Raw genomic sequence first — 144,179 nt, 5'->3', positions numbered from 1 at the left:
CCATTTGCGGGTGATATACGGACATAATGCATGTCAATGGGATTGTGGATGTCAGCGGATGACCATCCGCTGACATCCAATTTGCGTCCTTTCAGTTCTGTTCCGTTTTTTGGAACGGAACAGAATCCTATTTTTCTTCCGCTTAAAAAACGTAAAGGACGCAAAAATCGGATGTCAGCAGTGTCATCCGCAATCCCATAGACATACATTATGTCCGTATATCATCCGCAAACGGATGGGATGATATGCGGACATACGGACCGGATGAGACAAGTGTCATCCGTGTCCGTTAAAAAACAAAAAAGGGCCGGAGCGGATCGAAATACGGTCCGCTCCGTGTGAAAGAGGCCTTAAGGGTTTTGGCTCTGAAATCTATTAGTGGGTGGCCTTGCCAGCTCAACAAGCCAATTATTAAAATCATGTATTATTTCAAGGAACTGTGAATTGTCGATTGCCATTAGTGATGATAGAAGAGCCGGCTTCATCTTTTTTTTGTTCAGCTCCCAGGCTGAGCAAAAAAATAAACATATTATTTAATTATATATATATATATATATATATATATAGTAAATCTGGATACACACTATAAATTTTTCTTTAGATTTTTTTTTTTCCTTTAGATTTTCCAATACTGTATAATATATGAGGTCAGACCTAAACATTTTCAATTTATATGCAACCAGGCAGGCCCGTGTACTACATAGTAAAAGGTAAATCTAAAGGAAATCTAACAACAAAAGTTGTATAGTGTGTATCCAGCTTAAGGCCAGCTTTAAATTGACTGTTTGCTGCATGTCTATTAAAGATAAAAGGGCTGCAAGTATTGAAGTTATAGGATCAGCATGACTGCCAACAAAGTAGCATTTTCAGAAGTAGGTCAGCAATAGCAATCCTCCAATGCCTTTCCACACAAGTTTCCTTAAGGACCATACACACTATACAATTGTTTTTAGATTTAACAAAACCATATAATAGGAGGTCAAACCTAAACACTTTAAATTTGTATGCAATCTGGCAGGCCCTTGCACTACATAGTTGGAGGTAAATCTAAAGGAAATCTAACAACAAAAGTTAGATAGTGTGTATCCAGCTTTAAGCTAGATACACACTATCCAACTTTTGTGGTTAGATTTCCTTCAGATTTACCTTTTCTATGTAGTGCAAGGGACTGCCAGATTGCATACAAATTGAAAGTGTTTAGGTTTGACCTCATATTATATGATTTTGGTAAGTCTAAAGGAAAAAAAGTCTTCAGAAAATCTTATAGTGTGTATGGCCCATTAGTGTACAAATTAATTCAACAAAATGTAGCACACCCAATGGCAACAAGCAAAGTTTAAACTTCTCCCCCTGAGTTAAATACATACTGGATGTATACATACTGCAGAGGCTTAGTGGAAAAGGCCAGTAAACACCATTTAATTATTCGTAGAAATAAATATTACTAGTAGAAACATGCCGAACCTGTTCGGTAATGTTTAAGATGATTTGTAGCTTATCCAGGCAGGGGTATTTTCCTGAAGCTCATTAGAAGTGGCTTGGATTGGATAAGCTACAAAACCACTTCAACAGAACAGAACAAATCCAGTTGACTGACTAAAAATAGCTAGATACACAAAATGACCTGGATACATGTAAACCTTAACAGACTATTTATAATATTATATTGCTGTCTTGCCTTACAATCAAATTTTGGCAAAAATTAAAAAAGGATTTTTTTTTTAATGGAATGCAGAAAGAAGGAAAAATATTATGAAATGTACTCAAAAAAAAAAAAAGAAAAAGGAGTGTATGAGCGGAAAATCCACATTTGCAGCATGTAAACTGTTTGAATCATCTTAGTTGGCTTAGTCCTCATCCAGAATCTTGTTTGTGGTCTTTAAACTTTCGGTAGGCGAAGTGTAACAGGACCAACAGTAACATCTCCGAAGTTCCACTCAGAGCCACCAAGAATGGTGCCTGAGAAGAAAGATCAGCCTCAGCACGATGGAAGGAGAGCTGGAGAACAGCCAAGGCCAAAAGGCTATTCTGTACCCCGACTTCAATACTAACCGTCCTACGTTGGGGGACGGGTAAACACAGAATGTACGCAAGTAGATACCCAGTCAGGAGTCCCACCAGTGGCACACTGACCCCAGCTACCACCAGTATGGGTTGCACTTTGCTCAGTAGTGAGGATCCCATTTGATAGGCCATGATCAAGCCCCCAATCATTAGCACAACACTGAAAGGCTTTATAACCTTCAGGAGGAGGCGGGACACTTGGGGAAAGCGCCATTTGATCACCATTCCTGTGGAAATTGGCACAGCTATAAAAAGCAGTGTAGCTAAAATCTTCAAAAAAGGAATGTGCAACGTCTGGTGTACACCAAGGAACCGACCATACAGTGAAGATGAAAGAGGCATAAGGCCCACAGCTACCAGTGTGGACACCAGTGTCATAGATATGGCCACAGTGACATCCCCACCCAGTAGGAGACTGTATAGATACCCACCGCCACCTCCGGGAGAGGAACAGGTGACCACCAGGCCCAGCGCCAGGGGCAGAGAGAGTCCCAAAAGCAAGGAGAGGATGTATGCATATAGAGGCATCAGTACAAACTGCCCCACGATGCCTAGCAGGACTGGGTGGGGGCGCTTTATTAGGCTTTTTAGAACCTCAAGGTCCACTTTACATCCAAAGGCACATTTGTTAATGAAGATGAGGGGCAGCAGCGCATAGAGGAGAGGACTTTCAGAAAAGTGGCTTGCAGCAAACCCTGTCGATTCTTGAGCTTCATCGTTGGCAATAACATGAATGGAGAAATCATCCCGCTCTTCAATTACAGAATCGAGGAGGTGCAGTCTAAGGTGAAGAGGTGCGGTGCCAGGCATGCCTGACCAGATATGTGCCAGGAACTTGCCTGGTAGTCCACCAGAACCACGACTCACATTGAGAACCTGCAGCACCGAGGTGTCTAAGGACTTCACGCTAAGGTCAAAAGTGGGAGCTGCAGCTCCAGTGCTGATGACAATGACCCCCTTACTATGCTCTGGAAAGTCAAACTGCAGGCAGCAACCATCTCCGATTTGCAAAAATCCCGGTGAGGAAGGAGTAGGCGGTGAGGCGGATAAGGATCTAAAGCTGGGAGGGACAGATGTGATCAGGAGATATGAGGAGTTCAAGGGTTGATCAGCACTAAGGAGAATGGAATCTTGCTCAGAACCATTGACAGGCAGAGAGGATGTGGTGGACAGCACAAAACCAAAAAAAAAGAACACAAAATACTGCATTGTGCATGACAGGGGGGGGGGTCAGGGCTCAGTCCACACTGTCACACTCCATAAGTGCTTGGCCTGTCACCTCCCAGATAATGATCCTGGCAACATCATTCAGAGCTATTGTTGGAATGTCATTCTCTCACCCGGACTGCAACCCAACCTTTGGGAGTTTCTATGGTTAGGTCACTGTTTGATAAGCATGTGGGTGGGGGGGTCATGTGGTACATCCAAAAAGTCTCCTGAGAACCGCCTTTCTTCCTGCCTTCTGCTCCTCTTGATGCCAAGTGTCACATGTGCTGGTTGTCTTCAGATCTGTACCCCTTGCTCTGTGCCACCTCAGCTGGTGTCTCTTGGCTCTCAGGGGTTTGGTCTCTCCTGTATGCCAGAACTTGATGAATCGTGTCAGAGGTTGCAGGTCTCTCTCCTGTATGAGACACCTCAGGGTGTTTCAGTCTCTCCTGTATGTTAGAGAATGCAGGCTGTCTCTCTTTCCTGTATGTTAGAGATTGCGGGCTGTCTCTCTCCTGTAGGTCAGAGATTGCGGGCTGTCTCTCTCCTGTAGGTCAGAGATTGCGGGCTGTCTCTCTCCTGTAGGTCAGAGGTTGCGGGCTGTCTCTCTCCTGTAGGTCAGAGGTTGCGGGCTGTCTCTCTCCTGTAGGTCAGAGATTGCGGGCTGTCTCTCTCCTGTAGGTCAGAGATTGCGGGCTGTCTCTCTCCTTTAGGTCAGAGATTGCGGGCTGTCTCTCTCTTGTAGGTCAGAGATTGCGGGGCTGGCTGTCTCCTGTAGGTCAGAGATTGCGGGGCTGGCTGTCTCCTGTTGGTCAGAGATTGCGGGCTGTCTCTTTGAGGTTGCGGGGCTGTCTCTCTCCTGTATGGCAGAGATTGTGGGCTGTCTCTCTCCTGTAGGTCAGAGATTGCAGCAGTCTCTCTCCTGTATGTTGGGGATGTCTCTCTCCTGTAGGTCAGAGATTGCAGCAGTCTCTCTCCTGTATGTTGGGGATGTCTCTCTCCTGTATGTTGGAGGTGTCTCTCTCCTGTATGTTGGGGATGTCTCTCTCCTGTATGTTGGAGGTGTCTCTCTCCTGTATGTTGGGGATGTCTCTCACAGTCTGATTCCCAGTATGAAGAGATTCTGGGTGTCAGGTGAAGCTCAGTGTGAAATCGATGTTGTTTCTTCCTCCATGTCCATCAATGCCTGGAGGCAGTCTCTCTCTCTGCTGACATGTTGTTGCCGATCCCAGGCTGTGTCTCCTCTCTGTTGAAGGCTGTAGCATAGGGTGCAGGGAATGTCTCTGGTTCCTCCTCGCACACAGTGATCAGAACACAGGTGGTCTCTCCTCTCACAGTGTGCAGAGTATATTTGTCTCCCCCTCAGTGTAGGTAGGGGGTGCACACTGTCAGCTCGCTCTTCTTTCGCTCGGTCACGGCGTTGAACAGTCGCCACACAGCAGCTGATTTCCTGTAAAACAGACTTCTGCGTTCCTGGCTATCACGTGACCCACCCAGAGCCACCCCCCGACTCACTTCCGGATTCCAGGCGTGTCAGCGCGCAGAGCGCACCGGGAGTTGTAGTTGTCTGCGGCATGACGTCATGTTCCTTGTAGGGGATTCCGGAAGTAGAACTTTGTAGGCTTCTGTATAGCAGTGAGTGCAGCTTTTACAGAAATATAACAATACAAGTCATTTGCATTAGCCCAGGAGCAGCTAGTTGGTTGCTGGTGAACTTCAGGGAACCACTTTTGTTCTTATAATAGTCACTTTAATGTATGTTTTTGTTACTTTATTTTTTTATCTATTTATTTCAGGGATTTATATAGCGCTGTCAATTACGCAGTACTTTACATATTCATTGTACATTCACATCAGTCCCTGCCCTCAAGGAGCTTACAATCTAAGGTCCCTAACTCACATACATACACAGTAGGGACAATTTTTTTAAACACAGGATCCAATTAACCTACCAGCATGTCTTTGGAGTGTGGGAGGAAACCAGAGAACCAGGAGGAAACCCTTGTAGGCACAGGGAGAACATGCAAACTCCAGGCAGGTAGTGTCGTGGTTGGGATTTGAACCAGCGACCCTCTTGCTGCTAGGTGAAAGTGCTAACCACTACACCACTGTGCACTTACATCAATTCAAAAAAATTCAAGCGAAATGGGTAAAAATGACACGGCCGCCTGCTGTGCGGACCGTGCAAGGTGACAGACACTTGCTACTCCTGTCCTGTCTCTTCCTTTCCCTGCATGTTTTTTTTCACAGATTTAAAACTGTTGTCACCCTTAATCACTTGCCAACCGCCCCACGCAGATTTACTGCGGCAGGGCGGCTCGGCTGTGCATAATCACTTTAAAGTAAGGATCGACCGATTATCGGGAGGGTCGTTATGCACTTTTCCCGATATATAAGAATCGGCCCAGGAGGTTACCGATATTTTCAAGATTTCGGGAAAGTACTTGTACCGGAGTGATGCCTGCAGCTAGAGGCATCACCCCGGTAGCGGCGTCCATAGCCAAGGGTTGGCTGTCTTGTAATGACAACCAATGAGGCTGAGAAGCCGCTCGGCTGTCATTACAAGAAGCAGGAGGGGACGCCCCCCTCCCGCGGCTCGCCCAGGTCTCCCATCCCACCGGGAGACCCGGGCAACCAGCCTGCACGGCTGCCGAAGACTCGATCAAAGCCGCATTCAGCTCTGATCGGGTCTCCATGCAAAAACCCGGAAGTGATGTCATGAGTGACATCACTTCCGGTTACTGTCTGGCGCCAGATTAAAAAAAAATTAAGTCCTCAGCACAGGCAGGGCATAGGGGACTAAATCCTTGGCACACAGGCAGAGCAGGGTTGGCACAGCAGGGATGTAGGTCCTCAGCTTAGGCAGGGCATAGGGAGTAAGTCCTGGGCTCACGGGCAGAGCAGGGTTCGCATGGCAAGGATGGGAGTCCTCAGCACCAGCAGGAACACAGCAAGATAAGCAGCACTCTGGGATGGTTGGTTCATGTCCCGAGCACAATACACAGGGTCCTGGAGAGAGGCTGTGAGGCCTGACCGCAGCCCGGAACCTCACGCGGCACAACAGCAGGGTCACATGTGGATGGAGTAGGGGGAAAATACACTGGGGCTCTACTCCGTTATTTTATATTGGAGGGCAAGCGTACTCCTGTCTCTGGGTAACCCACAGCTCAGCATTGAGTTGCCCTACCCCCTCGACTGCAGCCCCAAACAGGGAGCACAGCATTTGTTTATAGTGGGCACAGAGCATGGGAATTGCAGGGTCTGCGCTGTGCCTGCTCAGACAGTCGAGGGGAGCAAGCAGCGACAAGCCTGTAGCCTGCATGTGATGAATCCAAATGCAGGCACAGCAGGGATGCCGACTGCCCAGCCAGAGAGGACAAGATGGTGGCTCTCACCAGGAGGCAGTTCCCTGGCACCCAGCACGGAGGCTGTGATTTAGACCAGTACACAAAGCAAGGTTCATAAAGACATGGATGAGTGGGTTTGGGATGGAGGAACTTGAATGGCCTGCACAGAGTCCTGATCACAACCCGATAGAGCACCTTTAGAGTGGAGACTGCAAGCCAGGCCTTCCTCCAAAATCAGTGCCTGACCTCACAAATGTGCTTCTGGAAGAATGGTCAAACATTCCCTCTAAGACTGGGATGCCATTAAAGTTCATGTGCGTGTAAAGGCAGGCGTCCCAATATTTTTGACAATATTGTGTATGTGACCATGAGGACCAAGGCTGGTCATACACTAGAAGAGTTTTTGTTAACAAATGTTTAATTTTAAAAGTTTTTTCTGATTTTCTAATTGTGGGGAAAAAGCTGGCACCGGTTTTCGACTACAGAGAAAGTTTGAAGGTGCCGAAATAATTTTTTTTCTTTCACTAAAGAATTTCTAACAGCGAATGTGGTTTATGCTCAGGAAATTAGATGTATTGCTAAATCAAATGTTAAAAGCAAACAAAATCTTGAAATATATCCAAACAACCTTTGTCCAATCATTGGGGCCCCATTTCACTTTGCGATTTGAAATAGCAGGTGGAATTTCCACGATTCTGCCCACAATTCCAAATTACACAGCAATTGCTGCAAAACACTTGACATGAGTTTGGGTGCCATTCATTCTAAATGGCACCTCACATGCGGTGCAATTTTGCCACATGACAGAATTGCACTGCAAAATGTGTCTTTAAAAATGCATGAAGTGTGTCTTTCAAAAAGGAGCAGGAGCTTCTTTTTGGGTGACAAACGTTTATAAGGCAGCCCATTCAAGTGAAAGACACAGGCAAACGCGTTGCGGCCCACCCCCTCCCTTGCCTGTGCGACAGTTTGTGTCGGTTCTGACAGTGGTGTGCGTGAGCTCCAGACGCCGCCGGTGATTCATCTTGATTCCGCAGGTTCGAGCGTGTGGGCCAACGGTCTTCTAGCTGATCACGACAGCGGTCTGTCGCTATGGCCATCCGCACTATTCCTGTATGCTGCTCAAGAGATACCTTGATGTAAGTGTTTTTAATAAAGCTTATTTGTTTTTACAAACTCACATTTACCTGGTGCCCTCCATTGCTGTCTTTTTGTCTTGTTTGAGGAAATCCCCACTTCCTGATTGAGGAGCTGCCTGTGACGGTGTGCAAGACATTCCCTTCAGCCCGAGAATCTGTCCTTCTAGGGCAGGGATCCTAAAACTACGGCCCTCCAGCTGTTGCGGAACTACACATTCCATGAGGCATTGTAAAACTCTGACATTCACAGACATGACTAGGCATGATGGGAGTTGTAGTTCCTGAACAACTAGAGGGCCATAGTTTGAAGACCCCTGCTCTAGGGAATTGTTTCCCCTAACTTAATTTACCAATAAGGATTGTATGGACTTCACTTTGCTTCCTCATTTAGTTATTTACCCTAAACCTAAATGATACATTGTATATGTTTTATATCCATCACTGACAGTGAGTCCCGGTTCACACATATGCAATGTGAGACATCGCATGTGATTCGCAGCGCACTGCTCTGAAAATCACATGCGATGTCTATGCGTCGCAAATTCAGCCATACAGATTGTATGGCTCAGGGCCCTCTAAATCCTCCTGTATTGAATTGTATTGTAACTGTATTGTCTTCCCTTATATTGTAAAGTGCTGCGCAAACTGTCAGCGCTATATAAATCCTGTATAATAATAATAATCATAATATGGCTCAATTCACATCACATTCGGACCAAAGTCGCACAGGACCATTTTTTTGGTCCGCACCAGAATTGGATCGCATGGCTGTTCACAAATTGGAAAATTGGGAGCACGAACGCTCGTTCCCAATATGCGTGGTTGAATGGGGCCTAAATGTACAAAGAAAAATCACAGCAATGCTTTTTAGAGGGCGGTAGAACAGCAGCCACCAGGCATTCAGCAGGTGATCCTGAATGTCTGAATTTTTTGTTTGTCTTTTTTTTTTTAAATCAAAGTAGTGATTTTTTTGGAAATACAGCAACACAACTGTGAGCCAAGCATTTGGCTCATGGTTGCAGCGTAGCCCCAATCACTTGCATGGGTCACATTTGGTGGCAGAGCTGCCTGCTGATCGCAACATGCTGTATAAATTTTGCAGCACCATGATGCAAAGCAATGTGTAACCACTCTAGCCGCCATTGCTCAGTTTAGGTGGTTGGTCATTGGGGATTGGAGGAAGGGCTTTAAAAATGCAAGTCAACCACTTTTTTTTAGACCCCAGCTGCCCATATGAATGAGGCCAAACAAGGACATAGTAAAGCCTCGTACACATGCAACGAATTTCCGCCGACCGGTCGTCTGTCTTTTGTCCAGAGTGGTGTCCGTTGGTTGGAATGTGCCTAGACTGCACACAAATTTTTCCGCACGACAGAATTCTACTTCAGAAGTGATGTCATGTGTTGGATTGCTTTCTTTGTGTTCTTTCATCTCTGAGCATGCCTAGTCTTGCTCATAAGATTTTTCCCCATCGAAATCTGTACTAATGAGACGAAAATCGGATGTGTTTTGATGGTCGACAAAAATTATATAGCCTGCACACCAGGATTTTTTCAGCCGTAACGTCGGAGTCGGTTGTCGGAAGCACCATACTAACAAGCCAAAAATCGGCAGATCGGTCGTCGGACGAAATTTCCCGGCCGAATTTCTACTCGTGTGTACGGGGCTTAAGTGAGGGGAAATGTCTCTATCAGAGCCCCTGATGGCAGTAAAATCCTAACAGGGTTCTATCCACTCCCCGCTACAAAATGACAAAAATAAAGTTTTGGGTGGAGTTGCACTATTGTGGAATGTAATTCAAAAGTGGTGTTGGCTTAGTTTTCATTCTTATGGACAAATGTTGTAGGACAGGTCAGTTTGTTGAGCACCAGTAACTACTGAAAGACATACATAATCAAGTCTGGCAACTGTTGACAGGCAAAGTTTGTATTGGAGATGTAATCAGCCAGCAGCAGGCAGTCATGAATAGTGCTGGGAGAGAAATAGTTCCACTTGATAAAAAGTTGTAAAGTTCAACGAGGAAAGGATGGGGGAGGGGGGCAGATGTTTCACCCTTGCCCTAGGTAAGGAATATTGCTTGGCTTGCTAAACTGTAGCTGTATGCAGGGTGTGCATAGTTTTATATGGGGACTGTACTCCTACTGACATGTTCATTAGCTGCCAGCTGTTCTGTGCAGGATGGAACACATCATCTAGATCAGGGAGCTCCGAACTTTTCAGTAGCAGGGCCACTACGTATATTTTACAAATATCCGCAGGCTGAAAAAGATACATTTTAGAAATCGATAAATAATAAATGAATAAATAGGTCTTACTTTGATCTTTTTTTTTAAATCCACAGGATATGATTTAGAACAGTGGTCTTCAAACTGCGGCCCTTTGCTTGCTTTTATCCAGCCCTTGGCGCACTGTTTCATTTAGTGATACCAACGAAGGGGCACATTTCCTCCCAATGACATCAATCATGGGGCACAATTCATCCCAATGACACCAACAATGGGGCATGATTCCTTCCAATGACAGGGCACAATTCCTCCCAATGACTCCAATGATGGGGCACAATTCCTCCCGATGACTTCAACAATGGGGCACAATTCTTCCCAATGACATCAGCCAAGGGGCACAGTTCCTCCCCAAAACACTAATAATTGGGCACAGTTCCTCCCAATGACACCAACAATGGGGCCCAATTATACCAAGAATGGGGTACAATCTCTTCCAATGACACCAAGCACGGAGCACAATTCCTCCCAGTGACTCCCAACGGGGAACAATTCCTCCCAAAGTCTCCAATGATATGGCCCAATGACAGGGAATAATTCCTACCAAAGACACCAACGATAGGGCACAATTCCTCCCAATGACTCCAATGAAGGAGCAAGGTTCCTCCCAATGACACCAATCATGGGGCACAGTTCCTCCCAATGACTCCAACGTTATGGCCCAATGACGGGGAACCATTCCTACCAAAGACAACAAAAATGGGGCACAATTCCTCCCAATGACTCCAACAATGGGGCACAATTCCTCCCAGTGACTCCAACGACGGATGACAATTTCCTCCCAATGACTCCAACGACAAGGCACAATTCCTCCCAATGATTAGAACGATATGGCCCAATGATGGGGAACCATTCCTACCAAAAACACCAATGATGGGGTGCCATTTCACTCACTGACACCAAAGATGGGGCATTGTCTACTCCAACTGATGCTGGGTCATTTTCTACTCCTGGTGGCCACAGTCTGGCCCCCCCTAAAGTCTGAAGGACAGTAAACTGGCCCTTTGATTAGAAAGTTTGGAGATCCCTGATTTAGAACAAAAGAGAAGGAAAATTAAAAAAACAAATCAAAATGTCCCCTTAGGCCTCATGCACAATGCTGCTCCTAAACTGACGTTTTTGGGGCTCTTGAGGTTTTTATGCCTAAGTCCCTGAACGCACCATAGTAAAAGCTGATGTGTCCCTGCCTGTTCAGGAGCAGCAGCATTTGGGGCAGCCAAAGCTCCTTCTGAACACAGAAGGATTGCGTTCAGGACAGGAGCTTTTGGCCATTAAAAACTCCAAACACAGCTCAATGTGCCCTAAGCGCCAGGGGAGGGCTGGCAGCCTTAGGCCTGGGGGGGCAAGTCCAGTCAAGTGGCCCATTGAACCATCGAATCAGCTCACCATCTATGCCCACTTGGTTTTATAATGGATATTGACAGGGCTTTTTTTCAGCGGGAACGCGGGGGAACGCAGTTCCGGCACCTCCAGAACTGAATGTATGTAATGGCAAGGGATGCCTAGGTGTGCTGGAGGGTCTATTGGTGCTGGCTAATAGGCAATCTATTGTTTCTGGAGGGGATCTATTTTTGCGGAGGATGGGGGTCTCTAGTTGCTGGGGAGGTCTTCTGTTGCTCATGGGGGATGTATTGTTACTGGGGTGGGTCTGATGTTGCTGGTGGGTCAGTTGTTGCTGGAAGGGATTTATTGTTTAGGGAGGTTTCTTTGCCGCTTGCTGATGGAGGGTCTATTGATGCTGGCTACTGGGTAATCTAGTATTGCTGGAGGGGATCTATTTGCTCAGAGGATCTATTGTTGCTGGGGAAGTCTGTTGTTGTTGGTGGGGTATCTATTGTTGCTGGGATGGGTCTTATGTTGCAGGGCATCAATCATTGCTGGGAGGGATCTACTGTTAAGGAAGGGGTCTAATGTTGCTGGCTGCTGGAGGGTCTATTGATGCTGGCTGTTGGAAGTCCATTGTTGCAGGGGTGGATCTATTGTCGCTGGGGTGTCCATTGTTTCTAGATCTATTATATTGCCTTTCTTGTTATTGTGGTGAGGTGAAACCAAGGAACGGTGTTCGGAGGTCGGTAGGGGACGGGGTCAAGCAGTGACTCAGAAGGGAGGAGTTCCTGCACCTATTCTCTGAGAAAAAAAGCCCTGGATATTGATGTTATGAAGCAAGACAAACATGATGCAATGTGATAACATAATTTAATGTTAATAGCAACAAAGGAGGTTTAACAAAAATACATGACATCACGCCAGGCGGTGCCTAGGAAGCTCCTGGCCTTTTTACCTGGCATCAGAGCAGCCCGGGGGGCGATTGCCACCCTTCCCCCCTTCCCAGTCCTCCCCTGCTAAGAGCTAGGCAGGTTTAGAGCTTGTTCATTTAATAATTTCAACAACCAGATTATTTTATTGGCCAGAATTTTAAATTAAGTGCCCAAATGCAGCTAAAGATGTTTAAGAATACTGTACATGGCTTAGGTGCGTTTTTAACTCTGATTTTCTCCTGTCAGGATTTACAATAAACCAATGTGCATGAGGCCTTACATTAGAGTGCCTACAAAGCAGAGATCAGATTCCACCATCCACACAAAGAAATTGGATGACATAATCCCCCCCAACCAGGACATTGTATTTTGACAGCAGCGAACGATGATCAATGAAAATTTTCCAACATGTCTCTTTGCCAGAAATCAAATAAATAAACCAACTTCTGTTGAGCAGTGGAGCTTACGCTATGTTATAGCCAAATTTCAAACAATGGCCAGCTTAAGAGGCCCCCTTTACATCAGATTTCCTATCAGTAATTCCTCCTTACCTTGCTGACACAGCATGGCTGTAATCATTATAGCAGCAAGGCAGGTGGTGGAGCAGGTATAGACAGAGGACGTTTTGTTCTCCTGCTGGGGCAAACATGTAATCAGTTGTTACATGGCAATGGTCCTAGCAACAGAGTTGGAGGAAAACAGTGGAGCCAGGAACCTGACCATCCTGGGACAAGCACATAATCAGTTGCTAGGATGCTGGCTGTCCTAGCAACTAACCAAGGAAATTATCACAGCAAAGCAGAGTAAACCATAACCCTGACTGCAGTCCAGGTGCAGTCCTGTAGCAGGTTGAATTTGTTCCATGGGCCATAGTTACAGCCCCTGATCTAGGTACATCATTTTAAATACATGGTGGGATTAAACAATGATGCAAGCATTATGCTTGCACCATTCTTCTAAACATAAAAAATCCTAATTAACCCCTTCCCGCTGCACAGGGCACTTCCAGCACAGAGACTGGACTCTCACTGAGAACCCCGGGTCTCGTACTAATGATTGGGACCTGGGACTTCCGGTTCCAGGTCACCTGAACCCTCTGATTGGCTATCACAGTGATCAGTCACTGCGAGTCTGCCCCTGTGTTAACTTCTTCTGAATGGATAGGAAGATACATTGTATCCTTGGCAGGAGAGGAAGCTGTAAACAAAGCAAAGTGTGTGGAGAAAAAAAAAAAAAAAGCTAGATCAAGGTTGGATCTAGGTCAGTGCCAGGGTTAGTGTTAGAGCCGATTCACATTGCCGCGACTTGTCAGGCGACTTGTCAGCCTGACAAGTCGCGCTCCCTCACGGTCCATTGACCGATACAGGAGCCGTTCTAATAGGAGCGACACAAGTCGCTCTGACTTAGAAAAAGGGTCCTGTACTACTTCGGGGCGACCTCGGAGCGACTTGCATAGACTTCCATTATGTGAAGTCCCTGCAAGTCGCTCCGAATTCGTGGTGCATGGTAATGCACAAGTCGCCCCCGAAGTCGTGAAGTCGTGTCACCTTAGTGTGAACCGACTCTTAGTGTCAAAATAAGGTTCATAGATCAAGGTCAGTATATTTGTGGTGGGATTTTTTAAAAAAATATTGTTAATTACTGCAAAATGCTCACCATTTTTCCTGGGCTGTACTACGGGTACAAATAATAGACATTTGTGGTATCGCTGTGATCCTCAGGAGTAGGAGAATTTATTTTGGGTTATTCTTTGGTTGTAAATAATATTAAAAAGTAAGAACAGGAGACGTCCATTACCATTTACTACCAAAAGAAAGCCCAATTTGTCCTGAAAAAACAAGGTATATTCCACCTGGATACACAAGGTAGCTGTGATGACATGTACAGATTTACTAACATAGTAGGAGTAGGGTTTGACAGTGCGTCCAAGGATTTCATCCTGATACCTAATGGCAGTCAGGATGCCATTGTCTAGCCTGTAGAGGTTTGTGCGTCCCTCCATGGATTTGCCTCCCTAGTCCATCAAACCCACCACCAAACCAGTCATGCTAAACGATGTCACAGGCAGCAGAATGTTCTCCATGGCTTCTCCAGACCCTTTCATGTCTGTCACATGTGCTCAGGGTGAACTTGCTCTCATCTGTGAAAAGCTCAGGGCACCAGTGGCGGACCAGCCAAATCTGGTGTTCAATAGCAAATGCCAATCAAGCTCCACGGTGCCAGGCAGTGAGCACAGGGCCAACTAGAGGATGCTGGGTCCTTGGACTGTCTACTTTCCAAAACATGGGTCATTTGGGGGTGTATTTCTACTGTCCTGGTGTTTTTGGAACCTCAAGAAATAAGGCAGGCCATCAGTACATCAGGATTGATCCATTTTCAGATATACAGTATATACCATAGTTTGTGGACTCTATACCTTTCCTACAGACTTAATAATATACACTGATTTGGGTTATTTTTACCAAAGAAATGTAGCAGAATACATTTTGGCCCAAATTTATGAAGAAAGATTAATTGTTTTATTAACAGAAACAAAGAAAAACGACTTTTTTAAATTTAGCAAAAAAATTTAAACCCCAGTGGTGATTAAATACCATTAAAAGAAAGCTCTATTTGTGTGAAAAAGATAAAAATTTAATTTGGTACAGGGTTGCATGACTGCGCAATTGTCATTCAAAGTGTGACAGCGCTGAAAGCTAAAAAATTGGCCTGGGCAGGATAAGGGTGAAAGTCCCTGGTATTGAAGTTGATAACACTTGAACTGTGCACATTTCCCACTGCACCTATGGCCACTTGAGACGTGAAAATAGGTGCACAGCTTATTTGGATGATGCTGCCAGAGACATAGCCATGTATGAGTGTGAAATATTAATGGTTCGAGCTGCCATCAAACTGGAAAAGGCAATGCAGAAAGAGTGGGCATTGTGGTTGCACTAAAGGAGTGCACATGGTAGGCTGACAATGCTTCTTGTAGCTGCAGAGAACAATCATTGTACTGACAGCCTGAAACAGAAAGCACATTGTACAGGGATAATGCTGGCAGAATCTCCAGATAATAAAAATGTAGAAACATTTCACAACAATGACTTGATTTTCAGAAATGTGCACAGTGATACATGAAGCAGGACAGAGAAAATAAGCTTTGGGGTTTAAATTAGGGATCTACCGATTATCGGCAACACCGATATATCGAGGGCCGATATGCACTTTCCCTGATATATCGGCATCGGCTTTAGGATTTACCGATACTGCCGATATTTCAGGAAAGTGCTTGTACCGGGGTGATGCCTGCAGCTAGAGGCATCACCCTGGTACCGGTGTCCATAGCCGACGGTCGGCTGACTTGTAATGACAACCAATGCGGCTGAGAAGCCGCTCGGCTGTCATTACAAGGAGCGGGAGGGGATGTCCCCCCCTCCAACTGCCTTCCGTGGCTCGTCCGGGTCTCCCGTCCCACCGGGAGACCCGGGCATCCTACCTCCACCGCCGCCAAAGAGAAGACCTGGTGTACTCTGTCTCCACGTGAGGGCATGACATCCCTTCCGGGTACTCGGCGCTGAATTAAAAAAACTGACAGAATTCATACAGCCAAACTTGGCGTTTTGAATGCTTTTCGGTGCCAAGGAGGGGTTTGGGGTCTTTTAGACCCCCAGATCCCTCCACAAGAGTACCTTTAGAAAAAAAAAAAAGTTTTATATGTCTGAAAATATCAGCAGATATCGGCCGATACCGATATCCGATGACCAAAATATCGGTATTGGCATTAAAAAATTAGTAATCGGTCGATCACTAGTTTAGATGCATAAACTTTTCACTCATTTGTAATCTCTGAAGCAGGTTGTAGAACCTGTATCCTATCTACAGGAAAACCGAGCACTGAGATCAAACACGTGATTGGATTATAGTTGTGCAAACACATCATCTGACAAGCCCAGAGGTGAATGCCCGTTTAAAAGAGAATCATAAAAAGGTTCAAGATCATCTGATATTTGTATCTATTAAACATTCATGTAAATAAATGACAGTAAACTATGTTTGTTAAAGATGATCTTGCACCAATTGCCAAAGTCCTAGCCACCCAAGAAAAGTTTCTTTATCTTCACCTTGTTCCTTTAATTACTCATTATTATCTCATTGCCTGTAATAGAAGTCTGCATGAAGGTTAGAGAAAAAACTTGATTAACCTCCAAGCAAAATTATATAACATAGAATTACTACATAGGCCATTTATTAACATTTGTTGTTATAATGATTTCCTTTAAAGCACAGCTCCAGGGAATATAAAAATTCCCTTTTGCAGCCGATCTTCAAAGTGATAGTTCAGCTCATCCTCTTCCTCTTCTCCCCCACCCTTATTGGTGGCTTTATTTCTTCTCTGGAACTAGGTTACCTTTTTCTGACATGTACCAGCTTCCCCCTTCCCGCCCGAAACCTCTTGGGACATGCCATGGATCATGTCCCAGGAGGCTGTGGGACCAGTGTGAAAGTGCAGCGTGATCTTGCACATGTGCAGTGGGGAGCTGGTGGTAAAAAAGGAGGAAGTCACAACCAGCTCCCACAGTCAAGATGGCAGCGCCAGGGATCCGAGAACTGGCGAAGAACTGGCCTGGGTAAATACAGTGCACCAGCTACAGTAATTTTTTTCTTAAAACTAACCATAATTCCTCTTTAACTTCTCGTTTAGTCTAGGGGAGAGTGAAAGCAGTTTTACTTACCCAATCCTCTGCGTTTTTGGAGGACAGCGCTTCCCCGTGCCTTGGGGATGGACTGTTCCTTGGCACCATCAAATCCAATGTAGGGCTCTGCATCTGTCTTGATAAAGTCAAGGACTAAGGGTCCTTTCATGCGGGCTTTCCACCTGGTGGACTCCATTTTGCTCAGTGGGGATCTATCCGCTGAGCAGGTGGATGACAGCTCTGTGTCCACTTAATTTGCAGAGAAGGAGCTGTCAGATCTTCATTCCCCTCTATGGGAGATCGGATGAAAACGGACCGTCTGTCCGTTTTCATCGGATCCAATCCTCCAGACGGATGGAAAATAGGGTTTCCAAGCATCTGGATTTCACAGACCACATCAGATCGGAGAGCAGCAGGTGTCAGCGGACATGTCACTGCCGATATCCACTGCTCCATAGAGGTGCATGGAGCATCCTATCAGGTCCGCCTGAAAAGCTGACAGGCGGACCTGATCGGAAAGCCCGTGTGAAAGAGTGTTGGAGCATATGGGAGAAGAGGCTGCAGGGACCAGTCTTGCAGCACAGGGAAATGGAGGATCAGGTAATTAAATCTTCTTTTATATTGAAAAGAAAGGGGTGCGCTGATTAGGTGAAAGGCTGCAACCAGATGATAGGACGTGTATATGTTTAAAAGTGATGGTGCGCTTTTCTTAAATGTGAAAAATCATATATTGAACAATATATAACAAAAATGGGAAAAAAAAAACCCAATCAAAATCACAGTGATAGGTGAGTAGGTGTAAAATGAACAAACAAAATAGTCAAATAACACTCGATGTGACTATACAAATAAACATTAAAATAAAAGTCCATTGAATAATGTGATCCAAAATGTGAAAAAATGGTGAAGAAAGTCCAATTAAAAATCAAGGTGATGATGTAGTGTTCCCTCCACCGGGTGAAATGCCTCCTTACCTGGCGGAAAGAAGGTAAGTGCCTGATAATGATATTCTAATATGGAAACCAGTGTTCTATTTCCACCTGCACACGTGCAAGGTCACCCAGGTGATAAATAAATACAAGCCTCTTACCAGATGTAAGAGACAATCAAGCCTCTAAATATCCTGATCATGAGGATCTCCCATCTCAAGTTGAAGCCCTATTGGAGGAAACGCGTCAGGAGGGAGGCGTGCCGTCATTGCGTCATCGGCGGTCCGTGCTGCAGCCGGACCCGATGCACCTAGAGATCCTCAGCCTGTCAATATATGATTTTCTGCCCGAACTTTCAACCTAACTGTAAGTGCAAATCTGTATATCAATAAATTGCATATAAAAGGTAATGCACTATTAGTCCCATCCATTCTTTTATGTACTTTGGAACATCGCGGGGAGTCCATCACCCCAAAAGGATAGGAGACACACGTTGGTATATACAGAGGGAAGAAAGTGTGAATGATTTCATCCATCCATGGTGTTAAAGAAGCATCCTCATGATCAGGATATTTAGAGGCTTGATTGTCTCTTACATCTGGTAAGAGGCTTGTATTTATTTATCACCTGGGTGACCTTGCACGTGTGCAGGTGGAAATAGAACACTGGTTTCCATATTAGAATATCATTATCAGGCACTTACCTTCTTTCCGCCAGGTAAGGAGGCATTTCACCCGGTGGAGGGAACACTACATCATCACCTTGATTTTTAATTGGACTTTCTTCACCATTTTTTCACATTTTGGATCACATTATTCAATGGACTTTTATTTTAATGTTTATTTGTATAGTCACATCGAGTGTTATTTGACTATTTTGTTTGTTCATTTTACACCTACTCACCTATCACTGTGATTTTGATTGGGTTTTTTTTTTCCCATTTTTGTTATATATTGTTCAATATATGATTTTTCACATTTAAGAAAAGCGCACCATCACTTTTAAACAAATCTTCTTTTATATGCCCCCTTATTTTAAAAAAGCAATGAACCCTTGCAGTGTGGGCACAATCCCACTGCAAGGGGGAGTTCTAAGATCCAGAGTTTTGGATCTCTCAAACCCCTCCAACCATGTGGTTATCCAACATGGGATTAACTTTGAGATATGAGTGCTTGATATATCAGCATAGAGGCAGCCTGACCTGGTTCAATAAGATCTAGGGATGCTGGATAGCTACCCCTGGCTTAGCTCCATGAAACCTAATTCTTGATAAGCTATTGACTTGGGAACACAACCGCTCAGTGTGTCCTCACCCTTAGATTGAGTTTCATTTAAAGTACTGGGGAAGAGATGTGATAAGAAGGTCTTCCTAAACCAGATCCTGGGATGCATACACTGTGATATGACATCTCAGGTTCAGTTTGTTTTAGAAACCTGCCTTGGCTATGCACAAGAACATTATTCTACTTTGTATTCTGTGTCTGTATTGTTTATTGTAATGCTTTGGATTGTGCATTGTACTGTTAAAAGTTGTTAATAAACTTTATTCTGATTTAAAAAAAAATAAAAGTTCTATTTCTTGCAGCAGTTCTCTGAACTTGGCATATATTCTATCCTCCTGCTCATATCATTGGGTCACTAGCTTTATCAGAAGACTGCATAGACCTTGATGTCAGATTATCAACCATCCCTTGCAATAATTACTGCCGCTCACTGGATATTTTTTATTTTTCGGACCATTCTCTGTAAAACCTAGAGATGGTGGTGTGTGAAAATCCCAGCAGATCAGTAGTTTTTGAAATACTCAGACCAGTCCGTCTGGCACCAACAACAATACAACGTTCAAAATCACTTAAATCCCCTTTCTTCCCCATTCAAATGCTCAGTTTGAACTTCAGCAAGTCGTTTTCACCATGTCTAAAATGCTTAAAGCCTCGTACACACGCACCGATTGTTGGCCGACCGATCGGCTGTCTTTTGTCCAGTGTTGTTGTGTTGGTTGAAATGTGCTCTAGACTGCACACAAATTTTATCGGCCAACAAAAAACAACTTCAGAAGTGATGTCATGTTCTGGTTGACTTTCCGTGTGTTTTTTCTTCTCTGAGCATGCCCAGTCTTGCTCATCTGATTTTTGTCTGCCGAAATCTGTACTGACTGACGAACAATCGGCCGTTCTGCTGACGGCCAACAAAAATTTTATAGCATGCACACCAGATTTTGTTTGGCTGAAAAGTCGCAGTCGGTTGTCGGAAGCATCATACAAATAAGCCGACAATCGGCCGATCGGACGTTGGCCAAAAATTCACGGCCAACAATCGGTGCGTGTGTATGAGGCTTAAGGCTCTATTAACATCTAGGCGTTTTGAGCAATTTTCTGCTCTAAGCCTCAGCTCTAAAAATGCCCAACAAGACAAATCCCATTCATTTCAATGGCCCCTGTTTACATCTGCGTGTTCTGTCACCTTAAGCCCCGTACACACGTACCGAATGTCAACCGAACGATCGGCCATCTTTTGTCCGGTGCTGTCCTGTCGGCTGAAAAGTGCTAAAGACTGCACACGAATTTTGTCGGCCAACAACAGCCGACTGCAGAAGTGATGTCATGTGATGGTTAACTTTCCGTGTCTTTTTTCTTTTCTGAGCTTGCCCAGTCTTGCTAATCGGCTGTTTGTCGGCCGAATTCTGTACTGACTGGCGAACAATCGGCCGTTCTGGTGTCGGCCAACAAAAATTTTAATGCCTGCACACCCAATTCTGTTCGGCCGAAAAGTCACTGTCGGTTGTCGGAAGCATCATACTAACAAGCAGACAATCGGCCGATCGTTCTGCGGATGAATATTTACGGCCGACAATCGCTACGTGTGTACGGGGCTTTCGCCTCTTTTTTGGCAGATTACAGGCGTTTTTATTTTTTTTCATTGGTCACTTAACCTAAAAACGCCTGCACAAAAATGCTGCAAAAACACCTGTAAAACGCCTGAAGAAATACCTGAAAAAAGCCTGTAAAAATAGCAATGCCTAGATGTGAATATAGCCTTGATGCATTGAGTTGCTGCCTTGCGATTGGCTGATTAGCAACTTGTTTACCAAACAGTTGAACAGGTGTACCTAATGAAGTGGCTGTTACCAAGACCCGGTTCATACTACTTCGACTTGAGACGCGACTTGTGTGCCCTCAAGTCGCCCCAAGTCCCTTGTCCTTACAAATTCAATGTAAATGAATGAGAGCCGTCTTAATATGCACTACTGAAGTCGCTCCGACTTCAGAAAAGGTTCCTGTACTACTTCAAGGCGACCTCTATCACATAGACTTCAATGGGAGTCGCCTCCAAGTCGGATCCTTATCTAATTTCAAGCGACTGTGATCAGACTTTCCAGGAAGAAGAAAAAGATTACCCAGGCATTCCCCACAGACAAAGTCACCTATCATTTAAGTCTCTTCAAAAGTCTCTTCAAGTCGCCCTAAAAAGTCGCTCCTTCATGGGGCGACTTTCTGGTGTGAACAGACTCTAAAGCTAGAGAGGGCAAAATTAGTCACAATTCTGCAGAGAACCCAGCTTCCATGTTTCATTGCTAAAGCTTAAATTAAACAAGTTGAGGTTAGAGGCAATTGGTTATTCTGCAGAATTGTGGCCAATTTTGCCCTCTTCAGCTTTAGTAAATAAAGCCCTATACTACAAAATACTCACACAAATGCGGGCCAAGATTTGTTTTAGTTTGCATTGTGGGAACACAATTATTTGGTTGAAGCCATCAGACACAAGTTAGAAGTGAGGGACACATTAAAGTAGGGAGCATGGGATAATACACGCCTGTTTTACTTTAGAGGGGATATGATTCCATCATACAAATCTTTAAAGGGGGACTTTAACATTCGGAGGAAACTTTTTAACCTAAGATCTCTAAAGAAGATAAGTGACCCACTTCCTGGTTGGCTGAGAGGAAAATCAGTGTGATAATAGAAAATATTAATTCGCTATTGTCATACAACTGGGTGGGCTCAGGGCACAGTGCTCTGCGCCCCGAGCCCACCCTTTTTTTAAGCCCATTAGAGCCTCTGGTTTTAATCACGCGCTTCAAAAAAAAAAAATCCCCTATTGGAATCCATGCATCCAGCACCCTGCATGTAGATTAGGGGGCCGGATGCATGGATGGGGGGGACGGCACCCCCAATGGACGGGTCGCCACTGCTCCTGTCTTTATTTTATTTTTCCTGTTTCTATAATAAAAACATTATGCATGTAGGGCGGGGAGTGGATGTGTCGTCACCACGCACGACGGGTCTTTGCTCGCAGCTAATGATTGATTGTCAGAGCAAGCCTGGGTTAGAATTTTATGTGAATTTACTTGGGTCAGTGGAGACACTTCACTATGCGAGTTTTATTGTTTTAATACAAATGAAGATATTTTAAAGGGTTTATACTATGCAAAGTTTCTATCTTTTCCACTGGGGTCTATGTTATCTGAGGATTTGGCGACTCTACTGCGCTGGCAGATGATTGCTCCCTGAGGGGAGTTTATGATTTTACCAGCAAATAATTTTGGTGAGTTATTTTGGCATAAGTAGGCGTGAATTATTTTACAAAAGAATTTTATTGCAAACAAAATAATTGACACATTCGTTCAACAATGAGATGGGTACATCAAACATGATATAAAAATGGTTCCCCACAGGGGGACTTAAAAAGAATGTTACATGAATTCCTAATACAGTATGTTGTACTGATGGAAGTCCTGAGTCTGTGCTTGACAAAGCTCAATATTCCAAGCTGAGATGGGTGATGAATTATAACCTGGACACCAAAGTGTATTGATTGGAGATATAAGGTTATGCAGCCAGTTGGAAATGAACATTCATGTAAAGAAGCATATGATATATTAACGAAGATATGTAGTCATTGTAACCATCGTCACTGCATAATCAGACAATTGAAGAGAAGCCTAGAAAGTAGAAAGAAGAAAGAAAAGAAGAGAGGGAAGAAGAGTCAGGGGGACGGACAGGAAGGAGAGGGGGAGTCTGACGGAGTACGCACCGGAGAATCATTTCAATTGAAAGAAGCATATTATTAAATCTAGAAGGTTGGACATATGTTATCCACAGTTGCCAGACCTTGATAAATTTGTCGTGGGAGTCTGTAGCTACGGCTGTCAGTTTCTCATTTATTATAATGTCATTCATGCGGTTCTTAACTGCTTCGAAACTGAGCACTGGGGTTTTCCAAGCCTTCTCAATGGTGGCAGTAAACAGATGCAGAGCCAGTTGGCGTTCCAAGCGAGACAGTTCTAGTATTGGTTTACAACGAAGGGCCTTGTAAGCAGGGATGGCCCAAGACATGGTGCTGCCTGGGTCCAAAAATTAAATGCTGCCCCCCCCCCCAAAAAAAACAATCATGCCCACCAAAAGGCCCAAAAATCTTGGGCATCAATTTGCTGCCCCTCTCAAAGTGCTGCCTGGGTCCAATGAACCCAGTGGGACCCATAGTAGGGCCGGCCCTGCTCGTAAGGGTCCCTTTTGAGTTTGATGTGAAGTAGGTTACGAAGAAGGGTATAAACCATGACCCATAGTCTACATACCTTAGGACATGCCCACCATATACGAGCCATGGTCCCCTCCTGCAGACAACCCTGGAAGCAAAAAGGGGAGTATAACGGAATGAATCGGGCCAGTCTAGCTCATGTATAGTACCATCTATATAGCACTTTGTAAGCGCTCTCCAATATTAGGACATTCTTGGAGCTTTTTGAGAGGGCTATTGTCATGACCTTCCTATCTTCTCAGTCTGTCTTCCCAAGTCTTTCTCCCATTGTAAATGGTAGGGTATTGGGGGTGTTCTAAAGGATATAATGGACATATAGTAATGATATTTGTCCCAGGGAATGGGTTTGGACTCTAAAACGGCTTTCAAAAGGGGTTAACATACATGGTGTAGGTCTAGTTTTTTTTGAGTTGCTGAAGAAAATGTCTAAGTTGTAGGTATATGTAATGTTCTCGTAAAGGAATAGCATGGGAAGATCTAAGGGCTTCAAAGGGGAGTATTTTTGTAGGGGTGAATAAGGAGTGGAGATCAACTAATCCATTATCAATCCACCAGGAGAATTGCTTAGGGTTTAGGCGTGAATTATTTCACAAAGGTGGAAGGTTGAAGAATTGCATGCAGAGACTGTCACGTTAAAGCAGAGTTCCGGGCACAGATCTCATTTTTTGATGAACATACCCCCGGGACAGTCAGGGCTAGCACATTCCACAATGGCTAGCCTCTGATCTGTCCCGGTTCGCACTTACCTGCAAGAAGAAATACTTACTTTGAAAATTTCTTCCACAGCGTTTCCATTTCTCTTGTGGGCAGCTGAAGCCGGCGCGGTCCTCTTCGGTGTCTTCTTCCGCGTCTTCTTCTCCCAGAATGCGCCGCACCGGCCCCTCTCGTCACTTCCGGTGCGGCGCCGCATTCCTAAACAGCTTCTGGGCATGCCCAGAAGCTGTTTAGCAGGGGAATGTGGCGTCGCCCGGAAGTGACGTGCGGGGCCGGTGCCGTCGCATTGATTCCTGGGAGCGATGACGTTCAGCTCCCAGGAATCATCGCGAGGCAGGAAGTGACGGGGTGAGCCTCGGCGCTGGAGGAGGAAGTACCCTGAGGTGAGTATTTACGATCTTCGATTACAAGGTGAGTGTACAAAAAAAAAAAAAAATATAACTATCCAATTCCTTTTCAGGTTATGTGTAGCTAGCGGAGGGGCACAAAAAAAAAATACAGATTTTGTGCCCGGAACTCCGCTTTAAAGAAATTTTTTGCTGGATTTTATGAATTGACTTTCACACAACAAGATAACATTATGGGACTTGTGGTCATTGTTTTTTATTATATAGATGTTGTTAGCACTTTTTTGTTTCACGTGATGTGATGATATTTTAAGTATTTAATTATATATGTTTTAGCCCCCGTTCACACTAAGGCGACCTGTGAGGCGACCTGGTCGCCTCAGAGGTCGCCTTCCATAGGGAAGCTGCGGACCCGTTCTAATAGGAGCGACACAAGTCGCTCCGACTTAGAAAAAGGGTCCGGAGCTGCTTATGAAGTCCATGGCGGCCGCTCCGAGGTCGCGGCGCGCTGCTCGCACCGCGACCTCGGAGGTCGCCCCCCCAAAGTCGGATTGCCTCTATGTGAACGGGGCCTTATAGTACACTTTACAGGGGATAGCAAATAATAGTGTTTCACAGTGATATCATTTTGTATAAAAAATTATGCATCTATGTAGAAAGTGTACATTTTGGTATTCAATCTCTATCTTTGCATATGAGCATAGATGAAGCCAAAATATCATCTACCGGTATTTAGTGCTTACAGTCAAGGACAGCTGAATGAACGGTTTTCGTCGCTTGTGCCAAGAGCCATATGCCAAATGACATGAGCAAGTAATACAGGTATGGTTGTCAAGTCCTTAAGTCTTGTGTACCAGAAACTAGCCAATAAATACACCACAACGTCGAGAGCTTCTGATGCTTGCAGCAGAATAGGACAGCCAGAACAACTTAGTATGTCTTGCACAATACACTGGTTTTGATTAAATCCTTTATTTTTTTCTTAAAGTAGTTCTAAAGCCTAAACATTTCTGGACCCGAAGGTTTTACCCCTTTAATGACCAGGCCATTTTTTTTAGTAGTGCGCTACTTTGACAATTGCACGGTAGTGCGACGCTGAGCCCGAATAAATTTTATGTCCTTTTTGTCTCACAAATAGAGCTTTCTTTTGGTGGTATTTGATCACCTCTGCTGGGTTTTTTTTGCGCTATAAACAATAAAAGAGCAACAATTTTGAAAAAACAAAATGCTATTTTTTTATGCTATAAAACATTCCCAATCAAAAAAATTTAAAAATCTATTTTTTTTCACCAATTTAGGCCAATATGTATTCACCTACATATTTTTGGTAAAATAAAATAAAAACAAAAATGTACGGTTACTGTACTAATGACACTGGCAGGGAAGGGGTTATCAGGGGTGATCAAAGGGTTAAGTGTGTCCCCAGGGGGTGCTTACTGTGGGGGGGGGGGGGAGACCGAGATCTTGGTTCCTGGTCTCCATCTTGTACCCTTGGAGAACGGCAATCTGCCTTGTTTACAAATCGCCATTTTGCCTCTCCTGGGGATGATTGCGAATGGTCGGTCTGCCGTACCCAATTATTGACATCCCACGCTAGCCAATCACTGCGCGATCACGCCATCTGGTGGCTAGTGAACAAAATGATGTACAGGTATGTTGTTTCACGCAATAGCGCCACTTTGCTGCAGTATATACATGGTGGCTGGTCAGAAAGTAGTTAATGCATTACTTGCATGAAAATAAAAAATGTTTAGGTAAATGTATTGCCCCCCCAAACACTTACTAGAGTCCTTACTTGATCCAGCACTGTGCCCATCTGCAGCGGCTCTCTCCACTCACCAGTCAAACAGACTTTGCTGAGGCAGTGGGAGCCGCCAACTCCCGCCACAGTCAGTCAAAACCTGCGATGAGGGAGCGAGGTCGAACTGTGGTATCTATGTATATGGTCACAGGCAGTTTGGCTCAGGATGGAGCCCGCAGGTGTGCCACCACAGGAAGCGGCTTCCTATGGTGCCACATTGAGAAGGAGGAGGAGCCAGGAGCACCAACAGGGGACCCGAGAAGAGGAGGTTTTGGGGCCATTCTGTCCAATTCCATTGCACAGAGCAGAAGTATAAACCTGTTTGCATTTACAATCACTAAATAATGAAATAATGCCTATTATAGGATGATGCTTAAATTAACTACTTGAGGGACTTGGGGGTTGGGATACAACATAAAAACAGGTGCTGGAGCAGGGCTGAATGGGGGTACCAGAAAAGAGATGCAAGAAGAGAGCTGCCAGTGCTGCAGATCACAGATTGGGAGCCTGTAGTGCGGGGAGCTGAGATCATCTACCATAGTCCTGTGGGGGCTAACAAGCTGTATGAGACCAAGCTTGAGTGCTAGGTCACACTCATTGAGGTGAGAACCCACCCATCGGGGGGGTCACAAGAGTGGAGATGGCACGTCTGACAAGCCTTTACACTTACTTCAGTAAACAACAAAAAGGAGGAGGACTTTAAAGGTCTTAGAATTTTTGTAATGAAGTTTTACATTATGCAAGTGAGAACCATCCATATATATATCAGGGATCCTCAAACTATGGCCCTCCAGCTGTTGCGGAACTTCACATCCCATGAGGCATTGTAAAACTCTGACATTCACAGCCATGACTAGGCATGATGGGAATTGTAGTTCCTGAACAACTGGAGGGCCATAGTTTGAAGACCCCTGATATATATGATAAAAAAATATATTTTATTATTAGAAAACCATAAAATGATGAAGAAAAATGTGCAACGAAACTAATATATATATACAGGGAGTGCAGAATTATTAGGCAAATGAGTATTTTGACCACATCATCCTCTTTATGCATGTTGTCTAAAGGCCCGTACACACGTACCGATCGTCGGCATACAAACGTCGGTGGACGAAGGATCTGCCGATTGTACGCGTGTTAGTATGGTGCCTCCGACAGATGTCTGCGCACAATCCGCGGACAAAAGTCTTTCGTGCAAACATGAAAATATTTGTATGCCGACACCAGAACGGACGATTGTTCGCCTGTCAGTACACAATTCGGCCGACAGACCGCAGATTTGCAAGACTGGGCATGCTCAGAAAATAGAAAACACAGGGAAAGTTAACCATTACATGACATCACTTCTGCAGTCAGCTGAAGTCTGCAGACAAAATTCTTGTGCTGTCCTTGTGCTGTCTTTGCACTTTTCAGCAGACACCGACATCCCGGGGAGAAAAGAGGAACATTTGTAAGCCGACCATCGGTACGTGTGTACGGGGCTTTACTCCAAGCTGTATAGGCTCGAAAGCCTACTACCAATTAAGCATATTAGGTGATGTGCATCTCTGTAATGAGAAGGGGTGTGGTCTAATGACATCAACATATCAGGTGTGCTTAATTATTAGGCAACTTCCTTTCCTTGGGCAAAATGGGTCAAAAGAAGGACTTGACAGGCTCAGAAAAGTCAAAAATAGTGAGATATCTTGCAGAGGGATACAGCACTCTTAAAATTGCAAAGCTTCTGAAGCGTGATCATCGAACAATCAAGCATTTCATTCAAAATAGTCAACAGGGTCGCAAGAAGCGTGTGGAAAAACCAAGGCGCAAAATAACAGCCCATGAACTGAGAAAAGTCAAGCGTGCAGCTGCCAAGATGCCACTTGCCACCTGTTTGGCCATATTTCAGAGCTGCAACATCACTGGAGTGCCCAAAAGCACAAGGTGTGCAATACTCAGAGACATGGCCAAGGTAAGAAAGGCTGAAAGACGACCACCACTGAACAAGACACACAAGCTGAAACGTCAAGACTGGGCCAAGAAATATCTCAAGACTGATTTTTCAAAGGTTTTATGGACTGATGAAATGAGAGTGAGTCTTGATGGGCCAGATGGATGGGCCTGTGGCTGGATTGGTAAAGGGCAGAGAGCTCCAGTCCGACTCAGACACCAGCAAGGTGGAGGTGGAGTACTGGTTTGGGCTGGTATCACCAAAGATGAGCTTGTGGGGCCTTTTCGGGTTGAGGATGGAGTCAAGCTCAACTCCCAGTCCTACTGCCAGTTTCTGGAAGACACCTTCTTCAAGCAGTGGTACAGGAAGAAGTCTGCATCCTTCAAGAAAAACATGATTTTCATGCAGGACAATGCTCCATCACACGCGTCCAAGTACTCCACAGCGTGGCTGGCAAGAAAGGGTATAAAAGAAGAAAAGCTAATGACATGGCCTCCTTGTTCACCTGATCTGAACCCCATTGAGAACCTGTGGTCCATCATCAAATGTGAGATTTACAAGGAGGGAAAACAGTACACCTCTCTGAACAGTGTCTGGGAGGCTGTGGTTGCTGCTGCACGCAATGTTGATGGTGAACAGATCAAAACACTGACAGAATCCATGGATGGCAGGCTTTTGAGTGTCCTTGCAAAGAAAGGTGGCTATATTGGTCACTGATTTGTTTTGTTTTTGAATGTCAGAAATGTATATTTGTGAATGTTGAGATGTTATATTGGTTTCACTGGTAAAAATAAATAATTGAAATGGGTATACTGTATCTTTGATTTTTGTTTAGTTGCCTAATAATTATGCACAGTAATAGTCACCTGCACACACAGATATCCCCCTAAAATAGCTAAAACTAAAAACAAACTAAAAACTACTTCCAAAAATAGTCAGTTTTGATATTAATGAGTTTTTTGGGTTCATTGAGAACATGGTTGTTGTTCAATAATAAAATTAATCCTCAAAAATACTCATTTGCCTAATAATTCTGCACTCCCTGTGTATATACAGTGGGTACGGAAAGTATTCAGACCCCCTTAAATTTTTCACTCTTTGTTATATTGCAGCCATTTGCTAAAATCATTTAAGTTCATTCTTCTTCCTCATGAATGTACACATAGCACCCCATACTGACAGAAAAACACAGAATTGTTGACATTGTTGCAGATTTATTAAAAAAGAAAAACTGAAATATCACATGGTCCTAAGTATTCAGACCCTTTGCTCAGTATTTAGTAGAAGCCCCCTTTTGATCTAATACAGCCAGGAGTCTTTTTGGGAAAGATGCAACAAGTCTTTCACACCTGGATTTGGGGATCCTCTGCCATTTCTCCTTGCAGATCCTCTCCAGTTCTGTCAGGTTGGATGGTAAACGTTGGTGGACAGCCATTTTTAGGTCTCTCCAGAGATGCTCAATTGGGTTTAAGTCAGGGCTCTGGCTGGGCCATTCAAGAACAGTCACGGAGTTGTTGTGAAGCCACTCCTTCGTTATTTTAGCTGTGTGCTTAGGGTCATTGTCTTGTTGGAAGGTAAACCTTCGGCCCAGTCTGAGGTCCAGAGCACTCTGGAGAAGGTTTTTGTCCAGGATATCCCTGTACTTGGCCGCATTCATCTTTCCCTCGATTGCAACCAGTCGTCCTGTACCTGCAGCTGAAAAACACCCCCACAGCATGATGCTGCCACCACCATGCTTCACTGTTGGGACTGTATTGGACAGGTGATGAGCAGTGCCTGGTTTTGTCCACACATACCGCTTAGAATTAAGGCCAAAAAGTTATATTTTGGTCTCATCAGACCAGAGAATCTTATTTCTCACCATCTTGGAGTCCTTCAGGTGTTTTTTAGCAAACTCAATGCGGGCTTTCATGTGTCTTACACTAAGGAGAGGCTTCCGTCGGGCCACTCTGCCATAAAGCCCCGACTGGTGGAGGGCTGCAGTGATGGTTGACTTTCTACAACTTTCTCCCATCTCCTGACCATCTCTGGAGCTCAGCCACAGTGATCTTTGGGTTCTTCTTTACCTCTCTCACCAAGGCTCTTCTCCCCCGATAGCTCAGTTTGGCCGGACGGCCAGATCTAGGAAGGGTTCTGGTCGTCCCAAACGTCTTCCATTTGAGGATTATGGAGGCCACTGTGCTCTTAGGAACCTTAAGTGCAGCAGAAATCTTTTTGTAACCTTGGCCAGATCTGTGCCTTGCCACAATTCTGTCTCTGAGCTCTTCAGGCAGTTCCTTTGACCTCATGATTCTCATTTGCTCTGACATGCATTGTGATCTGGAAGGTCTTATATAGACAGGTGTGTGGCTTTCCTAATCAAGTCCAATCAGTATAATCAAACACAGCTGGACTCAAATGAAGGTGTAGAACCATCTCAAGGATGATCAGAAGAAATGGAAAGCACCTGAGTTAAATATATGAGTGTCACAGCAAAGGGTCTGAATACTTAGGACCATGTGATATTTCAGTTTTTCTTTTTTAATAAATCTGCAACAATGTCAACAATTCTGTGTTTTTCTGTCAGTATGGGGTGCTATGTGTACATTCATGAGGAAGAAGAATGAACTTAAATGATTTTAGCAAATGGCTGAAATATAACAAAGAGTGAAAAATTTAAGGGGGTCTGAATACTTTCCGTACCCACTGTATATATATATATATATATATATATATATATATATATATATATACACATACACACACACAGCCCTAAAATGACATCATCATGTGATTAAAAGTACAGTTCAAGAGGCAAAGTATGGTTATGCAACCGACACTTTTCTGGATATACCATCCGTCTTCAGGGGTGTTGTAGAGCATAATGTAATATAAACAGTACTTATGACATAGATGAGTCTACATTTTACAGCCAAAAGAATAAAAGCAAAGATGAACTGTCCCGCCCTTACAGGTACCTAGGTCCATGGTCAAAGCAGTCTAGAGGAAGAAGCCATGACAATGAAGGTCCAAGCGAGACCAGAATGCAGAGCCGCAACACCAAGATGGATGCATACAAGTACTATGGTGGATGTAGTAAATACAAAGCTCTCACATGGATTGCCAAAGACATCCGTCTGGATCTCAGGGAGTAATTTAATAAAATAATTAATTTTATTGAATGATTATACTATATCTGATTCTTTTGATTGTCAATTAGATGCACCATTTTCTGAGCAGCACTTTAACATTTATTTTTAGATATCCACACTGACCGATTGTGGAGTGTTTAGTGCAAGCTGCAGCAGTACTCATTAGCCCTAACACCATAGTAGCTCACAGGATTACTATATAACTTTATCAAAGGTAAAGCGTGACTCATACGCCATGCAGCTTACCCCCTCCCAGTGCTATCTCACTGCAAATAACAGCCATCTTGAAAGCCAGGACTTGCTGCGTCTCATATAGCAGGAGCAGCTCTCAAAATGCAGCCACTCCAGCTAAAGAGGACACCTACAGATAATCTACAAAAACCACTGAGTGAATACAATATAACAAGGTACAATGTTTCATTGTATTTACCTACCTAATGCGGACCAAAGGGGTGACCTTTGATCAGCATAGGACATAAGTTAAAGCAACCTTAGAAGTAAAATAAAGTTTAATTATAATATATTCCTGTTTTAAGTTTTGGATTACAAATATTGCAGAAAGTTGTGAAAAAATGCAATTTCCCTATTTGTAAATGACTTTATGATTTGTATTCAAAGTGTATTTTAGCATTCTTATACACAGAATGTACTATAGAATAAAATTAATTATTTTGAACTGCAGTAACAATACAAAAAATTAAAACCAACATTGGAAAAAAAAAATATATACTTTTTTTCACCCCTTTCACATACCGTCCGTCCGTTCAGTTCATCAGTTCAGTCACTTCAAAATGTATCAGTTTTTCATCCGTTTTTCGTCAGTTGTCATCTGTTTTTCATCCGTTGGCATCCATTTTTCGTCCGATCCGTTTTTTTGACGGACGAAAAATAGGGCAATCATCCATTCAAAAAAACAGACATTGACGGATGCGGATAAAAACGCATGTTAACTTATGATCATCTAATGTCCATTTTTACATAGAGATACATTGATGTCCGTTTTTCATCCGTCATCGGATGGATGAAAAACAGAAAAACGGGCAGCATGTGTGAAAGGGGCCTTAATGTCTTTTTGTCTATAGATTGCATAGAATTAAAAATAACAGGGTCTGAGATTTATAGTGATGTAGACTTGCTTTCTGACTACTATCAGAGCACATTTATCTTTGTAATGCTGGCTAGAGGAGATAAATATATTTAAAGACACTAATGTAAAATTAAATAACTTATTACCCCAACATGAAGGTACCATTCACACCTATCAGGTTACCACAGCCCACCATACATTCACATTGTGGTTCCATTCATTTGAACTCAATGACACCTCAACTCACTAAAGCACCTCTTGAGATGCACCGCCTAGGTGTTGTGGTGTGCAGTGTTGAAAAAAAAAAAAAGAAATGGTATTCGCCCGATTTTTGGTTAATTTTGGTGAGTTAGCACCCCATTCAAACAAAGGTTCGGTCTTTATGGAACGCACATTAACACACAAAAAATAAAAACACTTGAATGCACTTCAACAAATTGCCTAGGTAGTAAATGGGCCCCAAGTCAAACCTTTGCCTTTGACTTACCAAAATTATCGTGCAATCCTGTGTTAGGTTCACTGCCAAAAACAAGCAGACCAGGTTCTGGGTGTTGAAACAGAGTCGCCACTTAAGACCACCATTCATAGAACTTTCCTAGAATAAAGCCTCGTACACACGCACCGATTGTTGGCCGACCGATCGGCTGTCTTTTGTCCAGTGTTGTTGTGTTGGTTGAAATGTGCTCTAGACTGCACACAAATTTTTTCGGCCAACAACAACCAACTTCAGAAGTGATGTCATGTGCTGGTTTACTTTCCGTGTGTTTTTTCTTCTCTGAGCATGCCCAGTCTTGCTCATCTGATTTTTGTCTGCCGAAATCTGTACTGACTGACGAACAATCGGCCGTTGTGTTGACGGCCAACAAAAATTTTATAGCATGCACACCAGATTTTGCTCGGCCGAAAAGTCGCAGTCGGTTGTCGGAAGCATCATACTAAAAAGCCGACAATCGGCCGATCGGACGTTGGCCGAAAATTCACGGCCAACAATCGTTGCGTGTGTACGAGGCTTTAGTATTTAGCCCAAGGAGTCTGATAGTGACCTATGCTGTAGAAGGGTTTCAGTTACTCCTCCTAAAAGTAGTATACTTGTGATAAAAGCCTATCATGGGGGAAAAAAAAAAAAATAGATGGGCTGGACTGTTGACCTTAATCTAAACATGCCGCCTTCCACTTAAACATACTAGCTATCTAGTTGAGTCACTTACCTTGAAAACCGTGCATGACAACCATGTAAGTAGAACTTGCATAGAGATGTCAGCAACAGTAGCTTACATATTTTTCTTATGAAAGAAACCAGGCTATCGAGTTATGCTCTGTATGAATTTGGTTTATGTTTTTTTGGCATAGGTCCCTCATATATCCGCAAAGTTTCCACTTTGTGTAGTTCAATGACAAGAACCTGGCAGTTAAGAGAAAGGATAAACACACACGGCAATTATTTGTCAAAGTTTAACAGCATTTACGCAATTATAATGAAGGATGTAAAACAAGAATTTTGTGGATTTTATTGTTTGGTCTACTTTGGTAATTTTCTAAAGAAATAAGTGAAACCAGGAAATTTATTGTTAGTATGACCGTGAAAAAAAAATTAAAACTGAAAAGTATTTAAATTGTTTAGTGTATCAGATTTTGCACCCTTCACCTTGAGCTCCTATGGTCCAACTGCCCTTTTTTTCAGTTTCTTGCTCTTTTATCTCTCTATAACCGAACATATCTTACATTGTGGTGCACTAGCCAACTCATAATAAAACTATAAATATACATGGGTAGGAGTTTAGGGTCTTTAGTGTGCTATAGTCGAGGGAGTAGCACTGCCTCCTAGTGAATATGTGCAACATAATTAAAGGGGATTTCGATTTACCCCTAAATTCCATAACTTGGAGTACAGTGCAGGACACAGGATCTGTAGTCAGACAATTGGTTATTTGCAACTACCTTCAGGTAATTGGACACCGACCGTGCACCCTCATATAACCCCACCAAGCAAGCAGCAAGGAGAAAGAGCAGATTAGACTAAGCAAATATATGACATTTATAGATAAGTCACAATTCCCATTATCTTCATTTTATAGTAAAGAGGAGACCAGATGTGTAATCCTAGACCATGGGACATCCCCAAGCAACAAACTGAGGGGTGGGAAACAAGAGCAAACAAGTGCAAACAGGCCCACAAGCTAAACAAGGGTAGAAATTGACCTGATGACAGCTTGCAGCCCCCTATGGCCAAAGAAACAGAGGCCTTTTGAGAAGGTGTGAACAGAAGCGGCTGCTTTGCAGACCCGCAAAACAGATGCTTGATGCTAAAATGTCCAAGAAACACCAACAGATCAGGTGGAGTGAGGCCTGATAGGGAGGAAGGTGGGGAGCTTTCCTTGAGGGCATAAGCCCTTGAAATGAGGATGACCCTTCTTCAGTCCCTCAAGGAGGGACAAAAAGGGAAGCAGTTTTTCAAAAGGAAGATGTTGCAGCTATGTAAACCCTAACTGGTCTGACCATAACTGAGTGAAATCTCCTTGGCATGCTTCAGGGCGAAACAGATGGAAGATATGATGACATCCTCATTGAGGAGAAAGGAAGAGACCACCATGGGAAGGAAGGAGGGCTTTGGTCTCAGGACCACTATTTCTATCTAAGATATGTTTTTTTCAAGAAAGAGTCAGTAGACATAGCTCAGAGAAATAGCTGATAGAGATAATGACCATCAAAAAGGCCACTTTGCTGGTGGGATTCTTAAATGGGATTGGTTCAAAGTCATGTTTTTTAAGAACTGAAAGTAGCAGATTTGGATCATAGGTGGTCAAAGTGGGGGAATAACGAGTCACACATTGTATGAGGGTCTTTACAAGAGTGTGTGAAGACAAAGGTTGTTAGAATGGATAGGACAGAAAGTGGTCTCTTTAAAGTGTCAAGAGCCAGATGCTAGTTTAGACCAGACTGGAGGAATCCAGAGTGCTGGGAATACAATATTCCCAGGTGTTGGTGTGTTTTACATCAGTCCAAATAGGCTTTTGGAAGTGTGATCATAAACCTTACAAGAAGTGGATTTTCTCACGTTGAGAAAGTTGGCTATGGCAGAATAAAAAAATGTTTAGTACCTGGGTTACAATAGCCATGCTGGTAAAGCCAGCAACTGAGAAACAGTGTGGGATAGAGGGCCTTTTTACAAAAGGTCTGGCCTGTTTGGAAGAGGCCAAGGTTCATCTACCAGGAGTCTGAGTATGTGTGTGATAAGGATTGCTGAAACTAGTTTCCCTCTCTGTTTTGCAATTGAGGGTGAAGCTTTACCAGAGGGAATGCATACACCAGACTAAATGATGTCCAAGAGGTCACCAGGGCATCCACTGCAAAAGGACAGGGAATCACTGGATCTAGTAACAAACTGGTCCAGTTCCTTGTTGAATCTAGGGGCCACGATGTCCACATCTGGTGTTCCCTATTTGTGACAGAGCATCAGGAAGGTCTTGAGATGAAGGGACCACTTCTGAGTCCAGGTATCGGAGACTAGGAAGCCCACCTGCCAATTTCCCCCCACATTTGTAGACAGGCAGTGTGTTGAAATTGAATTCTCATCCTTCAGAGCTGCCTGACTTCCGGTCCTTGCTTAGTGGTTTATGCATTGTCTGGCTGTAACCATACTGGGTGAAGGTGTAGAAGGGTCCAATGTAGGATAATTAATCTTTTGGCTCTCAGTTCCAAAACATGAGAAGAATGGATTACTGTGAGGACCAAGTACCCTGGACAGTTAGGGCATTCTAGCCTCCACCCAAGCAAGACAGACTGGCATCTATTGTTACCATCTCTTAGGGAGAGGGGAACAGTGATTCCCCAGAATCTAGGGCAAAGTTGTACATCCACTATGCGTGAGAGAGATTTGCCTGGCTTGATAGAAATGGGTGGGTTATCCAGGGAAAAGATCTTTGTCCCACTTTGCAAGAATGTTTAGCTGTAAAGGTCTTTGGTGGAAGCTAGTGAAGGGCACCAATTAGAAAGGATGACACCATTATGCCCAGAACTCTCATGCAGAAGTGAATCAAGGGATGTCTGATTGATCTAGGAGCCTGATATTGGACCCCAGTGAAAGGGATGGAAAATGTTGGCCTGCGTCATGTCTAAAATCTTTCCCATATATTATAGATTACGGGAAGAATGGAGGACAGACTTATTGAAGTTGATTACCCAACGGAAAGTTTGAAGGAGCTGGATCATCCATTCAATGCTGGGAGACAAGACTGTGGCCAGTTGGCTAAAGTCTGACAAATGGAGATAGCTGCAAAGGCTGGTTGTAAGGCAGGACCAACGAGAGCAAAGAATGCCTTTAATAAGGTTTCTCCTTCCTATAGTTTGATAAAGGGGCAGTCCTGTTGCCCTGAAACATGTAGCCAGGCCCCCTCTACTTTGTCATCAACATCAGGGTGAGGGAGGTGCTGACTGGAGCCACAGCCATCTTGCTATACTCGGAAACCAATGACATACTTCCATCAACAGCTTCCCAGCCAATCTCTGCTTCCGCCAGCAGCTTGCCTGCCAAGCTCTGCAGCCTCACGGTGATCCTATGAGGATCTACAGTATATGGGTTTATGACAAGCCTTGATCCACTTTTAACTGAGTGCATTTTTATTGTCTTTGTAATTGAACAGGCGTACCTAACAAAATGGCTGGCATAAACACTGCTCAAAAAAATTAAAGGAACAGTTTGAAAACACATCAGATCTCAAAAGGGAATAAGATCACGCTGGATATCTAAATTGATATTGACTGAATAATGTTTTAGGAACTAAAGGATGCCACATAATTTAATGTAAATGAAAATGATCAACCTACAAAAGGCTGAATTCAAAAATACCCCGAAAATAAAAGTGAAAAATTATGCAGCAGGCTAGTCCATTTTGCTCAAATTTCATTGCAGCAACTCACAATGGTCCTCAGTATTTTGTATGGCCCCCCACGTGCTTGTATGCATGCTTGACAACATTGGGGCATGCTCCAAATGAGATAACGGATGGTGTCCTGGGGTATTTCCTCCCAGAACTGGACCAGGGCATCACTGAGCTACTAAACAGGCTGAGGCAGCGTCGGATGGACTGAAACATAATGCCCCAGAGATGTTCTATTGGATTTAGGTCAGGCGACCATGGCGGCCATTCAATGGTATCAATTCCTTCATCCTCCAGGAACTGGCTGCATACTCCCGCCACATAAGGTTCTGCATTGTCGTGCACCAAGAGGAACCCAGGACCCACTGCACCAGCATAGGGTCTGCCAATGGGTCAAAGGATTTCATCCAATACCCAATGGCAGTCAGGGTGCCTTTGTCTAGCCTGTAGTGTTCTGTGCGTTGGACAGTTGGACTGCCTGTGCAAACTCTATAGGGTCCAGGTATCGCCTCATGCTGCCAGTGGTGACAGTGACCATAGCCAAATGCAAAACTAGTGAAAAACAGTCAGAAAAGATAAGCAGGGGAAAAAAAAAATGTAAGTGGCCTCCACCTGTAAAACCATTCATCTTTTGGAGGTAGTCTCATTGTTGCCCATCTAGTACCTGTTAATTCCATTACCACCAAAGCAGCTAAAACTGATTAACAACCTTCTCTGCTACTCAACTGACCAGATCAATATTCCAGGAGTTTAATTGACTTGATCCTATACTCTGATCTAAAAGTGTTCCTTTAATTTTTTTAAGCAGTTTATATTATATATATATATATATATATATATATATATATATATATATATATATACACACACACACACACAGTGGGTATAAAAATTTTGCCTCATTTTAAATAATCACATTTTGTTGCTTTGCAGCCTGGAATGAAGACAGACAGTTTTTGTATGATCCAGCTGTATTTACTAGTGCAACTCAGAACATTTAAGTGAAAGATAAAACACCAACCAAAAAATTCAAAAACAGAATCACTGAGGTGAAAATCAATCAACCCCCTTATGTCAGTATTTTGTTAAACCATCTTTTACTCTAAAGCATGGATGCTTTACCTGTGGCCCTCCAGCTGTTGCAAAACTGCAAGTCCCATCATGCCTCTCTCTTTGGAATTCATGCAACGCATTTAGCCTTGGCTGCCACTTCTATGTCCCTTGCTTTCAGGAACCAGCACTTCACACCAAGACTGACCAGACTTGGTCCCATCCAGTGAAGGGATACCCAGCATAAATCACTCAGCCTGCTTTGTATGTAATGTTGCTTTGTATGTATGTAATGCTTTGTATGTAATATTGCTAATTCTTATTTCCCTTGCTTACAATGCCGAAGCCTGCACCAAAAGCCGATTGTTGAATTGTCTCGGGCTATGACATCATGGGATCCCTGGACAGGCAAGTTCAAAATACATTCGCCATCCGTCCAGTGGAGCAGATCATGTGACAATCAGATGGAAATGGACGTGTAGTTCGTCTCCATGCAATGTCCCCATAGGAGGAGAGCGGGCTATGCAGAGCGAACACGGACTTGTCATCCACCTGCTCAGCAGACAGATCCGAGCAGGATCCGCTTCATCTGAAAGGGGCCTTAGGAATGCAAAATGTCAGAGTTAAAGTCAACTTAACCAACACATACTGACTCTGCTAAATTTGGCCTGGACATTGAAGCCTTTAACCAAAAACAAACAAAAAGAACCAAAAAAAAACACACAGATTTATAAGAAATATTTCATTTATTGGAAAGTACATGTGACGGTGCTTCGTTCAGTCCACTTTAAATAAGAAAAAAAGAATAATTATGAAGATATTTCATATAGCCTTCTCCGTCACTATCTTTTACATTATGGCCTGCGATTACTGTACACACCTTGTTCTAAAAACATCACACAAGACAAGGCCAGCGCCACTCCTTCTGAATCATGAGACAAATGAAGCTGACCTTGGCTTACCTCATGGACAGATGACCATGTCTTTAACAGTATTAGGTGCATACATTTTTTTTCCCTAATATTAAAATAAATTATTACAGCGGCCAGTAACCATACTTTTATCATGGCGTGTTTGCTTGTCCTAAAAATGTTGCTACCAATCCACTAAAGAGGAAGTGCAACAACTTAATTCTTGCTCTTGCAATCAATGACAATTTGGAAAATATTTAAATAGTAACTTTCATTTAAGAAAAACGGATAATTGGAGTAAGAATTATCAGGATAAATGAAATGTTGCATATGCATGCAAATCTAGTAAGCATGCATGTCTTGAAATTTGACCCCCGTGTCTTTGTGTCCTCACAATAAATGCCCCACTGCGTTGATGCCTTGATGGCTAAAATCCAACTAAAGAGCATTGGCATGTATGTGTCACTAAAGAAACATTTTGATTGCCTAGCTGTGTTTAAATAAGGAGTTTTAGATCTGGTGGCAAAGATAGCGAATTTATCTCATATCTTCATTTTCGTGAATCAAGATCTGTGAGGAAATTGGAGACATATGCAGATGAACACACACACCTTGTTCTAAAAACATCCCATTACACAAGGCAGCACCAATCCTCCTGAGTCATCACTTGATAAATTCAGCTTGACTTACCACATGGATACAGACATAGGTCGTTATTTTGGAAGCTGTGTACACTTAAAGAAGCCGATTTCATATCATTTTATTTTCCTTTTTTCTTTGCCCTATAGAAGCCGATTTCATATTATTTTTATTTTACTTTTATATTTGCCCTATAGAAGCCGATTTCATATCATTATGTTTTCCTTTTTTATTTGCCATATTTATTAAAATAATTTTTTCAGTATCTGTGGTACTTTTATTATGGGATATTTGCCAGAGCTTGACTGACCTAAAACATTCTTAGCAAAGGCTTCAGCTGACCTAATGGGACAGCACACCACATCCCTTAATCTTTATACTTAAATTGTTCAAGTTGAAGGCATACTGGGACTTACCTGACCTAAAATATTGCTGCTGAGCCACTAAGGCGGACGTGTAACAACTTAGTTCCTGCTCTTGCAATCAGTGGCAATTAAGTCAAATTAAGTCAATATTTAAATAGTTTCTATTGTTTAACAAAATAGTTAAGACGATTTGAAAGGGGAGGAAGGGTTTCCTTTGAATGCTAATATGGTAAGCATGAATATCTTGAAATTCAGGACTCCTACCTCTTTAATGTCTCCTCAAACTAAATGCGCCACTGCTCTGATGCCCTGACACAGCTGGGTAAATCCAAATACTAGGCATGTCCATGTATGAGTCACTGAACAAGATTTTGATTGCATACGAGTCACTGAACACCTTTTTGTTTAGGTTATGAGTTGCTGAACACCTTTTTGTTTGCATGAGTCGCTGAAAACCTTTTTGTTTGCATGAGTCGCTGAAAACTTTTTGTTTAGGTTATGAGTTGCTGAACAACATTTTGCGTAGCGGAGTTTAAATGAGTTTTAGATCTGGTCCATCTCTTATCTTCGTTTTCCTAATTTGTGGATTAAGATCGGATGATAAAATTTCAGATGTATATAGAAAATGTTTGATTATCGGTAATTCAATCTTCCAACCTCTGATCTTGACTGGTGAGCGGCATCTTTAAAATCTGAAGAGAAGTTAGGTTTAATTTTGTATTCCTCGCCCAGAAAGCAGACCGTGGCTCTTCTGTACAGCATGGAGAAGACAAAACCAATGAAGTGGCATCGCTATCTGGACAATGTGCAAACTATATAGGCAGCTATGGGCCAACAATGTACAAATGTGAAGAAAACTGGTTAGCAAAATCCGCCAGTGTACACAAGATCCCGCTTGGGTTACACTTGTTCCATTACAATATAGTCTGTATGTTGTTATTCAACTTCTAGGGTACGCTGGGGCACACAGCCCTCCAGCTCCACAGCCTCAGGCCAACCCTCGTACTTGTTGGTGCTTTTACTGTTCTTCATTAACTGTTGGAATGAAAAGCAAATACATGAAAACCACTGTTAATGACTTGGTTACATTTTAAACAAAGCCATAAAGACATTTGTTCCCAGCAAACATGTACAGTATGCACAATTCGGTGTAGGTTTGGTTGTCCTTTACAAGAATGAATTTGAAAGAAACCTTATCAGTTATACTAGTGAATGGAAAAAAATATTCCTCTAAAATTCAGAAGAGGCACTGTAGTCATTCAACTTGGCCCACTCAGCAGCTCTGCTCCCCCTGCTCTCCCCTCCCAGCAATGACTAAGCTCAGCTCAACCTGTCCCCTCTTCCAACAATGACTTACAAGACTTCCAAGTCTCCATTGTAAACTCAGAGCAGCATATTTGGAATCGAAAAACAAACACAAGGGTGCACCGGCCTAGTGCATTATCCTCTAAAAAGGTTTTATTGAATAAAAGGTATAAAAATACTCAAACGAGTTCTTGATACAAGCATATCAAATTGGGACTCTGGCTCTGAAGAAGAGGCTAAGCCTTGAAACGCGTAAGCCTTTCCAGCTTCAGAGGACGATACACCCTTTGATTTTGATGCTGATGGCAATATACCCATTTGATATGCTTGTATCAAGAACTCATTTGTGAGTATTTTTATACCTTTTATTCAATAAAACCTTTTTAGAGGATAATGCACTAGGCCTGTGCGCCCTTGTGGTTGTTTTTCGATTTCAGTGGTCCCAGACTACCCTGGTCTTGTAAGGGGCTGCAAGGCCAAAGCATGCAAGTGATGCCAAGAAAAAGGTCTCTGGTAGCCGCATGAGTGTGGCTGGATGTGGTTAAAAGGTCACCTCTCAGAGCGCAGGAGACAGGTGCTTTGCACCGATTTTTTGGTTTGTTTCAGAATATTTGGAAGAATGATAAAAGTAAGCTGAGCAGATGAGAGACCCAACTTAAATTACTTCAGTGCTTCTGCTGTGACTTTTGAGAAGAAATTGCTTTACAGTGCCTGCAGATAAATAAATGAAGGCTTGTTTTAAAGTTTATTTACTGGCTGAACGCCGTACAATTTTCCCTTTAAATTATTATTTATTGGACATTAGTGAGGGCTTATTTTAACCACTTCAGCTCCGGAAGGTTTTACCCCCTTAATGACCAGACCATTTTTTTTTGCGATTCGGCACTGCGTTCATTTTAACTGACAATTGCGTAGTCGTGTGACGATGTACCCAAATACAATTAATGTCCTTTTTCCCCACAAATAGAGCTTTATTTTTGTGGTGTTTGATCACCTCTGCTGTTTTTAGATTTTGCGCTATAAACAAAAAAAAATATATATATATATATATATATATATATATATATATATTTTTTTTTTTTTTTACTTTCTGCTATAAAACATTCCCAATAAAATAAATAATTCAAAAAAACAATTTTTTTTTTTATCAGTTTAGGCTAATTCTGCTTCATATTTTTGGTAAAAAAAAACTCCCAAAAAGCGTATATTAATTGGTTTGCACAAAAGTTATAGCGTTTACAAACTATGGGATAGATTTTGGACTTTTTATTTTTATTTTATTAGTAATGGCGGTGATCAGCGATTTTTAGCGGGACTGCAACATTGCGGCAGACAAATCTGACACCAATGCCCCATACACATGTGCAGATTATCTGCAGACTTTTGTCTGCAGACTTACCTTTTCTATGTAGTGCAAGGGCCTGCCGGATTGCATACAAATTGAAAGTGTTTAGGTTTGATCTCATATTATATGGTTTTGGTAAGTCTGCAGACAAAAGTCTGCAGATAATCTGCACATGTGTATGGGGCATAAGTGACACCAATACAGTGATCAGTGCTAAAAAATATGCACTGTTACTGTATAAATGACACTGGCAGGAAAGGGGTTAATACTGAGGATGATCAAGGGGTTAAAGTGTGAGCCTAATTGTGCTTTCTAACTGTGTGTGTGAGGGGGGGGTCTCTGTGAAAGGCAAACAGGGATTGGTGTTTCAGCTTAGCTGACAGGAGAGCCGTCTGCTTTGTTTACATAGACAGGCGGCTCTCTTGTTAGTTTCCCCGAAGACTGCGGGAGGCCGGCGGTGATTGCGCTCACTCCTCCTGCGGTCTGGCTCCCACTGTGTCTAATCACAGTGGGAGCGCGGCTCTGGTGGCGTGCGAGCGCCGCCGAGACCATGTGAGAGTGTCTGTCTGTACCTTAAAAAAAATCTGTTTTTCATTTTTTATTGGTTGAGCCAGATGGACTGTCTTTTTTCAACCTAATTATGCAACTATGTAATACTGTGACAGGAAGACTTGGACTACCACAGCGCCGTGGTAGTTCACTGAGAACTATAATCCGACAGCCACAAAGGCTGTCGGCCTTGTAGTTTTCCACAGTGTGAATGGATAATGCCTGCATGGCTGTATTTTGTGCAGATTGACAGCTAGCGGGGGGGGGGGGGGGGGGGTGAACACAAGCTCCCCCGCTAGTGGTCAGTACGGGGGAGCAGGGGCCAGCGCATCTGTAACACGTTAGAAAATGTGAACTTATTCTTTAAAGCGCATTTACTTATGGTTAAGAATATGTATACACTTGAATGTCCATAGCTTGACCGCAGATTTAGTTTAAACCTCAGTTCACATACAGTATATGCGGTACGGGAAACACAGCGAATCCTGTGCGCTTCCCAATCTTAAGATAGCGACACCCCAAAATGGTGCACAAAACGCAATGTGATTGACAGAATCTGATCTCATAGGCTTTTTTTTAGCACCTGTGCATTTTAAAAAGTACATTCACCTTTTCATTTTTCCTGAAAAGATGAACTTACACTGCACAGGTGAGAATAAAGCCTCAAAGTAAATCGGTTGTCAGGCTTTGGACATCTTTTCAGGAAAAATTCAAAAATGCAGAAAAAAAAAAAAAAAAAAAAAAAAGCCTATGCGATCCAATTCTGTCGATCACACTGCGTTTTGTGAACCATTTTGGGGTGTCGCTATCTCAAGATTGGGAAGCCAATCTCTTTGGGGCTCCAGCTCAAAGCATTCGTGATGGCTTGTGCTGCCAATGTACATCACAATACACAGCCCCTGAGGGAGTAACCATCAAAATGCTCCCAAAGGCAAGTGCTCACAGTCATGACCGTGACCATGCTAACGAATGAGAAGCACTTTTTTAATCTGAGACACATTACCAGAAGAAACAGCCTCAGATGTGCATCGGATTGGTCACGATCACTTGGCTGCGCTCAGTGAGAGCTTGCCATTGTAAGAATTATGATGGATACTCACACTCTGGGGTTACGTATTGCGTTGTACAGTTTACAGACCGCTATATCAGCAGCATAACTTCATAACTGCTATGTGCAGCTGGGTTTGGAGAGGTGATCAAGTTATCTGGAGTAAGTTCACTTCTTCAATTTTTGTGAAAAGGTGAACTTAACCATTAAAAAGGACCATTACAAAGTTATAAATCATGGCCCAAGGAATCTACTACTACTGAACTGGCCATATATGGCCCAATATTCATCAGATTCCCTTGAATCAGACAAAATTCTAAGGGGCAGGCGGGTGGAGAGGCTGCACCGATGGGCACTGGCGGGGGGGGGGGGGGGGGGGGGGGCTGCACCGATGGGCACTGGCGGGGGGGGGGGGGGGTGCTGCACTGATGGGCACTGGCGGGGCCTGTTTTTTTGCACTACAAATAAGATATGTGCTGTGTACGGTCTGAGGAACAATGAACTGGCCCCCTGTTTAAATAGTTTGAGGACCCCTGCCTTAACTGGTTGATCAGCCTGGAAAGAGTATAGTGAAGAGGTCAGCTATCAATTTATAATCTTGGTGCCAAGCGTTGCCCCCAGTAAGTCTACTGATAAAGTGATGCTCTACACTTTCAGGCAAAGTAGAGTTAAGTAATAAGGGTGATTTAGTGGTAGGAACACACTGATATACAGGAAAAAAACGGAATTTTTGTAAAATCTTACCTGTAAAATTCCTTTCTCTGAGTCCTCCGACAGTCGCCGCCTCTTCATATTCGTCACATATGGGGTATTAGACTTTGCTCCGAAGGAGTAGCTAGGCAACAGAATATGTTAACAATAAAGCTTTAACATATCCCACCCTCAAGGGGTGGTCCCCTCAGTCAATACCCTCCTACTTCCTGCAACCATATCTCAGTTTTAGTGGAATAGCAGTAGAGTATACATTCAAACCCCAAAGAGGGGCGGGGGCGGCGACTGTCGGAGGACTCAGAGAAAGGAATTTTACAGGTAAGATTTTACAAAAATTCCGTTTTCTCTTACGTCCTCCGACAGTCGCCGCCTCTTCATATTCGTCACATATGGGGACGTCCCAAAGCAGTGCAAACATGAGGGGTGGGAAACGCATCCGCGCCGAAAGGCAACGCAGTCTCCACATCAAAGAAAGGAACCTTACCAAAGGAAGGAAACTAGCTGGGCAACAGCAAAAATAAGTGCTCAACAGGAGCAACAACCCAGGAAAAGACAAAAAACCAGGGGATACAAAACTTATCCCAACAGCCAGGAGTCCCCAACAAGGGACCCTAGGGAACAGCCGCACTAAGAACCTTGCGGCCAAAGGAAGCATCCGCCGATGCCTGAACATCTACTTTGTAGAATTTTGTGAAAGTGTGCACGGTCGACCAAGTCGCCGCCTTACACACCTGGGCTACAGAAGCCCCATGACGACAGGCCCAAGACGTACTCAGAGATCTAGTAGAGTGCGCCTTCACAGGCACAGGGGGAACCTTCCCCTGCAAGGCATAAGCCTGTTCAATGGTCTGCCTGATCCATTTGGCAATGGTAGAGGCGGAAGCCGCCATGCCCTTCCGAGGACCCTCTGGAAGAACAAACAAGGAGTCCGTCTTTCGAAAAGACTCAGTCGATTTAAGGTAAACCCTAATCGCTCGAACAACATCCAGAGAATGCAATCTCACCTCCTTAGGATGTTTAGGCTTCGTGCACAACGAAGGCAAAACAATATCCTCGTTAAGATGGAACTCCGAAACTCGTTTCGGCAGAAAAGAAGGATTAGGTCGCAAGACCACCTTATCCAAATGAACAACCAGGTACGGAGACTTGCAGGACAAAGCCGCCAGTTCCGACACTCTGCGAGCCGAAGTGATCGCCACCAAAAAGGCGACCTTTTTGGACAACATAGACAACGAGATCTCCCTGATCTGTTCAAAAGGAGCACGTTGTAACACAGACAGGACTAGATTCAAGTCCCAAGGGGGCAAGGGATCCCTCCTAGGAGGAACCAGATGCCGCACACCCTGAATAAAAGTGCCAACCAAGGAGTTGGAAGCTACGGGACGTTGAAACAGAACGGCCAGCGCAGACACCTGACCCTTTATCGTAGCCAGCGCCAAACGCTGATCGACACCCGTCTGAAGGAAAGACAGCACACGGGAAACCGAGTACGTGCGGGGTGAAAACCCCCTGGACTCACACCAGGCAAAATAGGCCTTCCAAGTACGGTAATAAACCTTTCCCGAGGAAGACTTCCTCGCGTTGATCAAGGTATGAACAACCTCTGGAGAGAGACCCTTCTCCTTCAGGACCTCGGTCTCAACAGCCAGGCCGTCAAAGCCAGCGACTGTAAAGCAGGATGGTAAATCGGTCCTTGAGACAGTAGATCGTCCCGAAGAGGCAGACGCCAGGGGGCGTCGACCGCCAGATTCACGAGGTCTGCGTACCAGGACCGGCGAGGCCAGTCCGGTGCCACAAGAATCACCGTGCTGCGTTCCGAGTGTAACCTGCGAAGGAACCGGGACAGCAACTGAATCGGTGGAAACGCGTACATCAGCCTGTACTGATGCCACGGGGCCACTAACGCGTCCGACGCGTCCGCCCGAGGGTCGCGCGTCCTTGCCACGAACCTCTTCACCTTGTAGTTGAGGCGAGACGCGAACAGGTCCACATCTGGAAGACCCCACTTCGCGCACAACATCTGGAAGACAGCCGGGTGGAGAGACCATTCCCCCTGATCCAGGGTCTGGCGACTCAGATAGTCCGCCTGCCAGTTCTCCACTCCCGGAATGTGAACCGCCGTTATCGCCGGGACATGAGTCTCGGCCCAAGACAGAATGTCGGCCACTTCTCGAGCCGCTCGGGCACTCCTGGTGCCCCCTTGGTGGTTGATGTAGGCCACCGCCATGGCATTGTCCGTCTGCACCCGAACCGGGCAGCCCTGCAGCCGGTCCGTCCAGCGATGAAGACAGAGCCTTATCGCACGCAATTCCAGAATGTTGATCGGGAGGGAAGACTCCCCCTCCGACCAGGTCCCCTGGGCGGACAGAACGCCCAGAACACCACCCCAGCCCGACAGGCTGGCATCCGTGGTGATTATCGTCCACGAGATCGGACGAAACGACTTGCCCCCGGACACCAACGGGGACTGGAGCCACCACAGGAGGTTTTCCCTGGTGCGATGACTCAACGAGATCTGAAGATCCAGAGATTGAGGTCGCCCGTCCCACTTGGACAAGATCTCCGCTTGGAGACCCCGCGTGTGAAACTGCGCGAAAGGAAACGCCTCGAAAGCCGAGACCATCAATCCCAGACATCTCATACACGTCCGCAGAGACGAGTGTGGAACGTCCCTGAGGGACCTGACTTCCTCCTGAAGAGTCCTGAGTTTGTCTTCCGGCAGGAAGACCTTCGCCTGCACCTAGTCCAGTATCATTCCCAGATAGGGAAGACGAACCGACGGACTCAGAGTCGACTTTGGAACATTTATCGTCCAACCGAACTCCTGCAGAGTTTGCATCGTGACAGACAGGTCCTTCTCCAGACCCTGACTGGTCGCAGACCGAATCAGAATGTCGTCCAGATACCCCAGGACAGAAATGCCCTGGGCTCTCAATAATGCCAGAACCGGTGCAAGCACCTTGGTGAAGACCCGCGGAGCCGAGGCGAGCCCAAAGGGCAACGCCACGAACTGGTAGTGATCCTCCGCAATGGCAAATCGAAGGTATCTCTGATGACCCTCGAATATGGGGATGTGAAGATACGCATCCTTCAAATCGATGGAGGCCATGAATTCCCCCGGAACCAGGGCAGCCACCACCGAGCGCAGGGATTCCATGCGGAACTTGCGAACCCGCACAGAGCGGTTCAGAGCTTTCAAGTCCAGAATTGGACGAACCTTGCCCTCCTTTCTGGGCACAGTGAACAGATTGGAATAAAACCCCCGAAATCTGTCCCGATGAGGCACCGGAACCACCACTCCCTGAGCCCTCAGGTCCCGCACCGCCAGGCGCAGATCCCGCAGGCGCTCTGGAGACAGTTGTAGATTTGAGGGAAAAAATCTGCTCTCTGGCCGAGAGAGAAACTCGATCTTGTAACCAGATCGAACGATTTCCAGAACCCATCTGTCCCGCACACGGGCCAACCAGGGCTGAAGAAAACCGAGCAAGCGTCCCCCCACCCCAAAACTGGGTGAGGGCGCCCCTTCAGGCCGAACTGTTATGGGCCGCAGGTCCGGATTGGCCGGACTTCTGTTTTCCAGACCAGGGCTTCTTCTGAGAGCCCTGGCCCTTGAACGGTTTGCCCTTGTAGTGCGGCCGAAAGGCACGAAAGGACCCCTGAGGGGGCCGAAAATTAGCATGCTTCTTCCCAGAAGCCCCCTTAGCCTTGGGGAAATGGGGCAAGAGAGTGCTCTTACCCCCAGTAATCCCCTTAATCAACACATCCAGGGACTCCCCAAAAAGGCGAGACCCATCATAAGGCAGATTGGCCAAGGTTTTACGTGAAGATTGGTCCACCGACCAACATTTCAACCAAACCAGGCGGCGAGACAACACCGCCACGCTGTGCACACGCGCGGCCAACGGAATCAGGTCCAGGTCCGCATCACACAGATACATGACACCCTGGTGGATCTGATCCACCATATCCAGGGTCGCCGCTGAGGCCGAATCGGCCACTAGGACGCGCCTAAGCATCTGCGTCCAACTTGCGATCGCCTGGGCCGCCATGAGAGAAGCAAACAGAGCCTTAAGCATAGAACCCGTAACAGAATAAGTATGACGGGCAAGAGACTCCAGTCTCCTATCCGTGGCATCACGGAAAATAGGGGATCCCTCTGCCGGGATCGCAGTGGCTTTGTTCAAAACCGCAATAGCATGATCTACTGGCGGAGGCACACACCACCGTTCATCAGTGGCAGGCGAGAAAGGATAACGCAGCTTAAATTTACTTGGTACCGCAAAAGGCTTGCGCAAATCGCGCCATTGGTCCTTAACAGCGCGCTGAAAATCAGCATTGCAGGGAAAGACCTGCGGCGTCCTGCGTTTTCTCTGCGTCCCATAAGCCGCCAAGGCAGCTGGGGGACACACCTCGTCCTGCAAACGTAGCGTCTGCTTAATGGAAGCAATCAACTCATCCATGATTGCAAGCTCTTCAGGCGAGCCAGGGGGAGAATTATCAACCCCCTCAACTCAGCCTCTACCTCAGACCCCACTAGATCCAGAGAGGAGCGGGACCCCGATAGGGGGGTCCCCGCCAGAACAGCCCCATCACCTTCACCCTCAGAATCAGAGGACAGAGCAACTCTGGGCCGTTTAGTAGATTGAGCAGCCACCAGCATTTGCACCTGTGCAGCAAGGCCAGCCACAATAGTGGCCAAATCCCCCCCTGGGGGGGAAACAGCGGTCCCCTGGCTTTCCACCAAGACTGTGGGAAATTTGCCCTCCTGAGAATCCATTGCCCCTGTATGCCAGACAACCAAGGGTTAACTGCCCCCTTACAGCAAGCGCGGCAAGCGCAGCCCACCGCACCACACTCAGGCACAATGAGACCCCCACAGGGAATATACAGACTGAATACAGGCAATGGAATACAGGAATAGAAGGATAAAACCTGAGGAGACTCCGCTGCTGCTGCTGCCTCGATCGGTGCTTCCAGGAGAGAGGAAGTGATGCTGCCAGGGCGCTCTATGTAAGCCTATGGAGGCTACAAGAAAATGGCCGCCGTGCATGTAAACCATGCGGCCGGAGCGGGCGCCGGTAAAATGGCGCCGTTTGGCGCCGAAATCGCCGCTCCACAGTGCATAAAATCACACACAATATCATCCCATAATATGGATACATGTTAGATCGCCGCAGCGATCGCTGTATATGCCCCAACATGCCATTAAAAACATGCCCCACAGCACACAGCTCCTCACACTGCCCAGCCTGACATACTCAGTGTCATACAGCTCCCCCCCCCCCCCTTGCAGCCCACAGCATGCAGCCGAGAGATAGGGAGACAAGCAGTGTGATTAAAGGCAGGTTACACAGTCCCAGACTGAGACCCCCCCAGACAGACAGGTCCCCACATAGATACACTTACCTCACATGGCGTGGGGAACCCGCACAGGCGAACAAGCCGCTGCACATGAGGCAGGGAGAGTCGCTACTCAAGACGCACACAATGGCGGTTCAGAAACCGCACAGCGTCCGGTGAGGTAGCCACCTCACCAATCATCCCTGCACCGAACAGGGATGGGTCGTTCACCGTGCCAGGAGCGTTACCTGGCTGAACGCTCGATGGCAGACTGGGAAGCCACTGACCCACGACCTGCGACCAGGGGGATCAGCCCGAGACCCAGTCCGCATGATCCTCTTCGTCCGAAGAACTAACTAATGCTGACAAAAATAACAGCTAAGTAAAGGTAGAGAGAAAACTCAAACAAAATATCAAAAAGAAGAAAGAGTCTGGGACAAAAAGTCCCAGCACAGAGAGAGCCAGCCACTCCTGACAAGCTAGACATTAAAACTGAGATATGGTTGCAGGAAGTAGGAGGGTATTGACTGAGGGGACCACCCCTTGAGGGTGGGATATGTTAAAGCTTTATTGTTAACATATTCTGTTGCCTAGCTACTCCTTCGGAGCAAAGTCTAATACCCCATATGTGACGAATATGAAGAGGCGGCGACTGTCGGAGGACGTAAGAGAAAGACAGGAGAGCTGCCAATTTTCCTCGTTATCTGAGAGAAGAGCTCCATGATGAAAACTACTAGTGCTGAGCCGTCAGAGCGTGCGAGTGTGTGATTTACATATAAATGCTGATGCATTTATTCTCATTCTGATAGAAACGTCTGCTTATGCATTATCTTTTTATATGCTCTGCTTGAATTGTCAAAATTTGTGAAAGAATCGCTTTAAATACAGGGAATAAAACCAACTGCACTTTCACATCATTTTACCTTGTAAATGCAGTCTATAAATCTTAACCATCACACATGACAAGATTCAACTTAAAATATTGCCCTTTCTTCAATGCGGTGTACACCATACATACACGGAAAATAACACAACATCCATAAGTGCACCTGTTCAAATGGAGTTTTATCCAGGACTCCCTTAGCTCCAAGAAGAACCCAGCTATCTCTGAATGCCACCTCCTTGAACACAGAGCTTCCAAGTTCAGCGAACATCTTCCGAGCCTCCTCTGTCATTCTATAGCAAATGCAAACAAAATTGGAAAGGTGAGGACACAAGACCACAGCCAAATTAACACAATCATCAGTTAACACTATATTAAAACTGCGTGGAAAGATATTATTGGCAGCATGTGATGCAGAAATAGTAAGCAATAGGCATGGGACAGAAAGTGAGGGGAAATGTTTTCAGCCGAACACGCCAAAAATGTTCTGAAATTCAACATGGTAGGCCTGAAGGCAGTAAAAAAAATGTTATGAAAACCGGAGTTAGACTGACCGGTAACTCCGTTTCCAGGACAGCCCATGATATATAGGCACCTCCTCCAACAGGAACAGGAAACACATCAACAAATACACTTTAAAAGGAAATCCCTCTGCTGGAATGGTCTGTTTTAAACAAGAACCAAGGACAAAACCTGAACAAAACAAATACAAATAGAACAAAACATAACACATAAGCAGGAATCCGGCTGTCCTGGTAGACTCCTGGAAATAGAGTTACTGGTAAGTCTAAATCCGGTTTTCCCAAATCGTCTTCCAGGACAGCCCATGAGATAAGTAGGAACTTACCAGATTAGGGAGGGTTATTAAAAGCCCAAAGACCTTTACCTGACTCAAGATTACCATAAACAAATTTGGAGGACCCAGTTATATTAAATTCTCAATAGAAAGAAAAACCAAGGTAGGGGACCTGGTTGCAGGGAAAACTTTTTACATGCCACATCAGGAAATAAAAGTTTAAAAGCGACACAGGACTCATTCCAAAAATAAATGTCCATAATAAAAGAGCCAGCCCTAGTGAGGACCTGGTCAACTAAGGACAGGTGAATGTCCCTAAAGCCTGTGTGGCCAAAGAAACAGGGTACCTGAAGAACACTGTATGTGGAGACAAGAGAGCAAAGTGGAAAAAGACTAGCCTCAACAGACACTACATAGAATGACTAGGTCTGATATGGTGGAGATCTAAAAACACCAACCTATACAGAATATAAGTAAATATAGATCTGCTACAAAAGCATACATCTTGTGACTTTCCACCACCTATATCCTTGTATGTGACAAAGACTTATGCCTTGAGACATGCACCATCATTTAGGGACCCGTGTTAATCCCTACTGTGTAAGAATAACACGCTATACACAACAAATTTGCTATATGGAGATAACGCTGATACTCCAAGCTACTGTGCACCTATTGCTACCTGAAAAGACTAAGCAGTCGGATGTTGGTCTAAAATTCCAACATAACCACATTACTTCAAGAATATCAGGGGATGCCAAAAATCCACTAGAAGCCTCCAAACGTACCCTTTCTCTGTGGGGGGGAGAAAGGCTTGCTCTTCAAGTGGTTAGAAGAGTGGGTGACGTGTGGCATAAGCTTCTAATATCGGGCATAAAATGCCAGGACAGTTCAACCACCTCCCGAATGACCCCTTTTTGGAAAATAGACACCCCAAGCTATTTGCTGAGAGGCATTTTGAGTCCATAGAATATTTTATAGTTTACAACAAGTTTTGGGAAAATTATCATTTATTTTTTAAACACAAAGTTTTTACTAAATTATATATTGCTCACACATGTCATGGGTATATGTGGAATGGCACTCCAAAATACATTCTTATGCTTCTCCTGAGTACAGGGATACCACATGTGTGAGACTTTTTGGGAGCCTAGCTCTGTACGGCACCCCAAAAACGAATCACCGCCTTGAGGTTTTCGAAGGGCGTAAATTGCCTATTTTACTTCCTCACTACCTATCACAGTTTCGGAGACCCTGAAATGTCAAGATAGCACATTTTGGAAAGTAGACACTCAAAGCTACTTGCTGAGAGAAATGTTGAGTTCAGTTTCGGGAAAATTACTTTCCTTTTTTGTTTACCTAACAAAGATTTGTCAATTAAATGATGTATTACTCAAACATGCCATGGGTATATGCGAAATGACGCCCCAAAATACATTCTGCTGCTTCTCCTGAGTATGGGGATACCCCATGTGTGAGACTTTTTGGCAGTCTAGCCACGTACAGGACCCCCAAAACCAATCATCGCCTTCAGGCTTTCTAAGGGTGTAAATTGTTGCTCTCACTCCTCACTACCTATCACAGTGTCAGAGGCCATGAAATGCCAAGATGGCACAAACCCCCCCCCCCCATGACTCCTTTTTCAGAAAGCAGATACCCCAAGGCATTTGCTGAGTGGCATGTTGAGTCCATGGAATATTTTATATTTTGCCACAAGTTTTGGGAAAAATGACAATTTTTTTTTTTTTATTTGATGCTACATGAATAATCTACCCTTACTTAGGATGGCTAGAAATGCTATTGGGGTGTTTTCAAATGAATTCCTCAACAAAAAGCATGAAGACATTAATTAATGTCTTTGTGCTTTATTTTGTTGAGAAGTCACCTTGAAAACAGCCCTCTAGCATTTCTAGCTGTGGTCATTTGAGTAAGGGCAGAAGATTCATGGGTGAGTTTCTTTTGAATATTAAAAATTAATTTAAAGGGGTTGTATCCTCACCAAAAAGAAAAAAACAAACCCTGCAAGACAAAGGCATAATGAGCTAGTATTCATCGTATACTAGCTTATTATGAAATACTTACCTTAAAACGAAGCCCTGATACGGACGCCCAGACACCGCTGAGGGAGCTGTCATGTTCCCTCTGTGTCTCTTCCGGGTTCGGTGGCTCCTGGGCTGTGAGTGGCCAGAGCAGCAATGACGTCACTCCCGTGCGCGGGAGTTCGCTTGCCGGCAAGGAACTCTGAAGGTCAGCCGGACCTTCAGAGCGCATGCGCCGCTGGTGTCAGCGGCTGCATGCAGTTCGAATATCTCCTAAACCGTGCAGGTTTAGGAGATATTAATTGTACCTACAGGTAAGCCTCATTATAGGCTTACCTGTAGGTAAAAGTTAAGTATACTCCGATACTACCACTTTAAAAGCATCTTTAGTTTGAGTTGCTCAGATACAGTTGCGCCTGCTTTAAACAGTCTTGTCTGCTAAAGGTATGGATCTATCAGCAGTAGGCCCTCCAAGGGGTGCTAAGTGGAAGGGTCAACAATGCTGACTTTTTTCAGAGAAGTTCGTCCAATCATCCCAGAATGAATGTGCCAGGAAAGGGCACCAAAACCTATGTCTCCAAAAAGACTTGAGACAGGGGTCCAGGGATGCTGATAACCCAGTGAGACAAAACAAGCTATTCTATACAGTAGCACAAGAAAGGTAATAGGGAGCAATAGAGAAGTGCCAGGACCAAAGTATTAGCTTGTAGGCCAAGGTTGTCTTTTGCAACCAAATGCCAGAGAGGCAATGTACCCTAGAACTGTCCAGATGCACATAAGCCCCCCCCCCCCCACTTAAAGAAGTGGGGGTACATCATCATGCAGAAGGTTTGTCAGAGAGGCTGGCTGACCTCTGGTTTTGAGCCCTACAGGCTGAACTGGAGTGTCAGGTTCTGAAAGGTAAGTACCAAATGCATACATAGTAGAAGGAGGGTGGGTTTCCTCTGACCCCCCTGCGAATAATCTTTATTTCCAATGCATAGTGGACAGGTTAGTAATTAAAAAGGACAGAGATGCCTGAAGTTACTGTATTCTCTGACAATAAAAGATATAGAGATAAATATTCACTCAACGGCCACTTTTATTAGGTACACCTGTTCAATTGATTGGTAACACAAATTGCTAATCAGCCCATCACAAAGCAGCAACTCAATGCATTTAGGGATTGACGACTTGCTGAAGTCCAAACCGAGCATCAGAATGTGGAAGAAAGGGGATTTAAGTGACTCTGAATGTGGCATGATTGTTAGTGCCAGACAGACTGGTCTGAGTATTTCAAAAACTGCCGATTGTCGCACACAACCCTCTCTAGAGTTTACAGAGAACGGTCCGAAAAAGAGAAAATATCCAGTGAGCGGCGTTTGTGTGGAAGAAAATGCCTTGTTGATGTCAGGGGTCAGAAGAAAATGGGCAGACTGGTTTGAGGTGATAGAAAGGCAACAGTAACTTAAATAACTACTTGTTACAACCAAGAACACACAACACATCAAACTTTGAAGCAGATGGGCTACCGAAGCAGAAGACCACATCAGATTCCTGTCAGCTAAGAACAGGAAAGCGAGGCTACAATTCGCACAGGCTCACCAAAATTGGACAATAGAAGATTGGAAAAATGTTGCCTGGTCTGATGAGACTTGATTTCAGCTGCGACATTCAGGTGGTAGGGTCAGGATTTGACATAAACAACATGAAAGCATGGATCCATCCTGCCTTGTATCAACGGTTCAGGCTGCTGGTGGTGGTGTAATAGTGTGGGAGATATATTCTTGGAACACTTTGGGCCCCTTATTACCAATGAGCATCGATTAAACGCCATGGCCTACCAGAGAATTGTTGCTGACCATGTCCATCTTTATGACTACAGTGTAACCATCTTCTGATGGCTCCTTCCAGCAGGATAATACACCATGTCACAAAACTCAAATCATTTCAAACTGTTTTTTTTGAACATGACAAAAAGTTCACTGTACTCCAATGGCCTCCACAGTCACCAGATCTCAATCCAATAGAGCACCTTTGGGATGTGGTGGAACGGAAGATTCGCATCATGGATGTGCAGCCGGCAAATCTGCAGCGTGATGCTGTGTGATGCTGTCATGTAAATATGGACTAAAAGCTCTGGGGAATGTTTCAAACACCTTGTTCAATCTATGCCACGAAGAATTAAGGCAGTTCTGAAGGCAAAAGAGGGGCCATAACGGTACTAGCAAGGTGTACCTAATAAACTGGCCACTGAGTGTATATGTACTGTATGTACGTACATACAGTATGTCACAAAAGTGAGTACACCCCTCACATTTTTGCAAATATTTTATTATATCTTTTTATGTGACAACACTGAAGAAATGACACTTTGCTACAATGTAAAGTAGTGAGTGTACAGCTTGTATAACAGTGTAAATTTGCTGTTCCCTCAAAATAACTCAACACACAGCCATTAATGTCTAAACCGCTGGCAACAAAAGGGAGTACACCCCTAAGTGAAAATGTCAAAATTGGGCCCAATTAGCCATTTTCCCTCCCTGGTTTCATGTGACTCGTTAGGGTTACAAGGTCTCAGGTGTAAATGGGGAGTAGGTGTTATCGCTCTCTTACTGTCTCATACTGGTCACTGGAAGTGCAACATACCACCTCATGGCAAAGAACTCTGAGGATCTGAAAAAAAGAATTGTTGCTCTACATAAAGATGGCCTAGGCTATAAGAAGGTTGCCAAGACCCTGAAACTGAGCTGCAGCAGAAGTTGAGTGCACGTGCTCAGCGTCATATCCAGAGGTTGTCTATGGGAAATAGACGTATGAGTGCTGCCAGCATTGCTGCAAAAGTTGAAGGGGTGGGGGGCAGCCTGTTGGTGCTTAGACCATACGCCACACTCCGCATCAAATTGGTCTTCATGGCTGTTGTCCCAAGCCTCTTCTAAAGATGATGCACAAGAAAGCCCACAAACAGTTTGCTGAAGACAAGCAGACTAAGGACATGGATTACTGGAACCATGTCCTGTGGTCTGATGAGACCAAGATAAACGTATTTGGTTCAGATGGTGTCAAGCGTGTGTGGCGGCAACCAGGTGAGGAGTACAAAGACAAGTGTGTCTTGCATGGTAGTGGGAGTGTGATGGTCTGGGGCTGCATGAGTGCTGCTGGCACTGGGGAGCTACAGTTCATTGAGGGAACCATGAATGCCAACATGTACTGTGACCTACTGAAGCAGAGCATGATCCCCTCCCTTCAGAGACTGGGCCGCAGGGCAATATTCCAACATGATAATGACCCCAAACACACCTCCAAGACGACCACTGTCTTGCTAAAGAAGCTGAGGGTAAAGGTGATGGACTAGCCAAGAATGTCTCCAGAACTAAACCCTGTTGAGCATCCATGGGGCATCCTCAAACGGAAGGTGGAGAAGCACAAGCATCCACCAGCTCCGTGAGTTCATCATAGAGGAGTGGAAGAGGACTCCAGTGGTAACCTGTGAAGCTCTGGTGAACTCCATGCCCTAGAGGGTTAATGCAGTACTGGAAAATAATGGTGGCCACACAAAATATTGACACTTCCAATTTGGACCATTTCACTTAGGTGTGTACTCACTTTTGCTGCCAGCGGTTTAGACATTAATGGCTGTGTGTGGAGTTATTTTGAGGGGACAGCAAATTTACACTGTTATACAAGCTGTACACTCACTACTTTACATTGTAGCAAAGTGTCATTTCTTCAGTGTTGTCACTTGAAAAGATATAATAATATATTAACAAAATGTGAGGGGTGTACCCACTTTTGTTAGATACTGTATGTATGTATGTATGTATGGCAGTGGCCCCTTCCCTCTCCTCCTCTGCATATTATTTTCTGTAAACAGGGAAACTTGTCTTTTGCTTACTTGGTAGCTGGATCATCATAAGATGCCAACAGTACTAGTGTGCCTTCATGGATTGGTCGCAGGAAATTCAACAGCTCAGACACATCTAGAAAAAAATAAATAAAGCTATTAAACGACGAATAAGGGTGTTAAATTAAATATAGTAATATTTTTAATTAGTAAAACAATACAGGACAATGTAATATAAAAATTATCACAATTAGATAAATGTCCCTGGAAAACAAAGGAAAGAAGCTCAAATCTTTCCGTGCTGGTTTAAAAAAAAATTTTTGTACTTGCTAAAAATGGGATGGAGTCCATTGAGGGACACGGGAAGACTTTAAGGGCTGACATTCAGGTATGGCTTTTCTTGCATAGTCACATTTCTGCAACTTGGACCAACATAATTATGTATGTGCCATATCTGGCTGATCCTTTTAAAAGGTGACAATCACTGCAGTGGGCACCGCCAGCTTCCAGGTCCCGCATGATGTTACCACCCTGCCTATCCACCTCGTTAAATCACAGAATTTTTTTAAATTCAGTGAAAAAATGTAAAGTATTCTGTGAATGGCACCTGTGCCAAACGAGCGGTGCCTACTACAGCTATTACCACCTTCCACAGGAATCGGCCAGGTATGGCACATGCATACTAAAGCTGAATACACACTATACAATTTTATTTAGATTTTTTTCCTTTAGATTTACCAAAACCAAATAATAGAAGGTCAAACCTAAACACTTGAAATTTGTATGCAATCAGGCAGGCCCTTGAACTACATAGTTGAAGGTAAATGAGAAGGAAATCAAACAAACAACAAAAGTTGTATAGTGTGTATTCAGCTTTACACTGGTCCGAGCTAGACCAATGTATAGATGGTCATAGAGGTATCAAACTTTGTCTGGATAAGCACTAGCAGGGACCAACCGCATTTCGATCAGTCTTGGGGCGTTGGTTTCATCCATCCACACAGTTTGTTAGTTCTTTTTTTTCAGCCCGCTGGTGGAATAAAAAAAAAACAACCCAAAAACAAAAAAACAACCCTGCCATTCCATAGCCAGCTGTACTTTGCAAAAAAGCCATAACTAAACATCAGCTTCAACTTTCGGAGAGATACCGCCCTCTACGTTTACCAGTCCAGTATAACTACAGTAAACCCCCCTCCATTGCGGGGGTTACGTTCGGGACCCAGCCGCGAAAAGTGAAATTCCGCGAAATAGAAAAACCCTATTAAAATGCATTGTAGGCATGATTTTTTTACTGTCACTGTACGTGTAGAAGCATTTTAAGGTCTTTAAACACACTTTTAAAACAATAGAAACTCGTTTAAACACATAAAAGATACTTAGAGACAGAGCAAGAGCTATGAAAAACACAAAAATCTTTCATTTTTAATGATTTATATAGTAAAATAACATTACAAAAAAAAAACGCGAATTACCGGGACCGCAAAAACTGAACCGCGATGTAGCGGGGGATTACTGTATTCCTACTACCAGCATGTCTTAGTTTTGTAATTACAAAACATAGTTAAAGTGGTTGTTAACCCACTTATACAGCTTTATATAATCATCTGTGTACCCTGATTACAAGTGCTCCTGTCTCTGTGTTTTATAAAAAAAAAATGCCACCTTTACCCTATTTCAAAGCGGCTCCCGGCGATCACATCACCGGCCGGCTCTCTCCTCTCCCCTTCTGACAGATGCAGATGGTGGGGCTGAAATTCCCTTGCCAACAGGCGGGGCGAGAGGAGGAGAGGAGAGAACTGGCTGGTCACGTGATCGCCGGGAGCCGCTCTGAAATACGGTAAAGGTGGCATTTTCTTTTTTTTTTTAATAAAAACACAGACAGGAGCCCTTGTAATCAGGGTACCCAGAGCATTATATAGGACAATAAAAGTGTTAAAGCAGGAGGGGAGGGGGCGGGCTCTGATACAGAAGCAGGCAGGGAGGGAGGGGGAGAGGAGCAGAGAGGAGGACAGAGAGCTGCTGATGATGGAGGCATGTAAAGTGACCACGGTATCAGGACTCAGCAGCCATGATAAACTGTGATCAGTTTACAGAGGGGAGGATAGAAACTGGCAGGATCAGCCAGGTTTTTTTAGGCGATATGGTGGGTGGGCCAGATTACACAGCACAAGCACGGTGCTGCATTACATGCTTTAAGGGAACAGGACCTTTTTTTGGGGTAACAAACGCTTTAAGCTGCCCATAAAGAGATCTAAATTTAGCCAGTGTAGCAGGGATCAGACGAACTTCCATCTATGTATAATCAACTGACTTCTGCTGAACAGACCTGTTGGAAATAAGCCACTCAATGGCTGCAACGCTGATCTGTGTATTTTGACAGCGGCATCCCCTCACTGTCAGAGTACATTAGCGTAACGAGGACGATCCCCCCCATCCACCTTGAATGTGGGGATAGGGAATAAATCATAATAATTGCCATAGGTTACAGGAAAAAGATGCATGTTTGTATGACCAGAAACTAAATTTTAAAAAAATCTAACTTTAATAAATGCTACATCCAGATTTCCTGGAGGTGATTACATGAGTTTTTTTTGCTGTAGATGTTGCAGCAAATTTTTATGGTGAGGGAGCATCGACTTCAAGGTGTTGTGTGGACACAAATGAAGATTGGATACCGATCTGACACAGTGGTAGAAGACACAATTTTAGCCCATGAACTTTTATTTATTTAATCATTACACTTGTGTTTGATATACATTTACGTTATATTGTCCGATTATACTGTACTATTTTGAAAGAAAAAAAAAAATGGAGCATACCAACATAGGGGTGGTGTACAAAAATGTTATTTTATAAACTATGTTTCCCTGGTTAGTTGTTCATTCATTGCTGGTTTATTCTGTTACCTAAGTTCATGATATTATATTTTTGTTATTACTTGTACATATATGCTTCTAGAGCTCTTTGGTCTTTTACTGCTGTACTTTTTTGTACTATCGCATGTTTGATTATGTGTACTGGCATTTGTAGTTGAAAGTTGAACTTGCATTGGTGAGATAGCTGCAAAGAATGTTTGGAACATACTGGGTTTCTTTTTTGTTTGTTTTTTTATCTTTTTTTCACATTTTTTTTATTTTGTAAATCAAATACTAAGAAAAAAAAAAAAAAAGTTAAGACCAACCTGCCATTAAAAGTAGTGAGCACAACATTCTAGAATGGACTTTAACTGCTTATAAATTGGGTCCTTAAAGAGAGGTACAATATCGAATAGTGAGTGCTTTGTTAAAGTGGAGTTCCACCCATTTTAATAAGTTTAGATGTATGTAATTCCCTTTAAAAATACTTTTACCAATGGACACTATTTTTTTTATTTTTTTTGCAAGGAAATACCTTTTTTTCTTCCTTATTTATCCGCACTTCCAGGTCCGGCCGCCTATAGGCGATTACGTCACTCAGCGATTCGCAAGGGCTGCTGGGATGTATCCCAGCAGCCCTTGCGAATCGCAGTGACGAAATCTTGCATTATTACACCGACACCAGCTGTACTCGGATGAATTGGATTGAGTCCGTGCTCCGCTCCGCCTCCTCTCAGTAAGCTCTACAGGATGTAATGCTTTCAGTCCACGCTCACTGAGAGGAGGCGGGGCGGAGGCAGAGCGCGGACTCAAAGCAATACATCCCTTAGAGCTCACTGAGAGGAGGCGGGGTGGAGGCAGGGCGGAGCACGGACTCAATGCAATACATCTGAGTACAGCTGGTGCCGGTGTAATAATGCGAAAAATCGTCACTAGGCGATTCGCAAGGGCTGCTGGGATACATCCGGACCCGGAAGTGCGGATGAATAAAGAAGAAAAAAAGGTATTTCCTTGCAAAAAAAAATTGTTTCCATTAGTAAAAGTATTTTTAAAGGGGATTACGTACATCTAAACTTATTAAAATGGGTGGAACTTCACTTTAAGACTGGACACTGCTGGAGTGTTGCACCCGTTGCTGGGAACTACTCACCAGCAACAACTTTACTAGGAGACTACTTACCCTTTCCAATGCAGAGGACCTTGAGAGCAAAGGAACAACTCCATCAGGGGGAAATAAAGTAACTAATTTGTGTGACTGTAACCATTAGTCCTGAGAGCTGCTATTTCAATTATGAAATATCAATAATACAACACATGCATGACACATGTAGCGTCTTACCTCCATCCCACATGTCAAATGATTTGGCTTCAATAAGCTCCCCACTTACTCCTGGGAAAGTAATAACAAAATGTAGTTTTTTTAATTATTTCAAAAACAGTAAAAGGCAGATACATGTATCCCTCTTACAATGTATATATATTGCTCAAATCCAAGCAAACAACCAAAAAGTATAATCAAACCTTTTTTTTTTTTAGTTTTGGATTAGGTAGGCGAGGGTTAAACCCCCTGCCAGGTTTTTTGCTGTACAATGGGGGAAATTTCTCTCCACTTCTTATCCCAGAGAGGCAACAGATTTCTTTTAAAGAAATCTTTTTTTTTTTTAATCGCCAAAGCATTTGCAAACTAGTTCAGGCAACCCTCACACACAGATAACTACGATTTCCTGGTTTAGCTTAAGAGCATCCTGTGTCATCTTCTGGCACATTGGGCATGGATGATGATGTTGATGACGATTTTACAAATTGGGTTGCAGTCCAGTGAGTAAAATAAATATTTGATCCCCAAGCAAAGCATGACTTAGTAGTTGGTGGAGAACATCTTTTTGGCAAGCACAGCAATAAATGGATTTTTGTAAGATCTTACCGTAAAATCCTTTTCTCTTAGCTCATTGACAGACGTAGTCCTCTTTGATTCATATCAATTGGGTTATGCTGCCCTCTACAGGAGTAGGACTAGGCAGAAGGAAAAACGTTCTGGCTCCACCTTAGGGGCAGTCCCAGAGGGTATATCCCCTCTCTCTCTGCTACAGGATGTCAGTTCTGTCACAAAGCAGTGTCAGAGAATTTAACCCAACCCAACTCAACAGTAGAGGGGCGGGTACTACGTCTGTCAATGAGCTAAGAGAAAAGGATTTTACGGTAAGATCTTACAAAAATCCATTTTTCTCTGTCGCTCATTGACAGACGTAGTCCTCTTTGATTCATATTAATTGGGACGTCCAAAAGCAGTGCCACAAATGAGGGGTGGGATTGACGAAAATCAAATCCAATCTAGAAGGCCCAACCGGTGCCAACTAGAAGTTCAAAGGCTCATCAGACTAAAAGGGATGAGACTCAAATAAAAATCCAACTGAAAAAACCCTCGAGGTAGACCGCCGGTCTCCTCAAATTGCGGCCTGCAAAACCTTGCGGCCAAAAGAGGCATCCGACGATGCCATCACATCAATTTTGTAGAACTTTGCAAAGGTATGCACTGACGACCAAGTAGCCGCCTTGCAAACCTGAAGGACTGACGCCTGATGGCGAAAGGCCCATGACGCACTAAGCGCCCGAGTGGAGTGCGCTTTAACAGGGAACGGGGGCTCCCGACCCTTAATAGAATAAGCCTGTACCACCGTCTGTCTGATCCATTTGGAAATAGTCGCGGCAGATGCAGGCAACCCCTTTTTGGGGCCATCCGGGATCACAAAAAGTGAATCCGTCTTGCGAAACGAGTCCGTCGTTTTTGAAGTATACCCTGATCGCCCGCACCACATCCAAGGAGTGTAAAGCAAACTCCCGATGATGGCTGGGCTTAGGACACAGGGAAGGTAATACAATATCCTCATTCAGATGAAATTCTGAAACCACTTTTGGTAGGAAGGATGGATTCGGACGTAGAACCACCTTATCTCTATGAACCACCAAATATGGGGAACGACAAGATAATGCAGCCAGTTCTGACACCCTGCGTGCAGAAGTAATGGCCACCAATAAGGCCACCTTCTGGGATAACGTAGGCAAGGGAATCTCCCTAATATCTTCAAAGGGAGGTTTCTGAAGAACCGACAACACCAGATTAAGATCCCAGGGCGGTAAAGGCGCGCGCACTGGCGGAGTCAGATGTCGCACCCCCTGGATGAAATTCCGTACCAAGGAATGAGTAGCCAAAGGTTTCTGAAAGAAGATAGCCAATGCTGAAACCTGAACCTTGATAGTGCTCAAGGCCAGTTTCTGCTCAACTCCTTGTTGCAGAAATGCCAATATTCGGTTAACCGAATAGGAACGTGGAGGAAACCCAAGAGATTCACACCACGCAATATAAGACCTCCATGTGCGATGATAAATCTTTCTGGAAGTCGCTTTCCTAGCTTTAATTAGAGTAGGAATAACTGAAGTTGACAACCCTTTGTCCTTCAGCACCTGGGTCTCAATAGCCAGGCCGTTAAAGCCAGCGATTGTAAAGCAGGATGGAAGATTGGTCCCTGAGACAGCAGATCTTCCCTGAGAGGAAGTCGCCATGGGACGTCCGCTACTAGTCTGACCAAGTCGGCGTACCAGGCTCGACGAGGCCAGTCCGGAGCTACCAGAATAACTGGGATTCCTTCCACCTCTATCCTGCGAAGAAGCTTCGGCAGTAACTTGAGAGGAGGGAAGGCATATAGTAGCTGATACTGCCCCCACGGGGCGACCAGCGCGTCTGCGGCTTCTGCTAGAGGATCGTGGGAGCGAGCCACAAACCTCCGCACCTTCCTGTTGAGTCGAGATGCCAACAGATCCACATCCAGGGTGCCCCAACGAAGGCACAATAGGTGGAACACTTCTGGCTGGAGGGACCATTCCCCCTGATCCAGAGTCTGACGGCTGAGATAATCTGCCTGCCAATTCTCTACTCCCGGAATAAACACCGCGGAGATAGCTGGAACACACCGTTCCGCCCAACGAAGAATGTGGGCCACTTCTCTGGTCGCCAGGACACTCTTGGTGCCCCCCTGGTGATTGACATAAGCCACAGCTGTGGCATTGTCCGACTGAATCCGAACCGGGCTGCCTTGGAGCTGCTCGGTCCAGAGTATCAGACAAAGTCTGATCGCCCTCAGTTCCAATACATTTATCGGTAACCTGGACTCTTCCAGGGACCAGAGCCCCTGGACAGTTAATCGACCGAGAATTCCTCCCCAACCGGATAGACTGGCATCCGTGGTCACAATCGTCCAGTATATTGGCAGAAATGACTTCCCCTGGCTGAGCGCCGGAGATCGAAGCCACCAGACCAGGGACTCCCTGGTCCATTCGCTCAATCGTATCCGATTGTCCAGAGATTCTGGATTCCGATTCCATTTGAGAAGAATCTCTCCTTGAAGGATTCGGGTATGGAACTGGGCAAATGGTACTGCTTCGAAAGAGGCCACCATTAACCCCAGGACTCTCATGCAAGTCCGAAGAGAAGGCCAGTTGTCGGATAGCAACAACTGAATTGCTGATTGAATTTTCCGGAGTTTCCCCGCAGGAAGAAACACTATTGCCCTGGACGTGTTTAGAATTAGACCCAGATATTCGAGCCTCCTGGTGGGAACCAGAGATGACTTCTGCAGGTTCACTAGCCACCCGAACTCTTGCAAAGAGATCATGGTGATCTCCAGGTCTTGTAACAAGGTCTGTGGAGACTCCGCACGGAGTAGAAGATCGTCTAGGTAACCTAGAATCGATATGCCTCGTTGACGTAATAGCGCCAACATTGGGGCCAACACCTTTGTGAAGACCCGAGGAGCCGATGCGAGACCGAAGGGTAACGCCGCAAACTGATAATGATTCTCTTCTACGGAAAATCTCAGGAAACGTTGATGTCCTGCGTAAATGGGAATGTGAAGATAGGCATCTTTGATGTCTATGGACGCCAAAAAATCCCCCTGTTGCAGGGAGGCTGTCACTGTGCGAATGGACTCCATCCTGAATTTTTGTGTCTTGACAAAAAAGTTGAGTGCTCTTAAGTCCAGAATTGGACGCACCTTGCCCTCTTTCCTGGGTATTGTAAACAGGTTTGAATAAAACCCCTGAAAACGCTCTGTCCAAGGAACGTGGACTACCACTCCTTGTTGTAGTAAATCCGTGACCGCTCCCCGCAGAGCTTCTAAGCGATCCGGAGAAAGTCGGATATTGGAAGGGAAGAATCGCACCGGTGGGAGAGATCGAAACTCGATCTTGTAACCTGACCTTATGACCTCGCAAACCCACTTGTCCGGGATTCTGGAAAGCCATGGATCCGGAAACCGGCGAAGACGTCCCCCCACCCCCGCTATGGGTGGGGGCGCACCTTCAGGCTTTAGTAGTCTTATCTTCAGGTCTGGAAGGGCCGGGCTTTTGCTTGCCCGACCAGCGCCCCTTAAAACCTCCCGAAGGAGTTTTGGAGGGCTTTGCTTTTTCGCCCGTGGGGCGAAAAAACTTCTTATGGGCGGAAAAGGAAGGCCCCCGTCTCTGACGAGGTCCTTTACCCTTAGTACTTTGTGGCAAGAAAGTGCTCTTGCCTCCAGTGAGATCCCTGATGATCTCATCTAAGTTGGCCCCAAATAGGCGCTCACCCTGAAAAGGGAGATTAGCCAAAGCCTTCTTGGAACCTTGGTCTGCCGACCAACATTTTAGCCACAGTGTACGCCTGAGAACCACTGCTGAGACTGATGCTCGCCCCAATAATGGAGTGGCGTCTAGCGCAGCGTCGCAGATAAACTGTAACCCTTGTATCATCTGTTCCAACAGATCTGATACCGCCTGAGGGATATCACTCCCTTCTAAATCCCGGCGTAACCACTTGGTCCATTCTGTTACAGTTTGAGAAACTAGACCAATAGCAATTACTGGTCTGAAAGCTGACCCAATCAGGGAAAAGATGGCGCGAGACACGGCTTCCACCTTACGATCCACTGGATCCTTAAAAGACGGAGCATCCTCCAATGGGATAACTGTAGATTTATTCAATCTGGAGATAGGAGAATCTACCACAGATGGTACTGTCTACTTTTTGAGGAGGGATTCCTCGAAGGGATAACGCCTATTAATGCGTTTGGAAATAGTAGGGGCTCGTTTTGGATGACCCCATTCTTCCTTAATTACATTACCGAAACACTTGGGTAAGGGAAAAACTTTCGCCATTTTGGCGCGTTTATTAGTACCAAATGGAATCTCAGTATCAGTTACTTCTGATGGTGTAACCTGTAGTCCTAAGGTTTCCCGAACGGCTACAATTAATGCGTTTACCAACGCTTCCTCTCGGGCTATGGTAGATGCTGAGACATCCTCCTCACTGTCTGAAGAGACAGTACCCGAGACACAAACCCCAGATGAGGTACCTGCAACTGCAGGGATAGGCTCAGACTCTGAATCTGAAGTTTCAGATGAATTGGGGGTAGGCGGGGGTCGCTTCCTTGAGCCCTGTCCCTGACAAGCCACTTCCACCCGGGAAAAAAAGGTTTCCAATACTGCTGACAATGACTCAATAGTCAGTGGGGAACTGGAGGGTCCTGCAGCCACCTCGAGGGGATCAGGTGGCGATACATGTGTGGCAGGGTCCATGTTAAAGCAGTACACTTTGCCAATGAAAAAAAAATTTTTTTTTTTTTTTAAAAATAAAAAATACCCTTTTTTTTTTATATGTAATCCACCAGCGCAATAGCGCCCCTCAGCGTACCTGCTTTGGACCCCCACAGAGAGAGAGAGAGAGAGACCCCAAGGGCTCACCACCTGATGTAGAGAAGTTTCCTTATCAAACTGCTGTCAGCATTGTCCTGTGCAGACTGGGAAGTCCTGTACTAGGTTTCCCGGGTAAAAGGAAGTGGCTCCGCCCCCTGTGCACGCCTTCCGGCGTTCCCAGCTGCTCCTCGAGGTCGGCTGGGCACATCAAACATGGCCGCCCCCATGTAGAAGACAATAGACTTCGAGAAAATGGCGGCCTGCGGGCGGCCTGTGTAGGCAATGCAGACATGCGGTCTACAACAAAATGGCGGCGGACTGCCGATCTAGCGTGGCTGCTTCAGTGCAGCGGCCTGTGACCGGCTCTGGAACGGCTGATGGCGGCCTGTCGGCCTGCGGGAGCCCTGGCGATCTTTACAGTCTAAGGTAGGCTATACCTCCTTTGCTCTGGATATTTATATGTTACTATGGTAAATCGAACCAGGCTTCCTTGGATCAATCTGCTAGAGAAACCAAGGCTGCTGAAGTGTCAGCTTCCAAACCCAGGTTGTTAGAGTGTTAGCTCCCAAACCAAGGTTGCTTTTAAAGTGTTAGCTCCCAAACCAAGCCTGCTGGAGTGTCAGCTCCTAAACCAAGGTTGCTAGAGTGTCAGCTCCTAAACCAAGGTTTGCTTAGAGTGTTAGCTCCCAAACCAAGCCAGCTGAAGTGTCAGCTCCTAAACCAAGGTTGCTAGAGTGTCAGCTCCTAAACCAAGGTTTGCTTAGAGTGTTTAGTTCCCAAACCAAGCCTGCTGGAGTATCAGCTCCCAAACCAGATCACACTATCCAGGGGATAGGTGAATTAGTCATAGGCTAAAGGGGGAACCTTAATGTCAGAAAAGATCCGACCATACACAGAGGGGCCCGTATCCCAAAAACCCCACAGGGGGGGAAGGGGGAATATTTACTCACCATACCGGAACTGACGGGCACCCTCTCTTCACAGTACCCTCTCCACCGAGATGGGGGGCTGTCGACCAATCCGGACGCCGTGACTCTGCTGGTTCCTGGCGTCCAAGCGAGACGTTCAACTCGCAGGGTCAGTCCCCGTCCTGGGACTATGTCGCAGCCGACCCAGCGCGGAGCTATGGTCTGCACGCGCTCGTAGGCTGAGCCGGGGTGACCACTGGATCTCAACATCCAGCCCGTCGCCCGGTCCCGCATATTTACTTGAATGTGTCGCGGCCGACCCAGCGCGGAGCTATGGCCTGCGCGCGCTCGTAGGCCGGCTGGGGTGACCACTGGTCGCCCAGATCCGGCGTAATTTGCTTGAAGATCTCACAGGAAAACTGGAGAAAACAACTACCTAAAAAAGAAAAAGGTTTTTTCTAAAGAAAAAAAAATCTTGCCAGGACCAAAAGATCCCAGCAAGGAGCTTAGGTCCTTACTCCTGACTAGACAGAAAAAAACTGACATCCTGTAGCAGAGAGAGAGGGGATATACCCTCTGGGACTGCCCCTAAGGTGGAGCCAGAACGTTTTTCCTTCTGCCTAGTCCTACTCCTGTAGAGGGCAGCATAACCCAATTGATATGAATCAAAGAGGACTACGTCTGTCAATGAGCGACAGAGAAAACAAGTTTCTTGTAGCTGGTAACCAGGTTTGCACACATCTCAGGAGGGATTTTGGTCCACTCTTCTTTACAGATCTTCTCTAAACCCTTAAGGTTTTTTTTCTGTCACTTGGAAACTCTAAAGCCCCGTACACACACGAGAAGAAATTCGGCCGGGAAATTTTGTCCGACGACCGATCTGCCGATTTTCGGCTTGTTAGTATGGTGCTTCCGACAACCGACAAAAATCCTGGTGTGCAGGCTATATAATTTTTGTCCTCCGTCAAAACACGTCATATTTTCAGCTCATTAGTACAGATTTCGATGGGGAAAAATCTTATGAGCAAGACTAGGCATGCTCAGAGAAGAAAGAACACATAGAAAGCAATCCAACACATGACATCACTTCTGAAGTAGAATTCTGTCATACGGGAAAATTCGTGTGCAGTCTAGAGCACATTCCAACCAACAGACACGCACTCTGGACAAAAGACGGACGACCGGTCGGCAGAAATATGTTGCGTGTGTACGAGGCTTTAGTTTCAGCTACCTCCATATATTTTCTATAGGATTAAGGTCTGGAGACTAGCTAGGCCTTTCTATGACCCTGTGCTTCTTCTTGAGTGACTCCATTGTTGCCTTGGTGTTATGCTTTGGGTCATTGACCCCTCAATGCGGCAAAGTCGGTCTGTACCTTTAGCACAGAAACAGCCCCAAAGCATAACATTTCCACCTCTGTGCTTGACTGTAGGGATGGGGTTCTTAAGTTCAGTCAGCATTTTTTTCCCCTCCTTTTTGGAGTCTGAAAAGCATTACAGGATAAGCAGATCACTGGTTCCATGAATCCTGCAGATCTGTCAGTGTATCCTGTACCGGCAGGCAGATACAATCTGACAAGAAGAATCAATGAGCTACAAGCCGACAATCACATAGGATGTTGGAGCTTGTTCTACACACAGAGCTGTGCGAACAAATGACGTGGCTATGTGGGCGGAGCTCATTTTAAAAAGTGACAGCTAGTAAAGGCAACTTCTCCCCATACTTCTGACACAGTTAAAGGGGAAGGGGGTTTCATCAGGCAGCGGCTGCAGTATGGGGAACTTGTTTACATTTCAAAGGTGAAGTTATACTTTAGCAGAACAGAAAAAAAAAACGAATTAGAGAAGTTCATTGTAAGGGTTTAAAACTCCCCTGTGAAGGCTGTTAGGAAATACAGCATTTAGCAGAGATCCATGATAAACATCAGTAAATACACATAGACTCAAGTCTCTTGTCGTAGAGATTCACCTACTGAAAGCATCCAAAAAAGGAGGAGATGGTGGAACGAATCACAGAGGGTTTAAGATATGAGCAGCCTTCTTTTGCAGGGTACCCCTTTTAAAAAAAATAAATAAATAAAATAATTGCGGGCAAGTCATCGGAGAGGCACTGCAAGCTGCAGCACAGTACATTTTTGGGGTTGTATTAAGTGGTGGAGTGGACTAGATTTAGTGATGGAGAGGCTCACTCTCTGTAGAAACACAACCTTTGGGACTCATTATACGAGAGAACTATTTCTTATAGTTGGAAAAAAAAAAAAAAAAAAAAAAGGTGTGCCCAATAACTATACAAGAAAGCTCCTTTGTCCCCTTATAGCCACAGTTGTACTATGCCTAATGGTATATTCTGGCTTGCCAGTAGATGGGTCTACATTATGTGCAATGACTAAATTTCCTGCTACAGCATCAACTCTCAAACTTTTTTCACCCCATAAATAGCATTTTCTTGCCACAGATTTTCCCTGCTATACAGTTTATTTACAATACAATATTCATTCTTAGGTAGGTGACTAACCATTAACAAGTGCAATGTTCAGGCCTCGGCCAACGTTGTTCTGGACACTGCTCATCAACCTATAATGAGACAACAAAGATCTGGAGTGAGCATAAAGAAGCACATCATCCATTTACAATAATAAGCACAGATTTTATTCTTAAAGAATGGGTTACCCAAACTTTTTATATTCCTGATATGTTTCTGTTATACCATGTACTTTGTATTTATTCCTTTGTTAGATATACCTGGTAATCCTGCCAGTCCCCCTGCTTTCCCCTTTCAAACTGACCATGATAGGCATGAGAGCACATTTAACCCAGGGTGGTCAGTTTTCTGGTTGCGCTCGGAGAGCAGCCTGCCTTGTTCTCTAATGGCCAATACTTGAGCTGACATGTTTTCATGCATAGCACGTGGAAACAAGGCAAAGCAGCTCAACTATGCATGAAAACACATGAACTGGGATGCAGAAAAATGGCAGCAGGTGCTCTGGACTGAGGCGTCAAAATGTGAAATATTTAGCTGAAGCAGGAGGCAGTTTGTTGGTGATTGGCTAGAGAGCAATATAATGAGTGTCTGCAGGCAACAGTAAAGCACGGTCGAGGTTCTTGCCAGTTTGGGGGTGACATTTCTGCAAATAGAGTTGGAGATTTGGTCAGGATGAATGGTGTCCTCAATACTTAAAAATACAGGCAGATACTTATGTAGCATATTATACTATCAGGGAGGCATGTGATCGACTCCAAGTGTATTTTTCAGCATGGCAGCATCTCAAACATACAAGCCAATGTCATTAAGAACTATCTTCAGTGTAAAGAAGAACAAGGAGCCCTGGAGGTGATAATTTGGCCCCCACAGAGCCCTGATTTTAACATTTACGAGTCTTTCTGGGATTATATGACGAGATAGAAGGATTTTGAGGCAGCCTACATCCACAGAATATCTGTGATTAGTTATCCAAGAGGTTTGGAACAACCTGCCTGCTGAGTTACTTCAAAAACTGTGTGCAAGTGTACCTAGAAGAATTGATGCAGTTTTGAAGGCAAAGGATGGTCACACCAAATATTGATTTGATTTATATTTTTCTTCTGTTCTTTGTATAGTGTATGGCCAACCTAACTGTTCTTGCACACCACACTGCCCACCCTCATAATTAATGTGAAGGCTGCTATTCCTCTAATTCACAGCTTATGATCAGTCATCTGTTTAAAAACAAAAACTTCTCTATTTCAGCAACCTTCACTGCATCTCCCCGTCTCGCACCACCAAGCCGGTCTCCTGTAAAGAGTCCCAATGGCTCTTCTTTTTGTACATATGTGCTGTCATTTCATTCATTCTTGGTGGTCAACCATATTTCACAAGAAAGCTGGAATGGATGGCTCACCCAAAGGAAAGAATAGGGGCCACAGCACACCATGAGGAGGCAGCGGGGCAAAAATGCATAACATCTGTTAAACATATTTTTCACACTGTAATCCATATTAACACCACCCTATAATGCACCAAACTGTAGAAGGAACATCAGGATGCCTGTTAAGGGTCCCAGCTTAAAACGGTGTATTCGTGTGTGTAATACTCTGCTGTAAAATCTGCATTGCCTAAGAAAGGTAATGACAACCTCCAGTACTAGATGGGAACCTTGATAGTTACAGGTAAGTACTGTCCTGACCGGCTCCTGTTAAGTATCAATTTTGGTAGAAGCTGAAACCGAGTTAAATGCATATCCCAGCACTTACATTTTATCTTCAAAGCAGATCTTAGGCCCAATGACATTTGCTGCTCCGCTCACAATTCGGAAGGCGAAATGTTTCTCTGGACACGGCTGCGGTAAGCCACACTTGAACCTCCTAGGACGTGGGTCTAAGAAAAGAGACAGTAAGATGTCGCAGAGAGATGACGATCAGGTGGAACATAGACTGAGGATGACCCATATGGACAGGTCTCTCGTGAGGACGGCAAGTCATAGAAGATCCTCCCCATTCATATTTGAACTTTACTTTCCAAAGATGCAAAACATTTTTTACCATGGCTCTTCCAGTAAACGAACTAAGCACATGCACTGTATAGTGGTGCATTTGTTTTTCTAGCCAGGTCCCAGCACAAGGTTTTCAACACTGAAAGAAAATGTATATTTAAAAGTAGTTGTTTTTTGTAGGTCTCATCTGTCAAATGCTGCTTTTTTTTTTTTACACAAAGCAGCACTTGCAATGTACAGTCTTTATGATTCTGTGCAGGGACAGGGTTAAGTAATCCTGACCAATCAAGACGACCGAAGACTCCATACCTGGAAAAAGTTCAGGTGAAGATGGAAGAACCAGTGATGTAGGCAACGCAAGCTTTGCAGCGCTAAAGGAAATGCCTTAGTATGCAAGTATGCCACAATATGCCAATATGCTGCGCATACATATACATTATGGCAAAAGACTTTAGGGGGGACTAATTTTTTTTATTGCTGTTAACTTACGCTTTAACTTAAATTAAAAAAATAAATAAAATGTACACACGCATCACCTACCCTAACAATTATAGTCACCAACACTTTAAGAGGTCCTAAAGGGTGAAGGTTTTTTACCTTAATGCGTTTTCTGCATCACTGTAAAAGCCTTCAGCAAGTAGCTTCCCCAATCTTGTTCCAGTAATGTGCCTGAGAGCAGAGGCTCTCTCTACTCAGTAGCTCAGACACAGCAGAGGGAGCCATTGGCTCCTGATGCGGTCAATCAAGACCAGTGAGAAGGGAGCAGGGCCGAGTCTTGCTCTGTCTCTCATGAACATGCACAGCCAGCTCGGGAGTGAGCATGCGCCAGTTAGCGGCTTGCTATGGGGGCACTTGGCAGCGGAGGGGCCAGGAGCACCAGTGGGGGACCCAAGAAGTGGACAAGCAAAACCACTAGACAGAGAGCAGGTAAGTATAACACGTTTGTTATTTTAAAGCATAAAATTGTATCCTTTACAACCACTTTAAAACACCCCTTACCCCCCTTCACAGTTAATCTTAACCCCCAGGTAAAAAAAAAAATAAAAATAAAATGGCCTAACCCAGAAAATAGACCCTTAAATTGTAAAGGCTCGTGGTTTTTTTTTTTATTAATAACAAACATGTTATACTTACTTCTTCTGTGCAGTTTGTTTTGCACAGGGCAGCCTGGATCCTCCTGATCTCGGGTCCCTCTTTGGCTCTCCTGGCCCCTCTCACCTTTCGAGTGCCCCAACAGCAAGCAGTTTGCTTTGGGGGCACCTGAGCCGAGCTACAGCACTGTGTCCGTTCAGACACAAAGCTGCCGGTTAGCCCTGCCCCCTCTCTCTGACTGGCTAACTGTCTTTAATTGACAGCAGCAAAGCCAATGGCGCCTGGATAGAAGGGAGAGTCCTGGATGGCCAAGGAACTGGTGGACATCGCTGGATAGAGATGGGGCTCAGGTAAGTATTAAGGGGTGCTGGATGGCTTCGACACACAGAAGGCTTTTAATCTTAAGGCATAGAATGCGTTAAGATACAAACCTTCTGTCTTTATAACTCCTTTAAAGGTAAAAGTACCTGAATTGGTCTTGATATTCTGTAATCCCATGTAGCAGTACTACAAAGCAAATCAAGCCCTGTTACAGTGCACTTCAGTGAATATGGTGACTTGACTACAGAGCAGAGTAAGCAGACAGAGGAACATTAGCGTGTGACTGCTGCTGTTAGCTGTCCAATTAGTAAGCTGAGCTGTCTTTTTATTATTCAAGCAATGCTGCTGCAGTAGACATCAAGGATAAAGCGTGTGTGCAAGAATGACTGGATCACAAGACTGACTTGACAGATTTCCGAGGCATTGAAAAGAGAAAAAAAAAAAAAAAGTGTTCCAATGCAACAGTAAATGCAGGTATTTTTTACCATAGGTAGAGTTTGTTTTAGGCAAAAGAACATTCCATTAAAGAAGAGAAATTCCATTATGCGAAAAAGGGGTTAGGGTTTCATTATGGAGTGTTAGTGTGAATCTGTGGCCAGGCTGTAGACATTCAAGAATTTACATTTTCTTAACAAGAAATCAATGAATAAAAAAAAAAAAAAATATGCACCGAGATTTAAAAGTGTGTATTATATATATATATATATATATATATATATACACACACACACACACCTAGGTGAATGCATCATCAATCCCAGCTGCATCTGTCCCCCACAGCTTCTAAGACTGAGAACTGAGAGATCAAAGACAGCTGACTGCTCGGTTCTTCAGTGAGCAGAGAGCCGCTGACTATCAGTCACCGGCTCTCTGCTCTGCCCCTCAAGCGTTGAGCTGTGCAGGGAACGGGAGTGGCTGGCTCAGTCCCCCAGTGGCTTACTTTGATGCTGAGCCAGCTTCTGTCCCAGGCATTTGATTGGATCCAGACTGTAAAGTCGGGATCTTTCCCGAGCCTGGACTGACACCAGCCGATAGCAGGCTTTAGCTCGCGGTCAGCTGAAAACCGTTCACAGGCGTGCAGAACGAACACTCCTGTGATCCATAGAGGAGGTATAGCCAAAATAGCTTTTTACTTCTCTTTGAAAGCCACCAACACTGCGGAGAAATTATTTCTCAAAGTTCACGGAAGAAGCCCTTCAAATCTTTCTCTCAACATCCAAGTCCTCCCTGCTCCCCTCCCAGAGCTTCTGCTCTGAATTTGCATTAGAGATTGGAAAGTTACCTATTCAATGCTAGTAAAGGGGAACAGGAGAAGCTGAGCTCAATGGGGACTCCTTTTAAAGCTCACCTGCTGCTTGCTGTATGCAAAAACAGAGAGAGAGAGAGAGAAAAAAAAAAACACATATGCAATACATCTCCGCAACGTATGCAGATTTCCCCAGGTTTTATCCATTTAAAAACCATAGTAAAGAAAAGAAAACGAACTGCTGCTTTGGCAAAAATGCACTCAAGCTTCTATGCCAGGGGTGCCCAACCGCTAGCCCACCACCTCCTGGGATGGTGGGTCGGCAAGCCGAGATTTTGAGTTCCTGACCCGCCATCCCAGAGCATCAGCGTAAAGAATGGAGCCGGTGGTACAGGAAGCATGCAGCTGCAGTAGAGAGCAGAGCTGATGCTTCCGGTAAAGCGCCGGCTCCTGTCCCAGGTCGAATGAAACCAAATGCACTCCGCCTCCTGCCAGTCATACCCACCCTGGGGTTCAGCCAGCAGCAGCCGCCAGTCATACCCGCCCTGGGGTTCAGCCAGCAGCACCCGCCAGCCATGCCAGCCCTGGGGGACAGCCAGCAGCCGCTGGCCATACCCGCCCATAGGGACAGCAGCAGCTGCCGGCCATACCCGCCCATAGGGACAGCAGCAGCTGCCGGCCATACCCACCCATAGGGACAGCAGCAGCCGCCGGCCATATCCACCCGGGGGACAGCAGCCACCAGCCATGCCCGTCTGGCAGGACAGCAGCATCCAGTGATACCTGCAGGAATCCTGAGAAAGAAGTAAAGATTGAAGTAATTTTTAAATAAAATCAAACAGCAATGGACATATCTGTTCTCTACATTGGTACACTAGCTACACTGGGCTGCTTTCAAACTGATCCGCAGGTGCAGTGCAGTGCACCTGTGGATATCCTGCACTGAGTCATAGACTTCTGTATTACCTGTATACTTCTGATATATATATATATCTATATAATAAAACTCTATAGCAAAGTGCAGCTAACCTGCAGGCAAGCCATAGGTGCACTGCAGTGCGGGTAAACTGCAGCGCATCAGTGAGAAAGCAGCCTTAGGCCCCTTTCGCACAATCGGTTCTTCAAGCAGACCTAATCTAATTCTCCATTCACCTGTATGGAGCGGCAGATGTAAACCGATTGGTGTCTCCAATGCAAAATAAAAAAAAATTAGAAAGCAATCTGTCCCCTTCTGTCTGGGCGGATAGGATTGGAGGGCCCATAGAGGAAAGCAGGCTGTGTCAGTGTCTGCTCTGCATATGCAGAGTTGACACGAACCAGTCATCAGCCCACTCTGTTCATTGTGGCCCACGACTGGTTACCAAGTCGCTTAAGTGGCCCTCGCTACTCAAAAGGTTGGGCACCCCTATCCTATGTCATGAGCTTGGTCAGCCCTGCCCTATTTTTCCCTTGACAAACTATTCCGACTGACCTACTCTCCAATCTCTACAACATAAGAGCTAATCATTCTGTAGTCCCTGGACAAGGACTGAGATGGATAATTACTCTTCTTAGGACAACACAGGAAGTGTGAAGAGGACACAGAACAGCTCTGAATTTCTAATATGATCAATGGATATTTTTTGCATTTATTGAACAGACATGCTTTCAATTGTGTATGAACAGACCAAAAAGGAGCACATAATAGAAGTTCATGGTTAGGGTTCACTTACACTTCGATAAGCGTAGGTAATTACCCAATATCTATAAAGCCTGGCCATAGATTCACCTTAAAGGTTTGGGAAATAGGGTTAATGCATGGAAGGTAAATGTCTCTGTGTCAAGTAGATATTAGCACTGACATCTGGCCACTGAAAGCCAATGCATCGCAGTTTTTACATTTATGCAGTCCAATCTTTAACAGATAACCTAGCTCTAACTCTTAAAGGGAAGCTATGAAAATAGTAATATAAGGGAAGCCATTACTATTTTTCAAAGATGTTGGTTCCAGGGCTGTCATCCCGATCTTGCTTCACCCACTACAGCTACTGACCTAGAACAAGCTTTGAATGAGCTTCGGATTTTAATAACTGAATGATTGAGGTCATTAACCACTAGATAGAAGAGTTAAGATCTGAAAAGCAGACTCCACCTTTAAAAAGCAAAATTTGTAAAAGGTCGTCACATTCTGTCCTCACAGGTATATGCCAAGCTTGCCCCTTTTCTATATAACCTTTGCTAAACCCCTCCCTCAGGTCTAGATCTAACCTTATCCCATACCACCTTACTATGGCTAACAAAGCGTACCTAAACCCAAAACCTCCTCGTTTATGTTCAGGGTAGATTGGCGAGGGGTCAAAGCCTGAGAGATTTATTTCTTCTCGATTTGTCTTTAGGTCTACAGGCAATCCCCGGGTACAAACAAGATTTCAAGGTTCTGCAGGTTTGCTCATAAGTCAATTTGTATGCAAGTTGGAACAGGTACATTTGTGAAGTGTAACTCCAGCCAAAAAATTACTTTTGGATAGCATAGGGAAGGGTTAACTGGCTATGCAGTGATATGGGATTGCTGACCGGTCAAGCAGGTGGAAGCATGCGGCGAGCAACCAGATGGCCGCCCGGTGGTTTCCAGGAATGCTGCCTCCATTCTTAAGTATGAGTCATATGCAAGTCGGAGGTTTGTACCTTGGGGACTGCCTGTATCATTAGGAAAAAAAGTGATGGGAAATCGAAATGCTTTTAGTTCTCACTAGAACACAAGGTGGAGGTTAATAATTTTGTGCCAGTCACTTCTGTAAAAAAAAAAAAAAAAGGGGGGGGGGTTCAGATTGGAGTAGCTCTCCAATACTTTGGAGAGATTTCCTTTCTCTCACTGTTGTATCTAAAGGACAGGAAGTGAGGGAAAAATGGACATAGGTGGCAATAAATCTAAGACGGGATATAAAACATTCCATCAAAGGCAGGAAAACAGCCTTGATTTTTTTTGGATCACCTGAAGTATCTGGGCAATAATTGCCTTGGCCCAAAAGTATTGGCGCTGGAACCTAAAGGCCAAGCCACGTTAACAGACTGTTTACCTGAGATAGTGCCCCCTTGCTGGTGACAATGTGGAAGCAGGTGAGCTACCTCTATAGTCATCTGGTTGCTGGTGAGTAGTCACCAGCATCTAGACAACGAATGTCACATGGCCCTGACAGTCCTGCATCAAGTAGTACCTGTGTCTAAATAACAAAAACTTAAGACCTGACTGTAAAATGTTTGTTGCCCTTCTCTACGGCTATCAGTTACACAGAAGCTGTCAATACTGAGGAAATACTTGACATGTAAGAACACTTTCAAAAGCACAAATGCTCTTATTACAGCTCTGCTGTTAACTCTGATCAACCAGATATTTAAATTTATTCAAAAACAGGCTCAATTTGCATAGCATTACACAAGGCTTCCTTTTTTTTTTTTTTGCGCCATTACTGTAGTTTTCAAATCACAATGGACTTCGCTGAAAACCGCAGTCGCTTTTTTTTTTAAAATAGAGTATCCTTAGCTTTGTGGATTGAGCATCAGGTATGACATCCTATGAAAGCATTTAATGATCATGGGAGAACAGGACACAAAGTATATTGCATTTCCAGCAGCCTTTGTTGTTTATTTCCATGCATGATGGTTATGAAAGGTGTTTATTTCATATATTATCATGCAGACTGAAATGTTACTAAGATCGTGCAGCAGCATGAGCATGCATTTTCAGGTTATGGACGCAGAGCGATCAAGCTACACTAAAAGTTTATCTGCCACAATTAATGATGATTTCATGAGGGGTTAGAAGGTTAGTAAGATTTTGCTTTGAGGGGAAAAATTTTTTGGGAAGGGTAAAATCGAGGTTAGAAATTAAGTAGCCAAGGTTTATCCAGACACTGGTGCGAATACTCACCAGCTGTAGTGCTTACTTCGGGACCTGCGGACAACGAGCACAATTAAGGCATCAGGGGGAAAAAAAAAAAAAAAAGACAGCCAACGAAATCACAGCATGATAGTAGGATACATTTAGGAAGAGAACCAGAAAACCTGTGGTGTCGACATGGTAACTATTGTACTATAGTCTTTATTTTAGAAAATAAAGTTAGATGGAAGCTAAACACGTGGGACCTAGTCCTACTGTTACCTGTTTTGGCACTTTTCCACTGCAAGTACCGGCTCCGCTCTACTCTGCCCTGCTTGGCCCGGTTTGCTTTTCCACTGCATGGTACGGTGTTGGAACGGTTCGGTACAGTATGGTTTGCTTTTCCACTGTTTATAGTACTGATAAGTAGTGGGCAGGATTACTCTGTAGTTGCACCGCCTCTACTGCCGTGACATCATCTTAATCTTAGCATAAACAATGACAGTGATGATTATTGACCAATCACTGCCTTGTAGTGAGGACCAATCAGGCTGCATGGGAGGGGTTGTGGAATTTAGTACCGGTACGGTACGCTTGGAACCACAATCGAGTAGGTACTGTTTTTCAGAGCCGTACCGTTCGGTTCCATGCAGTGGAAAAGTGCCGCGTGCCGCCATACCGTACCGAACCGTTCCTACACCGTACCATGTGGTACCAGCAGTGGAAAAGCAAAAAAGCGAGCCGTACCGTTCGGTTCCATGCAGTGGAAAAGCGCCATTTATTCCCATTTCACTCAGTGGTATAACTACTTCTAAATAAAATGAAAGCCACTAACCAGAAGGATCAGACTATTGCCAATTGTTGAAGGGAAAGCATTGTGTTTTTCTATATATTTTCTTTATCATGGCCACAGTTTAAAATGTAAACTTATTTTTTTAGTTAAGCAAATACTGAGCACAAATACTGGATATAAAATCGACTGTATGGGCATCAATTTGGGAAGACCTGGTCATCGCACCTATCTTGTTGGACATCCTATCCTGAAAACTATGGACCTTAATATAGAGGGCTGCCTGCACCCCATTCCCTTCTTTTGCAAATATAACCACCACCACTCTTCTGGAAATGCTTTCCAAAAGATGTTGAAGTGTGCCTGTTGGAATGTGTGCCTATGCAGCCAGAAGAGCATTTGTGAGATCAGGTATGGATTTGAATGAGAAGACCTGGATCACAATCAGCGTTCCAATTCATCCCAGAAGGTTCAATAGTGTATAGGTCAGGCCTCTGTGCAGGTCACCAGACTTTTTCCAGACCAGACTCAAAACATCTGGGTTTTAGTTCACAGTCTTGTTGACAAGAGCCCTCTTCAAAGGGCTGTCACAAGTTATGAAGTGCATGGTCCAAGAATTGTCCACTGTATTGGAAAACACCTGAGCTCAACCATATACAGGAATGTCCACATACCTTTGGTCATATAGCTTAAATACGTGATTGTCAGGTGTCTTCAAAACCTTACAAATGCTATATACCAATATAGCATACCAGAGATGAAGGGACAAGAGCATGTGTACTACAAATCTTTTGACATATAAAACGGTTACTGTAGATGTGATTCAGCTGGGTGTTCAACAGTTCTGCTAACGTTAACCTATAATAGGAACCTGCTGTCTGTACCTATAATAGCTAAAGCCCTGTGTACTGTTCAACTGTAAATCTGGTGCAAAGATGGTGCAGTTTACCAGAGAAACCAACCAGGATCTTCCCCTCTGTTGGAAAGTAAAACAAGATGTTAAGACAGTTGCTGTAACTTTTTTGTTACACTAGTTTTGAGCCCCACTGAAGGTTACAAGTCCACTAATGCTTCCCTGAGATGGGACACTAAATAACTTTAATGGTTAGCAATGTGCAATAAAAAAAAAAACAAAAAAACTTCCTGCTTTGCAATTAACCGCCAGCTATCTAGTTTTGTAATCTACCAGAGAAATTTGAAGATGGACGAATAACTGTCTGTTACGGCATAACTCTTTTATTTCACAAGCTTTCAATTATAATGACAGTGAGAAACAATTGATACTTACCACCTAGAATTTGCTGTAACCTTGGGAAGCCACCCTGCCCTCCCAACATAATTCCTGCCAAAATCCATGTCAGGCCAACTGTGAGGAGAATCACGATAATACGAACAGGACCTGCCAACAACAAGTTAGTCCAGATCAACAACTTCAAACAACTGCTTCAGCTTGTATACAAGAAGGGTGTATGAAAAACTTTTACAAAGCATTTGCAAACCTTTCCACAAACTTCAAGGCAGTTGGGAATATTAAGCACTGATTCTATTAGGAATGCTGACCATTCCTTTAAGCAAGCTCCTAGCAGGTTTCAGAAGTTTTTTGGACAGCTTCCGTTGCACCTGAGGGGCCATTTACACTTGTGTCTTGTGGCAACTTGTGCTAAAATACAAGCGTTAACACGTGTTGCTGCAACACACAGCGACTCACCTGTGTTGGGTAAATAACTTAAAAATAAATAGTGCTGCGTGGGTATATAATCATAAATTACACTGTGTGCATCAAAAACAGTGTATAATAAGCAATGGTAAAGTGCAAATATACAATAAGCAATATTATAGTGCCTATATATATATATATATATATATATATATATATATATAAATAAACATGAGTATATAAAGTAAAAAAGGTAAAAAAGTATAAAAACTCCAGTATGAAAATAGTGACAAATAACCGTGCTTAAAAAGGTATAAAAAAGTCCAGTATGAAAACAGCAGCAAATGACTGTGTTGAAAATTATTAAATAGATATAGTCCAAACAACCATAAAAGTGATCTGTGCTCCCAAAGATGAGTAACCAGAGTGTCACAGTAGACAGTCACAACCGTGCACCCCCTTGTGAATGGGTGCTCACCTCCGTTCTTTATAAAAAACGCATGAGTAAAAGGATCCTATGAATCATCCAGCCGCATCTTAGAAGACTCCTCTTATCCACAGCTGAGACCTGGTTTGCAGTATCACTCAATGCAACATAATATGGGAATAGAGAGACTTGCAATAGTGCATGAAATCCTCTTGGCTCTTAATCAGAGGCAACAGTTGTTTATCCTCATTTACTTTTGATTGGTCATCGATGGCAGTTGTTATTGTGCTAGCTGCTTTCAGCGCTTTCCCATCCTCTGAATTATTTAGAGAATCAGAGGACTGCTGTTCACCTCCAACATCTATGGTAATGGTAGTAGTTGGGTTTCAGGGTTGTCCCTGAAAGTCTCTTACGGACTTGCACATAGGAACCAGGAAGTCGACAGAGTGAGTGCGGGGAGAGAACGCCGGATGAGGAACGCGATTGCCGGCAGATCCCTTGGACGTATATACGGCGGTATGGACACTTATGGAAATCGGCTGTGAAATAAAGGTAGGATACCTATATCACACTGTGGAAGATTACTAGTCCATTAACTGTGGATATTCATAATCATCTATATGGCTAACCGGTCACATATACGGAGCCGATGGTGAAACATTCCCGCACTATCATTTGCGGCTATTTTCTGACTTTCAACCAAGATAACCTTCTTGCATCTTCAGTGGATACGGAATTCAGTTTCCATAATTATAGTGCCTTTTCCAATTTGGGAATTACTCAATACTTGTTATTTGGTTCTTTAGCCACACCATACCCTGAGATCAAGGATATTTGTGCACTCCAACCACTGTTATTTCCATCAGGGACCATACAGTGGTCCTCTTTTTAGCGAGACTTTTTGGCTATCCTTGGACACACAACTCCATCACCCTCCGGAAATGTATTTATCTTTTACACAGCTTATTGTTGTGCCAATATTTTTGGACAGTGATCATCCAGGTGTGTCGTCAGTTAGCGCAGTGGTTTGTGATCTGCCTGCATCACATATTCCAGCCTTCATTGGTTATTCCAGTCCATGACGATCCAGCATGTGCGCTTGTTGTTGTTTTTAAATTGATTTTATTATATGTATGTGCCACATCTTGTCACTTGCACATTTTTTGTTCTTTCAAGGCACAAGTGCCTAATAAAATTTATTTGCATATGTTATTATGTTGCAATTACTTCATTGGTGGCCTTAGGTGATTGCCTTCTAGGTGCAAGTCAAGACCTCTTGCCTTTCACCTTACCCCCTTTTTTTTTGTATAATTGTTTTTGATCAATGGTCACCCAACCAGATTTCAGCGCCCATACATTATCTTCCATATTTAATGGTAACTAGTTAGGGCCAATATGGCAACCTTCCTTCAGTTTTTTTCATGTGGATAAGAGGAGTCTTCTAAGATGCGGATGGATGATTCATAGGATCCTTTTACTCATGCGTTTTTTATAAAGAACGGAGGTGAGCACCCATTCACAAGGGGGTGCACGGTTGTGACTGTCTACTGTGACACTCTGGTTACTCATCTTTGGGAGCACAGATCACTTTTATGGTTGTTTGGACTATATCTATTTAATAATTTTCAACACAGTCATTTGCTGCTGTTTTCATACTGGACTTTTTTTATACCTTTTTAAGCACGGTTATTTGTCACTATTTTCATACTGGAGTTTTTATACTTTTTTTTACCTTTTTCACTTTATATACTCACAAATTAAGACATATGCCGGTTTTCGGTAATTCGATATATCGCGGTATTGCATAGCCACGGTATTGTTATTGTGGCATTTTTAAAATACCGAGTTTCTCTGCTCCTGGGTCTGACTTGTGAATTGATACATTTCAGTGAGCTGGATGACTCATTCACTCACACAGCTAACCCCTTTCAGCATTAAGTCTCCTAACTATAAACAAAAATGATTACATTGTATCTCTTCCTTCCCTCTGCCAGGGAGAAAGGAAGTTTAACCTCTTAAAGACTAGACCTTTCTCTGACACTTGTTGCTTGCAAGTTAAAATCAGTTTTTTTTTTTTTGCTAGAAAAGTACTTAGAACCCCAAACATTTTATATATATTTTTTAGCAGAGACCCTACAGAAAAAAATGGCGATTGTTGTAATATTTTATGTCACACTGTATTTGTGCAGCAGTCTTTCAAACGCAATTAATAGACTTTAATGAATAAAAAAAAAAAAAAAAAAAAAAACGTAACAGTAAAGTTATCCCAATTTTTTTTTTTGTTACACAGAGAATCGTGATCTTTATTCCAAGCTAAAAAATCGTGATTCTCATTTTGGCCAGAATCGTGCAGCTCTATATACACACACACGCATAGCAGCCCACATTACATTATTATATAGCCATCAAGCAGTGTCTGGCCTACCTGGTGATGACTGGTCCTGGCGCTCTGATCCGATGGCCTGGTCTTTAAAGGGGCAAATTCTTGTGATCCAGAAGTGGTTAAACCTGCAGGAGGACCGGTGTTTTTATCTATTAATGACTTTACTATTGCTTTAGGCCTGGTTCACATGTATGCGGGTTGGCGGTTCACATGTATGCGGGTTGGCGGCCCACATTTGCACAGGCATAGCAGCCCATTGATTTGAACGGGCTGCTATGCCCTCATTTTCCGCAGAAAAAAGGTGCATGCAGCATTTTTTTTAAATTCAGTGGCCTTGAAATCCATCCTGCTTTTGCACCATGCGACTAACCTGCAGTTCCTGCTCTGGCAAGCTTTCTGCATTTTTTGTATACGTGGGCACGGCATTTAAAAACAGTTTGCGTGTGCAGCAAAGGCAGGTAAGTCGCATGGTGCAAAAGAAGGATGGATTTCATGGCCACTGCATTTTTTTAAATTCTGCATGCACCTTTTTTCAGCTGAAAACGCAGGCATAGCAGCTCAAGCCCATTCACATCAATGGGCTGCTATGCATACATGTGAACCGCCAACCCGCATACATGTGAACCACCAACCCGCATACATGTGAACCAGGCCTAAAGCGATAGTAAAGTAATTTATAAACAACACCTCCTTCAGGTTTAACCACTTCTTGACCTTCTTGATTTGCCCTCTTAATGACCAGGCCATCGGATCGGAGCCGAGCGCCAGGAACAGTTATCACCAGTTAGGCCAGACACTGCTTGATGACCTATTTTAGGCCTGGTTCACAGAGTCTGTACTGACTGACTATATAATAATGTGCATAAGTGAACCAAAGCCCCTAAATTCAGCAATGAAATTGAAGTGAGGTGGAAATTTAATAAATTTAAATTTAATAATAGAATACCGTGATAATACCGTATACCGTGGCAAAACCTTAATCAATTAATCGCAGCATGAAAATCTGATACCGTCACAGGCCTACTCACAATATATATATTTATTGGCACTATAGGCTCTTTAATATTGCTTATTGTATATTGGCATTTTAACATTGCTTATTATACACTGTTTTTGATGCACACAGTGTAATTTATGATTACGGTATATATCCGCACAGCACTATTTATTTTTACACTGTATAATTAACACGGTTATGAGAAGTGGAGTGTCTGCAGCAGATAGCTCATTAATCTAGGAACTCAAGGTTGCTCGCAGGATTCATTCTTTTATCACCTGTGTTGGGTGTTGTGGTACAATTTATTGTGAATGGAACCACAACACATTGTACAGTAAAACCCCAAAGCACCGCAACACAACACTTTTTTTTAACTACAGGACACTTCCTGCTGATACCACTGATTGTGGAAGGGAGTTCCACATGCTTACGGTTCTAACACTAAATAACCCCCTAAGGCAGTTTAACCACTTGCCGACTACACATGTTGCGGTTTGCAAGTGGTTTACCCGGGATATGGCTGAAGATAGCCAAAAACCCCAGTGTTTTTTACAGCTGGCTTTCTCTTGAAAGTGTTTCAAGGGGGTTTCAATAGTGGCAGGAGAGGACGTCTTTTGACCCCAGATGTCTCCATAAAGAGGAACTGTCATCCTTATTTCTATTACAATGGGTGTTTACATTCCTTGTAATAGGAATAAAAGTGATCCAAAAAAAATAAGGCACAGTGCAAAAGAAATAAATAATAATAATAAAAAAGTAAACTGCCCCATCCCTCAGTGCTCACACGCAGAAGCGAACGCATGTGTTAACTGTGCTCAATAATTAACTGGACACAATGATTCACGTCTGGTGGGAATGTCCCAAGATTCGATAGTACTGGTTAAGGATCCAACTTAACCAAATCACAGGTGAGAATATTATGGATGATCCCCTGGATATGCCCATTTCACAAAACAAACAGACCCCTAAAGTACTATAGAAACTGGATAATCTCAAATCTACCTAATGCTGCGAAGGGGACAATCCCAAAATAAGAGTTTGAAATAGAAGCTCCTACTGTTAGGGAATGGAGTAGTAGGGTCAAATATATAAGATATGGAATACCTGTGCAGCAGAGACAAAGAACAAGTTGACAGTTTCTCAAACAAATGGAGAAAGTGGATAGATTAAAAAAAACCTAGAGATTACATAGAAATAGGGAAAGATCAGGGGAGCAGGCAAGACTGGGGGCATATTTGAGCTATGTAGAAAAGAGGAGTAGGACTACAAAAGCTGACTGGGGTAAATATAAGGGGATTTGGGGGATGGGAGAGGTAGGAGTTTGGGGGGAAAAGAGGATTTGGAAATTATAAGGAAATATTTCTTCATTGTTTTTAGAGTTGATGTGAAAATTAATAAAAATAATAAAATAACTGTGCTCAGACCACACATGTGCGGTATCATCGCGACCGTTAGAGCAAGAGCAAGAGCAATAATTCTAGCACTAGAATCACCTCTGTAACAAACAGGTAACCTGTAAAAGGTGCTTAAAACTTTGCCTATAGAGGTTTTTAAGTATCATAGTTTGACGCCATTCAACAAGCATTGGCAATTTTAAAGCATGACACATTAGGTATTTATTTACACATTTCATTTTATACCAAAAAACTGGGGTATATATATTGGGTTTTATTTTTTAATTCATTAAGTTTTATTTTTTCCAAGAAAAAAGTGTTTGAAAAACTGCTGTGCAAATATCATGGGTCATAAAACAATTGTAACAATCGACATTTTATTCCTTAGGGTCTCTGATAAATTCATATAAATGTTTGGCGGTTTTAATTTTCTAGCCAAAAAATAAATGGGATTTTTGACTTACCATAAATTCCATTTCTCTGATGTTCATTGACAGACACAGCTTGTGATTCTCCTTAACCACTGGAATATACTGCCCCCTACAGGAGTAGGACAGTAGGCTGGAAAAAGCTTGACCATGCCTATGGGCAGTCCCAGGGGGTATACACCCACTTTCAGCTATAGGCACTCAGTTTTGTTACAAACAGTGTCAGAAGAAAGCCAACTCCACAGAGGGGTGCTGTGTCCATCAAACATCAATGAAATGGATTTTACAGCAAGTCAAAAATCCCATTTTCGCTTTTGTTCATTGAAGCACACAACTTCTGATTCTTCTTAACCATTGGGACGTGTTAAACATGAGGAGTGGGGAAAAAAATCTGAAAAACTTCCCAAGGCTAAATATAGCCAACCAGGTAATATGAAGCTCAACCAAGAACAACTGGAGCTCATCTGACAAAAAAACAATACACCCTCAAAGGAGGACCAGGTCTTCTAAGCAGCAGCCTGCAAAATCTTGCCGGCAAAAGAAGCATCCACAGATGCCAACACATCCACATCAAAACTTTTATTAAAGTTTTAATATCTGGTTCTTGGAACACAAGCGGTGTCCACCACACGGAAGACGAGCATTTTTACCACTTGACTGATGCAAGTGGGAGTACTACACTATGAAGGATGTTCTCTCTTTTATGGCCATGCCTACTGGGGAGCACGTAGTATAACCCCAGTGAATCCGGAAGTCATGCTACCCCACAGGATCAGAGTGAAAGCTTACCCCACTTACACCCAGAGTCGACCTACGGAGGAGCCCTGAGCAGGGAGAGGGAATATTCTCTACAGGCACACATATTATATCGATCCGGTGAGTGAGGGACCTACAGGGGAGCATGCAGGGGTATACACCTGGCACAGAGGCTTTGTGTGGAACTGTCGTTTGATATTCCCGTCAGCACTGAGCACTTTGGATCATTTTGGGATAAGATCCCTGTGGGACTATATTTTCTGTGACTAATTTATATTGGTTTACATCACTTGGCACTTTATGCGGTTTATATTATTAGCACTTGGCACCTATTGATGTGGTTTACATTATTAACTTTTGGCACTGATTGGTATTTATTTTTAGTTTGTAACATTTGGCAATTTATACAGAGAAATGGTTCACATTATTATATGATTGCACAATTTATTATTATTTTAAAATATTTTTATTTAGGCAGGTGAATAATTATTCCCCTATAATAGTATCACTCTATTTATAGAACACTACTTTTAGAGCACAAAATTATGAACTTCATATGAGCAGCGCCGATACGTTTACATTTTTGCATCATTGTACAGCACATAATTCTGAGCGCAGGTACTTACACACACACTCTAGCCATTTGTATGATACGCCTGGTGTTGTAGTGAGCTACTTTTTAGAGCTACTTTTTAAAATAGGATGGTCATGCCGTTTTTTTTGCATTTGTTTTGGTGCATTGGCAGCCCATTGATAATAAACAGCAATGCAGGTTAGTGCAATGTTCAATAACACACTGCAATGAAACACTTCAGTGTAAATGGGCCCTGCAAACACTTTTTAAATTAATAACCAGTACCCCTATGTTAAACATCCACAAACTGCAGTAAAAAATAATAAATAAAAAGGTTCAAGTACGCAGGCCCTTAAGTAGAGGTAAGCCCTAACCAAATTACAGTTTGCCAAAGCACTCTGTCATAAAATAGCTGCCCTTTTTTGTTTCTAAGATACTGTTAAATCCTTTGTTGTACATCAGCACTGCCGATTTCCTGCATACCCTATCCAGTTACTTATTGTCTAAATGCAACAGCTGCATGTAATTTCTTAGAGCCGATTGCCTCATAATTACAACAGTGTAACAATGTGGATAAATGTGTGTTAGCACACTACTACGCAGTCTCCATTTGGAGAGTGGATGACAGGTTGGAAAAGCAGGACCACAACTAGGAGACAGCAAAAGAGCATGGTCACTAAATAACAGGATGTCCTAAGGTGCACTTTCAGAGCAAATCAAGTATTTTAGTGAACACTGCAAATTTTACAAAATCCCCCCAATTTCCAGCTCCTAAAATGAAGCCAGGAGTTGCTGTGTACATATACAGTAGCTCTAGAAGCTTGAGCGATACAAAGTAACATTGCTACTTCTACAATGTACAAGTTCCCTGTTATATGCAGGAACCCCCATGGAATAGGCCAAAGGGCTTGTGTCTCTACCGCTTCTCTCCATCCTATTTTGCAGGTTGCCATTGGTTTCGGCGGCGGTTTTCATCCCCAGAAACCGATTGGCTAGTTTTGGCGATTCTGCATTACCGCCTTTCCCTGCCTATAAAACGGGATATCTCCAGCAGGCTCTCAGCCACGTGGTTTGGACGGGATCACGCTCCCCGTGCTGCCTGCTCTCTCACCTCAGGATGGAATCTCTGCTGCGAAAGGCGATTGAAAAGGCCGAAAGTTCAGGAGGAGGGGAGTGGCTCAGGCGGTGCTTGAACGAAGACACGTCTGCTAGTTCTTCTTTGCCCTCCTCCATGTCTGCTCAGCCTTTATCTATCCCCGAGGTATCGCTGAATGCTGAAGTCACTCATAGCCCCCCACCCTCAAGTCAGGAAGAACAGGAGAAGAAAATCTGATACTGCTGCCTCCCCGTATGTCCGCACAAATTCAAACACTCGTCGGTCTAGAGCAGTGGTCCTCAACCCTGGTCCTCAGGGCCCACCAACAGGCCAGGTTTGCAAGATAACTGAAATTCATCCCAGGTGATATAATTTGCTGCTCAGTGATTGCAGTATTCTAGTCTGCATCTCCCCAAGGTAATACTTAAAATCTGGACTGTTAGTGGGCCCTGAGGACTGGAGTTGAGGACCACTGGTCTAGAGGACACAGAAGTGTAGCCGTCCCCTCCTCAGTCTCTTCAGGCTGCTACTACATCAGAAAGACCCAGCAGTGTGCAAGACCCTCCTAATGGTAAGAACTTGTCTGCATCTACTGATAATGTCTTAGGAATTGCATTCAATTCTTTAGATAACCCCTTCCCTAACCTTCAGAAAAGGGTCTCAGGATAATACCTTATCCACTCAGACAGCATGATTCTTACACAGAAAGTGCAGTTTTTTCACACAGCACAATGCCACAGATGTCGCAAGTTTTGAGGGAGCGTGCAATTGGCATGCTGACTGCAGAAATGTCCACCAGAGCTGATCCCTTTGAATGTTCATTTCCCTACCATAAGCCGTCTCCAAAGGGCGCTTCCGAGAATTTGGCAGTACATCCAACCAGCCTCACAAATTGCAGACCACGTGTAACCACACCAGCCCAGGACCTCCACATCCAGAATCTTCACCTCCAAGATAATCTGAGAACAGCTACAGAGATACCGTGACGAGATCCCGAGGCCCATTGTTGTGCCATTCATCCACGACCATCACCTCATGTTGCAGCATCATAATGCAAAGCTCCATGTTGTAAGGATCTGTACACAATTCCTGGAAGCTGAAAACATCCTAGTTCTTGCATGGCCAGCATACTCCCCCAGACAGGTCACCCATTGAGCATATTTGGGATGCTCTGGATCGGCTTATACAACAGTGTATACAACAGCGTGTTCCAGGTCCTGCTAATATCCAGCAACTTTGCACAGCCATTGGAGAGGATTGGACCAACATTCCACAGACCTGATCAATTCTATGCGAAGGAGATGTGTTCTACTGCGTGAGGCAAATGGTGGTCACACCAGATACTGACTGGTGTTTGGACCCCCCAATACAGTAAAACTGCACATTTTAGAGTGGCCTTTTATTGTGGCCAGCCTAAGGCACACCTGTGCAATAATCATACTCTCTGATCAGTATCTTGGTATGCCACACCTGTGAGGTGGATGGATTATCTCGGCAAAGGAGAAGTGCTCAATAATACAGATTTAGCCAGATTTGTGAACATTTGAGAGAAATAAGCCTTTTGTGTACATAGAAAGTCTAAGATCTTTGAGCTCAGCTCATGAAAAATGGGGGCAAAAACAAAAGTGGTGCGTTTATAATTTTGTTCAGTGTAGACCAGAGGAGGATAGGAGAATAGCTATTCCCAGAACATTCCAAGATTGGTTGCAAGCATATTGCATTTATGCTTCAGTAATTGGTGAGAAATTTCCGGAGAAGTGCTCCGGGTTATTTCAACATTTGGATATAGTATCCAAAGCTTTTAGATATTTTGGAGGCAATGCATGGTTCAGTTATGATGAAAATTTCAGACAGAAATTATCTGTATACCCTTCTTTACTTTGGGGAATTAAGGATGTGGGCCTGTGGCTTTAATTGATGTTGCAACAGAAACCACAAATTTGACACAAACCAGCTAATACTGCACATGGTTCCTTTCGTAAAGGTATCTGTTTCGCCTTTAATGAGGGACAGTGCAAGTTTTTGTCAAATTGCAGATACAGGCATGAATGCTCTTATTGCTCAGGATCACATCCAGCTTGTCGATGCTTCCGTAGGATCGCTACCACTGCAGTCCAGTCTCAATCAAAAGATAATATGGCAAAAAGCTCAGACGCCAGTGAAATTATCAAAAATGTTGCCTTGGCTAGAAATCTATCCAGACAACAGCATGGCGGAGTTACTCCATAATGGTTTCGTGGAAGGTTTCCTGGTTCCAGGACTCTCTGGGAAAGGCTGTCAAGAATTTGCATTCAGTTTATCATATGGATATTGTTTAAAAAAAAGATTGAGAAAGAACTTAAGGAAGTTAGAGTTGCTGCCCCCCCCCCTTCTCAGATTTTAGAATATCCCCTTTAGGAGTGGTTCCAAAAAAAAAAAAAAAAAAAAGCACCGCTCCACTGATTGATTCATTACCCGTCTTATCCTTCAGGTAAATCGCTTAATGATGAAGTCACCGAATTTGAAGCTTCAGTTTGTTATGCATCTTTTCTTGTCAAAGCGTAACATTTTCTTAAAGATGTGCAGTCGTTACTTGGCCTTTTCGCCTTCGCTACAAGAGTTATTCCAGTTGCCAGTGTTTTTTCAAGGAGATTAGCTATGGCTACTAAGGGCCTTAAAAACCCTTATTGTCATGTCAGCATCTCTAGAGCCATTAAAGATGACCTGAAGGTTTGGGAGGAATTTTTCATTGTTTTTTTTGGTTCTATGATCTCACAGCAAGATTTTATTGAGGATTATGATCTAGGTCTGTTTACCGATCAGGCTCTATAGGTTTTGTTGCCTTCTTAGCGGGTCACTGGTGTGTGGCGGAGTGGCATCATTCATGGAAAGTTCCTGGAAACTCTCGTAATTTAGTCCTTTTGTAATTATTCCCAGTGGTGGTATCAGTGGTCATTTGGCAAAAACCTATTTCAGAATCGGAGAGTGATTATTCATACTGACAACAAAGGTGTATATGCCATAAACGGTTTGTCTTCCAGATCAGAATATGTTAAGCTTCTTTGTTTCCTAGTCTTACATTGCATTAAGTTTAATATATGGTTAAAAGCTAAACATAGACCTGGTGTGACTAATAATATTGCGGATTCATTATTTTATTTGTAGTTTTCCAGATTCCGGGACTTGGTACCAGATGCAGACCCGATGGGATTGCAATTCTCAGATTTCCTCTGGAGCTTGATCTGGGACTGATCTCTGCTAATTTGAAAAACTCAGCCTCATCCAGAACTTGGGAAGACTATCTCCAGGCCTGGTCAAGATGGTGTATCTTTTGAACAATAATACTGATGTTACGATTGTTAATTCATATACGACCCTGTCATTTGTTTCTTATTTAATGAAGTCTGATCTAAGTGCATTCTCCATTCATAGGAGGTTTTCTGGCGCGATTTTTTTTTTTTGCTTAGAATTTCTGGCCTGCCAGCCATTTCATCATTCTTTCAAGTTCGTCAAACTCTGAAAGGTTTTAAACAATTCCATCCAGTCAAGGATGGCAGGAGACCTATTTCAATTGAGTTTTTATCTAAATTAACATCTTAATTGAAATCCGTTTTTCTTCTTTTGAAGTTTGCTTGCATAGAGTTGCCTTTTCTGTGGCCTTCTTTGGAGCTTTAAGGATTGGTGAGTTTTCTGCTCCCAATAAATCTTCCAGCTCTCTTCTACTTCATGATAAGGTCTTCATTTGTGATGGTTGTGTTAAAATTCTGATTCGCAAATCAAAAACTGATTAGTCTGGGAAGGGTCACCATATTATCTTGCACAAATCTCCCTTAAAGTGGAGTTCCACCCTAAAATACAACTTTTCGCCATCTTCTTCCTCTCTGTCACCTGTAAAACAATTGGATAATCGAAAATTTTTTTTTTCTTTACTTACCTTGTTTTAGAAGAAAATATACTCACCTTACGGGGCCGGTGCAGGGCATTCTGGGACGAAGAGGACACCGAAGAGGACGCGCTGGCTTCAGCTGCCCACACCTGAGATGGCAGCGCTGGACAAGACATTTTCAAGGTAAGTATTTCTTCTTAAAGGTAAGTGCGACCTGGGACAGTTCAGAGGCTATCCATTGTGGAATGCACTAGCCCTGACTGTCCTGGAGGTATTTTTATTTAAAAAAAATTTCCGAGGGTGGAACTCCACTTTAAGCGAGATCTGCCCTGTTTTCAATGCCTTGAGTTACTTTACTATTAGGCCATCTTTTCGTGTGGTTTTTATTCATTCAGATTTATCACCTTTTACCAGATATCAGTTTTCTGCAGTATTTTCATCTTGCCTCAAACATTTAGAACTTTCTGGCTTCCAATTTTACTCTCATTCATTTAGAATAGGGGCAGCCACGGTTGCCATTTCCCTTGGTTTTTCTCCGGAAGAGGTTATGAGATTGGGCCGGTGGGATAGTGACAGATGTAAAAATTATCCGGATGTATTTATTAATAATTTTATTTTTCAGGTCCTTCCAAGTTTACAGTCTGGATAGTGGGTCATTCTAATTTTTATTGGGCCCCAAAGAGGGCAGCTTCCAGGACTTACTCTGAGATTTTAGGTTTGAGTCAATATGCCTTTCAAATATTTTGGCATGGGTTTAAGGTGGAGGAGTTTGAGAGAGGAGCTCATTCGCCTATCAAGATTTTTGGCCCAGTCCAGATTTGATCATTCATGCTTGGGCTAAGGATTTGGGTAAAATAAAAACCTGGGATCTCCTTTGTGAAATAAAAGATATTTTCTTGTTCAAGGTTATATTTTATCCCTCGATTGTATTTTCTGAAATGATTCCGAGACTACTTTGGTCCCCCCAAGGTAATTTGTTTTACCTAGTGTAATATTTGGGATGATAGCTCCAAGGGATCACGTGCACAAGCCGGGTAAATTTAAAGCATGAGTGGTTTATTTTCTTCCACAACAGAAATAAGGCTTCCAACAGCAAACAGCATAAATGGCAGATATAATACAATATCGGCTTCTGACGGGGGTTTACCCCAGGTAAGCAGTCCCAGGTAGCAGCTTGTCTCCAGCCACCATGCAGCACACAAACACTTGTTACACCAGTTCAGTCTCCCAGGTGTGTAACCAGCTCCTACTCCCCACCCCCACCAACACTACTTCCTGTCTTTAACCACTTAAGCCCCGGAGGATTTGGCTGCTAAACGACCAGGGGGTATTTTGCGATTCGGCACTGCGTGACTTTAACGGACAATTGCGCGGTCGTGCGACGCTGTACCTAAACGAATTTGATGTCCTTTTTTTCCCACAAAGCATTCTTTTGGTGGTATTTGATCACCTGTGCGCTTTTTACTTTTTGCGCTATAAACAAAAAAAGCGTAAATTTTGCAAAAATAACAATATTTTTCAAATTTTTTATATGAAATTCCCCCCCCCCCAAAAAAATGTAAAAATCTAAATTTTTTAACATTTTCGGCCAATTTGTTTTATCCTACCTATGTTTGGTAAAAAAAAAAAAAATCGCAAAAAGCGTATTTTCATTGGTTTGCGCAAAAGTTATCGCGTTTACTAACAAAGGGAAAGATTTTTGTCATTTTTGTTGTTTTTTTTTAACGCGTAATGGCGGCGATCTGCGATTTTTTTGCGGTACTGCGACATTGCGGCAAACAGATCGGACCCTTGACTGACATTTTTGACACTTTTGGGGTTACCAGTGACATTTCTACAGTAATCAGTGCTATATATATGCACTGTTACTGTAAAAATACACTGGTAGTGAAGGGGTTAACTTTATTTGGGAGGGAGGGGCTGTGTGTGTCCCTAGGGGCGTGCTTTCTACTGTGATTGGCTGTGACTTGCGGTGTAAGGACACTGATCAACGGTTCTACATAGTAGATCCGTCTGATCAGTGTTTTTACACCGAGGAGAATGACAGGTGGCTTGTTTACACAAGCTGCCTGACTTTCTCCCTCTCCCCCGACGATCGCCAAGTGACATCGGGTCCGCCAGTCACACGCACGGGGGGGGGGGGGGGGGGGGTCCGTGACCGCGCGGGCGCGCGCTCACTCCCTAGACCCTCACAAGCTAGTGACGTTAATTAACGTCACTCTGCCTGGCCGGGGCTGACGGCCGCAGTAAATCTACTTGCGGCGGTCGGCAAGCGGTTAAGAGCTGGTCTCTCTGGGAGACAGCATAACCCTTGCCTTCCTGTGACCCTTTACTTCCCTTAAAAGGGACAACAGCCCAAATATTGGTTCTATGTAACACCCGTCCAGGACCCAACCTTGGTGACCTCCACACTAGACAAAATTTGTAGGCGTTTGAACAGAACAATTCACAATTATTTAGCTACTTTAATTGGTTTTTCGTACCGTCATTTCGATTAAGAAGGGTTTATTCCGGGTCTTTATAGACCTGACTTGGTAAATTTATCCAACATAGGTTTGGACATTTTCAATCTGGTTTTACAAAACATTATTGATCAAGCCAAGGTGTTTGGGGGGCCTCAGCGAAGTGTTCTTCACTTGGCTTTAGCTGGTGGGGTTAGTCATCCAGTGTAGTCTGGCTGGACAGAGTTATTGATTTACTGTATTTGGTCATTTGAAGGCAATGAGATTTTAAAGTTATGCCGACATTTTAAGTTTAATATTGTTACTATGATATGTTTAACTGGGTTACCCCATAATAAACATCGTGGCCATATTATGACCATTTAAAGTGGTATCTGTCTCTTATTTTTTATGGTACTATTATTACTCCTTTGTTCTCCCCCATGTACAGTATATCCATTTCATTCATCTGCAAATCAAAAAGGGATCAGCTTTGTTCCTGCAAATGTCAGTTAAAATCAACCTGACAAGGAAAAAAAAAAAAAAAAAAAAAGTTTTGTTTTTTAAATAAAATTAGTATTTTATTGACCCTTAGATTACCCTAATAAGCTCTAATTAAGCCCTCATTCCCCTCCCCCCTTAAACTATTTTCTTTTTGATTTGTGTTTATTTCTACATAGTGCATCCGGAAAGTATTCACATTGCTTCACTTCTACATTTTGTTACAGCCTTATTCTAAAATGGATTAACGTCCTTCTTTTACTCAAAGTTCTACATACAATACCCCATAATAACAGAAATAAGTTTGTTTTAAATCTTTGCAAATTTAAAACTAAAAAAAAAATTACATAATTATTCGCAGCCTTTGCCTTATACTTGTTGAAGCACCTTTGGCGCCCATAACAGCTTTAAGTCTTTTTTAGTATGATGCTACAAGCTTGGCACACCTATTTTTGGACAGTTTCTCCTATACTCCTTTGCAAGACATCTCAAGCTCCATCAGTTTGGATGGGGAGAGTCGGTGCACAGCCAGATCTCTCAGATCTCTCCAGAGATGTTCAATCGCTTTCAAGTCTGGGTTCTGGCTGGGCCACTCAAGGACATTCACAGAATTGTCCCATAGCCACTCCTTTGGCTTCCTCCAGACATGACGTGGCTTTGATCGGGTCTTCGGCGGCCGTGCAGGCTGGCTGCCCCGGTCTCCCGGTGGGACGGGAGACCCGGGCGAGCCGCGGAAGGCGTGGGGGGACGTCTCCTCCCGCTCCTTGTAATGACAGCTGAGCGGCTTCTCAGCCCCAACGGTTGTCATTACAACACAGCCGACCATTGGCTATGGACGCCGGTACCGGGGTGATGCCTCTAGCTGCAGGCATTACTCTGGTACAAGCATTTTCCTGAAATATGGATCACCTTGGTGGCCAATTCCAATGTACCGGGGAAAGTGCATATCGGCCCCTATTAGGGAGATCCCTAATATATATATATATATATATATATATATATATATATATATATATATATATATAGCTACAGTGGCTACGATAACATGTCAAGGGTAGGTATAAAGTGCCCTGCCAATGGAACTTTGCTCACAGAGATACATTTTGTTCATGCTCAAACTGCCATTTTCTACACAAATTACAATAAAAACGTCACAATTGCACTGCAAACAAAGCTGGTAAAGTTACCTGCTAACCGCATAATGTAGTTGAGAAGCACGCCTTCTGCCCGGGTACTCTGGGTGATTTCCCTCTGCGAGTCACCCTGCATAAAGAGAATGAAGTTAAAGTCATAACTCATCCTGGTTTACAAATCCTACCTGTAGGTCGTTGTTATGGGCTTTCATTTTCTTTTTATTTACAAGCTGAACTCTAGGATAACAGATAAATACAAAGATAAATGACTCATTTTAACTCATGGGAGCCGTGTGACCAGTGTCTATGGCCTGCCTAAGGCTAGCCATATGCATGTAGTCATGAGTGGAGAGGCTGACTAAAAGAAATCCATTGATTCCCTCATCCACGCCAAACAGCGTGAATGGCGACATCTCAACTCGTGGTTATTGTACTCCGATAGCCACAGCACTTGCAGATGCCTGAATACCCTCGAACAGTTACAGCATCTGATAGGATGTTGACACTATTTGAATGATCATTTTCCTATAGATTTTGAAATCTACTTCTGTTGTTGAGCAGGTTTCTACAGACAAGGCCACCAAGGCTCCAAATTCCACTGATCCAGTAGGAATCATCCAAAATTTGAGCCACATGTGGCTAGATTAAAGTGGTTCTAAAGGCAGAAGGTTTGTTACCCTAAGCAGAACTACATGGCATCTGAGCACCACAAACCAAAAACACTATTTAATTCATTTTTAATATTCAAAGCAAACTTCCCCATCCATCCATGTCTCTATGCTTTACTTTCGTGAGAAATCACCCCCTAGCATTTCTGGTCGTGACCATCTTGAGTAAGGGCAGATGATTCAGGTAGCATTTGCTTCCTACCCTTGGCCCAAGTATACATGCAGGAGAGCGTGTTGAGCTGTAAAAACCCCTCCTGAAGGCTCCTGGGATGTATGACATCATTTGCCTAGGCATGAAACCGGGAACTACCACAAGAAATGTAAAAAAAAAAAAAAAAAAGTTGAAAGTAAATATGATCTACTTTCCTATCCATTTACTAATGCTAGTAGCATGAGGATTAACAAAAAAACAATGTTGATTGGTAAAGTGAAGTTGTACTTCAAGCATTCTCTACATTAACTCCTTGACATCGACTTCAGACAAACATGCGGCCCCACTAGACTGGGCTTTTTTTCCGTGGGGCCATATATTTGGGTATCTCCCTTTGTATTGGAAGTGTCAGCATGGTGCACTCCAAGTACAGAGACCGGGGTCTAACCAATAGCCCCAGGGCTTCATACTAATGAACAGGACCAGGAACACCCAATTCTGGGTCACCTGAATGCTGCGATAGCCTAACTGGCTACCACAGTAATCAGTCAATGTGAGGCCCACCCCCATGTTTTCTCGCTCTGTGAAAGGAGGAGAGAGATAAATCATATCTCTCGCTTTCCTTGTAGACAGAGAAAAAAAAAGTGCATGTAGTAAAAAAAAAAAAAAAAGAACACCCAATAAAAAAAATAAAATGAAAAAAATACCTAGCTTAAGGTTTGATATAGGTCCACGCCAGGGTTAGTGTTGGGGTCAAAGGTCATTTTTTTTGGACAGGTTTTTTTTATTTTTAAATTAGTATCAGTGTGTTTTAGGTAGGATAAAAAATGCGCACTCATGGAGATATTTATTACCATTTACTACCAAATGAAAGCCTAATTTGTTCTGAAAAAAACAAGGTATGATCCACCTAGGTGCACAAAGTAGTTGTGACGAGTATGGTTTTACGAACACAAGTCAAAGTGGGAAAATTGTGCTTCGGCATTAAGTTTTGTTTTACACAGGCACAAAGGGGTTAAGGTAAAAAACATTCTGCATGCGCACCCCCCCCCCCCCCACTTGAACTCAATCCATCGATGTGCACGGGAGCAGAAGCTTTCTCTGCTGCTTTCCCTCCTCATTGGCTCCTGCTGCTGTCAATCACAGCCAATGAGGAGGAAACAAGGGATGAGTGGGCTAAGCCATGCTGCGTGCGTCAGTGGACACAGAGCAGGGCTCTGGAGCGAGCATGCAGGAGTGCCATCATAGCAAGAGGCTTGGTATGGGGGAGGAGCCAGAAGCGCTAGTGGGGGGACCCGAGAGGAGAAGGATCGGGGCTGCTCTGTGCAAAACCCACACAAGTATAACATGTTAGTTCTTTAATAAAAAAAATAAATATATATATATATATATATATATATATATATATATATATATATATATATATATATATATATATACACACTTACAATCAATTTAAAAGGCGAGAATTGCCTTAATTTTAGAAAATTTCTGTTCGCTCAACCCAGACTTCCATTGTAAGAAGGAGCAGTAAAGCAGAACAAAGTCAATGCAATAAGAAAACATGGCTGCCCCATGTACATCTATAATTAAAATACAAACAGAAAAAGTTTAAAATTATACACATAGAGTTGAACACTCCTACATGTGTGTATAAGGGACACAAACTGAAAAGACTAGAATCCTCGTGTGCCATATGTGTGTACTAGAGCTGAACAAACCAGTTCTATTATCTCCAACAGATAAGCTAGGTTTGGGAGGAGCTGTACTCCCGCTGTATAAGCTTTGCAATCATCTCATTCTAACATCCAATTTGTTAGAGCCTTTCAAAAATTGACCATATTCCTTGAGATCTTAAGCAACAAAGAAAGCAATGTGTGAGTCTTATACATACACTGCTAACAGGATCTGGAGGTCTGGCACTTAATAGGACTATATTACTGATACGATTTGGAAAAAGGTGCCAGATAACAGAGAACATACGCCTGATACAGTTTTACAGACTGACTGGGAATGTTCCTATGTGGCTGGCCTGCATCTTCACCATTAATTACAATTGCTTATTCTCTGGGACAGATCAATGTCCTCAGCAGCCTATATCTCCCCCCCCCCCCCCCCCCCAACATTTTCCACTACTTTGCACAAACATGCAAAAATTACTAGGCTGGGATATGCCGGACCCTGCTAGGACAATCATGGGTTGCCTTGGAGCAGCTCTACAGCTTACACATTTGCAAATCCCTGATTTTAATGCAAACTGTTAGGATAATATGGTTTCTTGCAGACTGGCTGGTGAGTTGAGCTGGAAATTTAATTTTGTTTTGCATGTGCTGGACCCTGCCTGATGTCTGTAGACAGCCTAGTAGTCATTTTCTGACCATATTAATGAACAGATAAGGTTCTCAAGAAACCATATCCATGCGTTGTCACAGAAACAGGAAACCAGAGAAATCTTCCATTGGGAACAACTGTTTAAAAGGGTATATCTCTCACCTTAAAGAGAATTTTGCTCAATTCCAGCAGGGTCCATGAAAATGGAAATGAAGGTAAATTTTCCTTAGGGAACAAACTACAAAAAGGAAAGAAAAAAAAAATGGATTTTTGACTTACCGTAAAATCCTTTTCTCTTAGGTTCATTGACGGACGCAGTCTCTGATGTATATCAGTAGGGTTATACTGCCCCTACAGGAGTAGGACACGAGGCAAAAAAAAATTCTGGCCACGCCTATGGGCAGTCCCTGGGGGTATACCCTCTCTCTTCCTGCAAAGGATGTCAGTTTTGTATCAAAGCAGTGTCAGAGAAAACCACACCAACCCACTCAAATTTAGAGGGACGGTACTGTGTCCGTCAATGAACCTAAGAGAAAATTATTTTACGGTAAGTCAAAAATCCAGTTTTCTCTATCATTCATTGACAGACGCAGTCCTCTGATGCATATCAGTAGGGACCTCCCAAAGCAGTACCCTAATGAGCGATGGGAACAGCAGAAGAAAAAAAAAAAAAACAGTCCCCAAGGCCAAACAGGCAACATAGGAACCATCAGAAACAACAAGATAAGGTCCACCTGAAAACCAAACCGTAAACACCCTCAAGGAAGGCCAAAGGGCCCACTAAACAGCAGCCTGCAAAACCTTGCGGCCAAAGGAAGCATCTGCAGAAGCCAGCACGTCCACCTTTGGTAAAAGGTGTGAACAGACGACCAAGTCACCACCTTGCAAACCTTCAGCACAGATGCCTGATCGCGAAAAGCCCAAGAAGCACTAAGCGCCCAAGTAGAATGCGCCCATCTAAAAACACTTTAATGCCAGGACCAAAGATCCCAGCAAGGAACTAGGACCTTACTCCTGACTAGGCAGATTAAAACTGGCATTCTATTCAGGAAGAGAGAGGGTGTACCCTCTGGGACTTCCCATAGGCGTAGCCAGAACTTTTTTTCTGCCTAGTGTCCTACTCCTGTAGGGGGCAGCATAACCCTACTGAAAGGCATCAGAGTACTGCGTCCGTCAATGAACGATAGAGAAACCAAGATTTCGTTCCATTCCTATTCTATAATAGGGATAAAAAGGGTCAGCTTTCGATAGGAATGTATATCATATTTACTGGTTCCAAACTTTTTTTGTTTTACATTTCTTCAGTTACTTCCTGGTTTCCATGCCTAGGAAAATTAGGTCATACATCTTCTGGTAGGGGAGGAGGGGCTTTCTCAGCTAAGCAACACCTCTCTTGGTTGCATACAGGAGCGAAGGGCACGTGGATTCCATAAGTAAATGCTAGATAAATCATTTGCGGTCACTCAAGATGGCCACGGCCAGAAATGCTAGGGGCCATTTTTTTTACGCGATTTCTCAACAAAATAAGGCATGGAGACATGGCTGGATGGGTGAGTTTGTTTTGAACATTAAAAATATATTAATCCAATTATATTAAATAGCATTTTTGGATAGTGGTGCTCAGATGAAGTATAGTTCTACTTTAATCTATGCTCACTGTCTCAGTTATGCAATTCAACCTACATGTTGGAAATGGGTCTGCTACTTCTGGTCACATGACTATGTGATGTGCAGCTTTCTTTAGATCTGGTCACATGACTATGTGCTGTGCAGCTTTCTTTAGATCTGGTCACATGACTGTGCCAGTTAAAAGACCACGCTGTCACTGTCACTAGGTCTATAACTAGCGCTGGCAAAAGACAGATCGCCTTCACTAGAAGGAAAAGGATTCTCCATCTACTAGTGGAGGCAGCCAATTAGCTGCAGCTGCGCATCGGTGTATTCTAACAGCAGTGGGTGCTGCTGCCAGAATGCAATGATACAATAGGGCACAGATCTTCAAACTACGGCCCTCCAGCTGTTGTGGAACTACATGTCCCATGAGGCATTGTAAAACTCTGACATTCACAGACATGACTAGGCATGATGGGAATTGTAGTTCCTGAACAACTGGAGGGCCATAGTTTAAAGACCCCTGCAATATGGGAACGTCTGGGGGCTGGGAGAGGTCCAGGGTCCCCAATCAGCATGTTGGGTGGGCAAAGAAAATAAAAAACCTTTCTAGCCTGCTAGTGGCATGGTGTCTATAGGTCTGTATACAAAGAGGAATTAAGTACACATTTTATAAATAATTACAGCTTTAAAATTTAATTAAATATATATCCTAAAAGAATGAAAAAGGGACAATAATTTACCAGGTGTTTTGGTAAAAAAAAAAAAAAAACAAATCCTTCCATTATGAGTGGCCGCATATGTTACTTAGCCGCATTGTTATTACAAGAAATCGGACGGCCAGTACAACCACTTTTAGCCAATGACATACAGGTACGTGATTTGGCGGCAAGTGGTCAGTTATTGGGGAGACATATTGTAAGCACATTTCCAGATTTACTTTTTGCTGTTGGAACACAATAGTGGTGTCTTCAGCAGCAAATTTAGTGAGTGGAGTTAAAAAGGTAGTGGCAGCGCATAGGAATTTTTATATATTTATATCCTTAGGTGTGGATCCTTGACAATAAAGCGTACATGCGATCCGAAAATTGGACAGAAGATACCGCTTTCCAAGCGATCGTACGATAATCTGATCGTTAGTACACAGCTTTCACGACAGTTCATCCGAAATTATCCGAAAAGACAAAACACGAACATAGTTACATTGTTTGTGAGGTTGAAAAAAGACATCAGTCCATCCAGTTCAACCTATGATGTGTGTGTGTGTTTGCTTTTAACCGTACATTGTATACCCCTGTATGTTGTGGTCTCTAAGGTGCCCATCTAATAGTTTTTTTAAATTATCAATGCTCCCTGCTGATACGACTGCTTGTGGAAGAGAATTCCACATCCTTACCGCTCTTACAGTGAAGAACCCCTTACGCATTTTAAGGTTAAACCGCCTTTCCTCTAGTTTTAATGAGTGGCCACGTGTCTTATTGTATTCCCTTTCTCTGAATAGTTTGTTCCTTATGCTAGGGTCGCCAGTACAGTATTTGTACATTGATATCATATCCCCCCTCAATCGTCTCTTCTCCAGAGAGAATAAGTTCAGTGCTTGTAGTCTTTCCTCATAGCTGATGTCCTCCATTCCCCTAATTATTTTTGTTGCTCTTCTCTGGACTCTCTCCAGTTCCATCACATCCTTCCTGAGGACCGGTGCCCAGAACTGGACAGCATACTCCAGATGTGGCCTGACCAGAGTCTTGTAGAGTGGGAGAATAATCTCTTTATTTCTGGAGTGAATCCCCTTTTTTATACATCCCAGTATTCTGTTGGCTTTGCTTGCAGCGGCTTGGCATTGCATGCCACTGCCAAGCCTGTTGTCTACCAGTACCCCCAAGTCTTTTGTTTCTGGCACGATACCAGATCGTATGATTTTCCTTTATTCAGTACAGTTTTCGTCCGAAAAATAAAACACAAATACAAGTCAATAAATTACATCACTTCCTGAATGATTATCCTGTCTTACAATAATTTTTGTAACTTTAGCCGCTTGCCGACCGTATACAGTAAAAATACGGCGGAAAAGCGGCTCTCCTGCACTGGATCACATACCTAGTATGTGATCCACATTCCGGGCTACGGAGCCCGCCCCCACGCCCTGGCTGTGCTGCAACTGCCTGCAGCACTAACCAATCAGCGGGAGCCGGCCACTGATTGGTCGCCGGCCATTGACAGTCGGCTCTGGAGATTACTGAAGAGAGCACTGTGGAGGTAAACAAATACAGGGATCTCTGTTTTGACAGCAGCAAAGCAGGAAGAAAAAACAGCACACTGCTTAGAAAAAACACCTCACAAATGTTGGCTACCCTTAGATGTTAAATCCTTTCCTACCTTCCTACCTTTCCTTCCTTTTTAGCACTGATCACTATACTGGTGTCACTGGTTCCCAAAAAAGTGTCAGTTAGTTGTCCAATTTGCCTGCTGCAATATCGCAGTCCCGCTATAAGTTGCTGATTGCCGCCATTACCAGTAAAAAATGTTTTAAAAATTCCATAAACATATCCCATCGTTTTTGGGCACTACTTGTGCAAACCAATCAATATACTCTTATTGGGATTTTTTTTTTTAACAAAAATATGTAGCAGAATACATTTTGGCCTAAATGAATGAAGAAATTCGATTTATTTATTGGATCCGTTTCATAGCAAAAAGTAAAAAAATATAAATTTTTCAAAATTGATCTTTTTTTGTTTATAGCAGAAAAAATAAAAACTGCAGGTGATCAAATACCACCAAAAGAAAGCTATATTTGTGGGGGGGGGGGGGGGGGGAAAGGACATTTTATTTGGACGCACGACTGTGCAATTGTCAGTTATAATACAAGTGCCATATCGCAAAAATAGCCTGGTCAGGAAGGGGGTAAAACCTTCTGGAGATCAAGTGGTTGGTAACCACTTGATTTTCGATATGGAGTCTAGCATGCAAAAAAAAAAAAAAGGGCGATCATTCATCCAATATTCTCATCGTGTGTACCAGGCTTACAGTAAGTAAGTGATGAACATCATGTTTCACATTGATACCTGTATTATTAATTGGTATTGATGAGTGTTCAGTTTTGAATGCCAAGTTTCCGGGACTATCCCTGAAGAAGAACTTCAGTCTAGAAACACTTTGGACAAGGGGTTCTGTATAATCTTTGGTCATTGTTCACATCTTAAAAGCGGTTGTATTCCCCCCCCCCCAAAAAAAAAACTAAATAAAAAACCCTGCAGGACAATGGCATAATGTGCTAGTATGCATCGCATACATGTTAAATTTGTATCACTTTTTTTAATCCATCAAAAATCTGATCACTGCATTCAGATAAATGCTTTGAACAAACCAAAATATTTCAATGTGTATTTATAGTATCAATTCGGTTTGCTATGCTCTCCACCTTTCCTGTGTTTATATGATGCCTAATTATGTTATTATATACACAATACATGGTGGAAATGACAAAGAATGAACAGCTCCTTTGTACTAGTTAAAGATGTTGTAACCCCCCCCCCCCCCCCCAGGGGGTTTACACTCTAAGCAAAAAAAAAACAAACCTGTAAGGCTATGGCAGAATGAGCTAGTATGCATCCCATACTAGCTCATTATGAAATACTTACCTTAGAACAAAGCCCTTCTCAGCTCATTGCTGAGACGGCTGATATCTTCCCCGGTGTTTCTTCCATGTTCGCGGGCTCCGGCGCTGTGAATGGCCAGAGCCGCTATGACCTCACTACCGTGCATGTGCGCGGGAGCTGCCGTTTATGGCACAGGCTCTAAATGTCCGGCACGGTAAACTGTGCAAGTTTAGGAGATATTCACAGTACCTTCAGGTAAGCCTTATTATAGGCTTACCTGTAGGTACAAGTGGTGTAACAGAAATTACAACCACTTTAAAGTGTAAATTCATCCCATCTACAGGCATCCACAATCCAAGACTAACCTATGAAGCCCTGTAAGGTCCGGTTCACACTTATGCGATGCGGGAAGGCTGCGAATCTGCAGCCTGTTCCCGCATCGCACACGCACCCCCGGCAGTTCACACTGCCATATGCGATACGCTGGGGGTGTCAATGTAATGTTAACGACACCCCCAGTTTGATCGCATATCGCAGTGCGATCTTGCAGTTCGCACAGGATCGGATCGCACAAGTGTGAACCGCTGTGCGATCCGATCCTGATGCGGCTGCCAAAAAGGGTCCTGTGCGAGTTTGCTGCGGGTGCGAATTTAGCCATACAAAGTGTATGGCTAAACTCGCACCGCACAGCCGATCGCATGTAATGAAGGAGCAGTGCGCTCCGACATTACATGCGAACCCCGCACTCGCATAAGTGTGAACCGGGGTTAAAGAAGAAATCGCTATACATACCTTTTCTGAAGCCGCACTGGTCCAATCTCCAGCGGCAGAAGCTCTGCAGAAGAAAGACAGCCAACAATGACTGGGAAATGCCTGGGAAGTGATGTCACCCATAGAATTACCATGGGGTTCCATTGTCACCTGCCTCTTCTGGAAACCGCTTCCACAGAGAAGTCGCCACTGACAGCTCAGTGTGGGACCAGAGCGGCTTCAGAAAAGGTCTGTATAGCGATGTGACTGGAGTTATTTTGGTTGGGGAACCCGTGAAACACAGCTTACCATAGAGAGTTGGGAAATCCCTCTCAGCCACCTAGGCCCCTCTTATGTGTAAGTCACCCTGTGTCTATTAGGGACATGCGGTGACCAAGTATATTGACAGGAACTTAAAGCGGAGTTCCGGGCACAGAAGTCATTTTTTAATAGACATACCCCCGGGACAGTCAGGGCTAGCACATTCCACAATGGCTAGCCTCTGATCTGTCCCGGTTCGCACTTACCTTTTAGAAGAAATACTTACTTATAAAATTTCTTCCACAGCGTTTCCATCTCTCTTGTGGGCAGGTGAAGCCGGCGCGGTCCACTTCTGTGTCTTCTTCCGCGTCTTCCTGTCCCAGAATGCGCCTGCACTGGCCCCTCTCGTCACTTCCGGTGCAGCGCCGCATTCCTCCACAGTTTCTGGGCATGCCCAGAAACTGTTTAGCAGGGGAATGCAGCGTCGCCCGGAAGTGACGAGCGGGGCCGGTGCCGTCGCATTGATTCCTGGGAGCGATGACGTTCAGCTCCCAGGAATCATCGCGAGACAGGAAGTGACGGGGTGAGCCGCGGCGCTGAGGGAGGAAGTACTCTGAGGTGAGTATTTACGATCTTCAATTACAAGGTGAGTAAACAAAAAAAATAAATAACTATCCAATTCCTTTTCAGGTAATGTCGAACTAGCGGAGGGGCACAAAAAAAATATATAGTTTTTGTGCCCGGAACTCCGCTTTAATGGATACTGAGAATATGGTTTGGATTACTTCAAATGGGACAGTGATATTTATTAACCATATATCTCAAGAAATATATGAAGACTATTCCTGGCCTGTTTGATTCTGAACATGTTCATTGGAAGAGCTATTCACATTGGCCTCTGTTCCAGGTTCTTCAATGTCAGAGACAGACAGTCTGTTACTGGTGGTCTCTTCCTATTGTCTGTGTGCTAAGGTGTGATGTGTTTTCTGTTAAGCCTGTCTGTCCCATTTTTAATTGTTAATGAACTCACATGTTGTTTCGGTCCAGATGGCTAGATAATTAGTTCAGGTTAATTATATTTCTGTACACAATTTCATCTGCATAGGATAATGTAATCAGGCACCTGACCTGGTGGGGTAATCAGATCAGGAGGGGGATGTCCATCCTGTATATATTCGGTGTGAGTTGTTCAATAAAGATTCCAGTTCTCTACAAGCTAAGTTCAGTCTAGTTTTGTATTGGGGGCGGCTAGAATATCTGATACCTATGTTCAAGACTGGAGGAAGCCGCATACTGGCAGAAGCCCACACAGTGTAGTTCGCGGTTCCATTACAAGCGATTTCTTCTTTACAGGGCTACATAGCGTCTTAGATTCTGGACGCCAGCAGATTTACAGATTTTAGTATTAGGGTGAACTTCTACTTTAAAGGCTCTAGACATATGGGAATGGAGTAGAGAGTATTTGCAACGAGCATATTATGTTTATTATAATTTACTGCAGATTTTACTTGCATAATTTTTAATACAACTTTCATATTTTACAAGCTGCTCTCCAGTACTTCTTAAAAAGAAAGTATCCAATGTATATTTTTATATGATAAATTATATCTCTAATTGATCTAGATCAACATACACACACATTCTATATATATTTTACATTCACATCAGTCCCTGTCCTCAAGGAGCTTAGAATGGAAGGTCCCAAGTCACATTCATACATTACAATTACTAGATCCCAATCTAGAAAGGAGCCAATTAACCGGTCACAGTCTGGAGTCAAGCTTGGAGGCCAGTAGCTATAGCAGTGGAGCAGCACCCAACAACAAGTGAGACTGGTATGCAAGTAGGTCACCCTGGCTGATGACACAGGTTTACCTGGGGTGCAGGGTCTAAGTACTAACTGGTATTCACCAGAGCCCCTGATGGTGGAAATGGGTTTTGCTGCGTGTTAGTACCAGGTCATGGTCCTCAGGAGATGAGCAAGCGGGGGTCCAGTAGCAGATATAGCAGGTAGGGATTAAGCAAAGGTGTAGTCCGTAAACAAGCCAAAAAGGTCAGTAACGAATGGTTGCAGGTTGGGATTAAGCAGATGCGCAATTGAGGAACAAGCCAAAAGGTCAGTAACGAATGGTTGCAAGTTGGGATTAAGCAGATGCGCAATTGAGGAACAAGCCAAAAGGTCAGTAACGAATGGTTGCAGGTTGGGATTAAGCAGATGCGCAATTGAGGAACAAGCCAAGAGGTCAGTAACAAATGGTTGCAGGTTGGGATTAAGCAGATGCGTAATTGAGGAACAAGCCAAAAGGTCAGTAACGAATGGTAGCGAAGATACAGATGGCAGGAGTAGAGACAAAAGCAAGATTTGGGCTGGAGAGAGCACAATAATCTGGCAAAGAGAAAGAGCAGCGATATGGCATAAATCAGGAAGTTCATGGGAGGAGCAAAAAGCTCAAGGTTCAAGACAGGGAATGGCCCAGCATTCCAGGTGGCTCAGCAAGAAGAATCATTGCCAGACACTACAGAGGTCCCGGGATCAAGTCCAGACCCTGACATAAACTACCTGCAAGTCTTTGAAGTGTGGGAGAAAACCCAGAAGAAACCCACACAGGCACAGGGAGAACATGCAAACTCCAGGCAGGCAGTGCTGTGGCAGACTGGGGTTTCAAGATGTGCCGTTTCAACTCTTTTGAAGAAGCAGAAAGAAATTAGCAATGTTGATGACCATAGAAGCACTGGTCGGCTAAGCAAACCTAATGCAGCAGATGAAAGACATCATGGTTATTTCCCTTTCACCACAGAAGAGGTCCAGCATTTCCATAAGCACAGAAATATGCTGTAGAGGAGGGGGGAGGACCAGTCTCAGTTTTCATTTCAAAAGGACTGTAAAAGTAGGTAGGGTGACAGTCTAGTTTTCAGAAGCCACCTAGACAATTAGGGGATACTACCACATTTCCATAGGTCACAACACTATATGGTATTGAAAGGTAGCAGTACAAATATATCATACAACAAAAGAAGGTCATGCAACCTTGTCCAAACATGTTTATTTAAGTACAATGGACCCGAGGCGTGGAGCCAAGAATGTAAGATGAGGTATGAAGGAATTAAATGTTAAGTCCTGAAGATCATTTACCAATGAGAAAGACCATTGGCATTAACGCATGAAAACTGGTCTGTAATCACCTGTCCCTAATCTACTTGTAATCTAGTGAAATCATTGCACATCCCTGCTCTCAGCCCTTACAATACTTCCAGACCAAAACCAAGACCCCTTATCTACTTAGCAACATGCCATTTCTTAGGCTTGCCATACACCATACAATCTGATTGCACAATTTTCCTCAAGTGGAACTAAACTGTATCTGAGCACAAGCTAGAAACATTATGAATTCATTTTTATTATTGACAGCAAAACACACATCTATCCAAATCTCCATGCTTTGTGTTGAGAAACCACTTTGAACCCCCCACCACCAGCAGTGGCTATCTTAAAGAGATTGTAAACCCAATTTTTTTTTTTCAACCTGAAAGAGAAACTCATGAGCTAGTATGCAGCGCATACTAGCTCATTATAAAATACTTACCTTAGAACGAGCCCCCGCCATGCCGCCCGCTTACCTCTATGATGGGCGACATGTTCAGTCGCCAGTCTTCCGGGATCGCGGCATCCGGCCATCTGATTGGCCGGAGCTGCGGTGATGTCACTCCCGTGCACGCGCGCGGGAGCCGACGGTCACGGCACAGGACTCTGAATGAACGGCACCAGCGGCCGTTCCTTCAGAGCGTATGCGCCAGTGATGTCACTGGCTGCATGTTAGGTAAATATCTCCTAAACGGTGCATGTTTAGGAGATATTTAAAGTGCCTATAGGTAAGCCTTATCATAGGCTTACCTATAGGTAAAAGTTGCAGAGGAGGGTTTACTTCCTCTTTAAGTGAGGGAAGAGGATTGATGTAGACCTTACTTCCTGGAATCTATCTGCCCTTAGCTCAGGCATGCCGGAAGGAGGGTGTGCTTAGCTGAGAAAGCCCCTCCTCCAGATGAAAGAAAACAAAATGCCCATGAAGGCTAATGGGATGTAGGACATCATTTTGTCCTTAACCAGAAACCAACTGAAAAAATGCATTAAAAAAAAGGGGCTAAAACAAGTAAAGATAACATACCTTCATATCTATTTACTAATGCCAGCAACATAAGCACTGGACCAATCATGAGACACTGAGAGCTATTACATGATAGTGAAGGCAAAAAAGTCACATGCTCACCCACTGCCAGAAGTGCCAAGTAATTCACTTCACTCCCAACCTTCGAATAGTACAGAACAGGAGCAAGAGAAATAGGAGAGAGCAACCCTTTTCCTTTCCCTGCAAAGCAAATCCATAATGACAGAAATGTTGCAGTCTTCTCCTAAAAATGTACTTTTCTGGCTGCCCCTGTAATTCAACAAATTCGGATTCTCTGACCTGGAACAAGTGTGGAGGTTTCCTCAGTACAAGACCATCCTGCTTAGGAGAACCAAGCGTGGCTGCCTCCCAAATGACACTGGGGACTGAGATGCTGAGTTACACAGTTTGGGAAGGCTCATAAAAACCACCAGTTTATCCAGTTCAACCTGAAAGAGTGCGAGTTAGAGTTACCAACACTGATTGCTTAGCACATCTCTAACCAATAGGCACTTTGATAAAGGATCAAATACATTTTCTAATCAATCTCTCCCAATAGAAATAGTGGATCTATTGTCGATTACAAGAAAATTATTGCTAGGGCACACGGAGGGCAGTGGATGATTGATAGTTGGAAGATGCAATCATAAGCTATCCATAGCAGTGTTAATTTCGTCGAATAAAACATTTTCGTCGACTAAATGAACACAATTTTAGTCGACTAAAATATGACTAAAACAATTCAGATGACTAAAATACGACTAAAACTAAAATGGCATTTTAGTCAAAAAACTATATAACTAAAACTAAATTGAAATTTGCTGCCAAAATTAACACTGGTGCATGCTCAAAGCTTAATACCATAAATAATAACATATTCGATTTTTCACTCCAGGACCAGCAGTAGTATATAATGAGTTTGGAAATTGTAGAGAAATGCTAAAATAATGCATTACAAATTACAATTGAACTACACCCATTCGATTATAGATGACTAAAATGTACTGGAGGAGTTTTAGTCGACTAAAATGTACTGGAGGAGTTTTAGTCGACTAAAATGTACTGGAGGAGTTTTAGTCGACTAAAATGTACTGGAGGAGTTTTAGTCGACTAAAATGTACTGGAGGAGTTTTAGTCGACTAAAATGTACTGGAGGAGTTTTAGTCGACTAAAATGTACTGGAGGAGTTTTAGTCGACTAAAATGTACTGGAGGAGTTTTAGTCGACTAAAATGTACTGGAGGAGTTTTAGTCGACTAAAATGTACTGGAGGAGTTTTAGTCGACTAAAATGTACTGGAGGAGTTTTAGTCGACTAAAATGTACTGGAGGAGTTTTAGTCGACTAAAATGTACTGGAGTTTTAGTCGACTAAATACGACTAAAACTAAAACACTTGCAGAAGACTAAAATGGGACTAAAACTAAAATGCCATTTTAGTCCCAAGACTAAAACTAAATTGAAATTTGCTGCCAAAATTAAACACTGATCCATAGTAGCTCTGTTTATGAACAAATCTCAGTGCTACTGACTGATACAAAACAATCAGTTTTCTACCCTGGCAGATTGACTCAGTTTGAGTGCAAATCAATTGAATTGAAGTTATGGCTATTCGATCGGTTTCGGATTTGATCATTTAGATCAGGGATCCTCAAACTACGGCCCTCCAGCTGTTGCAGAACTAGACATCCCATGAGGAATTGTAAAACTCTGACATTCTCAGACATGACTAGGCATGATGGGAGTTGTAGTGCCTGAACAACTGGAGGGCCATAGTTTGAAGACCCCTGATTTAGATGAAATAGCACATCAATTGGATATTACAATTAAAGCATCCATGGCCACCAATAAGCCCAAGGAAGCTGACATTTTTCCATTTGCGCATTTGGTTAGATTGATAGTTTGCTCAAACAGAGACTTCATTCCAGAAGCAGACTGTCTTGTTTATCAGACATCTCTTCCCACTACCATGCAAGTTTAGATTAAAATAATAAAAAGTAGATCTTTTATTGCCCCAATTAAATAATCAAACAGCTTTTAATTTAACCAGCCGGTACTTTTACCCCTCCCTGCCCAGTCCAGTTTTCAGCGCTGTCACACTTTTTTGACAATTGCAACACTGTACCCAAATAAATGTTTTTCTTTTTACACACAGATAGAGCTTTCTTTTGGTGTTTTTTTTCACTAATGGGTTTTTTATTTTTTGCTTAAAAAAAATAAAAAAAAAGTAAAAATTAGTAATTTTTCTCCTTCACTGATGTGCACTGATGAGGCTGCACATCAGCCCCTTTGACAAAGACAGAATGACGAAACGTTAGGGAGTGGCTACACGGCAGAGCGGCGAAGTGAATGGGTGAAGCGGTGGTGGTTCCTCCATGTCTGGCACACATGCGTGGAGTTGGTGAGGATGTACCGACGAGTGACGTACCGACGTCACTCTGCCTGACCGGGGCTGACCGCCGCAGTATGTAGTTGTGCGGCGGTCGGCAACCGGTTAACAATAAAAATTGGAGTTTTAAAACTGTATTGCACTAGTGGATTGCCCTTTGTTTTTCCCTATATGTACATGCGAGAGGAGATATCATTTAACCACTTACCCACCATTTTTGACTATTTTTGACACTTTTTGTTTACAAGTTAAAATCAGTATTTTTTGCTAGAAAATTACTTAGAACCCCTGAAGAGGCGTGACATTGACATATGTTCTTCAATTTTGTATGTTCTATTACTGCATCCATTTTGAATACACACTTTGTCTAAGATAGTTTTAACTCAGTTTCAGACAGATAGTATCACACATATTTTACATTTAACACCTTTTCTAAATATACACATGCGCTTCCTGTAGACATTGTACCCCTAGTTCCTCTTTTAGAACTTGAGATCAGTATTGCTTAACTTTCATGTTTAACCATTTATTTGCACACATAACCTACCCTAGACACCCCCCCCCTTTACTGTGTATTCTTTGTATAAGATCTCTGGATATGTATTAAAACAGACGAGAATTCCTTTGACCTGCACACAGACTACTTGTGTTTATTCCAGTGGGAAAGGACTCTTCCGGAGGCTCCGCCCTTACACAGAACCGATTAGACTTGACTATAGCCAGGGACTATTAAGAGGTGGGATTGACCAAATCACCAACAACCACCAAACATTTTATATATTTTTTTAGCAGACTCTGGAGAATAAAATGGCAGTCATTGCAATATTTTTTGTCATGCGGTATTCGCGCAGCGGTCTTTAAAACACCATTTTTTTTTAAAACAGAGCACGGCCATCCCTGGTGTGGGCATCTGAAGCCGCTGTGTCCCCCGCTGTGTCCCTCTTCCTGGTTCCTGGCTACCCAGAATGCCGATAGTAATCTCGCGCATGCGCTGTAGATTGTGATCAGCAATCTGAGTAGCGGCCGGCCATTCCCATTGCATCCTGGGTTTGATGACGCTCATCTCTCAGGACGCAATGCAAAGGAGGAAGTGACGTCGGGGGCCGCGGCGAGATAAGGAGGAAGAGGAAGGAAGGTAAGTTAATTTTCATTAAAAACAAGGTAAGTGAAAAATAAAAAATATTAAATTATCAAATTCTTTTTCAGGTTTTTTTTTTACTTTAACTGATGCAGCAAAATTCATTTTTAGGGTGGAACTCCGCTTTAAGAGAAGTGTAATACTTGGAACTTCCAAAGATTGTACAGTCACATTGCAATGTGTTTGCTCATCTTTAATCAAATATTGACAGGGACGCCACCTGATTTATTTGGTACAGTCACACAACTAAGTTTAGCTATTTGCAGATACCTGAGGGTGTTTAACCATTGACCTCTGCAGCCGGCGGCTTGTAGTTTTCAATGAATTTGTGAGGGTGCTAGTGAGCAGTCTCATAGTCCATTGATTCTTCCTGTCATTCAGTAACTGCCTGCCTGTATTGGTTGTATGGGCAGATCATGTACTGAGTGTCTGCAGGATCTTGACATTGCACTCCCAGCCTGTTGATCGTGTATACAATGCCTTAGTCCCCGTTCACACTAAGGCGACCTGTGAGGCGACCTGGTCGCCTCACAGGTCGCCTCCCATAGGGAAGCCGCGGACCCGTTCTAATAGGAGCGACACAAGTCGCTCCAACTTAGAAAAAGGGTCCGGAGCTTCTTTGGGGCGACCAGGAGGCGACCGCCATAGACTTCAATGTTATGAAGTCCGTGGCGGCCGCTCCGAGGTCGCGGCGCGCTGCTCGCACCGCAACCTCGGAGGTCGCGGTGCGAAGTAGCGTCGCCCCTATGTGAACGGGGCCTTACAGGCTGCAGAGTAAAATTATTAATAATAATAATAAATGCAAATATTTTTTTTCTTTTACAAAAGTTGAACTTCGCTTTTAAATCACACCTGAACACCAATATCCATGTTGATTTGCCCTGTAATGCCAGGTCCCAGCAGCTGCTTATAATTCTTATCCTTTAAAGTGGTTGTAAAGACACAAGTTTTTTTTTAACCCTTGTGCATTCTATGCATGAAGGTAAAAAAACATCTGTGTGCAGCAGCTCCCCCCCCCCTCCAGTCCCCAATACTTACGTGAGCCCTCTCTTGATCCAACAATGTCCAGGAAAGCCTTGCCTCTCTGGGGATTCGCACTCCTGATTGGCTTTCGGCAGCCAATGGCTCCTGCTGCTGTCAACCACAACCAGTCAATCAGGATCAATGCTGTAATTTTATTTTTAAATCTGGCACCTGTAAGGCTCCAATACCTGGAAGTGATGTCATGACATTGCAAAATACAAAAAACACTTTAAAAAAAAAACCCTAAGAAAAAGTAAATCCCAAACGTCCATATATTAACCACTTCTGGACCAGAAGATTTCCCCCCTTAATGACCAGGCCATTTTTTGCGATTCGGCACTGCGTTATTTTAACAGACAATTGCGCGGTTGTGCGATGCTGTACCCAAATAAAATTAATGGAATTTTTTTCCCCACAAATAGAGCTTTCTTTTGGTGGTATTTGATTACCTGTACGATTTTTATTATTTGCGCTATAAACAAAAAAAGAGCGACAATTCTGAAAAAAAAAATTATATATATATATATATATATATTTTTTTTTTTTTCACTTTCTGCTATACAACATTCCCTAAAAAAAAAAACAAAAAACAAAAAAAAAAAAAAACTATTTAACGTTTTAGGCCAATTTGTTTTCTGCTACATAGGAAATTGCAATAAGCGTATTTTGATTGGTTTGCGCAAAGGTTATCGCGTCTACTACTAACTAGGTCATTTTTATTGTTTTTTTTTATTTTTTATTACTAGTAATGGTGGCGAACTGCGATTGTTAGCAGGACTGTGACATTGCGGCGGACAGATCGGACCCCTGACTGACATTTTTTACACTTTTGTGGGGACCAGTGACATTACTACAGTAATCAGTGCTAAAAATATGCACTGTTACTGTAATAATGACACTGGCAGGGAAGGGGTTAACCTAGGGGTGATCAAGGGGTTATATGTGTACCTAGGGGAGTGATTCTAACTATGGGGGGGCGTGGCTTGTGAAAGAGACCTGTGTTCCTATATAAAAGGATCACAGGAGCTCTATAATCATTCCAGGGAGAACAACGGTTGGCTGTGTTTACAACAGCTGACCGTTCTTTTCTCTCAGCGGGGAACGATCACGGGTGTCAGTCGGCAATCAGAGCTGCCTGCCCTGTGCATCGGAGTCCTCACTGCCGAGTGGGGGCTGGGGCGTGCCGCCGGCAGGACGCGCTCCCCCCAAGCAGCAGGCGCGCGACTGACGTAGGTCTACATTGGTTCGCGCAGGACGACAGCACCGCCGCAGTAAAAAGGCGCCGGGCAGTCAGGAAGCGGTTAAAAGTGCGTCTTCTCCCATAAATAATAATATATGCAACCAACATAGTTATAAAAAAAAAAAAGTCAGCAATCCATATGTCCAGAGTGCAATGTGTGACAGTACTAACCGTCACTATGAGTGAAAGACAAAAGTAATGGTTTGGATTGCTTCAATATTTGTCAGCAAAATCTTCATATTAGAAATATGAAGATTTAATACCACCTTACACAGTGTATTCCATGCTTGGCTGTGAGAGAGACACAGACTGACATTCGCAGACTTCCCTATTGTTTGTGTATTGGAAGGGAATGTGTATTGTGTTAAAGTTGATCTGTCTGTTCCATTGTTAAATGTTAATGACCTCACATTGTTCTGTCCAGATGGCTAGATAATTAGTTTAGTTCCTGTATACAATTTCATCTGTATATGCTACTGTAATCAGCCAGAGGGGAGGGATTGTGTACACAGTACGAGAGTGTAAAACTCCGTTCCTATTGGATTGTGAATGTTACGTCCAGTCTTAAACAAGGTCCGCCTGGGCAGTAACCTTGTGGGTGAAAACTGTATACAAGTCTGTTTCTTGTTCAATAAAGTTGTTCTAGAGTTACTTCACGCTCAATCTAGAGTCCTGTCTACAAGGGACTGCTATGGTCTTCCATACGCCTTTAGATAATCACTAAGCTCTTGTAAGAGCTTGTTCTTCTGCACTCTCTGGGGAAAGAGAGGTTCACCCACGCAAACCAGGAGCCTTGGCGTAGGTCCAGGGTGGGTAGGAGACGGCGAGACCCTAACCAAGCGGTGGTTTGTGGGGTCTGAAGTGGTTACAGTATCTGGTGGAGTGCTTGGAGCCCTCGGGAAGCACTAGGCGCATCTGTCAACGGAGGTACCCAGTCAGGGGTGTCCTGTTCCGTTACACAATGTAAGTGCGTCTTCACCTTTAAATGATAGTGCATGTAATCCCCACTGTGATTCACCACAAAACACTAGTGAAATGCACGCTCACCATGGTACTTGACCAGCAGATCAACATGGCATAGATAGTTTAGATAGACTTTAAACTTTCCGCTTGGTATTCTCACATGGAACACCCAAAGTTAGGGGTGATAAAATATTCCAAAGCAAATACACTTACACTTTTGCACCTAGTACTGACTAGTATTCCAATGTTTCTCTTCTCCTTCATTTTCTCTCCATCACTCAGCTAATGTGACCACAGTGCTGAGGAAAACGGACATCCTCCTTAACTGATGACATCATTGGTTGTTAGGATGACGGTGTCTAGAAAGTCGTAATGGTGCACAATGAAAACCTGTGGCTTTGTGTAACTAAAAGGCCGGCTTCATCCACCTGATGACTTGTATACAATTTTTCAAAAAATTTTTTGTCATTTTGCCAAGGCACCACTGAAGAAATCTCAAGGCACCCTGGTTGAAAAAGGGTGGGGGAAAAAGGCTGTTCTAGACCAAGTACTGACAAATGGGAATAGATTGTCTGATGCCAAGGTGGGAGAAAATTTGGGTTCTAGTGATCACCATTGATTGGCTTTGGCTAGATATTAAAACAAGAACTGAAAATTTATATTAGAAAATTAAAGTTTTGGATTTCAAAAAGAACAAATTTTAATGAAATGGGTGAAATTCTAAAAAAAAAAGAAAAAATAATAAATTAAAAAGTAAAATGACAGGTGTCAGTAATTAGTGGGCACTGTTATTAAAGGGCCCTCTACACCAGGGTGGATATAAATCAATTTTATTATTTATTTTTTATTGGGTTTCCCTTTTTTTTTTTTTTTTTTTTTATTTAAATAAGTTTTTTTTTTTTTTTTTTTAATAAATGAAAAAAAAAAAAAAAAAAAGAGTCTTCTATTTAACCAGCTCTGGACCGGAAGGCATTCTGCCTCGATTCTGCGCAGGAGTCTTGGCATAAGTTTAAGGGGGGCGTAGAATCAGACGATACTGGCTCCAAAGAGTCACTAAGGCATCTGTGGCGTTGGTTAGAGGTTCCCAAGACCGTGCCACAAACCTCTGTACCTTCTTGTTGAGACGAGAGGCCAACAGGTCCACCTCAGGAGTACCCCACCGGAGACACAACTGATGAAACCCCTCCGGATGAAGCGACCATTTCCCCTGGTCCAACGCCTGTTGACTGAGATAATCCGCTTGACAATTTTCCACCCCTGGAATGTGTACAGCAGAGGGGGCTGGAACGAATCGTTCTGCCCACCTTAAGAGTACCGGCTACCTCGAGCCACCAGGGCACATCTTGTGCCCACTTGTTGATTGACATAGGCCACGGCCGTGGCATTGTCTGATTGAATGCGTACCAGACACTCCTAAGGCGAATTATTCATAACTTCACTTTCTCCATCGGCTCATCCCCCACAGCTATTACCTTTTGTATCAATTAACCCTCCCTTTTAGATTGTAAGCTCTAACGAGCAGGGCCCTCTGATTCCCCTTGTTCCAAATTGTATTGTAACTGTAATGTCTGCCTTCATTTTGTTAAGCGCTGCGCAAACTGTTGGCGCTATATAAATCCTGTATAATAATAGTAATAATAATTATAACTAGGCAGAAAAAAAATGAATGCCTATAGCCAAGAGTGGGTGTATACCCCTTGGGACTGCCCCATAGGCGTAGTCAGGCTTTTTCCTGCCTAGTGTCCTACTCCTGTAGGAGGCAGTATAACCCTACGGTCAAGAAGATAAGGAGCTGTGTCTGTCAATGAACGAAAGAGAAATTATGATTTAAATCAAACCTTTCTACTAGTGATTTAAATCAAATCCACCCTGCTTTACACTGATCCAAAAAAAAAGGCTAAAGAAAAATGCATCACTTTAAATTCTATGGAACTCATCACACCAGTGCGCTGCGATTGACGTGGATTTTTAAGATTCCTGCATGCTGCATTCTTTATGCATGTTTAAAAATCTCTCCTCCCTTTTAAAAAAAAAAAAAAACAATAAAAATGCTCCTGCATTGCATTTTTTTTACGCCTTTAAGTCACATGTCCAAGTTTCAAGGTGCATGAATGGAGTCAGGAGTCCAGAAAACGGCATCAAAAGCGCATAAAAATGTTTTTTTAACCGAGCAGTGTGAAAAAGCGCAAACTCTACCATCCTGGAGGCAGGTACATTATACTGTATATAGGTCAGGCAAATTAGCAAGAACAAACGGAAGAAAAAAATAATTATATATATATATATATATATATATATATATATATATATATATATATATATATATATATATATATATATATATATATATATATATATATATTAAAAACGCAGAGAGATCAATTGGATAGTAAAGGGAGAAAAAAAATAAAAAAAATCAGCATATAGGAGATTCAGGCTCAGTTCACACTGCTGCAACGTGATTTTGTGATTGTGATGTGATTATCAGAGCGATTTTCATATTCTATGAGGGTCACACTGTAAATCACACCAAAGTAGCACAGGAACCTTTTCCAAAGTTGCATCATGCCGAGTCGCATTGATGAGAACGGTCAGCTTTAAATACTGTTTTCTGTCTCAGGCAACTCAAGTTCTATGAGAAGTCGCACTAGTGAGAACCAGAACATATGGAAAGAGAAAAGTGTAGCTGGTAGACAAGTGTATAAAAATAGACAAAACAAGGCCAAACACATTATCAGTGCTGCCAAAGCACAGAATGGGAGGAAATGCTAAATATACAGTGGATTTAAAAGTCTACACACCCCTGTTTAAATATCAAAGATAAATAATTTCAGAACTTTTCCACCTTTAATGTGACCTATAAACTGTCCAACTCAGTAAGTTTTGAAATAATGTGGTTGCATAAGTGTGCACACCCTCTTATAATTGGGGATGTAGCTGTGTTCAGAATTAAACAATCACATTCAAACTCAGGTTAACCAGTTCCGGACCAACCACCGCATATATACTGCGGCAGGACGGCCCGGCTGCGCAAAATCACATACATGATTGGACACAGCAGCAGACAATCAGTGGGACCGCCACCCGCGATGGCCGCCGGGACCCACTGATCGTTCAGCGGAATGACAGAATGGCAGTCTGCCCATGTAAACAAGGCAGACCGCTGTTCTGTCAGGGAGTAAAAGAGAGATCTTGTGTTTCAGATAGGCTGAAACACAAGATCTCTCTTTTCCTCCAGTGCATCCACTCCCCTCACAGCTGGAAAGCACTCCCTAGTAGGGATGATCGAAAGGTTCGGGTCGACCATCGGTTCGACCCGAATATTGGCTGTTCGAAATTCGGCCGAATTCCGAACTTTTTGCGGTAAAAGTTCGGAATTCGGCAACCAGAACCGCCCAAAATGCAATGGGACAGGAACTGGGCTTTAAAAACCCGTGATTGGACCAGAAACGTCAGTAAAAGCCAATTGAGGGGGCAGGAGTCTGCTAGGAATGTGATTGGAGTGACTAAGGGGTCCAGAGGCCAATCAGAAGTGAATACGCCCCCCAGTATATAACATAGCTCCACCAAATCTCTAGCACTGTAATAGAGAGGCTGTGGAAGAGAGTGGAAGCAGTTCTGTTACTCCTACTGCTCCAGTGTCATATAGCAATTATTAGTGTGAGGAAAGGGATATGCAGTGTAGTTAGGGTACTATATACCACTATAATTAGATTCAATAATCCAGTTTCTGTAGGGAAAGTGTTAAGTGTCAGGGTGACCGTAATGTAGTTTAGGGTGAACTGACTGCTATGCCAGGGTGACCGAACTCATCCATGTCAGGGTGACCGCCAGAGGAAAAAAAGATAATTTTTCTTAGAATTTTTAGTAGAGCAGGGATGGGGTTCCACTCCTTTCACACCTGGGCGTTGTTGTTTCAGGCGTTTTTGGGCTTTTTTGTGGACGTCTTTGGAGGCAGGCATGACATCTGAACTTCTGTATAGGGGTATATACACATACACACACACACACACACACACACACACATTATTATATATATATATACATACACACATATGGGTGTGAAAGGAGCAGAACCCCATCCCTGCGCTACTGACATAATTTCAGTAGCGCAGGGATGGGGTTTCACTCCTTTCACACGTGTGTGTGTGGGTGTGTATACCCCTATACAGAAGTTCAGATGCCATGCCTGCCTCCAAAGACGCCCAAAAAATGCCCAATAAATGCCTGAAACAAAAACGCCCAGGTGTGAAAGGAGCGAAACCCCATCCCTGCGCTACTAAAAACTATAAGAAAAATGATCTTTTTTCTTCTGGTTCTGGACATGCTACAGAGCTGAAACTTCACAGTTACACTTTTTAGACGCCCCAGATGCTAAATCTCATTTTTTTTTTTTTAATAATTGGCTCTCTATCAAAAACGACAATTTTTAAGAACTTTTTTTGCCCGATTCATAGTCCCTGGGGCATGACCCAGAACCCTAGGCACTTTTTAGGGGCATTTATTGGGTTTTAGGGCTTCAAAATGGGTGTTTTTTGATTACCGAAGTTCGGCTCCCATTGATTTCAATGGGGTTCTGGAATCCGGACCCGAACTTTCGGAAGTTCGGGTGTTCTGGCCGAACCGAACTTTTCAAAAGTTCGATCATCCCTACTCCCTAGCAGCACACTTAGCCCCTTGATCGCCCCTGTTGTTAACCCCTCCCCTGCCAGTGTCATTTTTAGAGTAACAGTGGTTAAATATTAGCTGTTCTAATAGGTTTTTCCTGACATTTTCTTAGTCACATTCTACAGCAAAAGCCATGGTCAACAGAGAGATTCCAAAGTATCAGAGGGATCTCATTATTAAAAGGTATTAGTCAGGAGAAGGGTACAAAAGAATTTCCAAGGCATTAGATACACCATAGAACACAGTGAAGACAGTCATCATCAAGTGGAGAAAATATGGCACAATAGTGACATTACCAAGAACTGGACGTCCCTCCAGAACTGATGAAAAGACGAGAAGAAAACTGGTCAGGGAGGCTGCCAAGAGGCCTACAGCAATATTAACCCCTTAAGAACTAAACTTATTTCTGACATATTGTTAACAAGTTAGAATCAATATTTTTTGCAAGAAAATTACTTAGTACCCCCAAATAAATATATATAATTTTTGTTGTATTTATTTATATTTAATTTTGTTTTAGCAAAGAAATATTTTTTGTCACGCGTTATTTGCGCAGCCGTCTTTCAAGCGCAATTTTTTGGGGAAAAAAAACTTCACTGAATTTAAAAAAGTTAGCACATTTTTTTTGTATATTGTGAAAGATAATGTCATGCCGAATAAATATAAATAAACATATCTAACATGTTATGGTTTAAAATTGTGCACACTCGTGGAATTGCAACAAACTATGGTACTTAATCTCCATAGGCGACATTTAAAAAATGGTAACGGTTACCAGTTTAGAGTTACGGGGGAGGTCTTTTGCTAGAATTATTGCTCTTGCTCTGACGATCGCGGCGATACTTCACATGTGTGGTTTGAGCACCGTTTACATTTGCGACTTGCGTATGCATTTTCTTTGGTGCGCAAGCTCACAGGGAAAGGGTGCTTTACATTTTTTTTTTCCATTTTTTATTTTTAACAATGTCCCTTTAAAAAATAAAAAAAAAAAATCACTTATTACTGTCACAAATAATGTAAACATCCCTTGTGACAGTAATAGGCAGCGACAGGTACTCTTTATGGAGGGATCTGACGTCTAAAAGACCCCAAACCCCTCCAATGTGCTTCAAAGTATTCAAAACGCTGCATTTTTGAATACTGTCAGTTTTTTTTTAATCGCCACTGTTAGCAGCCGAGTAAACCGGAAGTGACATCGCTTCTGGGTTACTTGATCGGAGACCTGATAGAAGCCAAATTTGGCTTCGTTCAGGACTCTAACCAGCCAGCGGACGTGGTCTATTACACAAAATCCCAGTAAAATATATTTACACTTTTGGTTGCAACATGACAAAATGTGGAAAAATTCAAGAGGTATGAATACTTTTAGGCACAGTGTGTGCGTGTAGGAAACCCAAGCAGGCACAGGGAGAACATGCAAACTCCAGGCAGGTAATACCATGGTTGGGATTCGAACTAGCAACCCTAGTGCTGCCAGGTGGAAGTGCTATCCACTTAGCAACTGTGCTGCCATATAAATTATTTTATTATTCTATAATAATAAACGTTATACTTTCCTGCTCTGTGTAATGGTATTGCACAGAACAGCCCTGATCCTCCTCTTCTTGGGTCACCTGCCAGTTGAAAACCCGGATCCAGTGATAGAATTACTCTATCGGACAGAATGGAGCAGTATGGCTCTGCTATGGACATCGCTTGTAGTTTGCCGATTCTTCTAGCTGTTACCAGCGCCACTAAGAGCACGGTCTTGTAAGTTAACACTTTTAACGTACTTTCCTCGGCCCTAACGCCCAAAAGGCTGTTTTGAGAAACTCTTCAGTACCGTAGACAAATCCCAAGGGGGAAACTTATTGGGCCGTGGCGCTCTACTCCTTGAGACGGCCTTGATGAATCTCCTTATTAGAATATGTTCTGCCAATCTGATATCTAGAAAATTAGACAACGCTGCCACCTGAACGCTCAAAGTATTGGGAGCTTACCCTAAGTCAGACTCATTCTGTAGAAAGTCCACTACTGCCGGAATAAACAGTCCAAAAATCCTGTTCTTGTCCCCTCGCAAAAAGCAGAATTTCTTCCAAACTACTGTTTAAGATTGTGTAGACTACTTTTTCTGACAATCCCTTATTTTTTTAACAGATGCCGCTCAGAAGCCAAGCCATCAGAGAAAGATGGCTCACCTGTGGGTGGTATAACTCTCCCTGGACTAGTAAATCGATCAACTCTGGCAGCCTCCAGGGTATTGCCATTGACAGTTTCTGTAGAGCGGCAAACCCTGACCTTTTTGGTCAAGCAGGAGCTATCAGAATTACATTCGCTCTTGAGGATTTGACTTTCAGAATCACCTTTGGCATGAGCCTGAACAGAGGGAAAGTGTACAGGAGATCCTCTGCCCATGAAAATGCAAAAGCATCCAGGCCCAGACTGCGAGGGTCCCTGTAAATGGAGAACAAAATGTTCCACTTTCGCATTTGTTTGATGAGGCGAACAGGTCTATTAGACTAGAGGACGACCCTACATCTCCAAGATTGCCTCGGACACTTCCTGATTCAAGCTCCATTCCGTATAACAAATCTTTTCTCTGCTCAAGAAATCTGCCAAAAAATTCAGTTCCTCCTTTGAGGTGAATGGCCGCCAGAGAGAGGGTGTTTTCGTCCGACTATGTAAGGATCAGTTTTGCCACCTCCGTGAGGGAGGGGGCCCGTATACCTTGTATGTTTATGTAGGATACTGCTGCCACATTGTCCGATAGAACCAATACATGTCTTCCTCTTATGTTGGATCCAAAAGGAGAGAAAAGCTTTCCATACTGTCTTTAGTTCCCTTACGTAGGAAGGAGTAGGTGCCCTCTGGTCTCTCCCATTTTCCCTGTGTAGCTAGACGTTCCACGTGGGCTCCCCAACCCCACGGACTCACATTCCGTTGTTATCCGGACTGGATTTTACCATCCAAGATCTCCATTTCGACAAGTTGTCATCCTGCAGCCACCAATGCAAAAGACTTTTTTACTTGATCTGGCAGGGTTACTCAATCCCTCAAGGTACTCTGTTGCCTGTTCCACACTGACAGGGAGAAATTCTGCAGTATTCTCATGTGTGCTTGAGCCCAGGAGATTGCTGGGATAGATGCCGTCATCAGGCCCAACAGCCTCATCATTTACCTGATGGATACTGCCTGTCTCAGTAGGAGATTGGAGGTTCCTATCTTCAATAGATCTTTCTTCTCTTCTGGTAAACATATAGTAGACAACTTTCAGCGATGGTTGCAAATTCACAATTCACAATCCACCCCAGTGATTTCAGATGGTTTATGGCGTAGGTTAGGTTTTTCTCCAGCTCCGTGGATGACTCTGCGAATACCAGAAGATTGTCCAGGTAGGGTATTATCTGGATACCTGAGGTCCTCAACCCCTGTAAGGCTTCTGCCAGGACCTTCTTGAAGATCCTGGGAGCAGATGCCAATAAGAACAGGAGGGCGTTGAATTGAAAACAGACTGTCTGGCCTGGCCCTTTCACCGCCAACCTGAGGAAGGGTTTAGTGCAGCCTCTGATCGGAATATGCACTTATGCATCTTTTAGATCGATCGTCACCATTAAAAGCTTCTCTGCATAACAGCTCTCTTGGTGTGAAAATCGTGTCGATCTTGAATTTTTTTGTGCACAACACTTTTGTTAACTTTTGTTTAAATTTAGGATCAACCTGTATTTTCCTGATGGTTTCCTTCTGATGAATACATGGGAAAAGAATCCCCCATACCCTTGCCCTCGTGGAATGGGGGAAATGACTTCCTGATCCAGAAACTCCTGGATAAGACTCATCATGGCAGCTGCCATGTCTGAGTCTTTTAGCAGTGGAACACCAAAAAACATCTTGGGGGGTATATGATGGAATTCTATCCTGTAACCGTTGATTCGATCCAGAATGAACTCATTGGTTGTAACCCTTTGCCAAGAGGGTAGGAAGGCCCCCAGCCTCCCTCCTACCCTGCAAGGGGAGTCATTGTCTTTAGTTTGAGAAGGATTAAACAGAAATCCCCCTCTGCTTTTACCCTTCCTCTGTTGCCAGAGTCTATTTTGGTCCTTTTTGCCTGTGTCCTTCTGAATGATTTTCCTGAAAGGACAAAAAGGCTTTTTAGACTGTTGTCTCTTTGGATTTGGAAAGTCTTTCTTATTCAGCAGACTTTCTCAAAGCCGAATCCAGGTCTTCGCCAAATATTAGGCTACCCTTGAACAGTAACGAGCATAACTTTGCTTTAGAAGCCACGTCTTCTGCCCAGGCTTTAAGCCAGATTGCCCGTTTATGAGCGCTGTACATCTAGCTGAAAACCTGATGGCTTCTTCGGAATCGTCTGCAATATAAGCCACTGCCTTGTTGAGGATGGGGAGTAAATCCAAATTTTCCTCTTTAGGGGTGCCTTGCTCTAGGACAGGGATCCTCAAACTACGGCCCTCCAGCTGTTGCGGAACTACACGTCCCATGAGGCATTGCAAAACTCTGAAATTCACAGACATGACTAGGCATGATGGGAATTGTAGTTCCTGAACAACTGGAGGGCCGTAGTATGAAGAACCCTGCTCTAGGAGGATCTTAAACTGCTTCAACCAGAGATCCAATGTCCTTGCTACACAGGTGGACGCAATGGCCGGTTAAAAGTTAGCAGCAGCAGCATCCCATGATTTCTTTAAATAACCTTCTGGCTATCTATCCATGGCATTTTTAAGCACCCCTGCGTCTTCAAAAGATAGGTCAGATTTTCTGGCTACTTTGGACAGAGCTGCGTCCAGCTTTGGACATTTCTCCCACAACGCCGCATCTTCTTTAAAAGGAAACCTTCTTTTCAGATTTCTGGGGAAAGACTTTCTTTTCCAGCTCCCTCCATTCCTGCAGTACGGGGTCTTTCAATGCAGCATGGACGGGGAACATTGTTGCCCGTTTTTATTGTAAACCTGCTTAGGAGTTCATGTATTGACAAACTTTGACTCTCTTTTTCTTCCAACTCCAAAGTATCGTATATATAATCTTCAGTAAATAGTCTATCTTGTCAAAGGGGGAATGGAAATTTTTGCACACAAATTGCTTTTTATTCCCTTATTTCCGTGCTAGAATCTTCACTAGAGTTGTCCTCCGGCTGTTCCAACACCTCCTGTTCTTCTATGACTGGTGCGGATGCATGGGCCTAAGGTGCTGTGCTAGCATATGAAGTACTGGGCTGAGATGCATCCGAAGAAACTGACTCTTGCAGAGAAAATCTAAATGACTTGAAAGTTTTAACCATTTCTGTATTCATGGTGTCTAGCAATTTTTTATACATAGAGCTAGTTTCTTTTTTAGTTAGAGCGTCAATGCAGTCTTGGTAAAGCACTTTTTTCCAGGCGGATGACAACTTTTGCAAGACAAAAAAAAAAAAAAATTCCCAGCTCAATTTACCAGTTTGCTACCAACAAACCATTTTGTTTGTTAGTTACATAGTTACATAGTAGTTGAGCTTGAATAAAGACAACAGTTCATCCAGTTAAACCTGTGCAGGTGTGTGTGTGTCAGTGGCGTGATCATTTCCCATAACCCTGAATGTTGTGATCTACGAGATGCACGTCCAAGAGTCTTTTAAAAGTAGCCATACTCCCCGTAGCTACCACCAATTGTGGAAGAGAGTTACACATTCTCACCGCCCTTACAGTAAAAAAAAAAAAACCTACGCAGCTTATGGTTAAACTGGCTCTCCCCTAATCTCATTGGGTGGCCACATGTCCTCATACACTCCTTGAGACTAAATCGTTTTTTTTTTATGCTCGGATCACCATTGAGGTATTTGGAAATCGCTATCATGTCCCCTCTCAGGCGTCTTCTCCAGGGAGAATAAATTAAGCGCTTGTAATCGCTCCTCATAATTAAGGCCCTCCAATTCCTTTATTAGTTTAGTTGCTCTTCTTTGGACTCCACTCCAGTTCCAGCACATCCCTTCTGAGGATTGGCGACCAGAACTGGACAGAATACTCCAGATGTGGCCAGACCAGGGTTTTATAAAGTTGCCTTATTATAGCTTTATCTCTGGAGTATATTCCCTTCCTTAAGTATGCTAATATTCTGCCAGGTTTGACAGGAGCAGCTTGACATTGCATGCTATTACTAAGTCTATCTTCTACTAGAACCCCCAGATCTTTCTCCATCCTGGGATTCCCCCAGGAGGTTCTTGTTGGATGACAACTTTCTTTTGCATGAGGCACATTTATTTTTGGGAACTTCCCCTGGGACCACTCCATCTTTATCTTGACAGCTCTTGCCCTGTGAGGCACAAAGGGAAACGCAGTAAAAAAACTTGCTAGGTGCAAAAACAGAACAACACACAAGGGAGAGAGAAAAACCACCAGTGCCCCCACACCTTACAAGCTAAAGCAGTGTACCTCACCACAGCTACCACTAGTGCCACCCCCACCCCCCCAACCAGTGTCAGGTAACAGTGCTGATGACCATCCATCACTTGATTACCTTAGGGCCAGGATTCGCATGCGTCCCCCCATCCACCTCCTCTACAGCAGCCACCTCCATTGATGTGCAGGGAGTCTGGGCTTGCAGTGTCCTTTAAGTGTCTAGACCAGTGATGGTGAACCTTGGCACCCCAGATGTTTTGGAACTACATTTCCCATGATGCTCATGCCCCCTGCATTGTAGTGCAGCATCATGGGAAATGTAGTTCCAAAACATCTGAGGTGCCAAGGTTCGCCATCACTGGTGTAGACCATCGGCACCAACCTTTTTTCTTACCGTTCTTGGAGATTCCGGACCGGCCCTGTGGATTGGAACCGGTCCAGTGCTGCAGCAAACTGTCCCACTTTTGTGGCCAGTTCCCCCAGCCGCCAGGTTTCCCAAACGCCGGCTGCCCAAAACCAAAATGGTCGATGTGGCACTTCCTCTGGGTCACTTCCGCCCCACTCCTCGAGGCCGGAAATGATGCGGCTCCAGCGTTCCCGGCTCCCTCGAGAACTTCCACGGTGCCAGCACCCAGTAATACGGCCTGAGACAGATAACGCCACTGCACGGGAACTGCAACCTCTGCAACCCTCCAAGAACTGGATAAGCCTCCACTGTGGCTCCCCCGAAAGGACATTAAATCAAGAGGGAGAGGCGGTCCCTCCTGTATACCAGAGGTATCCGAATTCCCCAGCTACACTCCCAAGGGACACTGCCCCAGTTTAGGAAAGGCCAGGATCGGGAGGCTCCTGCCACCTAGCACAGAAGCCTGACAGCATGAAGTTTTCTCTTGAAGTGATCCTGTCTGGCCGAGGAAAAACAAAATACTGAGGGTCTCGGTCTCTCACCTGTATTTAAACCAATGTGAATTGCGTTTCCTGTGCTAGGTGGGAGGAGCCTATCTCTCATTAAAACAATCCTGGAAGATGACTGAGGAAAAAGAGATTTTACAATCACTTTAATGCGTATATTTTGTAATTGTTTCATATATGTAATAAAGACTTATTGATTATTATTTGATGATGTTTTTATTTTTTTAAAGACTTATTGATCTTATGCGATTGTAATGTTTTTGACAGTACCAAGAAAATCCTTTTTTGCCCCCCCATCCCCCATCCTTCTGTTCTATGGTTCAAAATTTACTGAAAAGCATAGTTAATGTTTGGAACAGACTTCCAGCAGAAGTAGCGCGTCAGTCAATAGTAAATGCATTAACAGCTTTCGGACCGCCCGCTGCAGAGATACTGCGGCACGCTGGCCCTCCTGCGCGAAATGCCGTAGGTATACGCCGGTCATACGCTTGCAGCTAGGGACGAGCGAGCACCGCCGGCAGCGCGCGCTCTCGCCACCACTCGGCAGCGGGGACTTCGATGCACGGGGCAGGTGGCTCCGATTGCTGCCTGACACCCGCGATTGTTCCCCGCTGAGAGGAAAGAAGGGTCAGCTGTTGTAAACACAGCTGACCGTTCTTCTCCCTGGAATAATCACAGAGCTCCTGTGATCCTTCTATATAGGAACACATGTCTCTATAATCATTTCACAAGCCGCGCCCCCCCACATTTAGAATCACTCCCCTAGGTACACATTTAACCCTTTGATCGCCCCTGGGTTAACCCATTCCCTGCCAATGGCATTATTACAGTAACAGCACATATTTTTAGCACTGATTACTGCAGTAATGTCACTGGTCCCCCCAAAAGTGTCAAAAATGTCAGTTAGGGGTCCGATCTGTCCGCTGCAATGTCGCAGTCCCGATAAAAAAAAATAAAAAAAAAAATAAAAAAAAAAAATCGCAGATCACCGCCATTACTAGTAAAAAAAAAAAAAAAAAAAAAATCAATAAAAAATGACAAATCTTTCCAGTAGTTAGTAGACGCGATAACTTTTGCGCAAACCAATTAAAATACGCTTATTGCGTTTTTTTTAACCAAAAATATGTAGCGGAAAACAAATTGGCCTAATATGAAAAAAAAATTGATTTTTACATTTTTTTTTTGGGGAATGTTATATAGCAGAATGTGAGCAAAAAGCTCTATTTTTGTTTATAGCGCGGAAAAAAAAAAAAAAAAAAAAAATTGCACAGGTGATCAAATACCACCAAAAGAAAGCTCTATTTGTGGTAAAAAAAAAATACATCAATTGTATTTGGGTACAGCGTCACACAAACTGCGCAATTGTCCATTAAAATAACGCAGTGCCGAAACGCAAAATAAACGGCCTGGTCATTAAAACCTGCTGGGCATAGACATAGCTCTATACTGAAAAAAAAAAAAAAAGGAAGGGAGGCAGACTCAATGGACCAATTAATTTTTTTTTTCTGCCACCACTCGTTTCCTCTTTTTATGTCAACTTTACACAAAGTGACACTTCGCTCATGTCACTGCACAGCATTGGGGGGGGGGGGGGGGGGGGTGGGCATTGCGCTGCTGCGTGATGCCTACCTGTGTGCTGTGTTAAAATGCAACATGGCCATGAAAATAAATAAGAAAATAAAAAGGAAGGAGTAGTGCCGGTGACAGCGTCCACCCACCACATATTTCAGCCGCCCAATGACTTTCACAGGCTGCTGGCAGCGGAGCCGGGTGATGCCCCCCTGTATACTGGCACCTGAAAACACTGGGATAGGACGGGTCAAAGCTAACGTGTGGATGAGGCCCTAAGGGCTCGTTTATACCAGATTCAGTCGAGTTTTTAAATGTGGCATAAAATGCAATACAAAGGCATTTGCAAGAAAAATCAATCTATTCCAATGAGCTTGGATTACACCATTGCCGTGCATTCATGGTTGTTTAAAAGAAAAATGTACAAAAAGTACAGCATGCTGCATTTTTTCACACTGGAACACATGTAAACGCACGAGGACGTGCACAAATACGTGTAAATGCGACTTAGCAAAAAAATAAAAAAACGTATTCCGGAAAAACAGCACCAAAATCACCAAAGCAGAAACACACACACTCTTCGTTCCTCCCAAGACCTCCTTTGTTACCTCCCACCAGTCTCGCCTTCAGGATTTTTCCCGAGCCTCTCCCATCCTATGGAACTCCCTAACCCAGTGGTTCTCAACTCCGGTCCTCAGGACCCACTAACAGGCCAGGTTTTCAAGATAACTGAAATACATCACAGGTGATATCATTTGCTGCTCAGTGATTGCAGTATTCTAGTTGGCATATCCCCAAGGTAATACTTAAAATCTGGCCTGTTAGTGTGCCCTGAGGACCGGAGCTGAGAACCACCTCCCTAACCCAATCCGTCCGATTATCTCCTACTCGGTTTGCTTTTAGACGATCCCTGAAAACCCTTCTTCAGAGAAGCCTACCCTGCCCACACCTAACAACTGTACTTTAATTTCCTCCCTCAGCTCCTCCCCCACAGTTATTACCTTTTGTATCACTTGACCCTCCCTTATAGATTGTAAGCTCTAACGAACAGGGCCCTCCGATTCCTCCTGTATTGAATTGTATTGTAACTGTACTGTTTGCCGTTACATTGTAAAGCGCTGCGCACACTGTTGGCAATATATAAACTCTGCATTATAATAAAAATAATAATAATATTATTACTGTGGGGTGAATGAGACGAGCCCTAGGAGCAGATTCACACCGGTGCGCTGCAGTTTGGCCGCAGCACGATTGCAGAACTGATTTGCCTGCGGTTTTAGGTGGGCTTCCATTGAATTCTATTAGAAAGTTCTGTGCAAAAATCCTGCATGCTGCATCTTTGATGCGCTTTTAGAGAACACACGGTCCCATTCAGGAGATTCCCCTTCAATTCCTGTCCTGTAGCCACCCCCCCCCCCCCCCCCCGAAAAAAGGGGCACAAAGCACAAGTGTGAATGGGGACCTAAAAAAGGCAAAACATGTTTGTGTCAATAATGATAAGAATAGTGAATTGTAACCCCAATGGGGAGGAGCAGGAAGGAAATACTGATAAGAAGAGTTATATGTAACCAAGGCCTGACTGGCCTACCGGGTAATTTTCCCGGTAGGCTGCCAAGTCCTCCTGCCCTGGGGCTGACCGAATGTCAGCGGCGGCCGGCCTGACATGTACGCTGCACATGCACCGCCGCCCCTTGAGAAAGCCCATACGCACTCGCCCATTCTCAGGCAGCAGCCCTGCACCTCCTGTACCATGCCCGCAGCCCCTGCATCTCCTGTACCATGCCCGCAGCCCCTGCATCTCCTGTACCATGCCCGCAGCCCCTGCATCTCCTGTACCATGCCCGCAGCCCCTGCATCTCCTGTACCATGCCCGCAGCCCCTGCATCACCTGTACCATGCCCGCAGCCCCTGCATCACCTGTACCATGCCCGCAGCCCCTGCATCACCTGTACCATGCCCGCAGCCCCTGCATCTCCTGTACCATGCTCGCAGCCCCTGCATCTCCTGTACCATACCCGCCGCCCCTGCATCTCCTGTACCATGCCCGCAGCCCCTGCATCTCCTGTACCATGCCCGCAGCCCCTGCATCTCCTGTACCATGCCCGCAGCCCCTGCATCTCCTGTACCATGCCCGCAGCCCCTGCATCTCCTGTACCATGCCCGCAGCCCCTGCATCTCCTGTACCATGCCCGCAGCCCCTGCATCTCCTGTACCATGCCCGCAGCCCCTGCATCTCCTGTACCATGCCCGCAGCCCCTGCATCTCCTGTACCATGCCCGCAGCCCCTGCATCTCCTGTACCATGCCCGCAGCCCCTGCATCTCCTGTACCATGCCCGCAGCCCCTGCATCTCCTGCACCATGCCCGCAGCCCCTGCATCTCCTGCACCATGCTCGCAGCCCCTGCATCTCCTGTACCAAGCTCGCAGCCCCTGCATCTCCTGTACCAAGCTCGCAGCCCCTGCATCTACTGCACCATGCCCGCAGCCTCTGCATCTCCTGCACCATGCCCGCAGCCCCTGCATCTCCTGCACCATGCCCGCAGCCTCTGCATCTCCTGCACCATGCCCGCAGCCCTGCATTATGCCCGCAGCCTCTGCTTCTCCTGCACCATGCCCACAGCCCCTGCATCTCCTGCACTATGCCCACATCCCTGCATCTCTTGCATTCATGCCCGCAGCCCTGCATTATGCCCACAGCCTCTGCATCTCCTGCACCATGTCCACAGCCCTGCATCTCCTGCATTCATGCCCGCAGTCCTGCATCATGCCCGCAGCCTCTGCATCTCCTGCACTATGCCCACAGCCTCTGCATCTCCAGCACCATGCCCACAGCCTCTGCATCTCCAGCACCATGCCCACAGTCTTTGCATCATTCCCACAGCCTCTGCTTCTCCTGCACCATGCCCACAGCCTCTGCATCTCCTGCACCATGCCCACAGTCTTTGCATCATGCCCACAGCCCCTGCTTCTCCTGCACCATGCCCACAGCCTCTGCTTCTCCTGCACCATGACCGCAGCCCCTGCATCTCCTGTACCATGCACGCAGCCCCTGCATCTACTGCACCATGCCCACAGCCTCTGCTTCTCCTGCACCATGCCCAAAGCCTCTGCTTCTCCTGCACCATGCCCGCAGTCTTTGCATCATGCCCACAGCCCCTGCTTCTCCTGCACCATGCCCACAGCCTCTGCTTCTCCTGCACCATGACCGCAGCCCCTGCATCTCCTGTACCATGCCCGCAGCCCCTGCATCTCCTGCACCATGCCCACAGCCTCTGCTTCTCCTGCACCATGCCCACAGCCTCTGCTTCTCCTGCACCATGCCCGCAGTCTTTGCATCATGCCCACAGCCCCTGCTTCTCCTGCACCATGCCCACAGCCTCTGCTTCTCCTGCACCATGACTGCAGCCCCTGCATCTCCTGCTCCATGCCCGCAGCCCCTGCATCTCCTGCACCGTGCCCGTAGCCCCTGCATCTCCTGCTCCATGCCCGCAGCCCCTGCATCTCCTGCACCGTGCCCGTAGCCCCTGCATCTCCTGTACCATGCCCGCAGCCCCTGCATCTCGTGCACGCAGCCCCTGCATCTCCTGTACCATGCCCACAGCCCCTGCATCACCTGTACCATGCAAGCAGCCCCTGCATCACCTGTACCATGCCCGCAGCCCCTGCATCTCCTGTAACCATGCCCGCAGCCCCTGCATCTCCTGTAACCATGCCCGCAGCCCCTGCATCTCCTGTAACCATGCCCGCAGCCCCTGCATCTCCTGTAACCATGCCTGCAGCCCCTGCATCTCCTGTACCATGCCCGCAGCCCCTGCATCTCCTGTACCATGCCCGCAGCCCCTGCATCTCCTGTACCATGCCCGCAGCCCCTGCATCTCCTGTACCATGCCCGCAGCCCCTGCATCTCCTGTACCATGCCCGCAGCCCCTGCATCTCCTGTACCATGCCCGCAGCCCCTGCATCTCCTGTACCATGCTCGCAGCCCCTGCATCTCCTGTACCATGCCCGCAGTACCCTGCATCTCCTGTACCATGCTCGCAGCCCCTGCATCTCCTGTACCATGCCCGCAGCCCCTGCATCTCCTGTACCATGCCCGCAGCCCCTGCATCTTCTGTACCATGCTCGCAGCCCCTGCATCTCCTGTACCATGCCCGCAGCCCCTGCATCTCCTGTACCATGCCCGCAGCCCCTGCATCTCCTGTACCATGCCCGCAGCCCCTGCATCTCCTGTACCATGCCCGCAGCCCCTGCATCTCCTGTACCATGCTCGCAGCCCCTGCATCTCCTGTACCAAGCTAGCAGCCCCTGCATCTCCTGTACCAAGCTCGCAGCCCCTGCATCTCCTGTACCATGCTCGCAGCCCCTGCATCTCCTGTACCATACCCGCCGCCCCTGCATCTCCTGTACCATGCCCGCAGCCCCTGCATCTCCTGTACCATGCCCGCAGCCCCTGCATCTCCTGTACCATGCCCGCAGCCCCTGCATCTCCTGTACCATACCCGCAGCCCCTGCATCTCCTGTACCATACCCGCAGCCCCTGCATCTCCTGTACCATACCCGCAGCCCCTGCATCTCCTGTACCATGCCCGCAGCCCCTGCACCATGCCCACAGCCCTGCATCTCCTGCACCATGCCGCAACCCCTGCACCATGCCCGCAGCCCCTGCACCTCCTGTACCATGCCTGCAGCCCTGCCCGCAGCCCCTGCACCTCCTGTACGATGCCTGCAGCCCCTGCATCTCCTGTACCATGCCCGCAGCCCCTGCATCTCCTGTACCATGCCCGCAGCCCCTGCATCTCCTGTACCATGCCCGCAGCCCCTGCATCTCCTGTACCATGCCCGCAGCCTCTGCATCTCCTGCACCATGCCCGCAGCCTCTGCATCTCCTGCACCATGCCCGCAGCCCTGCATTATGCCCACAGCCTCTGCTTCTCCTGCACCATGCCCACAGCCCCTGCATCTCCTGCACTATGCCCACATCCCTGCATCTCTTGCATTCATGCCCGCAGCCCTGCATTATGCCCACAGCCTCTGCATCTCCTGCACCATGTCCACAGCCCTGCATCTCCTGCATTCATGCCCGCAGCCTCTGCATCTCCTGCACCATGCCCACAGCCTCTGCATCTCCAGCACCATGCCCACAGCCTCTGCATCTCCAGCACCATGCCCACAGCCTCTGCATCTCCAGCACCATGCCCGCAGTCTTTGCATCATTCCCACAGCCTCTGCTTCTCCTGCACCATGCCCGCAGCCTCTGCTTCTCCTGCACCATGCCCACAGCCTCTGCTTCTCCTGCACCATGCCCACAGTCTTTGCATCATGCCCACAGCCCCTGCTTCTCCTGCACCATGCCCACAGCCTCTGCTTCTCCTGCACCATGACCGCAGCCCCTGCATCTCCTGTACCATGCACGCAGCCCCTGCATCTCCTGCACCATGCCCACAGCCTCTGCTTCTCCTGCACCATGCCCGCAGTCTTTGCATCATGCCCACAGCCCCTGCTTCTCCTGCACCATGCCCACAGCCTCTGCTTCTCCTGCACCATGACCGCAGCCCCTGCATCTCCTGTACCATGCCCGCAGCCTCTGCTTCTCCTGCACCATGCCCACAGCCTCTGCTTCTCCTGCACCATGCCCACAGCCTCTGCTTCTCCTGCACCATGCCCACAGCCTCTGCTTCTCCTGCACCATGCCCGCAGTCTTTGCATCATGCCCACAGCCCCTGCTTCTCCTGCACCATGCCCACAGCCTCTGCTTCTCCTGCACCATGACCGCAGCCCCTGCATCTCCTGTACCATGCCCGCAGCCCCTGCTTCTCCTGCACCATGCCCGCAGCCTCTGCATCTCCTGCACCATGCCCACAGCCTCTGCATCTCCAGCACCATGCCCACAGCCTCTGCATCTCCAGCACCATGCCCGCAGTCTTTGCATCATTCCCACAGCCTCTGCTTCTCCTGCACCATGCCCGCAGCCTCTGCTTCTCCTGCACCATGCCCACAGCCTCTGCTTCTCCTGCACCATGCCCACAGTCTTTGCATCATGCCCACAGCCCCTGCTTCTCCTGCACCATGCCCACAGCCTCTGCTTCTCCTGCACCATGACCGCAGCCCCTGCATCTCCTGTACCATGCACGCAGCCCCTGCATCTCCTGCACCATGCCCACAGCCTCTGCTTCTCCTGCACCATGCCTGCAGTCTTTGCATCATGCCCACAGCCCCTGCTTCTCCTGCACCATGCCCACAGCCTCTGCTTCTCCTGCACCATGACCGCAGCCCCTGCATCTCCTGTACCATGCCCGCAGCCTCTGCTTCTCCTGCACCATGCCCACAGCCTCTGCTTCTCCTGCACCATGCCCACAGCCTCTGCTTCTCCTGCACCATGCCCACAGCCTCTGCTTCTCCTGCACCATGCCCGCAGTCTTTGCATCATGCCCACAGCCCCTGCTTCTCCTGCACCATGCCCACAGCCTCTGCTTCTCCTGCACCATGACCGCAGCCCCTGCATCTCCTGTACCATGCACGCAGCCCCTGCATCTCCTGCACCATGCCCACAGCCTCTGCTTCTCCTGCACCATGCCCGCAGTCTTTGCATCATGCCCACAGCCCCTGCTTCTCCTGCACCATGCCCACAGCCTCTGCTTCTCCTGCACCATGACCGCAGCCCCTGCATCTCCTGTACCATGCACGCAGCCCCTGCATCTCCTGCACCATGCCCACAGCCTCTGCTTCTCCTGCACCATGCCCGCAGTCTTTGCATCATGCCCACAGCCCCTGCTTCTCCTGCACCATGCCCACAGCCTCTGCTTCTCCTGCACCATGACCGCAGCCCCTGCATCTCCTGTACCATGCCCGCAGCCTCTGCTTCTCCTGCACCATGCCCACAGCCTCTGCTTCTCCTGCACCATGCCCACAGCCTCTGCTTCTCCTGCACCATGCCCACAGCCTCTGCTTCTCCTGCACCATGCCCGCAGTCTTTGCATCATGCCCACAGCCCCTGCTTCTCCTGCACCATGCCCACAGCCTCTGCTTCTCCTGCACCATGACCGCAGCCCCTGCATCTCCTGTACCATGCCCGCAGCCCCTGCACCATGCCCACAGCCTCTGCTTCTCCTGCACCATGCCCACAGCCTCTGCTTCTCCTGCACCATGACCGCAGCCCCTGCATCTCCTGTACCATGCCCGCAGCCTCTGCTTCTCCTGCACCATGCCCACAGCCTCTGCTTCTCCTGCACCATGCCCACAGCCTCTGCTTCTCCTGCACCATGCCCGCAGCCTCTGCTTCTCCTGCACCATGCCCGCAGCCTCTGCTTCTCCTGCACCATGCCCGCAGCCTCTGCTTCTCCTGCACCATGCCCGCAGCCTCTGCTTCTCCTGCACCGTGCCCGCAGCCTCTGCTTCTCCTGCACCGTGCCCGCAGCCTCTGCTTCTCCTGCACCGTGCCCGCAGCCTCTGCATCTCCTGTACCATGCCCGCAGCCCCTGCATCTCCTGTACCATGCCCGCAGCCCCTGCATCTCCTGTACCATGCCCGCAGCCCCTGCATCTCCTGTACCATGCCCGCAGCCCCTGCATCTCCTGTACCATGCCCGCAGCCCCTGCACCTCCTGCCCGCAGCCTCTGCATCTCCTGCTCCATGCCCGCACAGCCTATGACCACCTCCTGTACCATATGCTGGCACTTTTACCACTTTTAACCAGAATTTGCTCATATATATATACACACACACACAATGGGGAGGAGCAGGAAGGAAATAATGATAAGAAGAGTGATATGTAACCCCAATGGGGAGGAGTAGGAAGGAAATAGTGATAAGAATAGTGATATGTAACCCCAATGAAGGAAATAGTGATAAGAACGGAGGAGAACACACAGAGGACTGTAGTGAGGGGATATCAGTCAGAGGCGGATATGAAGTACTCAGTCACAGGTGTCTCCATCCATTCCCAGCCCATAGAGGGGACACTCACCTGCACACACAGTCACTGCGCACCCCTCCGCCGTCCTCCCCTCTCCACCATAGCCGGAAGTCCCGGCAGCCCCGGCCGCAGCAGCTCCCCCGTCCCCGGTGCGTCGTCTTGGTGAGGTAAATTCTCCTCTGCTATTGGCTGCTTGCGTACTGCTCTATCGACCTAGTCCGCTCTCCGGGAGGACGGGAGCCGCAAGGGGTCAGTATAGGACAAGCGCAAAGCCGACCAATGGAATTGCCACGCCTTAGCGAGATGACGAGGTGTTTCCGCCATCTTGGTACACCCACACAGTCAGGTAGTGGGGGGGAGAGGGCCGCCATATTGCTACACCTAAGTCAGGTTGTCGAATTACAGGTGGATAAAGATTGTAAAAAGGCCGTTTATAGGCAGCAAAGAGTGGAATTAGTAAAAAAAAAAGCTTTAGGTTCTTTTTCAAAGATTGTTTTAGAACAATATGGAGGCAGTTACTGACTAATTAATGTTCCAGTTGCTTTGCTGTTGAGCTTCAATAATTGGAATCATGGAAGGAATGTAGAAAAAGACACCCGACTTTGCTGATGTGCTTCAAATAGAACTAAAGACAAAATTAATTTTGGATAGAGTAATGAAGGGTTATAAATCCTGTTTTTTTTCCATCTGTGCCCCATTGGGGGAGATTTCTCATCACTTCCTGTCTCATAGCCAAAACAGGAAGTGAAAGGAAAGAATTCAACTCCATTCCTGTTCTGATGATCACTCAAATATGTTCCTTCAAACTTTTTACCCCGACAAAATTCACTTAATAATGAAGGGTTATAAATCCTGTTTTTTTCCATCTGTGCCCCATTGGTGGAGATTTCTCTTCACTTCCTGTCTCATAGCCAAAACAGGAAGTGAAAAGAAAGAATTCAACTCCATTCCGGTTCTGATGATCACTCAAATATGTTCCTTCAAACTTTTTACCCCTTGCACTAATTGTCAGGTTTCAGGGAACCTCTGCTAAGGTTACTCCATTGGCAGTCATTGGGAAATGGCCCTTACGATGGTGGTGGTTAGTAATGAATTCGGTTATCTGGCCAAATTAGGTCAATGATGTCATGAGCATCCCTGTCCCTTTTTGTATAAGCAGTTGCAGGATAGAGAATGCCCCCCCCCCCCCCCACACTAGTAACTCCTTCCAGGTTTGGGCCGAACTTGGGATTAACCACTTGCCTACTGGGCACTTTGACCCCCTTCCTGCCCAGGCCGATTTTCAGCTTTCAGCACTTTCATACTTTTAATTAAATTTTTTAGCATTTTTTTCACACTTTATTTTTTAGCAGTGCACCCCAGGGCTCAAGCACACATGCGTGTGTGTATATTGTCAGCAGGGCAATTCTTTTATTTTTAATATTTTTTTAAATATTTTTTAAAATTTTTAATATTTTTTACAATTTTCTTTATTGTTTACAATTTTTTTATTATTTTTATTTTATTTATTTTTATTGTTTTATTTATTGTTTTTAGGAGCCGCTTTTGGCAAAATATCAGAGGTCTGAACAGACCCCCGATTTCTCACCTTTAACCACTTAAGCCCCGGAAGATTTTACCCCCATTCCGACCAGGGGGTATTTTGCGATTCGGCACTGCGTGAATTTAACGGTCGTGCAACGCTGTACCTAAACGAATTTGGCGTCCTTTTTTTCCCACAAACAGAGCTTTCTTTTGGTGGTATTTGATCACCTGTGCGATTTTTTGATCACGCGCTATAAACAAAAAAAGAGCGTCAATTTTGCAAAAATAGCAATATTTTTCACATTTTTTTATATGAAATTCCCCCCCAAAAAAATGTAAAAATCAAAATTTTTTAACATTTTCGGCCAATTTGTTTTATGCTACTTATGTTTGGTAAAAAAAATCGCAAAAAGCGTATTTTGATTGGTTTGCGCAAAAGTTATCGCGTTTACTAACAAAGGGAAAGATTTTTGTCATTTTTTTTTTAACGCGTAATGGCGGCGATCTGCGATTTTTTTTGCGGTACTGCGACATTGCGGCGGACAGATCGGACCCTTGACTGACATTTTTGACACTTTTGGGGTTACCAGTGACATTTCTACAGTAATCAGTGCTATATATATGCACTGTTACTGTAAAAATACACTGGTAGTGAAGGGGTTAACTTTATTTGGGAGGGAGGGGCTGTGTGTATCCCTAGGGGCGTGCTTTCTACTGTGATTGGCTGTGGCTTGAGCTGTAAGGACACTGATCAACAGATCTACATAGTAGATCCATGTGATCAGTGTCTTTACAGCGAGGAGAATGACAAGTCGCTTGTTTACACAAGCTGCCTGACATTCTCCCTCTCCCCCGCCGATCGCCGAGTGGCCGGCGGACATCGGGTCCGCTGGTCACACGCGCGGGGGGGGGGTCCGTGACCACGCGGGAGCGCGCCTACGCGGGCACGCGCTCGCTCCCCAGAGCCTCACAAGCAAGCAACGTAGCCCTACGTTAGTTTGCCTGTGAGGGGCTGACCGCCGACGTAGATAGTCGTGCGGCGGTCGGCAAGTGGTTAAGACAAAGAAAAGGACTGAGGACAGAGATTCCTCAGTTCCTTTCTCTGCAGCCTCAGCTGCACTGGACAGTGAATAAATGGGAAGTGCTTTGTGCTGAGCGGCTTCCTGATCTTCACAAACTGAAGCATAGTAAACACTGTAGCCGGCAGGAGAAGGGTGGATGGAAGCCAGCAGTGTTGTGGGGAGGTGGGCAAAAGGTAGGTCAGGCAGAAGGGGGAATCGATGATGCATGCAGTGATTAGGGTGTGCCTAGGCACATCCGGCACACCCTGTGTGCACGCCTATGCCCCTAGAGCAGGGACAATTGGAACCTTTGACAGCATTTTATTGCAATATTTGTCCCGGCTTGGGATTGTTCTACCTTCCTCTTGTCCATGTGATGGATTAAACATAGCAAAAAAGGACAGGGACACAGCCTGTATTAAATTATCCACTATCAGAGGCAGAAGCAATACCGAATCTCTAACCTCCCAGGATACCAAATCTCTTGAATGGGGCTAGAAAATACAATTTTATGTTTATAAGGCCCCTTTCACACTTGTATGACTTAAGTCGCGTGATTTTACTACCATTTTGTTTCCGCCATTTTGATGCAATTTTGACTGGGCTTGAAGCAATGTCTATGTCTTTGGACCTCAAAACGCATTAAAATCAGGCCAAAGTAGTGTCGGGACGACTTTGAAGTCGGTGCGACTTCAAGTCGCACAGATATGAATGGTACTCATTGGAAATAATGGAGAACGACTTGTCATGCGATTTTGCAGTCCCAAATCGCAGGACAAGTCTCACAAGTGTGAAAGGGGCCTAAGGAGGAAAGGTGTTTGCAGGAGGGATGATTTACTTCTACAAGCTGTCACATTTTGAAAAACAGGTACAGTGAATTTCCCTTGGCAAACATTTCTAGCAGCAAAACCTCCAAGAGCTGAGATGGTTTATGAAAATCAGTGCGTTTTGCAGCGATAAGCAATGTTTAAGGTAAATGTATAATGGCTTTGTAAATTTTTTTTACTGTATTTGTCATATTCAGAATAAAAAAAAAAAATGTTTAACATATGAACATTTTGCTTTCCCCATGTGAGAAAAACAGGGAATAAGTTTTGCTCCTTTTCATGAGTTAGAGATTCTTCATTTACTTCTTAAGGCTACGTTTCCACTAGTGTGACTTGTCACGCGACTTTGGACACATAAAGTCGCATGACAAGTCACAGCCCATTGATTTTAATGGCGCCCATTCCAATCTATGCCACTCAAAGTTGCAGTGACTTTAACCGCTTCCCGACTGCCCACCGCCTATTTACTGCGGCTGTGCAGCCCTCCTGCGCAAACCGACGTAGACCTGCGTCGGTCACGTGCCTGCAGCTAGGAGGCGAGCGCAAATCAACATGGGGACAAGGTGCTTTGGGGGAGGCAGAACCCTTCTGCACCAAAGTAGGGATGCAACGATCCGATATTAGGATCGGATATCGGCGCCGATACTGCCAAAATAGCTTGATCGGGGGATCGGTAAAATTAACCGATCCACGGGCCGATCCGGTTTTGCTGAGTCCCGGCTCAGCCGTCCATTCTTTGCACGGAGCCGCTACTTCCTGTATAGGTCCGGCTCACAGGTGGAGTGATATCAGATGCACTCCACCTGTGAATGGAGGAGCCACACACAGGAAGCAGTGGCTTGGCTCTCTACTGCAGCCGCATGCATATTGTGTATGTGTGTAGTTCCGGATCGGTATCAGTAGATATAGAAAGCCAGGTATCGTTATCGGGACTAGAAAAGTCGGATTGGTGCACCCCTACACCAAGGCACCCTCTATGTTGAGGGCATGTTGCGTGGTATGATTCAGAAGGG

At 44.5% G+C, this 144,179-nt stretch overlaps 2 protein-coding genes across 2 annotated transcripts; both read right to left on the bottom strand.

The window, feature by feature from the left end:
• Positions 1–1,771: 1,771 nt before the first annotated feature.
• Positions 1,772–3,605, bottom strand: SLC10A3 (solute carrier family 10 member 3). The gene has a single exon (XM_082262943.1). The coding sequence runs from the start codon at positions 3,271–3,273 to the stop codon at positions 1,855–1,857; it is 1,419 nt and encodes a 472-aa protein (XP_082119069.1). The 5' UTR covers positions 3,274–3,605; the 3' UTR covers positions 1,772–1,854.
• A 37,202-nt stretch (positions 3,606–40,807) lies between these two features.
• FAM3A (FAM3 metabolism regulating signaling molecule A) lies at positions 40,808–140,023 on the bottom strand. The gene is made up of 10 exons (XM_082262908.1): positions 139,806–140,023; positions 98,099–98,174; positions 81,681–81,791; positions 79,654–79,677; positions 72,849–72,972; positions 71,134–71,192; positions 62,328–62,378; positions 58,185–58,269; positions 51,642–51,768; positions 40,808–41,329 (listed from the first exon to the last, which is right to left on the bottom strand). The coding sequence occupies exons 2-10, from the start codon at positions 98,109–98,111 to the stop codon at positions 41,231–41,233; spliced, it is 693 nt and encodes a 230-aa protein (XP_082119034.1). The 5' UTR covers positions 98,112–98,174; positions 139,806–140,023; the 3' UTR covers positions 40,808–41,230.
• Between the last annotated feature and the right edge of the window lie 4,156 nt (positions 140,024–144,179).

Source organism: Pelophylax lessonae (assembly GCF_965119305.1).
Source record: "Pelophylax lessonae genome assembly, chromosome: 7".
Classification (NCBI taxonomy): domain Eukaryota; kingdom Metazoa; phylum Chordata; class Amphibia; order Anura; family Ranidae; genus Pelophylax; species Pelophylax lessonae.
The sequence above is the reverse complement of the archived record's forward strand: the minus strand, read 5'-3'. Positions and strand labels throughout refer to the sequence as shown.

Bases quoted from the DNA above. Each gene is read 5' to 3' on its own strand.
- SLC10A3 (XM_082262943.1), bottom strand. From the start codon at position 3,273: ATGCAGTATTTTGTGTTCTTTTTTTTTGGTTTTGTGCTGTCCACCACA.
- FAM3A (XM_082262908.1), bottom strand. The intron at 79,678-81,680 runs GTAAGTATCAAT...CGTTGTCCGCAG, and splicing joins GTTACAGCAAATTCTAGGTG to GTCCCGAAGTAAGCACTACA. The intron at 41,330-51,641 runs GTGCACTTATGG...TCATTCCAACAG, and splicing joins ATAAAACTCCATTTGAACAG to TTAATGAAGAACAGTAAAAG.